General features: G+C 34.5%; 6 protein-coding genes and 2 long non-coding RNA genes across 11 annotated transcripts; 2 read left to right on the top strand and 6 right to left on the bottom strand.

Annotated features, from left to right (window-relative positions):
• Positions 1-714: 714 nt before the first annotated feature.
• On the bottom strand, positions 715-3,445 carry LOC120338381 (uncharacterized). Its single transcript, XM_078117174.1, has 5 exons — positions 3,161-3,445; positions 2,845-2,931; positions 2,544-2,610; positions 2,262-2,318; positions 715-2,091 (listed from the first exon to the last, which is right to left on the bottom strand). Exons 1-5 carry the CDS (start codon positions 3,260-3,262, stop codon positions 1,940-1,942), a joined length of 465 nt encoding a protein of 154 aa, XP_077973300.1. The 5' UTR covers positions 3,263-3,445; the 3' UTR covers positions 715-1,939.
• A 745-nt stretch (positions 3,446-4,190) lies between these two features.
• LOC120338380 (uncharacterized) lies at positions 4,191-16,256 on the bottom strand. 2 transcript variants are annotated; one of them, XM_078117333.1, is made up of 6 exons: positions 6,403-6,538; positions 5,885-6,024; positions 5,719-5,792; positions 5,552-5,617; positions 5,013-5,096; positions 4,191-4,484 (listed from the first exon to the last, which is right to left on the bottom strand). In XM_078117333.1, the coding sequence occupies exons 1-6, from the start codon at positions 6,514-6,516 to the stop codon at positions 4,342-4,344; spliced, it is 621 nt and encodes a 206-aa protein (XP_077973459.1). In that variant the 5' UTR covers positions 6,517-6,538; the 3' UTR covers positions 4,191-4,341. The 2 variants fall into 2 exon arrangements, with proteins under 2 accessions (XP_077973459.1, XP_039262299.2); XM_039406365.2 differs by lacking the exons at positions 5,885-6,024; positions 6,403-6,538 and adding exons at positions 12,660-12,799; positions 16,124-16,256 and having other exon boundaries at positions 4,203-4,484.
• A 2,439-nt stretch (positions 16,257-18,695) lies between these two features.
• LOC120338435 (MAP kinase-interacting serine/threonine-protein kinase 1-like) lies at positions 18,696-47,708 on the bottom strand. Of its 3 annotated transcripts, none has more exons than XM_078117078.1 (9): positions 47,564-47,702; positions 27,689-28,276; positions 25,006-25,255; positions 24,616-24,896; positions 24,358-24,514; positions 22,251-22,411; positions 21,841-22,148; positions 21,608-21,755; positions 18,696-21,527 (listed from the first exon to the last, which is right to left on the bottom strand). In XM_078117078.1, exons 3-9 carry the CDS (start codon positions 25,067-25,069, stop codon positions 21,084-21,086), a joined length of 1,563 nt encoding a protein of 520 aa, XP_077973204.1. In that variant the 5' UTR covers positions 25,070-25,255; positions 27,689-28,276; positions 47,564-47,702; the 3' UTR covers positions 18,696-21,083. The 3 variants fall into 3 exon arrangements, with proteins under 3 accessions (XP_077973204.1, XP_077973202.1, XP_077973203.1); XM_078117076.1 differs by having other exon boundaries at positions 24,616-24,899; XM_078117077.1 differs by lacking the exon at positions 27,689-28,276 and having other exon boundaries at positions 24,616-24,899; positions 47,564-47,708.
• A 5,117-nt stretch (positions 47,709-52,825) lies between these two features.
• On the bottom strand, positions 52,826-54,697 carry LOC144428300 (small ribosomal subunit protein eS28). The gene is made up of 4 exons (XM_078117339.1): positions 54,587-54,697; positions 54,211-54,258; positions 53,784-53,912; positions 52,826-52,977 (listed from the first exon to the last, which is right to left on the bottom strand). The coding sequence occupies exons 1-3, from the start codon at positions 54,620-54,622 to the stop codon at positions 53,790-53,792; spliced, it is 207 nt and encodes a 68-aa protein (XP_077973465.1). The 5' UTR covers positions 54,623-54,697; the 3' UTR covers positions 52,826-52,977; positions 53,784-53,789.
• Positions 54,698-55,146: 449 nt separating this feature from the next.
• Positions 55,147-57,716, top strand: LOC144428299 (uncharacterized). Its single transcript, XM_078117338.1, has 5 exons — positions 55,147-55,397; positions 56,257-56,365; positions 56,725-56,792; positions 56,880-56,957; positions 57,112-57,716. Exons 1-5 carry the CDS (start codon positions 55,256-55,258, stop codon positions 57,402-57,404), a joined length of 690 nt encoding a protein of 229 aa, XP_077973464.1. The 5' UTR covers positions 55,147-55,255; the 3' UTR covers positions 57,405-57,716.
• Positions 57,717-62,107: 4,391 nt separating this feature from the next.
• LOC144428368 (uncharacterized) lies at positions 62,108-64,587 on the bottom strand. Its single transcript, XM_078117487.1, has one exon. The coding sequence runs from the start codon at positions 63,810-63,812 to the stop codon at positions 62,187-62,189; it is 1,626 nt and encodes a 541-aa protein (XP_077973613.1). The 5' UTR covers positions 63,813-64,587; the 3' UTR covers positions 62,108-62,186.
• Positions 64,588-69,762: 5,175 nt separating this feature from the next.
• Positions 69,763-71,387, bottom strand: LOC144428359 (uncharacterized). The gene is made up of 4 exons (XR_013478306.1): positions 71,210-71,387; positions 71,053-71,111; positions 70,183-70,251; positions 69,763-69,875 (listed from the first exon to the last, which is right to left on the bottom strand). It is a non-coding gene; the product is annotated as an uncharacterized LOC144428359 (long non-coding RNA).
• A 10,163-nt stretch (positions 71,388-81,550) lies between these two features.
• On the top strand, positions 81,551-83,617 carry LOC144428140 (uncharacterized). Its single transcript, XR_013478133.1, has 3 exons — positions 81,551-81,660; positions 82,449-82,510; positions 83,499-83,617. It is a non-coding gene; the product is annotated as an uncharacterized LOC144428140 (long non-coding RNA).
• The last annotated feature ends 60,562 nt before the right edge of the window (positions 83,618-144,179 follow it).

Consider the following 144,179-nt stretch of genomic DNA (forward strand, 5'->3'; position numbering starts at 1 on the left):
ATTAAGAACGACAGCGGATCAGCCACTGTTGAAGAGAAAAGGAACAAGTCGTCCAAGTATTCCGCTACCGAGAAGTATTTGGAAGGAATTCCTGGAGTAGTGAGCACCGCTCGCACTCCGGATAGCACAACTCACAATGAGAGGTCACGTTTAAAGTCGTTGAAAGGAGCGCCGTGACAACCTGAGAACTATTCAGAATAAACACTAGAGTTTCAAACCAGATATATATATCGTAGGGATATACTAGGGGTCTCCAACACGCGCCCGCCAGCCATTTTTTTGCGGCCCGCGTCATAGTTGGGATTTTTCCACAAAAAACTAAAATAGTACGATATCAACTATTAGTAGATTTTATCGTGTAGAGTTCGGTCCGACAAACTGTGAAGAGTGAAGCAAAATTCCCCCCTGTTGTCCACGTTCATGTTTTATTATATTGTTATAATGCAATGATAAATGCGATAATTTCATTTCGCATGTTCAATGGCACGAAATAAACGAGTTTCGGTCAGTCCATTGTGCCCGAAGAAAGGTTTGCAAAGCTAATTGCACATTCACTTTGCATACCTGCGATGTTTGGCAGTTTTTATATTTGCGAGCAGTTTTTTTCGACTATGAATGTTAGCAAGTCAGCCCTCCGCACACGACTAACGGACGAGCATTTGCATGTTGTCTTAAGACTAGCACACCGACGCAAAATGAATTGAAAATCCTGAATCAAGTAACAGAGTATATTTGATACATTTATAATATAACTAATAATATGGCACAAATATTTTTAGTAGTCGAAAATTTAAAATAGAAGATCATAATACATTTGCATTAAAGCATCATATATATATGTTTGCACAATTCATTGCATAGCATTAACTGCAGCATAGATGATGTTCTGTGAGCAATAGGTATTTTATACATACACATGAATAAAGAGAAACTATTATTAATTTTTACCTTATAAACAAGGTACAAACTAAGAACCGTGCCTAGCAAAATTTGTCTTTCAACGGACTCGTTTTACCCAACCTGACATTGCTCACGAACATATGCAAATCATAGTGCAAACATATTCAACCTCAATTGCGACCAGACAATAAATAATTGCGACAAACTCAAAATCCTACGAATAATCAAAAACAGTCAAAAAGTATACGTCCAATGCCGTACTTTTCAATAACAGTTCCGTTTTATTTTGGAGTTTTAACCCGCATTGAGTTTCCCAATTACTATTACTACTTTCGTACATTCTTGGTGTTTTAAACAAAAAAATGAAATCTGAAAAAGTTGGTTTCAAATCATCACATTATCGTGATATTAATTTTTTTATCAGATATATAGAATTTACAATAATATCACACGTTCACTAAAGCCCATAATAGGGCCTTTCTGTCTCTTGATGAGAAATACAATAATCTTGCAATAATTAAGAGTTTCATTTTAACTGAACAGAGAATGTAAATATGCCAACAAAGTGAAACAAAGAAAGGTGAAAGTTCTCCGCGACAGCAAATAAAGCTTGCATAGTATACGGTTGAAAAGTTAATTATTAAATGATTACAGAGTTTGCAATGATAATGTAGAAGTGACACCATAAACAGCATAGTAAGAGTTATATTAATCAATTAGGAGCATGGTGATTACAATGGAGTAGGGCTTTTATGAAGAATTATGAAATAAAGAGTGAGGATTAATATACCATGTTTCAATTTTTAATTGGATTGAATCTTTTATTTATATGCTATATTGGTTCGGATCGACAAAATGAAGCGGCGTTTTTAAAATTTGATATTGAAAAATTGAAATAACTTGTAACAATGACATGAAACAATGAAAAACGACTCATTTAAAAATTAGTTTCAAAAAGCAAATGCAGATCATACAACATTATCATTAATCAAAGACGTACAATTATATATATATATATGCATATGGATTTATTCTCAGCTCATTTTTTTGGTCGTTTTTTTCTACTCTTGGTCATTCTCCTCTTTAGATTTTCGGTTTCACTCCCACTACTTGATGAACGGGGCAAAACATCATTCACAGGATGTATATTCGTCAGATCTTTCCCAGAAGTTGGTATAGGGGGAAGTGAACCTTATGGATATTTATATTATATGTTAAAAATACTATTACTGAAGCTTCATTTTATTTCATTTTTCTTTTATTCCTAGAAAACGAAAACGTTTGTTCTCGGAACATAAATATTTAATTCTTAACATATAATATGTAGTATCATAGGATAATATGAAAGGAACGTTACTTACGATCTCTGTATCGATCCATTCTAGGCATGGTCGGTGGTAGCACCTCGTAGTCGTTTTCTGAAGTTGATGTTTATAAAATGTCATTTCAATTAAAATTATGTCTTCTATATTTTGCAAAAATCTGCAATATTTTAAAAATTTGACATGCTTTTCACTTTTTAATCACTGTTTGTTGGGGAAATTCAATACACAGTACAAGTTTGAGCCTAAATTATTTTTATTTTGGCGAATGGCGAAAGTATCCTAAATAGTTTTTTGAAAAACGATAAATACCCGCCCCACCAGTTAATGAGTTTCTTCTTCCATTCATCACGAGTTGTTGAATCACTTTGTCCTTTTCTTTATCTGCCTACATAAATGCTTAGTGTTTAATACAATTCAAACCGTTACAACTTGCATTCGTTTTTCAAGCCGCCTGATATTTGATACAGCATCATAATGCAGGTATTTGTGAAAAAAAATATCTAAAAAATACGAAGGATTAAAAACATATAGAGTGAAACATCAAACATATTCTTCATACTTTAAATGTAACTTGTTATATAATGATTAAATTCCGAATAAAAAACAAAAGGAATTTTACTTGTTTCAGTTCTCCGTATTTTTGTTTGTACTTATCCCTGTCCTTTTCAGTTTCTTTTAGTTTTTGGCGTAAGCATATTTGGCTGTCCTGAAATTATAATGTTAAACCATTTTGTCAAAATTATATTTGATTCTATATGTAACTTAGTACAATATGAAGATTTAGAAAAAAATATATAAAATAAATATGAAGGCTTTTTATATGAAACAATATTTCTTACAAATTACTAAGAAAATTTAAAAACAGAATTTTCCAGAGTTTATAATTATATTCGACAGTAATTAAATGATGATTCAATTAGTAAAATATAAATTACCAAAAGATTTTTGATGTATTCCTTGGTAAAGTCCTTATCTCCTAAGATATTTGTTTGATTGAAATCCCAAAAGGAAGTGTAATTATATTTATCTTCATCCATATTGCCTTGGACGTTGCATTCGACGATGCGATTACCAACTTGGCAACTACATAAGCCCAAGTGCCCCTTATGACTGCACTGCACACGATTATGTTCTGCAAACTTATACTATTCAGCAGAGCTTTACTAGGGTATATACCTGGGTGATGGAATCTAATTTGACCTATTTTATTCTTAGTCAAGAATCTATTCTGTGTTGCAATATTGCATGTTAATAATTGAAAGTTGGACAAATAAACTAGGTAGGGTATTGTCGTGTAACAATCCCAAATCCACCATCTAGCAAGAGAAACAAATATTGAGTGAATAGCAATTCCGGGAGCAGTACAACTTTAAATATCCTCATAAAAAGTAATTTCCGACTACCAATATATTATACTAACTTATTAGTTCAACGCATTAAAAGTGAATCTTCTTGCCTAGTTGCTGCGAGATAGAAGATGATAAGCTCTCGTTTAATTAGAAAATATATTCGAGGTAAAGCTACAAATGACCACTGGCAAACATAACGAAGCAAATCTAACTAGTGGCCACGTCGTCGAAGAAACGTCATGTGCGAAGACAGATTTTTGTTAAGCACAAGTAGATATCTGCGATTGGTAAATTTGAGTTGGAGGGGTGTGAGCGACTACTAAGCAGTTGCAACCAAATCTCTATGTATTTTTAAAAATACTGACGAGTGTTTTCTGGCCGATGAAACCTGATAAACAACGACTGATCATTGTTGACACTTGTCTGATAAGCAATCAACCTGAATTTCTTCTAATGATGATGTAATCACCGCAGAGATAGTATTGAACAAAATTGGGAGCGTTTACGTATTGTAGAGGAACAATATCATTGTCGATTCGAACGTAGTATGAACCCGATTTATGTACGTTGCATGGAAATGAAACTAAAGTCTGCCTTCTGCCCTACAAGATCAAATTGGTAAAGTTCACTTTTGTTTGCTCGAATTCATGAAATTTATTAATTATCCCAGTGTTCTGCATTCATATTGCATTTAAAATTTTGCCAATGAAATTCAAAAATTCGTCGTCGTCACTCCGTTTTCGATTATCGCTCCTCACCAGTATAACTTATTTTATTAATACTTCATCACATGACGAATCATCGAGATGAACACTGTTGATTCCTTTTTTCTTTAACTGATTAGCGATTTCATTTCTAACATTTTGTAATGGTCGTGTTGTTCTCGTGAAAGCCCAAACCAACAAGTTTTCTGAAAATGAAAGGCGTAGAAGTGTTTATTCGAACCCGAACATAAAAGACGTAGAAATTTTATTCGAAATTTTACTATTAAAGTTCTACATTTCTTTCACAAAAAATGGGATGTTTTTTTTAGACAAAATGACCATTTATCAATTTATCATATGTTTTATTAGTTTACCATATGTACCATAGCACTTTGCACTTAAGGAAAGTAAAAGTATTTTCACTCGAATAACTCGCTTCTATTCGCAAAATTTAATAAATAATATTTGTCTTAAACACAAAGTTAAGTTTTTGAATGCTTTTGGCGGTGACCAACCAACGGAATACAATTTCTATCTTCAATTTTTTATTATCGGTATTTTCAATTATTATGTCAGAGCATAGGCAGGGGAAGGCCCTTAATAAACTTAGATAGGAAAGAATTATGGTGTTTCAAAGTAATAGGAGTGGCATTATCAATAGTCAATATGGAAAATTGACTTGTTTTGTAAATGTATTGCTGAGGAGCTCAAATATTACGTTTTGTGTCACCTACCATTTTCAAGGCACACAACCATGATAAGATAAGTTTCGTAATCTGTAATTGTTAGTCTTGGCGTCTGCAGCATTTCTGAAGTTTCTGAATTGACGATAAAATTACCCACGTTGTCATTATTTAATTTTGATGGCAATAATTCAGCTCATAATCGTTACATACTGGTCCAACTATACTGGCAACGCTAATTGGCAACTTGGATTCACCATTTGGTTTATTTGATATCCGCCGCAGTACCAACACTCCATTAAATATATTTTAGAAACGAAACAAGAAATGTGATATTTTTCGGCCATCAATAGCTATCTTATAAAGAAGAACTAATTGTCAAGGTATTATTGTGGAGCAAACAACGGAATCCTGCGACAATTGTGTAGATTCGACAACTGCGATTGTGTACATTTACAAAATGGAGCAACTTTCATTCAATTTTATGACAATTCTATACCATATATTATAGTTTATACCACTCTCACTCACTCAAAGCTCAAGTTAAATATATTTGCAGATATATTCAATCTACTTCATTTATTACATACCCTGGGCCGCCTCCATGTTGAATTTACCATTTCCTTTGATACTTGTGGCGAAATAGACATCAAGCTCTGTAAATCAAGAACACAATTTTATTAAAATATGGATTCTTCAACTTTTTCATCCCCCATCTCACCTTATTATTTGCATTTGTTGCAGATTATACACTTACCGCTGTCTGCAACATAGAGATACTTTCCATCTCCTTTCCCCTGAACATGTAGTTTAAACTGGAATGGCAAGCGACTGGAAAATGGACAAATTGTTAGAGATTTTGCAAAAATCTTATACATTGAATTTTATAGTATACAAAATGAAACCAAACTTTCTCATCTTACTCAAAGTAAAAATTTTCAATGGAGAAGTAGGCGTCCATGTAGTGATAGTCATGAGATGAAACATTTTGGATGGTTACGCAAGGTACGTCTTCTGTAATTTGGCTATATGTGTTCATAGTCAAATACCATTCATCGGGTACCTGATAAAAATCATGTATATTGCTTTATTGCCAACAAGACAAGCTAAAATGCAAACCCCTTCGTTGTTATTCGGACCGACACCGTCTTCCACTCTTCCGTGCCATGCTTTGAAAAAACATGGGCAATTTAAAAAAGCATAAGTTACCTTATAAAAACTAGGCAGATTCTGCTTCCTCTAATCAGTCTAATATAGGACTACTCTCATTCTAAACGCTATTCCAAAATAATTCTCATATTAGACTCGCATTTTCAGTGGGCAATTATGTATTACTTCCACATGAGTAATAGGATTCAGACGCCCTTTTTTCAAATATGAAACACACGTATAAATGATAAAATTAACAAACACTTAATATATATATATATATATATCCTACCTTTTTCCAATCGATGTCTTCGCCACCTCTGAGGAATTGCTTATTCTTGCAAATGTTGGAGGCCAAAGACTGGGAAGCGAAAAGAAAAAAGACTAGTAGTAAGATTTGATTCATTTTCTACTCAAAGTTATTGAAATATACTGTAAAATGTTAATGAAGATCAAAATGAACTCCACGTAAATAATAGTTATATAGTCGACATGCAGTTGTGCTGTTGCAGATCTTTCAACTGATTTAGACCGATTTCAAGACTTAGCAACTCGTAAAATAGAAAATACCCATCTGTTAGAATAAAATTGTTCTCGTATATGAGAATATATAACATAGCAATAGGATCAGTAATGCTCGACTAAGATTCCTTGTAGGCATATATCTTCCTGTCCCGGGGCGCGAGATACATGCAAATGTTTTATCCGGTGTGTAGTAATTGTATATATATCTTTATACCAATGTTTTATCGTTTTATGGTATATACAACAAATGCGCAACGCTTATCAATTATAATATAGAATGTATTATGAAAAAAGTAAATATGTATATTGCAAAAGAGTTGCTCTCGCAGCATATTGTTTACTACATCGATTGTTGTTGTGATCCGTAACTTCAAAGTGTGTCATACTTTGTGTTTATTTCAAATCACGACATATAATCGCATTGCATTTATTCATATTTCGAGTGTTATTAGTATCGATCATGAAGCACAGAAGTTGGTCTGAACGTACTGCGATCATGGTCGTTCCGGAGTTAATAAAAGAAAAGAAAATTGAAGATGTCGTCGTCGCCATTATTTTTGATGTGATCATTAAATGTGATCACTATATTTTTTTTATTGATACTTTGTCACATGACGAATCATCGAGATGAACATTGATTCCTTTGTTGTTTAACTGATTAGTGATTTTATTTCTTCCATTTTGTGATGGCTGTGTTGCTCTAGTAAAAGCGTAGAAGTGATCGTTATGTCCGAATATAGGTAGACAGGGGACAAGTGATATACTACCTCCAACTTTACTACTGACAATTTTGGATCGTTATGAGACGAGCAAAGATGCTTGGATGGAACTGTGCTACTCGTACAAATGAAGATTGAATTCTCATTCGTCGTGAATGGTGATTTTACTGTGAATGTTATACTTTTGTCAGATAAATATGATATATATGTTTGTTAGAAAAAATTGTGCAATTCATTGATTCATCATCCAATGTCTCTTAACACACCTAGTGCACACAAAAAGTGTATTATTGTGAAATAGCCATATTGGCCATAATTAATCATTCCACAAATATCATTATTCATAAGTCTACGAAAAAATTAAAATAACACGTTTGGCGTGTTCTGTGAATGTATTTCTAAAGAACTCATTGCTCGAATATTGCGTTTGTAACACTTACCGTGCTCAAGACACACAACCATGATAAAATAAGTTTTGTAATCTGTAATTGTCAATCTTGGCGTCTGCAGCATTTTCGAAGTTTCTAAATTGAAATTTGTCCCGTTATCATTAATTAATTTAAACTAACTCCAATTTCTATTGGTATCTCTATTTGGCAAATTGGATCAACTTTTAGTCTATTTGAAATTCGATGTAGTACTAATATTTTATCACATATACAGTATACAGTATATAAGTAACGAAACAAAAATGAATGTAATATTTTTCGGCCATCATTAACTATAGTCTACGCACATAGGTGGCCAACCTTCTTTCGACCGCGATCGACTAAAATCTTCAAAATAGATCGCGATCGACTAATCGGTAATAAGATCCTACACAAAAACGAATTGGCACTGAATGTGCAGATAACTGCAAACCCGCATACAAAACATTCCACCGCTGCCAATGAGAAGGCTTTGTGGGCACATTATTATTAAAATCGAGACAAAACCTTGCCAAGTATTATCCAAACAGCGAAAAATAAATAATCTCAAACCATGAATGTTACATGACTGTTCAAACTTCAGTATCCAATTTACAATTTCCTCCAAACGCGATTCTTCACTTGCTTAGATTTAGAACAAATTTGGCAAATTGATGCCACTGCTACCATTGCGAATAAAATTTATCACACTTCTCTTGGAGTGAGACAATAACATTCGCATACTGCGGAAGTTATTGTATGGTCGTTTGTCAGTCTAGAGCAGGGGTGTGTAAACTGCGGCCCGCGGGCCAAATGCGGCCCGCAAAGAAAAATTGTGCGGCCCGCGGAGAAGTGTCAATTTTGAATGATGTGCCCGCGTCATCTGTCCCACGTCTGAATTCTTTGTGTAGGTTAAACAAATGGAATAGAACGTGTATGACTTTGAAATCACGTAGTTTACGTAAGCTATGTCTATTTTAATGGACGACAATGAAACGCATTGCAATCAGTCTTTTTTGAATGCAATTGCTATCGAGCATGATACACACAAAAGTAGGACACAACTTGCTCCTAGGTAGCCTATGCCCTATATCGTACTGTTTATATTTCAAGTCGTACAATTTATTGTCGTATGCCATATCTTACATAGCGGTCTTGTGACTACAAACTGTGAAAGGTGATTACCGATAAATATTTTCAAAAATGACCAAAACGCAAATTCTAACTAAATTCCATAGGAGAATTTTTAGGGTATGGGTCTCGCACGCATTATTGAAGTAATGAGAAAAGATCGCTGGTCAATGTACAACCAGTGAGCCATGATCAATGACAATTTGGTCGGAGACAAAATTGGTAACTAGGTTGGTTGTATTGTAAATTACCCTATACGGGTAACCTTACTGTATGTGAATCACCGGAATCGACTAGCAGAAAACGTGATGGCTTTTTCCTAAAGCTAACAAAAGTCTGTGTAATACACCGAGCGATATTGAGTACATAGAAATTGTAAAGCAAACGATAGCTGTTACAGTCAAGGTCCTAGGAGGTAAGCTACTTCAATATTACACTTTAGATTTAGAGAAACAGTTTTTTACAGCACCAGCTATTTACAGAAACAAGCTATAGGCCCTCTACCTGTTGAAAGAAATTACTATCTAATATCTTGTCGGTCAATTTAGGTCTCTTGGACATCGCATCGGGAACTTGTGTCGTCCTGTGGTAGAGGTATGGTCGTACTCGTAGCCTCGTAGGCAGTAGTGGTATTCAGCCGGTTCGCACCGGTTTTATAGAACCGTCTCCCAGAATTTTATGAGATCAGCGAACCGGTTAGCTTCACTGGTTACTGTCAATGTTCTGTTCGTAACAGAACCAGCTGAAAAATATGACTTTTGTCAGCCGGTTCCATCATAGAAGTCATATTTTTCGGCCGGTTCTGTTATATGTTTTTTTTAGTAATGCTGACCGGTTCGCTGATCTCATAAAATTCCCCTAACCGGCTGAATCCCACTACTGGTCGTAGGCAATGTCGATTTTTCCTATTCGGCTATTTATAATCAAGTATTGCGTTCAAAACAAGTGAAACATCATTATTTAAGACGAGTACTACATAACTAATCTGATGTTGTCTGAAAATTCTCACGTGGGCTATCTTGGCAATTTCTAATTTGTGACAATGTTGGCCATTTTTTCTTCAACTAACTATTCCTTCATAGAAGAAAATACTATTACGAACAAGCCGTATTTTAGCTCTGTGGTGTATAAACTGAGGAAGCTTTGGGATTAATGAACGTGTTTCAATTATTAATCACAGTATGCATGTTTAGTTTGTAATTTGGACAAACAAGACCAATGGTACATCAACAATTTTATGTTGGCAGTATTGAAACTATGAATGTTTCCCGATTCTTGACCCAAGAAAATTTCCCATCATACTTTGAAAATTTTTGATACCAATACAAATTTTTGATGCCAATTTGGGTTGTTTTTGCGAATTTGTGCTCATAGACTGGCTTACAATCATTTTGATAGTCGATTTTAACATTGTGTATCGCAGATTTGGCGGACTAATATTTTACTACTTTAATTACCTAAACCAAGTTTATTTATTTGCATACGCAATCAGAACCAAAACCCTTAATATGTATATTTTTGAAAATACTGACCACGGTATTTTCGACCTGATAGAATATAAGACTGATCATTGTCGCCACTCGTCTGATTAACAATCGCCCTGCATTTCTGTTGTCCCAGCCTGTCCATTATATATAATGCCATTACCATGCAGACTTAACTGCGGAAAAGAGTATTTGCGTATTGGTTGAATTCCAGAGCAGAATAATAAGATTTCAGTAGTTGATCCAAGAATGCACTATGATCTTTGTGGCCCTGAAGTTAGGGACCTCGCGACTATATTAAAATTGCCCCAAGTCTGTCTCCTATCGTATAAGATATATAGTGAGATTAAAGATAATGAGGATACAGATTCTTGTTTGCTTGAATTTATTGAGTAAGTAATTATTTCAATGTTTTACATTTAAGATATATACTATTAAAATTTTGCCAGAGAAATGAAACAAATCAAAGAATTAGTCGTCAACATATCATTTTCGGTTTCGCTATATGTTGTCAGTGTAATTTATTTTATCAATACTTAGTCACAACACGAATCGATGAGATGAACACTGTTGATTCCTTTGTTCTTTAACTGATTAGTGATTTCATCTCTAACATTTTGTGATGGCCGTGTTGTTCTCGTGAAAGCCCAAACCAACAAGTTTTCTAAACATAAAATAAGTAGGGGCCGTTATAACCAAATACAAGTATAGTCAACGAACAAGTGTGTTACTACCTCCAACTTGACTATATTGACAATTTAGTATCCTATATTCGCAACGATTGTTGAATGGAGTCGTACTAATTGTACGAATAAACATATTGAATTCTCATTAATATTAATTTTAATGCTAATTCCACTATAGGAAGTGATGATATTTTTTTAGTAATATTGTTACCATTCATTGTCACCATCCAATTCCAACTATATCTATCAACACATAGTGCTTAGAATAAAAAAGTCTATTCCCGCAAAATAGCCCGCATCTATCCGCAAAATTTTATCGGTAATTTTTGGCTTGTACATATTATATAAACTAAGCTATTGAATGAGTTCAAAGACGATTTGCCACCGAAAGTATGCTGAGTATTTTTAGATCATTTTATTGGTTTGAATATTATTTCAGAGCATATTCACGAGATTCAATCTTACCGAAAAAATTTTTTTTTAAAAAAATATCAAAATGTTGCGATCGCGTTTCGATTCAACTTCGACGATAAGAAATTAATGTGTTCTCAAAAGTAGATATAGTGGTCATCAATAATTATTCTTCCGCAAATATTTTTATTAATAATTCGTAATGGAAAAGTAAAATAGCGTGTTTAACTCATTCTTCAAATACTACGTTTGTGGCACTTACCTTGTTCAAGTCCAACAAGCATGATAAGATAAGTTTCGTAATCTGTAATTGTTAATCTTGGCGTCTGCAGCATTTTCGAAGTTTCTAAATTTACGTTAAAAATTTACCCCGTTTGAATTTATTATTTTTTATAGCATAGTTTCAGGCAAGTAGACAAAAATATGGATTGAGTTGGAATGATTCAGGTCCCAGTAGTTGCATTCTGATCCAATTTATATTGCTATCCCTGGTTGGCATCTTCGACTAAAAGCTTTATTTGTAAAAAGGTTTATTTGTAATTCATCGCAGTACCAACACTTATCAAAACATATAAAAGTTCGAAACATGAAAATGCAATGTGATTCGGCCATCATTAGCTACCTCATAGAGAGGAAATAGGTTGTCAAGGTATTACTGCTGGTACAAACAACGAAACTATGTAACAATTTGTGTAGATTCGACGGGTTTTTTTGTGAAGATTCGATTTTTACATAATGAAGCAAGGTTGATCCGCTCATTGACAATTCTATTGCTTTTACTCACTCAAAGCTTAAGGTTAACATGTTTGCAGATACATTTCAACCAATTAGGTATCAAGCAATGCGCATAATTCTTTCATTACATACCATAGGCTGCCTAAATGTTGAATTCACCATTGCTTCTGATGCCAGTGGCGACGTAAACATCAAGATCTGTAAATCAAAGTTTATTGAAATATGGTTTCTCGATCTTTACCTTAGCATCATACATATCAATTTATTATTTAGATTTATTGCATACTATTTAATGCACTTACTGTTGTCTGCAGTATAGAGATACATTCCATGTCCTTTCCCTTTTACGTGCAGTTTAAACTGGTATGGCAAGCGACTGTAAAATGAATATATTTTTAAATACATGTCAAGTGATTAAAATAGATCAATGAAAAAAACATTCTCATCTTACTTCGAGTAAAAATTTTCAATGACGAAGGTTGCGTCCATGTTTTGATAGTCAGGTGATGAAACATTTCGGATGGTTACGCAAGGAAGGTCATCTGTAATTTGGCTAAATGTGTTCATAGTCAAATACCATCCATTCGGTACCTGAGAAAATTATGTATATATATATATATATTGTTTTTATTGCCAACAAGACAAGCTAAAATGCAAGCACGGTCGTGGATAGAAAGAGCCAACATCCATCCCACTCGCTCACATTTTGTTTAGAAACGGGGGTTTAATAAGCACAAATGACTTTTTGAAAATTACGTCCATTACGCAGATTGTGCTTTCTCCAACGTAAGACTGCAATCATTCTAAAACGCTATTTCCGAAAAATAGTCATATTTTACTCCTATTTTCAGATTGCAGTCATGTATTAAAGAAAATAAGTCGAGTCAAGTCAAGTTTATTTTTTCCAATCAGTAAAAAATATCACAATCATAAATTACGACAAAAATTTTAATTTACACAGTTTTACTGGGGCAAGGAAGTCGCGGGGACCAAACTGGTTATCGAGCAGCGACACCCAAGGTTCCAAACTGGTTATCGAGCAGCGACACCCAAGGTTCTAAAGTAATTAAGTAAGTAAGTATGAATCCAAGAGTTTTGAAACTACTATACATTATATTTACGGCGAGTACCGTATGAAATAACAAACTAAACCAGAGATTGTATAGGAAAGATTATTAACATAAGCTCAAGCCCAACAGATGGGTGGGGAATTCCCCATTTCAACGGGATCGCTATAAGCAAAGTCAGCAATTCCATAAATTAGTTGAAAATTTGGTAAAAATTATATCTTGCCTAATTGGAATATTGAACTGCAGAAAGTGTAGGACATATCTTGAAGTTTTAAAAATTGCATGAGAAGGTACAGATACGGCTCAAAATAATCGTTTTTTCTTCAGCGGAATTATTGATGGTTTTCTGCCTAATTTTCCTCAGTTTTGTATCATAAACTCTCATGCTATTTATGTTACCTTAAAATGTATTTGTTCAACTAAAGTATGTGTTAAGTTTTACTTCTGATATCTGTGCTTAATATAAAATATTGCACTGTGCATTATTGGCAACACTGGGCTAAACATAGCTGATGGGAATTTGCCTTGTGTTGTCACTCCGTGACATTTTTTCAACTTTATTTCAAATATCTGATATATTTCAATAACTATTTGCCTCAAAAACTGAGACGTCACTTTGGGGGTTGGGCCCAATAATTTACCAATTTGGCAGTTGATAGTTGCTTGTTGTTCTTTCGCAGCACTCCGAGAGATCTCGTCACTCCGTGACGTCACGGAGTGACAAAAGTCTGCCATTTTTCAAAAATATTATTTTTCTGTACGCGAAGTACTATGATATTGGTTTTGAACTGCAAATTCTTCTTCTTTGCCCTCTACTTACTTTAGATCTCACCAACAAAGAAACTTGAATGGCATGATTGAATGGCAATGGCAACTTTTTAAATTTATCGGTGACCAAAATATTTGACCTAACATGTGCGGTTTTGGACAATATGAACGAACTTATTGTAGACTACAATTGGAAAAATATGTAATCTGTTGGAATGGCAGAATAAATATGGCAAAATGCATTGTTTTGCAATATAATTCGACATTTTTGTAAAAGGCGTATGTGAATTCAAATAATTCACAAACAATATTAAATCTCAAGTTTTAACATCTGGATTTTGATTTATATCCATTTATCTGGTTAACTCATAGGATGCGAAAAATCATGAAATGTAAAAGAAATATGATGTGTTTGTCAAAAAATTGAAGATTGTTGAAAATATTCCAATTAGAAAACACCAGTGCATCACTCATAATTATTTTCATGTGCCAACTATATCATGAAGCTGAAAAACGCAAAAATGATGCAATAACGAATTTTCGCAGTGACATATTTATCACTGTGTTCTTGTTCTGAATATGCAGACTAAGAATACTATGTTTGGGGCCTACTGCTTCTATGTGTGCTTTGCAAGCAGACGCGAGTACTACCTAACAAGAGAGACTTTAACGCAAGAGAAAATGCTTTTCTATGGTTAATAAATTAGCTATCAAAGTTCGTCTAACAAAAATCGTCGCATGGTGCGAAGATGCTTAAACTGAATTGCATTAACGGATACGCCAGATTCTGTATTTCGAATTGCCCATACTTAGTCAAGTGACTGCGATAAGATTCCAAATATATAGGAGTGGATTAGTTATTTCTGTTTCATGTTGGCTGTGCAACATAGCTTTCTACTTAACTATATAGAATATTAAAGTTAGTGCAATCGTTTAGCATATTAATATGAGGGAGACACAAGCAGACTGACAAAAAAAATATCATGTTTCTTAATTTTTTGTTCAAATGTTTTGTAATTTCAAACACAAAACCAATTTTGACCTAATAGAACTAATTGTTTAACATTCCTAATACCATTTTAATGATAAGGAATTTTTGTCACTCCGTGACGTCACGGAGTGACATGCGACTAGTTGGGCTGTATAATTGGGCTGCTTCCTGAAAAATGTTTGTTGTACAATACATTTTGCATAAATGTAGAGATTAATATCTCTAGAATACAGAGACATGGTATTATAATTGATATGTCATGAAGCTTTTGAAGAAATTTGGTTGATATATCGCAGTCATTTTATGCATTCAACTTTTTTTCACTCCGTGACATCACTTGTTTTGTCTCGTCGTTTGAGAAATATTTGGTTGAAAGCGAAAAGTGAATTATGGTAAATACATCAGTGTTACTGCTACCAATTGGCATTCTAAAAATAGCAAACCACCAAGACCTTGATATAGTAAAATTGATTAAATGTGTGAAATGTCACTCCGTGACATTTATGGAATTGCTGAAGTGCTGTTACGAAAATTAGTCTGGGGAATTTTGAAGGTGTCCTAGAATCTAAGTAACCACGTGTTTACAATGTGCAGGCATCGGTAAAATAGCCATAAAATGCAGTGGGTAGGCAATGATTGTGATATATGTGCATGAGCTTACAAACTTCTAATTTGTAAATATCTTAAAGCTTTAGAATGTTAGTTTTATCATATATATATATATCATATTGAGGTTTAAACGAGCAGAAAAACCATAAAGAATTTTAACGGCTCTGTTCTGAAGCACTTTACTTCTACGCAAAATTGATTGCGATGCGGAACCCCATGCTGCAATTGTGTATTGAATATATTGGAAGAGTGGAAAAATATATCGTTTTGAGGGTAGGTGTATCAACGTAATGTCGAAGTTTACTCAACATCCCTACCAAACGTGGAAATTGGTTACAAAAAATAGCAGCAGTCGTTTGGCGAGTCTATCGATACTTACAAGGAAGTAATGGTATTCAGTTGCGATTATTTTAAATTCTGTAATACAGATCGTATATAGATATTAAAGTTGAAAAAATTACTATAGAAATTTCTTACATTTTTCCAATCAATGTCTTCTCCACCTCTGAGAACTTGTTTCGTGCAATTCTTGCAGGCCACACATTGAAAAGCGATGAGAAAAAAGAGTAGTAATAAGTGTTGAATCATTTTTTTTTCTCAAAGTAATTGAAATACTGCAAAATGTTAATAAAGATTATACTGATTTCCGCGTATCTAATAGTTGTTAGAATATCGCGGACACACATTCGTGCTGTCGGAGATCTTACAGACGATTCTGCCCGACTTAAAAGCGTCATTCCAAAATCCTACTTTAGAATTTGGCCTAGACGCCTCAATATGCGAAAAGCTGTTCAAAGTAAAGTTAAGGTTTCAAATCCTGACTACGCCAATCGGAAATGTTGACTGATTTGATGACCTGAGTTTCATTATACTCGGAGTGCCTTTTCATTTGCATTAGAGGCCTTACATGAATAAAAGGCATATCATCAGAAAATCCCAAATTGAAATTGGCCCCTAAATGAGAATATTTAACATTATAATTAACAATAAGTTACGTTCCACTGGCAGTATATATATATTCTGTCCCGGGGCTCGAAGCTTATTCGCATGTTCTATCTTCTGTGTAGTTTATATCAATGTCTGTCATATTAAAATAGATATTCCTACAACAAATCCATCTACGATATATTTGAAATAAATGGTCTGTACTGCTTCTCCTGTTCCACGTCTGAATACTTTGTTCGAACTAATGAATACATTATAGAACTGAACGTGTATGGTCTTTGTTTTGAACCGTGACTTCGAAGTCACGAAGTTTACATACGTTGTGTCTAGTTCAAAGCACGACAATGAATCGCACTGTAATTAGTCATATTTTAAATGTAATTCATATCTAGCACGATACTTATTGATACACACAAAGTCTGAAAACAACTTGCCTCAACTCACCCCCATTGCAGTGCACTATCAGATTTCAAGTCGCGAAGTACAATTCAATATGCTGTATTTTACTTGTGAGTGAAAACTAGTCAAAATTGATCAAATCTTCTCAAAAACATGAATGTTGAGTGACCAAATTTCATACCATTTGGCTACCGTCTTTATTACTTCTCCGGATTACCAGGAGTTTGCAAATCGAAAAAAAAAAGACAGCCGTCACACTGTCATTAGAACGTGTTCCCGTGAATAAAGATAAAACAGCAGAATTTTAGATAAAATATCAGATCTCATAGGAAATCTACGAACAAATAAAAGTAATAGCCTTCTGGCGACAATAACGATCTATAACCACTGTAAATATGAAAACAATTATTCCATAGATAAAAGCGATTTATTCCATAACAATAACAACAAGAAGAAGGCAATACTAATAAGAAAGACGAGAATGAAAACATCATGACAAAATGGCCCATATGTACATCGCCTCCAAAAACTTTCCTGTCAATTTAGGTTTCTCAGACGTCGAAAAATGTATGTGTCGTCTTGAGGTGGAGGCCAACAAACATTTTTTGAGCCGCTAGTTGGCAAAGAAGAAACAGACTTAGGGGCGCTCTCGTAATATGTGAACCAAGATGTCGGACACCGGAACGTAGTATGTGTACCAGCTTAGGGTTTTATTTTAGTTCCATTACGAGTTCCAAGTGACTTTCGTAGTATTTGTACCGGAAATTTATGGCCTAACCTGGTACACGTACTAAGTTCCGGTGTCCACCATCTTGGTTTACTTACTACAGGAGTACCGATGAACACAAAATGATTTTGTGTTAACTATGTTCCTATCCACAACTGTCCAATAATCATATTCGGAGAAGGCAGCTCATATGTGGACTTTTTAGAACATACATCCATTATTTTTCCTAGTAGTTGTTAATTAATGTTGCATTGACTCTTTTGTCATAGTAAAACACAGTTGTGATGGTATTTATTACTTCTTAGCAGTCATGAAATGTGTTCGAGTGAAGGCAAAGTTTGAAATATTTTGCATTGATACTCTAGCATCGACGACGACATTCTAAATCGGGTCTTCTTTCAACTCGTCTAATTCCGTAGAGGATGTGAATTTTTACCAGTCATATGAAACCTCGAATGGCACGATCCAAGGATTTTAGACTACAGATGAGCATAATTCACTATTCCGGTCTGTGTGTGTGAATGTGTAGGATGAACTACGGTCACAATAACGCTTGAAACATTGAAAAGTCGAGTTACAATACTCAGATCATATTATGGACTGATTGTGATCAGGTTAAAGCGGAATAGTCGCAAACTTCTGAGTAAATGTCAGAATTCTACCAGAAGTCACATCAATAAAGGCGAGGTAAAATATTCTTCAGCAGAACGTGAACGAAAATTTAAAATAAGGGGTAGCCTTCTAGAGACTCCTTCCATACTAAAATACTGAAATTTATAATCGATTTGATTCCATCAGTTGAAGTTTTTTTTTTCAACGGCCGCTTCAGCACCTATAGCAATTCAATAGGTCCACTTCGCGGCCAATAAACTTCCTGGCCTACTCCGTGCTGATAAATTTCCAAGAACAGCCGAACGGTGTTATCAGTATTTTAGGTCTTAACTCCCCTCCCAAATCTGTCTTCAAAAACAAAATATATTTCTTTTGGTTTATTTTATTCTATTTTATTGTTTACTGGTTGATAACAGTCAAAATTCGTGGAAAAAAATTTCAAATCGATGTTGTTTTGAGTTATGGATAAGATCAGAATAAAATCGCAAGATAAGCATTTTTTTAATAAACAAAACATTTTCTGAAAAGATACCATCCGGCTTTGGCAAAAATTAAAAGTCGTTGACCGTAAATACGGCAAAAAAATGAAAAAATAGCCTGCATAACTGGAGTGCGATATTAGCTACTCCTAGTGGGAAAAAAATTCCATTTTGTGGAAAATGTAAGACAAGCGTAATTGCCTTCTTTTTGCAATTAGTAAAACACCTTGTACATAACAGGTAACGTGGCACCACCGCGATGTCACAGTAACAGTGTCACGATCTACCTTTTTTTTTGTAGTTACAAATTTACAACAAAAAATTGATTAAAAAACGCGTAAAATTTAATCGCAATTTCAATGTCGTGCGAGAGCCAAGTAATAAACATAGATAACATCATCCTCTGGGGCCCGTTGTTGTTAACATTCGAAAATTGAAAAATTCAAACGCGGTTTTCAGAACAATAAAACGTACAACGAAACGAAAGAAAATTGATAAGACACTGATGATCGCATAAATTAATGACGTCATAAACGAGAAACGATGCTAATGACGTCATCAACAAAAAGCCATGGGAAGCTAAACGAAATGCACAGAATATGAAAATGACAGGAAAAATGGAACAAACATTATGCAATTGGTAAAAAGCACATGAAAAACACAGAAAAAAATGTCAGAAGAAAAATCAAAAAAATTGAAAAGACGTGCGGGCTTCAAACTTTATCAATAATGAAAATGACATTTCCAAAAAAAACAAATTTTATTTTTTATTTTTTTCAACCAATCAATTTTTAACTGCGTAAAGTAACACCAGGCAAATTTTTAAACCATTTCCAAATATAGAGCCGTTTTGGCGACTTTTGAAATTGAAAGTTGGGAAATATATTTGCCCTGTTCAAATAATACTGTGTATTGCAGACACTGCCACAAATAGAATTAAAGTGGTAGTTTGGTTGTTTATAATATAGTCGGTACTACATTCTAATCGAAACCCCATCAACAAAATAGATGTTTCTTATTTCTGCACAGTGAACCATGATGGGGACGAAATGGTGAAGTGAACACGACATATAATCGGTACGAAATGACTTTTATCGGAAACCAAAAAAAGACATTTCGTACCGAAAAAAATAAGCGCATAAGTAAAACAACAAAATACCAGAAAATAGCTAACAAACTCGGGGTTCGTAATTTTGCTACTAACCCAAAATTGTTCGTTTTTTTAATAGGAACACTGATTGAAATCAGGTACAACTTATTTGCATCTTCCTAATTTGGTGAAATTACGATCGGACCATCACCATTAGAGAAAATGCAAATAAATCGAGCGCATTTTCAACGGCTAACCTTTGGCGATGATACAAAAAAGGGACAAATGAACGACAAAAAAACGGGTTTGTGAAAAGCACCGGTGGGCGTGACGATAAAAAAAATCTTGAAGAAACTAACAAACAATTTTCATAAAGTACAAAAAGGCAGAAACACATATTTGAAACATAACAGGAAAAAAAAAGACTATTCGAATTAAAATTCAAAAGCTAAATACCAAAGTTTTGTCGAGGTGGTCGTTCGTATGGACCGAATAAAACAATCACATGGAAATGACGTCATAATCAACTCTAACGGCGACCTATAACTTCGACCGAGTTGTGACAAATTAGCAGCATAAAGTTATGATCTTAGCCTAAGTTGTTCATAGGAAAGGAATTATTATAATTACACAAAAAATACATGAATTTAATCATTTTTTAGAGATGGTGAGCGGACGAAAAAACTCATTTCGCTCGGATGGTGTTAGCACAGTTTAGGTTCCGATGTAATGGAGCCGAAAGAATATAAAAAGTAATACGCCTTAAACAAGAATTTAGCTTATTCTTAGTGTTGAAAAGTTCGAGAAGGAAAAAAACAACAAAAAAGCGGAAGCATATGTCCGGAATGGAAAGAAAAAGATAGAAAATTTATCCCCTGTGCCAAGATGTGGGTGATCATAAAATGCCCAATTTGGTCCGAAGATAAATTCCCTATTAAAACACATTGAACTTAATTTTTACAAAAATTTCGCCTCTTTTCCCCTTTCGCGTGGTATTCGTTAAACTTTTGAAAAACAATAAAAAGGAAAATCGTACAATTTCCGAAAAAATAGAAATAAAAAGAAAGCCTATCAATCTGGTGTTGTCGTAATCAGTAAACAGCGCAAAAGAGACATTTGCTGACACAATATTATATACAGCAGAAATTTGAAAACTGTTGGATGAAACATCCGGGTATCTAACCGTCACGGGTCAGCGACGACACCGGATACTCCAAAACCAAGGGTGGTGCTCAAGGTATCTGCAGCGGAAGACACGAAACGTGCAACTGCATTGCGAGCTCCAGGAGAAAACACGGGTGGTGAATCTTCAGAGCTTTCGGACAGCTCCGGCTGATCAACCTCCGACGAATTTCCGCTGATTGTAAAAGTTGCCGACAATCCTTCGCTTCCTTCTTCGCTGCTGACACTGACCTTAAAAGTGTCGTCGTCTCCTCCACGTCGTTTCGCCAGTGCCGAATTGCCAGGTGCGGAAAGCCTCAACTCCGAAAGCGTCATTATGCCGTTGTCGTTGCATGCAAGTTTACGTTCGTAAGCAACAGCGTGAGCCGCAAATTGCGTCAGATCGTGCGCAGAGGAATCACGCCTCGATAACATGGAGGGTGTCGATAATGGCGTCTCTGGAGCAGCCTAAAAAAGTGAATTTATAATTTAGAAAATGTAAAAGAGTGCGCTCATCGAAAACATGTAGTAGTAAAATAGTCTCTTACCCCCTTTATCCACGGGTGCTCCAAAATCTCGTTGGCCGAGTATCTCGCCAATCTGTCCCTTACTAAAAGATGAGAAATGAGGTCTTTCGCTTCGTCAGATACATCCGACCATTGCTCATCTGGGAAACTGTATTCGCCACTCTTAATGCTGCAATGTGGAATGTGAGCATAAGTTAAACTGTACTAAATCACGCTTGGAATAACCACTCAAATATATTAAAAACATAACATACCTGGCGAACAAAGTATCCTGACATGTCCTGCAAGCTTCACCGACGTCCCAGCCGCAATCTTCGCCACAAGATCCCACAAACGGTGGTCGTCCGCTCAACATGATGTACATAATGACTCCTAAGCTCCATATATCGCAACGCTTATCGTATGAGATGGTATCTTCGAAAACGAACGCGTCCACTACTTCAGGTGCCATATATTCGGCACTTCCGACGGGTGATGATAGCTCCGGAGTTCGGACCGGATCCCGAAGGCTGGAGTGGCAACCAGATGCGAGATCGAAGTCGCAGATCTTAACTGGAGAGACCTAGAATAAAACTAAATATTAAAATTTGCCAAAAAAAATTATCGATTAAAAACGAAATATAATTTTCTTCGAATGATCTATAACAAAAACATCGAAACCTACCTTCTCCGAATTTTCACACAAAATATTAGCAGGTTTCAAATCACGATGTGCGATTCCTCGATCGTGAAGATATACCAGTGCATTTGCAATATCACGAACAACGCGCGAGGCCTCCGATTCATCGAAATGGGTGCATTGCTCTATTCGGTGAAGTAACGTTCCTGTTAAAGATAAATACAAGATGTAAAATTTTGAACTCGTATGCTACTGCTAGTATCAAAATTTTATTATTGCAAACATGTTTTGCAAATACCATTGCTATCTGCGGCATTTTCATTTACCGGAAATCACGCTTGGAGATACGAGCTAAGAGGGTTTAACAAAACGAGCTCAATATGTGCGCTGGTAAACATCCTATTCCGATTTACGTGAGCAAAGCCATTTACGTTTGCAGCGAGAGAATTTTGCAGCGTCGAACGAATTAAAAAAAAGAAATGAGACTATTACGTCACGACCCGAGCTGCTTCGAGGCCACAAAGGAGAAAAAGGCGATCACATTCGTTGAAAATATAAAAGACTTAAATAAAAGCATTGTTCCCCTGGGCCGAACGACGGTTAATTTATTGGGTTTTTGTCCCGGGGCTGTTTGTGGTATTGTATTGCTCTCATATTTCTTCGTTTAACGAGCGCCAGCAAATATTAGTACTTTTGTTATCGCTCAGCAAAGATTTGTTATTCGTTAAAAGTAAATATGACGTCGTCCCAGTTTATAAATTTGAAATAAACAACCATGTTGTCGATGCGAAATATCAAGAGTTTAAAATTGTTTACGAATGTAGAATGGAAAATTACGATAAACAAAAGTTCACGTAAGCCGCGGTTCGCATATTTCTGCCGCCATCAACGAATTTTGTCGGGAATTATGCTATGGCGTATTTAAATACCTTGTTAAAAATATAAGCCAATCGCTTGCCGGTGACAGTATGGCAAAACATATGAAAAGACATGAGCAAAGGTAATTATGATAATGATCACAGCAAAGGCAATTTTGTATGCCTGTCTTTATGAACGCGCCGCAAAAAAAATTACGAGACACCATTGGCAAAAAAACAACATCCACCGGAAGTATTTTCGTGACAAACATAAAATACAAGCAGAACATTCCTAGATAAGCTAAAAGTTCGGTCGCCCGGGGCGGAATTTTTAAATCGCTATTGGTTAAATTTAACCCAGTTTTAAAATAGCTATTGAGCGTAAGTCAACGCCGTTAAATGCCATTGGTCGTGCACGACGGGCGTTCTCGATACGGACATAATAAAAGTTCCATTTTGGTATAAGCTCAGTCGGACCTGCGAAACAAAGTACGTCACGGGGATCATATCACGCCATTGCGTTCACTCGAGCGTATTACCGGTCGATGAACCTTAGTGGAGCAAAAATCGTTGAAAATATGTGGTGCGCGTCAGGTGATCTTGTAATAGGTATATTTAAATTTCAACAATTAGAATAATAATACATTCCGAGCGACCTTGAATCCATAGCAACATCGAAATTGTTTTTTACGTCAGAAAACGCGATAAGTAAAACACTCCCTATAAAGACCTCGAAAACGCCGAATTTGACGATAAAAATTAAAATACATCCGTTCGTTCACACACTATATTTATATAATCAAGGCCTCCTTGCTAAATCTAATCAAGTACATATCAAATGAGTTTCTAAAAATGAAGTTTGACATATTTTGCAGGTCGCCATCTGTATCTCAATTATCTTTTACATGCAAATTCGAAATATCATAACATACGCAAATGTGCATATATTACTTTAATCATAACAAAATGTCGGTCTTGTAATTTCCGGCCTGATCTTAGCGCGCTGTTAATAATCAATACATAGCGAGTCGTCTCGGTAGTTGAATAATAACAACTCCACTCACGGCCATCTCGAGCGCATTTCGATTTTTTAAAAAGTTTGGCCGAGGGCCGTCGTCAAAATTAGCGCTTTGTTTGCTTCGGTTTTAAAACCCTCATTCCGGTCAAGAGCCATTCAAAACAAAAGAAATCGGGGCTTTAACGAATGCTAAGTCCTTCAAGATCAGCGAAGCGTCTTTCTACGACGCAACGACGAGTTTATTATACCCCTAATAAATGTTCGAATGACTACTCACCTCCGTACATCTTTTCAAAAACGAGGTAAAATCGGTCAGTGTCTTCAAAATATTCGATCAATTGTAAAATATTAGGACTTCCAGTGCACATATGCAGCAATTCGATCTCCTTGAAAACTTTGCCACGGCTGTGACCGGCTATGTTTTTATCGATGACCTGAAGAATATGAATAAAAAATTTGATATTCTGTTGCACTATCATACCATTTAAAGTTGGCCTCAAAACTGTTGGCAGTATTAGCAGAAAAAAATAATAACCTTGACGGCATATTCTTTGTGTGTAAACTTGTTGTAACACGTCCATACAGTGGCATATGCTCCTTCGCCGAGGAGACCGTCTTCCTGAACATAATAAAGGTCTTCAAACGTGCCGGTACAAAAGCTATCAGCAGCCCGTGTTCGCTTCTTCTTGCGACGCTGGCGAGCCGCTGCTGCAGCCACCTGCATACGCTTGGTTTGATTTATTTCAATGGGCTCGCTGACGTTGTCTTTAAGCTTCATCTGTGACGTGATTGCTTGACGCAACAGATTTTCGGTTTCTTCTGTCAAAATGTAAAATATTAATTGGACGACCTAATTTAAGCTAAAACTGGGGGAACGTGATTACAAATAACACAAATTTGGCTTGTATAATATAATCAGTCTTACCATAGGAGTATCCGTCCTGAGTAATGACATTGTCTTCTGTAACTCCCATATTGAGTTCTCTCATATCGCGTAATACAAAAAGTTTTCAATTAAATGCTCTTCGATGACTTCAATAAGTAAAAAAAATCGATTGACAGTGAGTGATGTCGATACTTCGATCTATCGGACTTCCAAGTATCTTCTATCTGAATATGATTGAATACGACGGTTTTCGCGTTTCCCTCTCTGCAGTGTTGAGGTATTTATTGCACTGTAAAAGAATAAAGTCATCTTGAGTTTTTATGCATTTTTATGGCATATTCAATTTAACGAAAGCGGAAATGGTGAGACAAGATACAATAATATACCGATAACAGTCGTAAGACAGCCGATAAAGAGTACCTCATCTTTAGAATGTGCGATGAACAAAGAAAACTTTGAAAAAGTTTGCAACACGGAAACAAAAGTCGTATACTTTTATTTCTATGCAAACGGATTCTATATTTAAACGTCTTGTGACTTGTATGGATTGAATTTGGTGACACATATTACGCATGAAAGAAACTCGAAATAATAGCTAAAAATGGATAAAGATTCATATCCCACATAATCACTGAAGTCGGTGTGGCCAACGATGGCAAGTTCCAGAAAAAGTACACTCTGCGAGGTTTAAGGTTCACATATAATAGGCGCAATCTTTCATACTTGTAAATAACGTGTCCGAGAATAATGAGTTCTATTTTCGTCGGCGGACAATAAGAAATTAGGTTAATATATTAAACTAACAGAGAATTTCGTTATGTCACACATAACTGATAAGATAGAATTACATATTTAATTCTTCCAACACGTCGCTCAGTCGCCTCCGCTAAAATTAGGAACGGCTTTGTGAATGTGATGAAAGACTGTTGCCATTTTACTTTATTGAACTAACCGAGTGCGAGTCTGTTGCATCAGCCATTCGATACTTCCTCGCGTATACGTCATATCATCAGACCATTGCCGAACGTTCGAGAACGCACGGAGACAATTAAAGCGCCTGTGCCATAAGCAGTGTAATTTTTAGTATGAAAAAGCGACTAACGAATGCATATAAAATCTCATAATAAATAAAAACACCACACGGTCCCTAGTCAGTGGATACCAAGACTTATAAATAACCCTTGGCCTTATTTCATCAACAATTTATAATGATAAATGTTACTAAGTTGAAGGCGAAGCATAGCAGACTATGTATATATAGTAATGAAAAATATTTAAACAAGATATTTTAAAAACCAAAGACTAAAAGTATTTGAACAATCTGGCGCAAATGATTATTCATTGAAAAGCGTGGTGCGTATACACCAAAAAAATTTCAAGTTACAAATTTACTATTGCTTAACTTACATTGCGACAAAATTTATAGTTTGAATTTTCACAAATATTGTAATGACTTGTGCATCCTACATTAAACATTACACACAGAAAGTAAAACCCAAAACTGCAAAATGTGGTTCGATAGTCAGACCATTACATCAGAGTTCACAAAGGAATGTGCGTCCAGTTCCTGCCTGGTTGAACTCATGGGGAAGTACCAATGTTTTCACCTCAAAAATTGAGGAAGGGGCATTGTCGTTTGTGAAATGGAAAAATACAGAATGTTCACCTCATGTTGCATCATATTCTATATCAGTATATTACAAAAATGTGACAATTTTTTTCGACTGGATTTTAACATGATAGCTTAGCTAAAGTGCTGAAACTTGTTCCGATAGGTAATTAGTCAAGCAATGGTTCATATAATGATACCAATTATAATTAGGCACTAGCTGTTCAGCCATTTATATTTAGTTTAAAATTTTAAGTTCTACCAAATGTTACATATTTGCAGTTCCTTGCCATTTGACTGAATGTTGTGTAAAAAATTACTGTTATACATTTACTACAGTACTGGAGACTACTAGTCTACTACACAGCAATTTTCTTTGTAATACTGTAATAAAGAACCATAGGCGGCTACTACTGTACTGGTTTACACAGTTACAGGTTATGTAAATCAGTTTCACACAAGATTTGCGAAATATTTAAAATTTTGAAATATCAACCAAAGAAACAGGTCTTTTTTCATGTTAAGACTGTTAAAATAAAAAATGTCATGTTAAGACTGCCTTGTAGAAGCAAAAAAACAGTCATACTACAGTACTACCGCGCTAAGATGCATCTAAGATAGGCTTATGCCGGTTATGAAAACTCATATTGGACAACAATCGTATGTATTTGTTTTACCCCCCAATGATGCTTAAGCTTAATTTAACGCTTTGGTATCTAAAATCAAAATAAATCAACATTTACATTTACACAGTTATAAGAGTATTCATCAATTACAGAATTATATTGAAATCAAGTCTGCAAGTCTAAGCTCGCTCTTTACAGTTGTATACAGTTTGTTTTAACCAGACCTTCTCACAGACTCGAGTTGCTAGCGTACTGCTGTACTGCATAATCAAAAAATAAATAGGAAAGCATATTTCTGAATTTAGTCACAAGCAATAATACCAGATAGCCTACTAAGATATACTTTTGTAGTTTTTTGGTTAGGATAAGACTGAACCCTGGAACCATGGATAGGTAGACAATAGTCTGATATTACAATAACACAAGTCTGCAAGTAGGAATATTAAGATCAGGATATCCAAAATAAAACTTAGAAAACTTGACTCACCTAAAACAGTAGCTTCACAGTGTAATATTCACAAACTTTTCCTTCTTCAGTACCCCAAAATGACACAATAATCGGTTATAGTAGCAGTGAAAACGAATACAAAACAATTGTAGAAAAACGATGAACTTTCGATGCAGTATTTTCTTTTTTAACTCAACTTGCTGACTTGGCAAATCCAAAATTACAATTAGGAATCGCTTCTTTCGAAATTACAGTGTATATATTATAACTGCGATAGTCTGTGCGATGTAGATATGAAGTCTCCAATTTCTTCAAAATCGCTGTTTGTCTGTTTTATCTTTTTGTCACAGTAGCATTCTTTCAATTACAAAACCAGCTTACCAAGTCCCAGACCGGTACCTTCTCTGCGAATTCAATTCTCCAACTAAATCGATTGAGCTACTTTCTGCTTTGAATCAATGCCCGTCGCGTTTTTCTCTTTTCTCGGTTGCTCCTTCTCTCTTTATTATACAGGCTCGATAAACACCAACCAGACCCCGAGAGGCTCAACAGTATTTTCTTTGTTTTGTCAAGTCGAATTTTCCAGCAGCTTTTTCTCTTATTGAGATAATATTCTGCTATTGTTTCCTTGTTCAAAATACAAAAAAATAAAATTTCCACTGCTGGCGTAAAGCTTATTTTTAACTCTTATAGAATAGTCACCGCTTGACTGCTCTGGGCGATAACTAATCAGAAAATCTTTACATACGCACGACTGAATATGGGTTATTGATGTTGCGCTCCGCTGATCTGCTTCAGATCTACAGTTCTGGCTAAAATAAATGATCACTCGCTTGGTATTGAATTTCACTGGAAACAAAAACAGGAAAATCGGAGAAACGGCAGGTCTAAACCTGTATGCTTATCATCAAAACTGTCCACTATATCCATATAGAAGGGAAACCAAACCCGACCATTTCACCCATTCATTGAAGGACTAAGCAGATTCCGAAAATACAGCATTTTTTGTTACAATTAAATGGATAAAATGTGAAATTTGAATAAAAATTTTAGTTTTCTGCCAGAGATGAATATTAACTTGAAGTTCTGGGCATTTATAAGAGTAATATTGTTATGCTGATTATCTTAAACATAGTCACAGGCACTAGTGAATTAATATCATTGAGTTTGCACAAAATATGCACATATTTATCTGAAAACTCACATCTCACGCAAGACAGTATTCTTCAAAAGTTTTTCGCTAGGTTTCCATATCACTCTAGGTGTGATTATAATGGAGAGATCTACAAATAATCTTTCGTAATAGAATATATGATGTCGTTTTATCTTGGCTCCAATAACTCAGGCAAACCAATTAAGATGTATACATTCTCACAGAGCAAATAGAAATGAGAAATCCGATAATTTTAGGGTTCAAGCGGTACCTAAACCAAGTTTGCAATTAGCGATCTGACATTGATTATTGAGTTAAAATATTTTCTCATGGCACAAAGTTAAAAACTCGATATGTTAAATATACTGTATATAATTTGTCGTGAATATTGATTTCTAATATAATAAAACCAATTTTTCGTTTTTTGTCTGCTTCGCTGTATTCGAAAGTGCATGCGTACTTGTGTGTGCTTGTTAGACGCTCATACACACTGCGCGAGAGAAGTGTTGACGTGGCTGACTTGTTTACCGTCTATGCTGGTGGCGTATTGGAGGTGCGGTTGGTCGGTTCGTGTTCGCGATTGACCAAGGTGCAGCGCAGCACTCTGCAAAAAGCAATGGATATTGAATTGACATATATAGGCGTGATGCCCGCGTGGACGACATTTGGTAGTCACAACTATATAAATCATAGGGGTATGGCCACGTCGGCTTGCGTATTACATTTAAAGTTTGAGCATAACGATTGCCTGTAAAACGAATACTCTAACATAAGGAGGCTGCAATTCACGACATGCGATTTATATTGCGAGGTAATTTGACCCCGCGAGAACCCACCCGTAAATCCGATTGATTTATAAATTAATACCACCTCCCAGAGCCTCTTGACTCTTTGTTCTCTTATTAGCTGTCGTCATCAATATGCCGATTTGAGGGAACAGGTAATTTTCTATTGTTTTTTCATAACGGGAGAATCGCAAAGTCGGTGCGGATTGATCCATTGTTAGCCAGCTAGCCGTATGTCGTACAAAATAAAACACAGCACATCGCTGTTTCTAAACAACAATTAACAGCGGGATTGGCGAAGTACCACGCATATCATATTGTATTGACATCGAACACTGAGCGATTTATGATGTCATGTCCGATTCCTCGAGGCGATTGTTTGGTTGTTTTTATTTGTCTGGGCATGATTCCCGCAGTAAATTAACAAGGCTGACATCACATCATTCCATCTTCAAAAATTTCTTACCCGCTGTGTTTGCGGAATGTAGAATGTTTATCCCTACAATTTAAGATATGTTTCACTTGTACAACGACATCAATTTGAAAACAAGTTATTGCCGAGGCTGCTAATTTCCATATGGGTTAAGTGTCTCAAATGCGGGCTATAAGATCAGTTTATCTGGTATGATTTCATGGTTCTGATCTGCTATAGACTTGGATTTTTTTTGCAATTTAAAGAGAAGTTCTCATCTCTCCAACCAAACAATATTCCAAAATGGGTTGTGTCTCAAGGACAGTAGTAGCATCTGTTTGTACTTGTCTTCGTGGATAATGACAGATCAGAGTGATGAATCTGGCAAACATCGAAAGGATATACAGGCGCAATGTAATATTACTGTATTCAAGTTAAAAATGAAGCGCCAAGATTGACTATAGAGCGAACGTATCAATGGCCGATACTGGACCATATCGATACTGGTATCTGCGTTCACGCAGATAACGATGCGGTATCGCACGTATGCTATCTGATACTAGCAATAATAACCAAATTAAGCCTTGCTATCTTTCTATTTCCGGTTTGTAAAAACGTTTGATCACAAAGAAAGTATTTTTAAATTTGTCAATGTCGCGCGGCAGTGCTTCCTGTACTAAAGGAAATGCCAGATTCGAAGTATTCGGTGACAGCACATTTGAACCTACGTACATTTGAACCCGTACATCTGAACCCGTAATTTGAACCCAGGACAATTGCACCTGTATACTATTGCACCTATGGACATTTGCACCTACGGACATTTGAACCCATACATTTTCACCCATGGATTTTAGCACCCGCATATAGATTGAACCCGCGGACATTTGAACCCGTGTACGTTTGCACCCGCGTACATTTGAACCCATGTACATTTGCACCCGCGGACATTTGAACCCGTGTACGTTTGCACCCGCGTACATTTGAACCCATGTACATTTGCACCCGCGGACATTTGAACCCATGTACATTTGAACCCACGAACATTTGCACCCGCGGAAATTTGAACCCATGTACATTTGCACTCGCGGACATTTAAACCCATGTACATTTGAACCCACGAACTTTTGCACCCGCGGACATTTGAACCCACGTACATTTGAACCCGCGTACATTTCAACCTACATACATTTACACCCGCGTACTTTTACACCCGCGTACAATTGTACCCACAGACATTTGCACCCATGAACATCTACACCCATGGGCATTTACATTTACGGATATTAGCGTTTTTACATATACACCCTTATCCTTCCATGCTATATACTATAGTATATAGGATTGAAAGGTACACTTAGGATTCTTTCTCCAAATGCATACGTAGCGAAAACAATCAATATTACCATGGAATTGTCGATTATATACTCGAAGGCTTTATTACTATTTTCTATATATTTAAATTATATTATATATTTATATTATACTCCGTCTGTCATTGTCATCGCAATTGTCGATATCATAAGACTCAATGGACAAAATGTTCCGCTGTAGAATGCGAGCCAAAATTGGGGAGTATGATTTGTGCTTTGAACGGTCGACGACTCTTGAAGAGCGCGAGCAAGGATTTTAATTGATGTGTTAGTTCGATCCCGCGCAAAGTTTTTCCTCGCATCAATGCTCTTTTTCCCTCGCAGACAATTCCAAACTGTTTCTTCAAGACGTTGCAGCTGCGAAGATGACAAGTCCCTTTGCGAAAATAAGTTGGAAACATGGCGCCTACATTTTCCAAGACCACAAGAGGAAACGACTTACTGATTTACAAAGGCCACGAATATTGTAAGCGAAATGATCGGGTTTCAGATGCTACTCATTGGCGCTGCCGTCAGTTTAGGAACATTCGATGTAAATCGACTGTTGTTACGATCGGTGAAAATGTAATAAAAGAACTAGGATATTACAGTCATTCTGGCGACAGCATTAAGACTGAAGTTGGGATCATCCGTGCAACATTAAAAGAAGCAGCATCAACACCATCAAATACATCGACAAGATATATTTTAGGTGAAGTATTGAATAATAGATCAACAGATGTACTAATGCGCTTGCCAGGCAAGTCGACTCTGGAGGCCAATATACGCAGAGTAAGGCGACAGAAAAATTGTTCACATACGAATCCTACAAGTGCAAGCTTTGATATTCCGAACGAATATTTAGATATCATTTTGCATGACACTGGCCCGGAGGATCGTCATCGGATAATGGCTATTGGAGATCGATCACTACTTGCACATCTAGATAGTGACACATATCTTGGCGACGGTACATTTGATGTGGTGCCCGATATTTTCTTCCAGTTGTATACAATTCACTGTAAAGTGAGCGCATCCTATCCACCATGCGTATATTTCCTATTGCGAGACAAGCGACAAGAAACATACGTTCAGATGTTGGAAGTGTTGAAAATCATTTTCCCAAATGCTAACCCCACCAAAATCATTGTTGATTTTGAAATAGCAGCTATCAATGCATATCATGCACAATTTCCTCTGGCCGATATTAAAGGATGTTATTTTCACCTGTCACAAGCTATAATTCGAAAAGTTGGTTCTATCGGATTAAAAGAGAAGTTTGAATGTTTACCCTCTTTCAATCTGAATATTAGAAGTTTGGCAGCTCTGGCTTTTGTTCCCATTAACGAGGTTGCCGAAGTCTTCACCTTGCTTTGCAACACTTTCGAAGATTCGCCCGAATGCAATCAACTTTTTCAATATTTTGAATCTACCTACATTCGTGGACCTCAAGTGGGTTCACGTCCAAGAGAAGCAAGATTTCCCCCTCGATTGTGGAACTATGCCAAAGAGATTGAAATGATGCCTTCGGCCCCAAGAACAACAAACGCTGTAGAAGGATTTCACAACGCCTTACAAGGAATGTTAGGATGGGGTTTGCTGAATGGCCTACGAAAAGACATTGCGGTCCACAAACTGACTGCGGCAAATGCTCATGTAGGAGTTACGGCCCACCAAAGATCAAAGTATGTACAACTTGCTGTTGGTTGTCAGTTAAAGTTTTTTCATACGGAACTGAAACCGACAAGCTGAGGTATCTCCACTCAATAGCTCAAATGCAGTCTATTTGATTTTGACTTTGATCGTGATATCGTAAAATTTCGTTTATCGTCATTATTTTGATTTGTTGTTTAACTATTGTATCATAATTGATAAATTCCTATTTTGTAAAACGTCCATAGCTACTCTATCTCAAAATTGATCGCCCATTCGACACAAATTTGTGAGTGATAACTTTATTGAGATATTAAAATAAATGTAATCCGTAACCTATGACGTCGTTTGTAAATTGCAATATCATATTTAACAGACCCTATATGCTGAATATGTTCGATTTACTCTAAATAGTGTAAACAGCAAAAACCATTTTTGGCCACGATAATGATTGTAAAACTTCTTCACTTTCGAATATTCAACATATTTACATGACTTACGATTTCTATGTATAGTTTTGTTCTGACATTCTAATGAAACAATACTTCAATAAAACTGGCATTTGGCTATGAACATGTTGTTACAAAAATGGCATAGTTTCATTATCTTAATTTCATATTTTCTTAGAAACGAAGAATCTGTGCTTTTATTTATTTATATACAGACAATAGTATTCAATTTATAGATTGATTTTAGGAAAAATGGCAAAACCTGATTTGAGACAACACTCATTTTCAACAGTAAAGCGTGGTCGTGTATGCATACATATAACAATTTTGTAAACATGCTAGCAAGAAAACATGAAGTGCCCACAGAGCTCTCAAATCTCATGCTGGGCGGGATATCATAGTAGGCGTTTTCGGTGCAATAATTTCAGAACAAATTTATAGGAGTTGACCACTAAAAATATTACTGTAAAGCTAGTTTTAGTAAGACCCTCATTTAAGACTTTCGCTTTCTAGGTCATCGTCTGTTTTGGAGATCGCGGCTAACGAATGAGATAAGGATTTACAAATGTCAATGTAAACAGCAAAAGAAAAAAGACCTTGGCAGAACAATGTTGTTTATATCGTTAAGAGATGTTTATCCCTCGGACTACAATGACACTCAAAAATGCTTGCTTCGTAGAAGCGGGTAAATGCATATACATCAAAACTAACTACAAGTGAAACAGTGTTGAAATTTAGAATATTGAGCTTGCGCCTGTAACATGAAAATTATTTGCGACTGGAAATTGCCGTTGGGGCAAACATTTTTTGTGAAAATGTACGTGGGTTCAAATGTACGCGGGTTCAAATGTACGCGAGTTCAAATATATTATACGTTGGTTCAAATATACGCGGGTTCAAATTTCCGTGGGTTCAAATGTACGCGGGTTCAAATATACGTGGGTTCAAATGTCTGTGGGTGGAAATATATATGGGTTCAAATGTCCGCGGGTGCAAATGTTCGTGGGTTCAAATGTACATGGGTTCAAATGTCCGCGGGTGCAAATGTCCAGGGTGCAAATGTTCGTTGGTTCAAATGTACATGGGTTCAAATGTACGCGGGTGCAAACGTACACGGGTTCAAATGTCCGCGGGTGCAAATGTACATGGGTTCAAATGTACGCGGGTGCAAACGTACACGGGTTCAAATGTCCGCGGGTTCAATCTATATGCGGGTGCTAAAATCCATGAGTGGAAATGTATGGGTTCAAATGTCCGTAGGTGCAAATGTCCATAGGTGCAATAGTATGCAGGTGCAATTGTTCTGGGTTCAAATTACGGGTTCAGATGTACGGGTTCAAATGTACGCGGGTTCAAAGATAATGGAACCAAGTATTCGCATTCACCATTTGCTGTCTGATACCACTGATGTATTTTTAGCTTTGATAATATATTTCAAAAATCACCAAAATAGATTATGTACTGAAAATGTCACAGCATTTAACGCAACCTAAAAGCGAAGTACGCGGGTCTGATTGTTTACGTATTTTTTCCACCTACACACAAACATTTTATTAATATCAGACTAATTTTTTAACATTGGTAAAATAGCTGTATTTGATAGATAATTAAATCTGAGTTTGTTTGAATTTTTAATTCTTTGAGAACTATCTTGCCAAACAAACACCGTCGTCATAGTCTATAATTTTACTTTGAAAGCAAAAAAATCCACACAAATATTTTATTGAACTCTGTTGAAAGGGCGAATAAATGAAACATGTTTCGGTGTGTTGCTTAGCACAAATTCAGACAAATCAGGACGAAACAGTGGTGACTAATTAGGATATGAACCACTTTCTTCGTATTAACATATAATAAGTTCTTTAGCACGTACTGCATTCGTCATGACACCTAGTTTGTTGTGATGTGCGTGTATTCTGAACGTCCGGTTGAACTCTGTCAGATATCGATTTGTCAAGCATGGGCCCACGGTTAGGCGCGCTTCTTTGAAGGCCACACTGTTTTCAGCACAAATGTTTTCTGATGAGCCAATGACGATCGGTTAAAAACATGGCAAGTGAACGTGCAAAATACCAGTACAACTCAAAACACGAATTTGCAAACAAGAATTAAGACTGAATATTTATTCAAAATGAACGCAAAAATGTACGTTCAACCAACTCTAGTTTTGAAAGTTAATGGTATTGATTGTAGCCTTGCAAACAAATTCATTACCCAACACTAGTTCAGTAAAATTATATATAATACTACATCACTAGTGCAATGATATATCATCAGCATTGCCGACTTAAGCTAAACATAGTCTACCGATCGGAAAAAGGATAATTACTTAACGCTGCAAAACTGTTTCCGATTGCGCAGATATAATTTTCACTTCCTATTATTTAATGTTTTGACTCAATTAGTTGCGTAATTATAATGTGATAATTTGTGGCTGTAGTTATTAGATTTCGTGTTATGGGCACATTTTCCGAGTTTTAGTAATATATATGACTCTAGAGTGAACCGTATGATAATACTGGACACTAACTTAAATTCTTGCGAAGTTAAATCTGTGAGACGAAATTGAAATGTATCTTTCGGTTAGGTATGGCTAACCCATCTTTTCCAATTGAGTTATTTTTGGCCCAATTTCTTTTCATATTGTTAGAAAGCTAAATATTATGAGCAAGAATACGTGAGCCACATGCTCCATCCCCATATAATATCGTGTGCGATTGTATCACACAGGTCTACATTTTTTACGAGACAAGTACTAAATGTTGATTTCATAGGTATGTGAAGTATACCAAGAAATAGAGTATTTGAACCTAGACGCACACCATTATATTTTAATTGTTAATATATATAAATGCTATTATCAAATCAGCTGGTTCAATTTTATACACACTTGCTAATATTCCTTTATAACTCTATAAATAGATTTAATTAAACATAAAGTTGACAATATAAATGTTTAATGAGAGGATATGTATTGCACAAGGCAAATAAAGTCCTAATGCGCGAGGGACCGGAGGAAACATTAGGTACTTACCCTGGTTCCTGATTCAAAAGAGTACGGGGATCTTTTTGAATTTTCGTTTTCTACAATCGTTTTAATAGATTCAATAGGTAATGCAATACCGAAATTATGGATTTCACTTTACCGCTTTGCTATTCAAATTTGAAAACTTAAATCCAATATACCCAAAAAATAGCGTTATATTGAAATGGTAGAAACCTTATGTCAGGCAAAAAAGAGAATCGAAAATTCGATATAAATAGCTTCAATAACAAACAAGTAACAATAATAGCACTTTATGGTTGTGGTAAAAATACACGGAACATTTTTAGAATTGCATATACACAGAAAACACCACATTTTGAAAATAGCACAGATTGAGACCTAATCCTGATAGTATACATTGAATAAGGTTTAATATAAAGCATTCTTGATTTACCTCGCAAATTTGCTTTGTGCTTCTATATAAATAACTATAAATATAAAATAAGTGGAAATGAACACGACGATGGCATTATAAATCTTTAATCAAGGATAGGATATGTATTGCAAAAGGCAAATAAAATCGAATTCCCCGAGGGACCTGGTGAGACGTTAGGTAGTTACCCTGGTTTATAGTTCAAAATAGTTCGAGAATTTTTTGCATTTGCTGATGGCTTTTGAATGGATGACGCAAAATCGTCATCAAAATTGCTGATTTTACCTTAAGGCTGAATTTGACAATGGGTGACGCGGATTTGTTTGATATCAGCATGATTTGCCAAAATCCCATGCCGGTATTCGAAGATTCAAATTTGATTCATACGTAAAAAGTATTTATGGCAAAAATGCTAAATATCAAAATATTGTTCAGACTCCAAACTATTAGGGTTGTGAGAAATAACTTATTTTGACTCCAATCGTGAAAATCCAGATATCCCAACTATATCGGTGGGCATTTTCGATTACTTGATGATTCCAGAATCGAATCGAATCTAGAATACTCGGAAAAAATGTAGTTGTATGTGATTTTGTTATTGTAACGGATCTTCCAGACACATAAATTACTGAATACTGAAGAATCTATCACTCAGTCAGTTCGCTGAGTGTTCACACTAAATAAGAAACATATTTTACTATCAATAGCTTACAAGGAAGAAATGAGTCGTATATGTGAGAATTGCATTTAAAAAATATGGTCTCTATTGAAAAAAAATGGGGATTCACCTGAGTCTGACCTATGGCGGAAAAAAATCAAGATAGCTGTGATTCGAAAATTTTGTCTGAACCGATTCATATAATTTGCTATTCGATTCGAAATGTTCAACCATAATCCCAAGATAATGTCCACAAATACATCTCATGGCTTGATGGCCAAGTAGTGGGGTCCTCAACTCGGATTTGATATATCGAATCAACTCGAATTTATGGAGTTGTCGAGTGAGAAATATGACCTAGATAAACCTCGCTTTGCCATTCTGCAATCCCCTTAGGTATATTTGCTGTTCCGTGCCATCAAGTGAAGTAATGTTTTTTGGGACCTCCTGAAGTATGCGCACCAAGATGGCGCACAATCTGAACTCAGGTTGTGTACCAGGTTAGGGTTCAGGTTATGTGACATCTTCGTGCGCATTCTTCAGGAGTACCGTTTTTTGAGTATAACATATATATACGTGTGTATTGAAACATTTGTAGTGGTGTGCTAGGCCAGTGCTCTTCAACCGGGTATACGGTATACCCAAGTGTATACCGGACCATAATTTGGGTATACAACAGATAAAGGGTATACGAAGGGTATACAGTCTAAGTCAGGGACTCCAAACTCTAATATAATAAATTATAAAATATTCAGGCAAAGACAACAATGCAAACGCAGCGCATATGAAATATAAAATGTCATTTATCCAAAGAACCGATGTGGGCACATTGTTACATCACATATTATATAGATATTGCAGTCACGTGTCTGGGTTGGTGATTTCGGCTGCCATGCACTTTGTTTAATTTACGTTGAACATTATCCCCGTTGACGCTAAGACCGTCAGTCAAATTTATAACTTGCGGATTCTAGCCTATTAGATTGCATGATGATATTGCAGTACAATATGTGCTTAAAATTGAATGATTATTTAAGCCTTAAATGAACATTGGTATTTGTAAGGTATACAAAGTTCTTGAAAAATTGTAAAAGGTATACCACGGTAAAAAAGGTTGAAGAACACTGTGCTAGGCAATAACAATCAATGACTTACTAATTCACATGTCTAATAATTTTTTGGCAAGTTCTTGGAATCGTACAAGTTCATGTCATGCAGAGTAAGTAATAAACGAAATTTGTAGCTATGCCTTGGGCTTATAACATATAAAATATAAAAACTACATTAGCAAGCATCGAATAATTAGAACACTATTATCAATTTTTACGGCAAATACATGTAGAATGTCGAAATACGCTCGCTGTCATGTCTTATTAGAGTTTCGGAGAATGATGCCATGAAATAATTAATTTAAATATTTACTTATAAATGGTAGAAATATTTATTGAATTTTTTGGCGCACATCACGAAATACATCGGTAAAACAAGTTCATACGACTTTCAAGAGCTGCTAAGTTAGTTGAAGTATATTGGTATAGCACGTATACTGTAATAATACCCAGTAAGTGTTGGACTAACTATGACGTCAGTGTTCTGTAGATTGTAGAACAAGGCAATCGACGACTGGGAAACGACACATGTTTAAATATGACCTGCTGATAAAACCTATCAAAAATATTTACATTGAGATCACGCATAATTTACAAACTATATAGTGTAGCCGGTATGGACCATCAAAATATAATAAAAATATGAATTGCTGTATAGAGAAAGTTACTGTAAGCTAAACAAGAACACGGAATATACATACTCCTTAGTAAAATAAAACATCGCCAAGCGTTAAAATCCGGGAGTTAAAATAGATAGTATTCGCCTTGGCCCTTGGACATGCCTTGCATAAATCTGTGGCTTATTTCCCCTGCTGTATGCGAGTTTCAAAAGCCTCATCGCAGAATAATGACATAATTACGCAATTTTGAACTTGATCGCTCTATTATAATGTAACATTGTGGGCTGCAATTCGAATGAACTTCAAAAGTACAACAGTGAAAGATGCTGGGTAATTTTGTTGTTATAAGTATCCACTTTCGGAAGGAAGCAAAGTCAAACTTCAATTTTTAGCAAAGCTGATCCATATACTTATGTAGACCACTAACGACGAGTATACACCCAAAAATCATTCAAGAGCGATATTGCGAGGCGACTGCGCGAAACACGTATTTCGTCAGACGATGATCTCACCTTTTGAGTAGCAGTAAGTTTATTACGTAATTGTATATATTATGTATTTTGGAGCGTGTTACGTTATATCGCGTGATCATCGTTGGGAATACTAAGTATACACCACACCCAACGCCGACATGCCCTTGTCACATGACTTTTTATTTTAGTTGTTGCGTTAGCAGGGGTGAGCAAGGTTTTGGATCAGGGGCCAAACATTTTGCCTAACTAGACTGGCGGGCCATGTAAGTGTGACGTAAAAAAATACATTTTGTGAACAATATTTACAGTGGTACAAAATCGAAACTGAAAAACAATAGGCCTCTTGTCAAAACTAAATTAAATTGCAATCTCAACTGATTCCTTGAGCTATTTCAGCTAAAACATCAAAATTTGGTTTTAGTTTGGTTGTGGCAGTATCAGGCGGGCCAGATTGAATTACCCAACGGGTCGAATTTGGCCCGCGGGCCATAGCTTGCCCATGTCAGCAACGGATACACGACCACCACAACTCATTGCAATATCCATTTTGTTAATTTGTATAGTGGGTAAAATAATAAGCATATAATGTAGCTACGTTTTGTTTAGATTTTCTCTGACCATCTATCTATTTTAGAAAACACATATTGAGGCCGAATGCTTAACTGAAGTAAAACGGCTCAGTACATAATTTAGTAATATTTCTATTATTCTATTTTAATTACTTCATATCTTGCAATTTTTCAAACCCGCAAAAAATGTCATCATTTGTTGCAACTTGTGACCACGCTATAAATTTTCCATTCTAGACAAATTTAAACCAAAATTATCATCATCATCCAATGTCCACATATGAAATTTTACTGTTTAGATATTTTTATATACGATCCATAATCGATCGTGTATAATCCAGCAAGTAATATTTAACAATGAAAAGAACGTGTCGTCATTATTCAAACAAAGCGTTTCGTCGAATCTGGTGACGTGTCCGAAGTATTTCTGGCCACCACGTAACGTAATATACAAAATAAATGATCACGAAAATGTGATTTTCAATTTTGATTTGTGCTCATGATTTCTAGAAATATGCTATATAGTTAGATTACGAAGAAAACTTTTTTGCCGTTTTACAAGTAACATTCATTAAAAACGACACCCTTATTTACAACTCATTCGCCAAATTGATCATTGATTGTCCAAATTATACCCACAACAAAAGTTGTACTTTTGAGTATTTTGCGAAAGCTCCGGAAAAATAATGGTGAAATTTACACAATCAAAATAAATCCAGCTTTAAGTTCAAGCACTATACGCACTTCTAATTATTTCTCAACAATATGTTACAGTTGTGGGACATTCTATACGCAATCAATGAATATTCAGCATGTTCTAAAATAAAATGGTAATTATTGGAATTGGAGCTTGGTAGTGTCAGCAGTATGTAAGTAACTGTTGTGTATAATATATGATATCGAATACCGAATTTGCGACAAGCAGTTTAAAAACTCGTCATTACATTGTCGCCATCAGAAAAAGGGCATTATCGGTGACATCCTCGGAATTCAATTTTGGGTAAACTGGGCTCTAATTCGGTTCAAATGTGAAAAATCTTGTCTTGCAAAAAAAACGATATAACTTGCAATATTTGACAGTTGCTTTATAGCTATTTTATTTCTTACATATTTATATATATTATATATTTAAAGAAGCTGTCATGTATAATGACTTTTAGTGTCGTGCAGTTACATCGTATCATTGAATCATATATCAGTTTTCGGATTCGATAAGGAGTTGGGGATCGAAGAGAAGGTCCGTACATATTGACACTGAGAAAACTTAAATTCGCTGCAATCACATTAATGCGTTCTTCACAAATCACGATATCCGTTGAGTCTGTTACTACCAGGAATTATGCATGACCGTCTCTAATCCCGCTTTGCATAATTTCCCAATTATTTCATGACAAAACGCGTCTACGGACAAAGAACAAAACGTCAATTTTCCCCGCTGGACGATATCGATTTATTAATAAAAAAAACTGTATATATATTGGAAGTATGGTATTGCCGAATGCGATTTACTATTTTAGTAATGTCCGTGATTAAATGCGATAATTGATTCTTCTCCGTATAGTTTTATGCATCCAAACTTTATTTGCGGAATACGGATTGTGACGACGTCGTGGAGCTTCATTACCGTACGGCTTTCAGCAATTATACATGCTTTATGACTATAGCCCTGTCATAAAACATACTCTGTCGAGTGTAAGCCACAATTTGTTTTTACTACTGGTAATACGATCAGGCAGTTTTGAGAAAAGTTCCGGGTCACTCAGTGGGCAAATTAAACAAGAAAACCGGAAACAAATGTCATCAAAAGTTAACTATAGTTCAAATATTGTCAAAATGCCATAAAATGTCAGAATTGTCTGTCATATACAAATTCATGGTTTGGGGTAGATTATTTTTCCATGTAGGCCTCCTGTAGAAACTCTTTTTTTGTTAAAAACAAATATGATAGCTCGCGCACATTCCTCAATGACGAAGAAGTACGTTTGCTTTCGTAGAAAACCACAACAATATGCCATTATACATGAAGATACATAAGAAATCGAGAGCTACCGCTAGAATATTCAGCTGAAAATGAACTCGTCCTATTTACAATTCGCTTAACAGCAGCATGATGTATTACCGAATCGGATGTTTGAGAAACGCCAATTACTTTCGCCAATACCGAAAACGTTTTTCTTCAGATACAGTTGGCGCGACTCCCATAAACACAACTTGGACTTAAGGCTGGTATTTCGTTGCACGTGTTGCAAATGTTCGTGTATGTAGAACATCGTACCAGGTGAAGATTCAATCTTAAAAGATACCGACTTTTCATTCATTTTTTGTCATCAACTATAGAGATTTGTTATTGTTCTTTATACTAAATATCATTTTCATATTTTATACTACATATACTGCAATTTGTTGGTTAGATAATAAACATTAGGGTCAATAAAGCAAGGGTTAACTGCCCACCGCTCTATCGTCGAAGGAAAATTAGAAAACAAATTTGAGGCAAGTAAAATATGCAATTTGTGAGTAAATATAAATGACTTGATGACAGAGTAGTCATCAATGCTAATTATAATTTTAAATTAAATAATACCTTCTTAGAGATGAGAGACTCAATTTTGATCAATGTCGATAATAACATTCATTATCTAAAGTCAATGTGCAATATTAATTGCTTTCAGCAAGAACAAGGCTATAAATAACATCAAGATACACATACATATGCATCATCTGCGATTTGGGATAGTTTAATCTAAGGCCAAAATCTTGCTGACGCCTAAAATTTCGTAGGCGTTAGTGAAAATACCAAAAGTTCTTTACATTTCGTTTTGGTTTAGAAGCAAAGCAACACGAGGATTTGAATCGCAGGATTACAAGTGAGAATGAAAATTAAAAAAAAATACGGATAGTTCTCCACGTACGCAAATCAAAAGCATGAAATCAAATTATACTTCAATGGTTCGAAGAACGATTATGGAATTGAATATGATTTAATTAAAATAAATCGGATTGGGCAAACATGAAAGGGGTTTTGTGGGAACTAATTTCACTTTTGTATGGAATGTCCGCACTCGCTTTTACATTATTACTGATCAATAAAAAATCTCAAAACGAAATTAGATGTTCGGCTTGAAATAGTTTGTTAGAGGTTTATTATTAATGAAATACTTTAGATATGGCCAAAAATAATACAATCACGTTATTTCAAACCACAATAATATCTTAGAGAATCTTTTGCGGCGCTTAACGTTAACAATTCAATTGTAAAAAGCATTACCACAATACAAATGAACGAAATATCATATATCATATCATATCATAGTTTCCCTTCATCAGACCGGCTAGCGACTTTTCAGCGTTGTTTTGAGACGAAAATTTGAACCCAAGTTATCAAAAGCTGTGTATAGTTGAGCCCAGTCGTTTTGTAACCTCTAACGCGAGTTACATTCGTGTTTTGTATCTATCGCAGCGTTCGGTGTTTTGGCGCATTTCTCCTTAAGCCTCGAATAGAAACAATCGATGTAAGTAGTAAAATACAAATACATTATATTCGTCAGTATTTGAAGACATATCCTCGTTCAAAGTAAAACAAATTAGATTAAACACAGCTAATCTTGATAAATGGGAATTTTTCGCAAACTTAATCAATGTAATTAGTATTCGCCATTTTTAAATACCACCATGGGTCTAATTTATGGTGATAATCGATACAGTCGACAATTTCTCTATCGGTGTTAAACTGACTTGGCATATGAACTTATAAAATATTATTCATTACACTAATAAGTTCAAGGCAATTTTAATATTAATTAAATATACCACCTCCAACAATAATTGCTGTTTTTATGTAAATTAAATAATATTTTGAACTATGGGCGGAAATTATTATTGCATTTATATTCAAATATTCGCATATTAATAATATGTTTTTCTCGAGCATAAAGCCACAAAACGGCGTTTTTCAACAATTAATTAAGGCCGCGCAAACAGAGAGTATACAGAGCAAGTAATGAAACCAAATATTCATATGTTCCATCGTTTTATGCAATGCTCATTAGATACATCACCCAGGAAGCAAGCCAATGTTATGCAGAATGATAGTTCACTTATCGCGGTCTGGTGCAAATCGAAGCGCAATCTGTTATTGTTATACATGACATAAATTAATATATTTTAGAAGTACAACCTTAAACAAACCCCATATTTACATTCGAGTAATGTGTGGAAAGATGTCAAGTGCAAGTTTGAAATATGGCTTTGACTTCAGAACGCTTCTATCTAACTCAGTACAAAGATATCAAATAACTTGCACTTTCAAACAACATGTGAATTGAAATTATTCATTCTAAACATAGGCAAATTATTTTTAATTAGCATGTGTGAAATTTAAAACATATCATGGCACTTGAAAATAATTAATTACGAGTCATGCTGCACATACTTTTTTAGCCAATTTTTTAATTTTTAAGTCGAGAGCTAGAATTTTCTAATCTTTTTCCTGTTGTTAAGTGACTCTGCCCCAGGGGCAAATTCAGACTGAATCACCGACATTCAAACTGTTGATCTTTAATTAACCTTTCCGTCTTGGTGAGACCACGATTATTTTCTCCGTTGAAACGGATTTAACTAATTGACGACAGGTAAACTTACACTTTACATATGCACATTGTAAAAGGAATAGTGAAAATATAGCCCAAGGGGTTGTGATCGCTCACGAAGTTCGCTGTATTTGTGGAATGCAATGCAGGCCGATTAATTAAAGAGGTGTGTCTATCTTATGGAGGTGGATTGTACCGTGGAGACATAATATTGGATGATTTGACACCGAAAGAGGAATGTAGGTTTACTGAGCATCTACTTAACAATGTGAAAAAAATTTCGGCTCCGATAAGTATTTCAAATTCATGGATAGAATATTATTCAACTATACTCAGCCGATTTGAGAGATTAGCAAATTACAGCTTGTATTGTAAGTACAGCATTACAGGTTGTATCGCCCGATCACGCGACGAATAAACCACAGCGGTTTCGACTTTGAGGTGGCATCTTCATGGAAGGCAAATACGCAATACAGTCCTGTGTAATGCTTCATAATTTTAATAGGAATAATGTTAGATTTTATGATAAATTGAAGCGAATGAGGTTAGCAAAGTAATATCTGTAATATCTGACCCCGCTGACATGCTTTGTTTGGGGCTTAGCACATGATATACCAGAAACGCCTGATCGTGATTCATCAGAGCTCACTAGAAAAGTGATGCAAATGAAAGTAATATCAACATGTAGTAACATTGTTTCGATGTGCATATCAAAACATGTAGCGCAATGCGGAAATGTATTGTCGACTGGCCTTTCCGGGAAAATTTCCATTACGTCAGCTCCAGAGTGACTATAGTCACTTTGGTAAGCTCAGGCCACAGCACGCATGCAGTTACGCATTAACGACTTGATTTATCGCATTTTTACTGCGGCAACACTTGGTCAGCGTCTATTTTTCTCAACATTCAGAAGTAGCAGAGGGCGTTTAGAGGGTTGGGCCGTTGTTAAGCAAATGGTGTAACTCATAATTACATTAAAAGTATGTTATTAACGAAATGATGATTTTCTGCTTAGCAGAGTCATTCGTGGGAAACTTCTAGCATTACGTTCGTTGCGGGTTAAATTAGTCATTGGGTAGGTTGTTATTTAACCTGCAATACAAAGCATTCAATGTGTCACGTCGCAGCGAATTTATTTCGAACTGTTTAGGCCGTTCCATGGAACAGTAAACACGACCTTTCAGAGGTACAACAGTTACAGGTATGCCAAATTGCACGACTACAGCCTAGTAAATAGCGGAATGGTTGTGGGAGCGCTTTTTGTCGATCATTATTCCTGACGCCATAGCGCCGCCAGTGGATCACTTTTTAATTCGCTGGGCAGTCCGTCCGCTTCAGACATTTAGGACTAAAATCACAATTCCGATGCAGTACATGATTTTTGAAATTGTTCATATATATTTTGCTTTATCCCCTAAAATCAATAATTAAAATGTTATTCATTTAATATACACCTCATACCTTTTTACTCTTCGAATACAATTACTTATTTATAATTTGAAATTCAAATTGCTAAAAAATTGCCAAAGATGCGCCGTGCCTGCCTGTTCATGGATAATATTTCACCATAATTGAACTTATATCCCCATCGAAGCAATGGATTTTATGCTAAACGTCCATGATATATAATATTACTAGATTACGATTACTATTTTTGCCTTGGTATTAGGTCTGGAAAAATTTCCTGCACAGATTTACGTAATGAAGCGCAATTGTGGGAGCGCAATCTTTGTCACAATATCGGTAGTTTTTTTGCACGTACACAGAGTGAGAAATACTTCGGAAAATATCAAATAAGCACAAAAAATAGAGCATAGCAATGGAAATAACTTGAACGCGTAGCAGCGATGACGACAATGAGACCTACGTTCAGTAAATTGCCGCAGGGTGTTGATCCTTGAACGCTTTTGTTATTTTTTTTTATAAAATTATCATTATGAGGCAGATGCTGTTGACTAACTTTTTGAATGACGTAATATAATATCATATTTTTTTAATCACAAGATATAATAAAAAACCTAATTTGATTCGGATTATCAGCAATTTAAATTTAAAACCACATATACTATCTTGTTGCCTACCGGTATAATAAATACCCGCCATACATCATCATAATCGACAAGGTAATATCTGGTATAGTTGAAAGAAGAAGCAAGTACAAAGTACATTAATACAAAGATAACCAGCATTCTCCATTCTAACAAAATCCGTAGTTATGCCAAAACTGAGAAGTTTTTTTTTTACGCCGCTTATGAAGGGAGAATTAGTAGGTATTACACGTATTCGCTCTCATTTTCAAAATTGGTTATCAATTCAAAGTCTTACGACCATAGCCCTGAAAACTCCCATATCTTATCCTGTTTATAGTTAGTTAGTAATATCTTAATGTATACACTTTATTTGTTTATCCGAAATACAAAAGGCATGTCGAAAACAACAATACAAGAAAGGAGATAAACCGAGGAAAGATATCTGTATTCCGCTGATTCTAGAACATGGGACGTTCTAAAAGTCACGACTAAATCTAAGCCCTCGCCACCGAATTCCAATTGAAGCTAACATGAGACGGACTATCAAATGCATTACTCTGTACTCACATATATATACATTTGACATGATCGTAAATATTCTATCTACATTTGTATACATGCAATATATATATCTTTTACATACCGTACAATCCAAAAGTTCTTCTTCCCGCTTGTTAAAAATATGTTCCAGAGCTATCCTGTTGCAATCAAATGTTGCTACACTGTAACTGCTTTGCAAAAGCACTGGAACGTAAGCCCAGACAACGAGAAGCATCAACAAATTTGTAAATAAAGCGAGGTACCGTAATTAAAAAGAAAATGAGAATGTAAACAATCACACAAAAGAAGGGGTCACTTAATTATGGTTAAATCTATATCGGTTTCAGGGAAAACTTGTCCTTCATTTTAGCTTTAAGATATTGGATTTGACGAATATAATATATTTTAAAATATGTTATCATACCCTCCCATTCTCATAAAACAATCATTCATCTAACTCAGGGCTGCCCAACCGGCGGGCCGCCAGGCTGTTTACTGCGGCCCGCCATCAAATGAGTCTATAAGCAGACTTTTTAGTATTTTATATATATGGGCTAAAGTATGTTTCGTGATTATATCGCGATTGTTTCGACCATCTACATCCAAATGTCGATTCTTTTTATCACGCATGTATCAAGTCTTGCGCTCTGGTGAATATCGATGTTTAATTTTTTTTATTTTTTGTATAACTGGGCGTTCTGTTCGACAAACTCGGAAGCTCCTGTGCGATCATTGGCGACGAAACGCTGAGGAAAATCATAGGAATGAATTCGCAACCCAAATTGGCTTCATTTTGATCATCATCTTTCGTTTTGTCTTCTGGATTCGTGTTATTTTGCGATAAATAAAACTCATGAAATGTCTAATTTTATTCTGGTGAAAGTGGCCCGCGACACTAAAAGGTTGGGAAGGTCTGTTGTAAGGTACAAGGTTGTGCAAGTCACACTGGCACAGTGGGTATTATCGAAGTCCTATGCATTTTTGCTCAATATCCATGGGCAATGTAGATTGGTCAAAATAAACCTGGTAATGAACTATTCGTATACGAGTGCAGGCCAAAAAGAAACAATAAGAGCAGGCAAGCACGCGACTTTAAAGGGGTTCTACAAATAATCAATTTGCAAATATATATATACGTAGTAATCGTGATCCAACTTGTACTAGTGAAAAAAATCATCCAACGGACTTCTTATGACGTCAGAATTTATGCACCTCCAGCTATCTTGCCGCATTTGCGCATCGTGGTTATAGCAACGAATCAGAAGTTACGCGCGATTTTCAGCTAAAAAATATCGGGGTAAGTTAGACATTTCGTAGGCGAGACGGACATACATCAAAATAAAATTAATGGTGTCTCGTGAGATTTTGATCAACCCCTAGATGCCATAGGATCCGGTTTTTCAAAATTTAGTTTAAACGGAACATTTTTCCTGCCTTTAAACCGTCTTACCCCATAAAGGAAATTACGGGGCAATTTTCAAAAGAGTTTGAACAGCCTTAAAACAACAACTGCGGTTTTCATGTCTTCTTTATGCCAACTACCTCCAGAAGTATTTCTTTTGCAATTACTTGACATAACCAACCTAGGACGTATTTCAAACATCTGTGGAAAAAGTAAACTGGATGTGGTGAGATGAAATGTTACGCCTGATCTATTTATACTAGGAGACCTAGTATAAATATGGTGGCGAGAGTGCTCCGTGTAGTAAAAGGGTACATAGTAACAAGAAATAATTGTATATATGTACACAAGTCTTGATGGCTACGGTAAATTGACATTCCCACCAGACAATATTGATAAAAATATTCCCTTTCCCCATCAAAATTCACCCTGCCTCTTAAATGACCATGCCTACCCAAAAATGAGCACTGGCAGTCTACCAAAAGGATTTGTTTAATCTAATGTATCTACTTTCAGTAGATAAACAGAATAAATGCGTGTTCACATACTTCCCTCAGCAAAAAAAGACTTTGGGACTCTATTATAAGACTTTTCTGCCGAAGCAGAAACACGCCTTTCCCCAAAAGCCCCGCCTAGCTGTCGAGCCTAAAATGTAAAATCTTGGTTCTATCGTTGTTCACAAGATGTCGCTCTATCCACGCGATATGTTTCAGGCGACGAAAAAGCGCCAGGTGTCACCATTAAAAAGATTTTGCTTTGCCCGTCCGTCATAACCCGGGGGTCGAATTACCACTACCTACTAATATCCTTATTTCAAATCACAAAAGTGGGCGCCTGAACACAGGGGCAGAAGTACAAAAATTTTATGAAGCTTAAATATTCTAATTGTGAATAAACGAAAATGCCAGAATGAATGACTGGCTGAGCTTTCAAGTGTCTCAGCATTGGTCTTAGTAAGCTTACACATGGCTTTGAATTGCGAAGAGCATATGGATGGTACCAATACCACTCAGCAGCAATGAAATTGTATTAGAACTCAACCAGTCTCACTTTATAGCCTTCTGTAGTCATGTGGTTCACATATAATATGGTAGACGGGACAATTCCATCCTCCTCTCTTCATTCCACACCCACAGCACACAAAACTTTGTTCCCGTGAATCAATTAATCTTTAATGGACCATAATTAATTGATATATGAATTCTTTAGTATAAGTTGATTAGTTTACATAACAGTGTGTGTAGAAATATGTAATATCAAATGAAGAAAGAACGTTAGTAATATTGCCCGCAAATAAAAAGTAAATTTTGCAACGCTGATATTTACCTAGCTTATATAATTTAAGGCTTCGCCGGTTCCAATCCCGCGGGTGATAAATTGTATTCTGTCCATTCGTTATTTTTAGTGAAAACATACTCATTTTTACATGCTTCCTCACCACAAAAAAGACTAGACAAAAGAAATCGTGGGTTGATAAACCGTTGTCATTTTTATAGGTATTTTAACATCCCCGCTAGTCTTTCCGACTCTTTCCGGCATTGCTTCTACAGTTTACTAGATCTACGTGGAGCAGTGGTCATAGGCTGATTTCTTAGTATTGTTAGGTCCAACACTCTTTGACTCAACACTTATTACGCCGTTTAAAATCATCAGCCTATTCCGACTCCGCACCCCGGAATTGCGGAAAAACTTGCCTTTTTCTGCCTGAATAGCAAACTTGCAACATAGCACCACTAAAAGTTATTTTTTGGTTCGCAAATCAATCGTTGAGCACCTGACCCAATTGCTATAAAGGTTCGATTACAAATCGGAGTATGGGCAAAACGAACATTCACAAGATAGCGATCTCAGATATCTAAATTTCAAGAAGTGATCTTCGTTCATTCTGGATTTATAAAAGCAGGGGATATTCAGATTCCTTCTGTCAATCCCCACTTTCTACTGTACATCCCGCTATCTCTTCATTTAGGACTATTTACTTTGGTGAATATATCTTCATAACTAACTATAACGAAATCAAACGCACGAAAAATGTCCTTTTATACCAAATCTGCGCGAGTGCTCATCCACCATAGACCACCAATCAATATTACCGTTCAGGTTCTTTGTATTCATCTCGGTGAGAAGAGAATCAATCAATAGAGATCAGTAATTCGTTTCAGATGCACCAAGCTATCATCTCGCACTCAGTATTACCATATGATAAGTTGTGAACCACCATAGGGCGTGATCAGTAGTGAAATGGTAGGGTTGCTCACAATATAGATGTATCGGTATCGGCAATTTTTTCGGTATCGGCAGTGTATCGGTATCGGCTAAATTTAGACCAATATTATTTCCGATATATTAAGCTTCTCAATATGATCCAGAATGTTTTGAAAAATGGGTTAGAATACTGATCTTGAAATAATTTTTTGCTTGGTTTGATCGTGAACTATGAGCCTCCCCCCGGTAGTGCAAACGGGAATCGTATTCTATCAGCCAAACTGGCTCAATCAATTCGAGTATTTTCGCTGCCAAATTTTCTATATTGAAATTTTCAATGTTACATGGTAATTTAGAAGAAGAAATGTGTCAATCGAATATTAGTGGATTTTCCGATGTGTAAAATATAAAATATGACTTTATATTGGCACAAAATCTTGCGCACGTAACTCATTGTATCAGTTTCATACAATAAGTAGGCTAAACATTTATTTATTTTATCACCAACAGTAGCCAATTCCTATTAGTTTTCTAATTGAACACCGAGATTACTAGCGCCAGTGCCAAATGCATCTGAATCAATTAAAGCGTTTGAATCCCAAACATCTAATATATATATATATATATGTGTGCGTGACATTTCTCTTTTTTTGATCCGAAATAATGTGCAATATTAATATTGCTCAAAGACTATTGTTTTAAACCGTCTGTCCTGCACACTTGAGTTAATAATTACATAGTATCGGGATATCGGTATTGGTGTATCGGTCTTTTTAACTGGTATCGGATCATTATCGGTATCGGCGTCAAAAGTGGTATCGGTACGTCTTTAGCTCACAACACTAAAAACGACAAGTGCAGTTTTGGGTATTCTGCGGCGTCTGCAGCTGCCTCGAAAACATGGTGATATTCCCATACCATGGCCGCTACGGCCAAACCTATGGCGACTGACTTTTTAGCTGCCACAAACCAATGACGAGCTGCTGTTATTGCGGCAGCAAATTGAAAACCAATGGCAGGTAAAATTTTGCTGCGATAACCACGGCAGATGGGCCGCAAAGACAAGGCTGTCACTTATGTGACAAATATTGGGTAGGTTGGAACGTTTTTCTTATGGATACAGTTTTGATGGATTTGGGGTTAGGGTTTAAGTAGATATAGTTCCACATGATCAATTAAAATCTGGTCGTTAATTTGTGAATATACCGTTAATACTGATTACTGCTATAAAACCATGGCGAGACCTGCCGTGGTTCGTTCGTGGCAGGAACTGCCATGAAATGGTAAGAACTGCGCCTCAAAAACGACGTCTTAGCTGGGGCAATCTTTGCACTAAATATGACACGACTAATTATAGCCCCTAAATCAATTCTGGTCAGGCGCGCCATGAGATACAAATATCCCTAAAAGTGGACCTGGGGTAGAGAACCACAGCGATAAGGTATGTGGGAAGTGGGCACCAAAAAATGTTCAAAACTTTCTGCGGGCGATAATAACTAATGTTTACATTAAATTTTGATCAAAACTTACTGGTGCTATTACTCAAGAATTTCAGAAAATTATGAAGTATCGACTGCCGAATGTCCACGAATTATGTAGGAACTCCCAAGTCATGCTGTGAATATGTCAAAATGCATGCTCTACCAAAAACCTATCGGACACAAAAATATAGTCAACTTGTCAGCACTCTTGACTGTTCAGTTAGACTCGGCATTCAACTTTAACCAAACAAAACTAATATACTTTCAAACAAAATAGTCAAATTTAGTTGCAATTTTATTCCTGGTATTATCCACAACATGGCACAATATCAAACATTTACACAATAGTTCCACAACACGAGTAAGTTGATTTGTGTCAGATATCCATTTTGAAGTTGTGCATCACTTGTCATGAATATACCAGAATACCTGAAATATTGATGTAATACTCTTGATAATTTAAGGGCCACATTAAATCACTAGCTGACAAGACTCAATTCGTAATGAATCTATTAATTAGGTATTTCAATTTAGAAACAAACTTAATATAAAACTGTGGTCATGGAAAGCAAATTAACTGGTTATTATATGGTATAAAAATGAATGAAATTATAAACTTCGATCGAAGTCAATATAAAAATTAGGGAGGCTATATCGCAGGGATGTCCAGATCTAATATTCGAATTAATTCAAAATTCATTATATTCGATAAAAGGCATTTTCGAATTTGGGATTAACTTAGAACATTTTTATTTAGAAATTAGACTCTTTTGAGTCGCCAGACAAGTAGATCAAAGCGTACGATATCACAACTGGTGGGAAACAACACTGAGAAAACAATGATCTTTCATATTTATGTCATTTTGGATGTGATCAACATGAATATATAGTGAATTATATAATTTTCCACATGAGTGTAACCCCCAATTTACAATGTATTCAATATTTCATACTTGAAATAATTTTCTCAGAATGCACTCGAAAGAGTAAAACATTCAGTTTTGGCCATCCATGGATATATGCATTTTCCAAATCCTATTCATGACATTGGGTCAATGGCCCGAAGTATATTACATTAGGCCAAACCTCACTACTATCAAATTCAGTTATCATTTTGCGTACAAAGGTAAGTAAGCAAAGTTAAGTAATTCAAACCAACAATGTGAAATCTAAATTTTAAAAATAAATACCCTAGAAATTTTGGAGTTGTAAAACTGATGTTATTAAATTCCCACCTTCATCTACCGTAATCTTCTAGCTTCACGCTCAGATTCGAGTAGTGTCAAAATATCACCTTCACGGACTGGTCCCTTTACATTTCTGATGATGGATCGACTGGAATCGTCCAAGAATTCAACCCTCACCTGAATAAATGAAATCATTCACAAGTTAAGTGGGAAAACAGACAAAACGAAATATATTTCTCTGACAAATAACTTCACACCAGATCTTGTTATATCGGATATATACTAAAGCAACAAAACCAGACAGCTAAACATTCATTTTTCACAAATTTAAATAACAGATAAAAACAATCATTGAACACCCACTAACAAGTAACAAGGCTTTATGAAAATAAAGAATGTTCATTGAAAAATCAAGTTTTCTTTTTGTTAGAATTTTTTTTTATTCAACTGAAAAACAAAGAACTATAAATATTACCTGAGTACATTGACCCTGAGACCCAGTACGTCCAATCACTTTTGTGACCTGAAAAGTTAAAGAAAAATGATTGATATTGCAAATACAAAAAATGGCAGAAATTGCTCAAATTGCAGAATTGACTGGCAACCTGGACTGCATTATCCGAAGTAAATTTTTCAGAAAAACAGCAAACAAAAAGGATGTCGTTTGTAAAAGTGTGATTAACAAGATTTCAATGCTTGCATGGATCTAAAATATTTGAGTACAATTTGACATGATAGTTATAAAATTTCGGGCTCTGTAGGTGGTGGAACCTCCGGCCTATCCTAACAAAAGTAAAAAAATAAATAAAATAAACTGTATCATACGGGAAATTGTCAATAAAAGAGCTCACCTTGGCCAGTTTTACAGGAGCGCCCGCACGATCCATGTTGAGGTTGAGAAAGAGGGAGATCACGTGATCAGGTAGGTTTCATGCAAGAATGAACACGGCTTGGTGATCGTTCGGATGTTCTCTGAATATTTGTTTATTGACTTCGATCAAATGTAAGAACATAATTTAAAATAAATAAATTAAAATGCATAGACGATGGCTATTACCTGTTTAATCAAATTTTTCCTCGCGAAATAATTTCATGGGGTGAAAGGTCGATATTGGTTAAAATCATTGAGGTATATGATGTAAATCCTGAAACAGATAGCGTAAGTTCCATTCATCAATCATACGGCTGTACGGTACCGGTACCGTACTGTAGGAGTACCGGTACCGGTATTTGAGGATAGGATTTTCCTAATTTTTATCCCGTAAGAGAGGACAAGCTGAGTTGCCCTGCCCTCTCCTATACCTGTATAGCCTACTACGGTGCGGCAACGGGCATAGACTGGTACCAATAACAGGATATCTCCCATGACCTACGGTACCGGTATCCTGGTCAGTTTGAATAGGTTGCAAATTTTCCCCCCAAATTTTACTTTACCTGCTTACTGCAGTACTGGTACTGTATTAATTAATATTTTAATTGTTATCGACCAGAATGACTTAATGAACAGCTGATTGGTCAAAATGGTTTTGTTTTTGAATGTGAAGATAAACCAAAAAGTTCTAGTATCGCATCGTCAAAGAGTAATTCCTGCAACAGTAAGATATAAGGGTCATTTGAACGCAGAGGAAGGTGAATGGGTTGGATTAGAACTAGATTATCCATGTAAGTTTTAATAATAAAATTCTTCAAGCGGCGTCCTTCTTTGTTTCATGGATATGCTGCTGCCTATCCTAATCAATATCAGCCTTAATTCCATTTGGATTCCATTAAAGAAAATCTGTTAATGAAAATAATGCATTACATTGAGAATAATTGTAGATTATGGTTGGTTCAGACAGAGATTGGCTAACTTGATAAGAAAAGGCGTTGTGGTTTGATATACTGATATATGAAAACTACACTAGGTTTCCTCTCATGTCTGCATGTTACTTACTGACTTAATCTCTTTTCTGTGAGAGGTACATTACAGCATTATGAGCTTACAATGCATGAGCAAATCATGAACTGGGACTATGTACATGTCTTGTATGATATTTTGTGAATCACAATTTTTATTTTATGAACAATACTTCCCATGAGGCTCATACAATAGTTTTCGAACAATAATTTGCAAAGCCTCTTGGCATAATCGTGAATTCGTGATGTATGCCAAATTTTAATGTGAATTGAAAATTCATTAAAAATCAATTACTTGAATTAAATTGTTCAAATTCAAGTATAATTTTTTTAGCAGTCGCGATTACGAATGCTCATTCAATTAAACTACTTAGCATCACTATCTAATGTTTCTGAATATCATGTACAATTCAAAAATCTATTTTGTTATGTTCTCAAAACCATTTCCAAGCCCCTTTTTTTAGGCAAATTTCAGAAATTTTGAAGACGCTTGACATGCAATGTATTGGGGCAATCCATTTTTGATATCATTCCAACGAACAACAGTTTCCATTTCTATGTTTTTTTGTGTATGCTTATCTGCCAGCTAATATTTCATTGTCAAAGCTGATATATTTATTTTAAGTTGGCAAGCATAATGGAACATGGAGAGGATGGCAGTATTTTTCCTGTTCAGCAAGATGTGGATTATTCACACATGCATCCAATATCAAATTTTATCCTGCAGTACAAAGGTCAGTGATCTTGTTAAAACAGTTTATCACTTTATATATTTTAAAAAGCACTCCAGAAGTGTGTGTACCAATATGGAGGTAACTAATTTTGTTCGCATACTTTATATCAAGTTGTGTAAAGGGACTGAAACCTAAGGGGGTATATTCATTTGGCTAACATAGTCCCTGAACTCGTATCTTTTGAAATCATAGATTAGGATTCACCACCCAAGGTTAAGTATAAATTTACTATGAATTATGTGTATTATTTCATGTGCAGTCTTACCCATCAACTTGTTGAAGAGATATTTAAATGGTAGGCCTAGATATTCATACGCAAAATTCTTTTAAAAATTATATATTTGTTGTATTCTGCACAGGAGTCGCAATAAATATAGAAGAGTAAGTGAAACTCCGGATGTGGACGAAACATTGTTTTATACTGATAGTAAGTTGATAAATTTTTATTTTGGATAACAAATTTGATATGTAAATATTATTGCTTGTTTATTTAAAAAATGTGTTTTTCTATCAGCTCCTGAAGTTGAGTCCAAGCGAAGTCCACGGATTGTCAATCAAGAATATATCAGAAGGGCAAGAACTGCTTTCAGAGGTGACAAAATCATTTTTATTACTGTTGTTCATATTCAAACCATCATTATTCTGTTCTCGTCGAAAAGTTTATCAAGTGTTAGCTTGTATAAAGTATTTCGTGCACTACTATTTAGATTTGTTTGTGGAATTATTATTGCAAAATATAAATTTAGATCCACCTCGTCAATATAATGAATTCAATGTTGAAAGGCGTTTTCCTCTTTCACACGCAATCAGTAGAAGTGTACCAGCGGCGACTTCACTGATTCCTGATGTTGCCATGAAGCAATTTCAATATATTTCCGAACCAATTCATCAAGAGTATGCAACCAGCTATAGGAACTTCAATTCTTCCTGTTCTATCCCACATTACACTATGCCGCATGATGATCAGTTGAGACAAAAAAGAAGACCTGGTACATGGGAGGATTATGGTACAAAGCCACCTAGGTTTAGCACTGTGTGATATTATTTTCATATCAAAACGAAGTTATATTTATTATTATCTTAGATATAGATGTGATTCTGTATGTTATTTACTATTAGAGTGTGGTCCTTTGTCTGGAGCTGAAAATATTTTTTTCAGATTTCAACCCCTCTTTAATATGCATGTTTTATTGTGGTAACGATCCGTCCTGAGCTCTATGCCATTGTTTTGTTTCAAAGTTATTTTTCTAATGTACCTTTCACTGTCTTTTTGTTACTTGTAATCACTGTAATTACGATATTACTAATATTTGTCGTTGAATAAAGAGAATTAAACTAAATGGAAAACACATTTCCGAGGGTCGTATAATTTTTTCTTGTGGGCCGCATTTGGCCCGCAGGTTGCACATCGCTGAAGTAGGTATTGGGGTGGAGACTGGTCAAAGCAAGTAGCGCCAGGTCAAATAATCTTGCCGTTCCCACAAGACGTACATGGGTTGTCTCACAGCTTAAATATTTTTGTAAGTTTGACGTGGAACAATGCAGGATGCCTATATTTTCAAACTTTGCAAAAAAGACGGTGTCTCAAAAATGTTGTCCCACGTGCCCCACTTGTACCATATGTCGTACTTGCACCACGTGTCCCACATACCCCACGTGTGCCACTTGCCCCACCTGTACCACTTGTCCCTCGTTGTACCATGTGTACCCCTTGCCCGACGTGTGTCACGTGTACTACTTGTACCACATGTGCCATTTGTCCCACTCGTACCTCTTGTCCCACATGTCACTCTTAACGTATTGTGATGATAAATTAATTAATCCAATCGAGTTTCATTGTACTAAAATATATTTTACGTGGTGAGATTATAACCGTTATATCTTATAAATAATCTGAGTGGCAGCATTGCGATAGAGCGGATATTTATTTCTCTAATTCGTAGAATGGCAAAAATACGGATTCCTAACGGCGATAACGAATTAGCAAGATTGCAAACATACCTATCAAAACTAAATATAATTAGACAGTTTATTTATGTCCACATATTAGCCTACATCTGTTTTTTTTTAGAGTAGCAATGTATTTAAAAGTCGCCACCGCGAGTTACGTTAGACACAATTAAGTTAATTACCATGGATTGAATATTATACGCCACAGAAGAGTCTCACTGAAAAATACACATGGGTTCAAATGTACGTGGGTTCAAATGCACGGTCACCTATTATAGTAGGCATAACGAACTTTGTGAAATCAGTAATGCTACAGCAAATACAAAGCCGATTCCTCCTCAAAAGGACAAAGTTACACGCCAGGGATGAATTTTTCTCCAGTTTGGAAAACGTGCCCTCAAAGAATGAGATATTCGTAGACAAATTACGTAATAAATAATCTTACATATAGTATATGGCCAATCAGTCAATGCTCAATTGGAACAATTCGTTTATTTTTATTAGAAAGACGCATTTGTAAAGCAGACTAATTCCATCAAAAATATGACTTTATGTTGTTTGTAGTGAATGCGCCAAAAAGATATGATTACAATGATTTAAGAAATTGTGATTGTAGTATTTTTCAATTAGGCTAGTATCCTTGAGTACGAATGACTTAAACATGGAAAAAATAAGGAAACTTAACATAGAAATAAAAAGAAATTGGTATAAAATAGTAACAGCAATTGATGCTTGCAATAAAATAACAAACATCTTGGCAGAAAAAATATAAGGTATTGCAGTTACATATAAAATTGGAAAGAAAAATGCAATACAATGAATGATAAAAATATTATAAAATAATATGATAATATTCATGTTAGATGGGGCAATAATTTCTTGGTTCGATATATAATTTCAACATCTACTTGGGTCATTATTACCTTTTACATATCATATTAGTCTACAAACTAACTGAAAAATTCACTTATTGCTCTAAATTTACAGAAAAAAATGACGAAAATCGAAGAAATATCAAGCAAAGAACTCGAATAGTAAAAAAAAATGCAAGAAATAAATTAGCAATTTATATAGCATGTTAAAAATGCCAGTATACCATGAAACACAAAAAACTGCACAAGTCAAAAAAATCATCATGGTGAAAAACTTTTTCAATATTCCGGACTACCGCAGATAGTAATATACAGATAGTAATATACAGTGATAATATTTTAGTTCTTTTAGATAGGTTGCTACAAAAACGTCATATTCATTTCATAAAATCAAGTATCTAATGATAAATTTTTTGATGAATGACTGCGAGATTTTTCGGCTTTCATTCGTTTTCTTTAACCTTTCTTTATACCCACATTTAGGGGTGGTAATTTTATTATAAGTTGTTCATTGGTCGATCGATTAACAGACTTTTTCAGATGTATTTATTTGGGCTTTAAGAAAGAGCTCAATATGCTGTTTCTTTGGTTAGAAGACATTTCTGACCAGTTATGGGGCTCCAGAGAGAACGCGCTTCTAAAATTGGATTGCAAATCAGATGGACTAGTTCCAAAGAATGCTTTTTGGACATCAGTATATGGTGAGCAAACCAATTCACCCAGTATTTTTATTAGATCTGGAAGTTTCCTCTGCTGCCATTCCGTTGTTCTTTTAATTGCATGATTAAGAGGTTCACAATTGTTGTTCGTCCAGCCGCGACCGATGTTATTTTTGTATTTCCATACCTTGTTCTTTAATAGTGGTAGAAATCGACTTTGCAAGTATGAAAGCGCACCTGGGCTATGGGTTCCAACATAATTCAACAATTCAGTTTCTGAAAGATCGTGTTCGCATTGGTCTTCGCCATTTTAAAGATCAAATACGGCAGTTACAACCGTCTTGCAAAGGCTGACACTTGCCCCCACTTTGTCTATCAAATATCTAACAAGGTTATCCCTTAAATGCCTATACAAGATAGGGTATTTCTAGAACCGGTAGAGGAATTGGTGATAGCAGTATAGAGCGCAATCTCGTCGTCCGATCCAAATATTAATTTGATGACATGGGTGACAAATTATGACATGGTTTATCAGTGCCGGAATATAGCCGGGTTGATAACGGATAGGTACCGACAAAGGCGCAGCCAAAATTTTCGTTGAAATTAAAACAGAGCACCCAAAGTGCAATTCACGACGACGGCGTTTAATAAATTGAAAAAAAAATGCGTCGTTCACAGCGAAATTCCACAGTTACGTGTAGCCCGCCTCTCTTTGCCTGGCGGTTTAAGGTGAATATTTTGCAAGTCCTATTTCAAATATCGACCATTAATCCGTAGTCAGCAGTACCCGCATTTAAAAATAAAACATTAGAAATCGTGAAAATTAGTTATGGAGAGAAGTATAAATCGCGGATGTCAGTAGCGTCAAAAAATGTGAAACTATTACTTGGATTTTAATGTTAAACAAGTTGATTTTTAATTGTCGTTCAATGATAATTAACATGCGCCGTAATTAGTAGTGGGCAAATAGTTTTTTTTAGTCGAATTATTCGAATATTTTCAACGAACGCAACACCGAATAATGAGTATTGTCATTTCAAACAAGCGTAATTGGGATGTCGACCGCCTAAACGATCGCCGTGACAATTTTATTTTTCGGAATTTACTTGAAGACTGAAAACTTCGCAACATATTTATTTCATAATTTTGTCATAATCCATGGCCGCAGTAAATTATTTTGTCACCGCGATCCTTCCGGCGGCTTGTCATCCCAATTAATGATGATAATCTATATTAAAGCACTTTTTTATTCACTAGTTGACTAGTTAATATTAATTCTCATGCAACGGCATATATCGTAGTTTGGTTTTTATTTTTTGAACAGAAATTTGATTTCACATCGGCGACGATGTCAAAGACAACTTTAGGATGGGTGTCCTAAATATAACTTTAGCCGGCGTACGAGATCTTTCGTAGCCTTTTAATCGGAGCACGGGCTCTTAGCTTTTAACTTGCACGAATTGTTCTTCACCTCTATGTTCGGTTTTGTAGGCGCTCGCCCCCAGCAGACAATAGATGATAGTAGACAAACGACAATTGCGACAATTCTTCTTTACTTTATTGAGCAGTATACACGTCGAGGTTGTATTTACAAGACTGGATAATACTACAGAGAAAGCGATCCTTATATACAGAAAACGAACGATAATTATGTCTCTCCCAGGATTTTAACATAATCAGAATTTTAAAGAATACTGTAAGGATTTGATCTATAAATCTATATTCCGGGGATTAAAATGGTGCTATCGATCCCATTAGCCTTATTGATCGAAGTTTTGAATACTAATTACCACCTGGACGTTATTGATCCAGTTATTTTTCGTTGCCATATGTTGCCTAATTTAAAATGGGTTTTTTATCGACCTAATTTATGAATACGGAGAATTTCGTCAATACTAATTATCAGCCTTTTTCTTTGTATTTAAAAATGTTTGTCCAAATTACTAATCTTTCCCTATAAAATACTCCCTTCTTTTGGAATGGAATTCCGGGTTTTGAGACATAATTATCGTGCCTATACGTTCTAAAAATAAAATAAAAAAAAACATTCAAAATTGCGAAACACGAAAAATATGAAAGGTCAAGAAGAAACATGCAAAACATTAAAATTTAGTCGACTGAAAATTTAATAAGTTTCTCTTCTCTGTTACGATATTGAAAGATGTTTGTTACACATTCTATAAACGAATAATTAGATACATTTTTTTTTCACGTATATATATATATATATATTTTACTTTTTTTTTTATTTTTTATTTTTTATTTTTTTAGTACGTATACATTTGAATAAACAAACACAATTTATGAAAACTAACACAAATCGCCAAGGGAGGCGAAAAATCAAGAAGAAAGAGTGGGGTATAGGTTAGGGTGGGAATTGGAAACGTGAGGAGCATGAATGGGCACAACAGTCTCGATGTCTTCTCGATTTGATCTATTATTATTCTGAGTTGTTTCTGCTATGGTTGGTTGAGTAGGATTCCTATAATCGACCCAGTGTTGTCTTATTGTTTGAATATAAGGGGTTGATTTGTCTCTAAACATTGGAATCATACGCTTTATATAGCATATGGTCCATACAACGCCCCAAAACATTCCTAAATGAAAAGCTAACATGTATAGCGCTGATAAAATTGGATGATTAATGAACGACAATGCATTCACGAAGTTTTCTTCCACTTCGTTTTTGGCCATAATATAATCGTTGTTTTTGTTTGCTTTGATGGACGGCTTGTGGTCCAATAATATCCTTTCTCTAACCAAATTTAAATGATTGATCGATTTTAGGATATTATTGAAATCCTCAAAGCCTGAATGTCCAGCATGAGGCATATTTTGGAATATGGTTTCATATTCCAATGCTTTGAAAGTCTCTTTCATTGGTTTCAATGTTGGCCTCAATGCTTTGATGTTGGCATTTGTATGCCTTAATGTATAGTTAGTATAAGTATAATAACGGCCATCTATTAAAAAAGTAAAAGTACGACCAGAGACATAATTTTCGAAAAAATGAATACCAGCATAGACATTCGTGTCTGTGAACATCTGTGCTATTACGGTTTCATTATTTTTGTATAACAATGACAGAAGCGGCCGTGTTGCGTATGTATCATTGAAAATTAATGTTTTTAGAACGGTAGCGTTTATTTTCTCACATTGTATTTCTGTAAGAATATCTCCTACCGTTATTGCAGCGCGATTATCACCTAACATTTCCTCTAAAATTTGACCTGGGTATTGCTTACTTAAAATTTTATCCACTCTGGTAAGAATAGTTTCTAGTTGACATTCAAGATGATTGATATCTGATGTTAAATCAGCAATCACCTCGGATATTCTGTCCGTATTTTCCTGGATGAAACCGGTAATAGTCCTAGACGCAGAACTCCCCACCACGGAAAGATAACTAAGTTTTGGGTATTTGGATTTGAGGAACTTCGATGTATCCAATGAATCACATTGTTTCGTTTCGAATAGAAGGCCATCGTTAGTACAGAATGTTTTAGTACTAAAACATCGTTGTACATATGAACCACATGTGCCCCAATGATGGATACTGGTTCCCAATTCCGGCAAATCTAATCTATAAATATCACCTGAAGTATTATAGTGCAATGCCATTTTCGACTTATAATTCTCAAACTCTGGACAATCTATCAAAGGGTAACTCCTCCAAATTATTGTTTGGGTACCTATAGTACAAGAACCAGTATTTATATTACAAGATGACAAACCTGAATAGGGACCTAATGAAACACCTTTGATGTGATCATAATAAATTTTGGTTAGGGCCAAATGAGCATTATAAATTTTGCCTGTAGTTGTTGTTGGCCATTTATAGACATATTCTACATCATTATCTGTGGACCAAGTATTTGCTGATGTAGATTTTAATTTACCTATGTTTTCTGCTTTGAATGTATGTACCCAATCTTGACAATATAATGCGGTTGGAGGGTCGGCCATGTAGGATTTGGATTTATCATAAATAGAGCCGAAAAAGAATTTAGTTGATTGCCATTCTGTGACAGATTTTTGACAAACATATGCCGTAATGTTAGTGTAGGCCGAGGATAATTTGTGAACCGTGGCATTGCAATAATCTACTCGAGTGATCGGTTGTTTTTTACATTTCGGTGGTTCCGGTATGGAGTACTCTGCGACAGGTCTATTAGGATTACAAAAATTCACCGATACTGTTGGGCTTGATGGGTTAAAAGCAAAAGAGGTAGCATATAGACAAAACAAGAAATTAAAAATAGGTTAAATCATTTTGTCTATTCTGGTGGGATGTTCTGCCGGAACGCGTTGTTGAGTGCGGTTCTGGCCTGTTTAAAAATAATAATGAGGTTTCAATATTCGGTTGAGTATCAAGTTGAATATCGATTTCGGTATGGGCTGGTTTTAGTCTATCGATACTAACATTTTGTAAATTACCCTTATAATCTATTTTAAAATATTTTGCGTGTTTCTCTATAACTTCAAATGGGCCAATATAAGAAGGTATGAGGGGTTTTCTAACTGCATCTACACGTAGAAAAACGTGGGTGCAATCATTCAACTCCTTGGAAATGAAAGTTTTTCTATTTTGAGGTATTCTAGGGTTGGTTGGCTTTAAATTTTCTACGAAACGTCTGAGTCGTGCAAAAAATTCGTAAGGTTGTTCTACATCTTCGTTAACACTATCAGCATTGAAAAATTCTCCAGGTAACCGTAAAGATGATCCGTAAACTAATTCGGACGATGAAATCTAGTTTTATTGCGGTTCGTATTCCCAGTAATACTAAGCTTAGATTTTAGTACCAGTCATGATTATCCGAGCATTGCGCCATAAGAGAAGCTTTCAATTGCCTAATTGGACGTTCGGCAGTCGTGTTGCTACAAGGATGATAACTTGTAGTGCATATGTGATGACTCCCTAAAAAACTTGTCATTTTAGCCCATAATGAGTTTTCAAATTGTGCACCACGGTCTGTTGTTATTACATTGGGAGCTCCAAACCGACTTACCCAAGAGAGGAGAAAAGTTTTTACGACCGTCTCGGCAGTTATGTCTCGCATTGGCGTAACTTCGGACCAACGAGTAAATTTATCAACCGTAATTAATATATATGAGTACCCGTTAGAAACTGGCAAAGGTCCAATTATATCAGTATTGATTTCAGAAAATCTTTCATTGGGAGGTAAAATTGGTTGAATTGGGGAAATAGTATGCCTCGTTACTTTTGATGTCTGGCAAGGTATACACGCTCGACACATTTTCCTAATATCCGAATTCATGTTCGGCCATGCATATCTGGCTTGAATCAAATGTTGGGTAGCTCTGAGTCATGGATGACTAAGATTATGCAATGAATCAAAAATCTGCTGTCTAAATTTTTTAGGTATAATTGGTCTTTTGTTATTTAATTTACAATCACATATCAAATGTAAACCTGGTACCGAAATATCTAAAAAATCTAATTGTAGACTCATTGGGTTAGTCAGTAATGCTTGTATCTCTGGATCCTGTTTCTGTTCTTGAGCGAGTGAAGCAAGAGAAAGAGAAGGAGAAAGATCAGAGATAGCTGCTATTGTAGATCTTGATAGCGCATCTGCTACTATGTTTGATGATCCAGCTATGTATCGAATATCAGACGTAAATTGGCTAATATAGTTCAGATGTCTGCTCTGTCTAGGTGAAGTTCTTTCCATGTTTTTATGTAGAGCGAAGGAAAGAGGTTTATGATCAGAAAGAATAAATAAAGACCTGCCCTGTACATAATATCGAAAATGACGAATGCTTAGATAGGCTGCAAGTAGTTCTCTGTCAAATGTTGAATATTTTTGCTGAGCGTTATTAGGGGCTTTACTAAAGACTGAAAGAGGTTCCCACTGATCTCCAATCTTTTGCTGTAAGATAGCCCCAACTCCAGTTAAACTTGCGTCTACTGCTATAGAAAGTTCAGCATCGGGTTTCGGATGATTGAGCATGATAAAATCACCAAGAGCATTTTTTGGTTTTTCAAATGCTAATTTGGTTTCTTCAGTCCACTCAACAGGTTGATTTTTATTTATATAATGTGACGCTAATTTATGTAAGGGCGATAGAATCGAGGCGCAATTGGGTAAAAAACGTTGGTAGTAAGTGAAGGCGCCCAAGTACGAACGTAACTGCCGTTTGGTTTTTGGTAGAGGGAATTCTCGTAATGCCTTAACTTTTGACTCCATGGGTTTAATACCATCTTTATCAACTAAGAAACCTAAAAATATTAATCTAACGACTCCGAATAGACTCTTTTCTTTGTTAATAACCAATCCGTATTCATTCAGAGTTTCAAATAATTTTTGTAAATGTAGTTTGTGATCGGCCTTATTTTTGCTATAAACCAGGATGTCATCAACATATGCAAATACGTTCTTTAGATCTCTGGTTACGTCATCAATTAACCGCTGCCAAGTTGCCTGGGAATTTATTAATCCGAACGGCATGACATTCCATTTAACTTTATTAAATCCTGTTGTAATTGCTGATTTTTCACGACTGTCTGGGTGTAGCAGAATTTGAAAATACGCCGATTTTAGATCAATTTTAGAAAAAATATTGCACCCTCTAACTTCGTTGGTGAACGATTGAATATGGGGTATCGGGTATGTATACTTCTTTGTCTGATTGTTTAATGACCGGAAATCGCCACAAAGCCTATAATGGTCTGGGTTATGTATATCCCCATCTTTCTTGAGAACTACTGTTATGGGTGAAGACCACTCTCCACTAGATGGCAACACAACTCCCTGTTTCAACATTTTTGTTATTTGGGCTTTCACGGCGGCGGCTTTTCACGGCGGTAGACGTCGCGGTTTCGCATGAACTGGAAATCCTGATGTAATTATCCTATGGCTAACATTATGTTTGCGTCTAGGCGATTTATAATCTTCAATTAATAATTGTGGGTATTTATTTAATAATGTTTCATATTCTTCCTGATTATTAGAGCACGAAGAGTACGCTGAAACTGATTTTAAATTACCGGTACTGATTCTGATAATATTCTGAGAAGAAGGGTCTATTACTACATTATTTTTAAAGTCGATTATAAGACCATAATGTGCTAAAAAGCATTTCCAAGAATTGGAACTGGCACATTAGCTATAGTAAATGACCATGGCAGAAGTATGTCATGGTTAAAAGTTAAATTCAATTGCTGTTTTCCGAAGGTAGAGATTGCAGAACCATTAATGGCCTGAAGAGATTTAGTAGGTTTTTTATTTCCTGCATATTTAGATGACGGCAAAAGACTTATTTCGGCTCCCGGATCAATCAAAAAATTGTTATTAGTATCGGGATCATATAAAAATATTTGACGACGCTTGCTAGAAGTAAATGTGCCACGCTTAGTTAGCGTCGAGACCGAGTGGCATTGTCTTTTCCCTGAAAAGTACAACCAGGTGCGCATTTATATGATTTTGGTCCGAACGTTGAGTGATAAAAGCATCATCCGCTCTGGGATGCAGTGCTTGGCTGGGTATAACGGTGATTGAAATTACCGTTCTTAACATGAGATTGAAACCTATTTGGAGGTGAAAATCTAAAATTATTAGCGAGCTGTCTATAATTTGGTTCAAAGGGACCCCGTGGTTGCCAATTGTTCCTAAATCTCGGATATCTATGATGGGAATTAATTTTCGCTTCCCTTAATTTACTTTGAGTTTGACTTTTAATATAACTGGCGTCGTTCGAATGGCCAGTATTATGATAAATTCGATCTGCTTTTACAGCTAAATCTTCAAGGCAATGATCGTCTGATGCTAAAAGAATAGACCGCATTGCATCAGGTAATTTCTCCAAAAATAATTTTTTAAGTAACGCTTGCGCAAATGGTTCTTCCCTTCCCTTCCCTACGCAAAATTTTTTACCAATGTCTGTTTAAGTTCATTATACGGATCTTCGGTATCTATGTCCAACAGGTCCGCTCCTATTTTCTCGATTACTGAATTATCTAATACAGCTAGAACCTCATCGAACTTACGCGTTTCTGATGTGATATCAGCACGCGAAAGAGCGGATTCTATACATCTAATCCATAATAATGGTGAATGAACCCAAAATTGTGGAATTTTGAACGGTTCGCGATCACTATTCTTAGTAAAATGAAAAGATTTTTTCTGTGATGATGAAGATTGCGCTCTATAAGTGGTAGACTGTTGGGTTTCATCTGGAGATATGGACATATTTTGGCTATCGGGTAGGTGAGATTTGACGATTAAAGGGGGTTCTAATAAGTCTGTAGGTTTTGGCAAACTAGCAGTTTTACTTGTTGGAGCTAAATTAGATTTGTTTTTTTAAAAAGATCAAATGGAAAAACAGCAGTCCTCATGAGAAATTTGGAACAGCTCAAAAAAACAGAAAAGATAATAGTACATACAAAAATTCAAAAAGCAGTGTAAGTGGAGCTAAATAAACAATGTAGCCGATCTTCAGGATAACTGACGGTCTTCGTTGATGGCTTTTTCAGTAGGTCTTCGTTCCAATGAACCAGTTTCACGTGCTTGTAGTATTTTACTGGAAGATAGGAGTAGTAATATCAGACTAGCATGACTTACTAACATGCGACTTACTAGGATATAGAAATGAATCGTAAACTTAACTTGTGCGTTCTCTATTTGTCGTCTTCTTTGATATGATTTGCTTGGTTGATCGTGTCGGTTGAAGTTTCTCGATGATCTGACTGTCTCAAAAAGGTTGCTTTCATAGTCGGATGGTCAAGACGTTATTGATCCAGTTATTTTTCGTTGCCATATGTTGCCTAATTTAAAATGGGTTTTTATCGACCTAATTTATGAATACGGAGAATTTCGTCAATACTAATTATCAGCCTTTTTCTATGTATTTAAAAATGTTTTTCCGAATTACTAATCTTTCCCTATACAACTATTAAGGGAGTGCATTCACAACACAATTGATTTTATGCTGCTTTTTATCTTTTTTTGTAGGATTTGCATCACAGTTTGTAAATTAAGGTCCCAATTTTAAGCAAACAGTATTACTGACCGCGGAATGCGATATTTGTAAAGCTGATAGTTGACTTTTTTATGTTTTTAATTTTTTATCGTGTCCCTGTTACTTTCGTATTAAATAATAATAATTAAAAACTCCGCAAATTGGTAATCTCTTGAATACTCAGTGTTGAGAATTCACGTAACTCAGCCTTGGAATAAAACACTGATACTACATACTTGAATAAATAATATAATGGCAATACGGCAATAATGGCATTTCTACGTGGTCAAAATAATATTTCTCCCCGTCCCCAATATCTTGGAAAATTTCCATATACAGTAGAATACAAAATTTACCAGTCGTACTTATCTGGTTCGACAATTCTAAATTTACAAAAACGGTGTTGGCGCGCTTTATATTCAAAATTAGAAATTGAAAAACATGATAATTCTTACCCGTAACTCGTTGTAAATTAAAGTGAATAAATTCTAATTTGCTTTTTAATGCGCTGTGATTTGTATAATTAAAGTGATTGAGTCAGGAATGGAGGGAAGGAAATACGCTTTACTGAATTGCAAGGGACAAGTGGGACACGTGAGACACGTGGGGCAAGTGGGACACGGCATTTTTGAGACACCCCAAAAAATATACAATTCACGAGTCCGGTACTAGCGTTATTCATATCACGTAGCCTATCTCTACCGAGAAGTCAAAATATTGATCGTAAGTAATGAATGAATCCTTGCATGGTAATTGGGTAACTCAAGATAATTTTCATAAAAGAAGAAAATTGGAGTGTATTTAGATTGGTGTTGCTAAAAACGAAAATTTGTTTTCAAACTTGTGGTTATCCGTGTAAGGCGCTTTTGGAAGACTTGGAAAATAGCAAAACAAGGTCATAGGTCAGGCCCCCGTCGAAATCAAACACTCAAACAGTAACTTTACAATATATATATATTTATTGGTTTTATATTATAAGATGCATTTCTTTAGTATACATATATGATGCATATATTTTGATGTCTTCTGGGTTATGTGTAAATTATTTTTCTGAAAAGTATTAATAAACATTATTACTAAGAGAAAACGCACCCAATACTTAAATAACTGGTACTGTAAGTCGAATAAAACTAATTTCTTTAAGATCATTTACAATAATGGGACATATTTTCGATACGGTGAAAGGATGTGAAGCATTCAATATCCACTAGATATTCAAAGTGCCATAGTAATTATACTGACTCTTGCTTGGAGACTGGTCAAAGAAAAAATACAAATAGATCGTCATGCACCGGTCATGTCAAAGCTATAGGATGATTAATTCGGAAAAAATAAAATTTTAGATTTTCCAACAAACCTGAGTTTTCAAAAAGTTTCAAGGAATAGGAGTAGTCTATCTTTATCACCTCGATCCAGCTCCAACAGGCTGAAATAAATATATATATATATAAAACAGAAAACTAAGAACATATATATATATATATATATGTATACACCAAAAAGTTCTAACCCCGTTGTTTTTATTCGGTCAAATAGAATATGTTATGTTGCGGATTATATTTGTGCATATGAATTATTCATAATACCAGCTTATACCAGCTTCAATTACTATTTTTAACAAAATAATTCTATTGGTAACATAATTTAGTTTATTATTTGTCACCAGAGACAAACGGCAATAAATTCTCTGGCTAAAAAGTAAAATATGATGAAAATTTGAAATACCTGATAAATGTAAGATATGTTATACAATAATCGACTGTCGCCCATATCTATTTTCAATGGCAAGTAGTTATATTAATAAAAAAAGCTGATGCAGTTTTGTACTGTGCAATTGTGTTTTTTAAATTATTGCAATAAAAGAGGTGATGCCACAGATATGAATGCGGATATAAATGCACCCCAAGTAGCGTTAAGAATGAGAAATATATGACAGCAAAAAAGGGAATATATATTTTTATGTAATATACAAAGAGCAATTCAAATCGGGTTTTTAGGCGTAGAGAATTATAGAATATCAATTAGTTCACATTGTACCGTATATATATATAAAGGATTATTCAATACGACAGATCACACTATACAACAGTCAAAATGCTTCACAACTTATTTATAATATAAAATATATGATGTCATATTGCCTCGAAACAAAATTGTAGGTTTAAATCAGAGTTCTTATTGACAAAAAAACATTCGAACTAAGAAAATATAATTATATCGATCTCACTGTGCATTCGCCGTTCTCACATATTTCAGCCGATGGATGGCAAGGAGGCGAGCATTCATCTAAAAAATATCGTCAAGATTTGAGTTAGTATTTGTCATATGTCTTTCTCAGAATATCTGACTCCGGTGGTAAGCAATAATTATATCTTCACACTAACCTCCAGCAACAACGTTAAAGATCATCATCGTAATAACAGCCAACAACAGAATCAATGTCAAGAATTTGTGAAACATTTTGGTTTAGATGTAGATTTATTTAGAATGAGTAAACTACTTGAGAAACAGTTTAAAATATATTAGTGGGTAAACGAAACAAGGGTAAGAACACTTACGGTATGCCTGTATTATCGGTGGCGAATTGATTGCAATTGCCATACTAATGGTAATGAAATATATACATAATGGTAATGAAATTAGCCATATATACCTATATCCTTAAATCGCCTATTATCGATGGCGAATTGATTGCAATTGCCATACCAATGGTGATAAAATATATACATAATAGTAATGAAATTAGCCATATATATCTATATCCTTGAATCGCCTATTATCGGTGGCGAATTGATTGCAATTGCCATACTAATGGTAATAAAATATATACATAATAGTAATGAAATAGCCATATATATCTATATCCTTAAATCGCCTAAGTGTTTAACAAAACTGTGCTACCGACCGCTTTACTGTCTCCAACGTACTCAATAAGTGTTGGAGCCCCAGTGAAAAATGGTTTGTCTACGAACTGAGCGTGAACCACAATGAACGACTGCAAAATGAAACTGTGCCTACTGCGAATATATAGGTTGTGATTCGTGGCGTAAAAGGCAAAGCACGCAGCTCAAGTAAAACAAAGAAAAATCAATAAAAGACGTGGTGTAGGAATGAAGAGGTTTAAAAAAAGAGCATTGCGCGATATAAACACTTAGGTCAACTCACCAGTATGACCATAATTTCGTTAGGGTACCCCCAAGTCAAAGAACTATCGGTCCGAACCTCCAACAAGCTTATACCGTGTTTCCCCCAAAATAAGACAAGTTCTTATTTTTTTTTCGAAAATAACGCAAGGGCTGATTTTGGGGATGTCTTTTATTTTCATTTATCAAAAACAAAATTAGAAAGTAGATAATAACGAGATTTGAAATATACAAAATATGAAAACCGATATCCATTTACTTATAAATAACACGCTTCTGTTTAAAAAAAACTGTTAGACATTTAATCATTTGACATTATTAATCATTTGAAACGCCTAAGAGATATTCCTTGCTATCGACTATGTCTTATTTTAGGTCGAGGGCATATATATATTAAAATCATTTTTAAAATTCAGGTCTTATCCTAGGTCTTCCAGGATGGGTCTCATTTTCGGGGAAACACGGTACTAAATTAAATGATAGTAAATTGACTATCAGCATCGCGGCCGATATATAGCATCGCGGCGATGGACAACTTCTGATGATAAATTAAAGAACCTGTTAAACGATTTCGGATTTGTGTGTCCTCCGTAATTACCTGACAATTACCATGAAGTTGGCTATCTAATTAGGTAACGATTTTAGTCTTCAGACATGTGCAGCCTGAGATTTTTCTTACTTTCACTTCAGCTCAATCTTGCAAAATCGGAAATACAAAGAAACATTGTCTCAAAAGAATGTGTCGCTTGCTCATGAGCTCACGAGGGAGATCAGACAGACTGATGTTTACTTGTTTCTTGAATCGAGGGCATGAACCGAAGTATGTTATTGTTGATGTCTATCCTCGGGCATGTTTTCTCGTGTAAATGTAAAAACTGTATTGGCAAAGATTCTATCGATACAATAAAATAGAATGAATGCGCCTTGCTTTGGAATAGATTTTGTTTGACAAAAAGTCAGCTTCATGTTTCATGAGGTGCTTTGTCTGCTGTATGACCTATTATATATATTATATTAAATATTATACTCCCAGCCTAAATACTTTTGGGAAGTTTGCCGTGGGATAATGCAAGATGCTTATATTTTAAAAAATTGCAAAAAGGTTGCTATCCACGAGTCCGGTACTAGGATTTACATATTTATCCTGGGGGAGGAAAGCCGATAAGACGGTTACCATTAGTTAGCCAGTTATTTGTTTTCAGAATCATGGACTTGATGGTGGGGGATGTCGTAATTGACCAGCGGTCGTGTGAACCACCCTCAGTGGGAGAAGACCTGCAATCTTCTCGCACATAACTATCCTTGCATGGGATTGGAACCTGTGAAACTACCAGGGTGATCAGAGATGCGTTGGCGAGCGTATTCCTATACGGCGAATTCAGTTGAATTCTGGTTATTTTTTGCATGAGCACTGGCGTTAAACTTCAGTTATCTATTCAACCTTTCACACCTAGTAATAGATTACCTGCTAACTAGGGAAACAATACCTTATGGCAATTGATGATTAATTCCTTACACAAGTCAAGTCTGCAGATAGCCTACGCCTAGGCCTACCAATAACAGTAGTTTGTCATCTGCTTTCCATTGAAATGAGGGAGCTTATGAATATTTAAAGAAATTGATAACGGCACATTATCACTCACCATTAACGAAGTGCTGTACGCAAACAGTGAAACACAAGCGAGATGACTTCTGGATTTGACACCAAGCAGTCCTGCCAATAGATGATATCCACATTGCGCAGTGGAATATAACTGAAGATCCATTTCGTTGTCTATACCAGTGGTTCCCAAACTTTTTGTACCATCGCCCCCCTACAGTAGTTTATACAAGTTCATCGCCCCCCGGCACTGCGAAAAAAATGTCTGAAACGAATATATTACGGACCGAATAACGAGACAAATCACAGTTTATAGTATTTTTAATGATTTTAATAGTAGTTAATAGTATTGTGTATAGTATAATGATTTTAATTAGATAGTTAATAGTATTTCTAATCTTTTGCGGGTCGCATATATTTTTTGAAAGTTAAAAACGGAACAGCGGGCAAAAATCGCGACAATTCGTGAACTCAACTCAGTCGTCTTATTAAAAAATTATTACAATGACATTTAATGTGACACTGTCTTGTTGCTGCATCACGCTTGATAGCATTACGACGCCAAGATTGGAGGATTTTCTAAATGGGCATCACTAATCCTAGTTCTAGCTTGTTCTTTGTAATGTTCATTTTCGAAAATAATTGTTCGCACACATATGTACTCCCAAACATCGAAATGAATATTATCGCATGGTTTGTCAAATTTTGATAGATATTTTCTTTAAGAAGATACACTCTTACAAAAATTAGGCAGTGATGAATCCCTCGAATAGAATATGAATTTTATTTCCTTATTGCATTGCAATATATTCTAATATTTACTGCGCTATTGAACCCCTGCACTCAGCATCAACTTTTCTGCGTGTTTCCAATTGTCTAATTATAATTGAATTGTAGGCTCGTTACACGAGAAGCTGTTTCATATAATTTTAAGGATATAATAAAATTTTGTCTAAACGTGCCTCACGATAAATTCTGTTACATAAAAAAATGCAATTTACTCCTCGAGCTTAGATTGTAAATAAAATTAATTCATCGCCAAAACCGCCGTTTGGATATTTTCCCGGGCATAGACTTCCTTGTTTACTTTGTGACATTGGCCATTCAGCAAGATGCAAAAATAACTTTTGCTTCCGCTCAGACACATTTCTCACTCAGACAGATTTTCAGGCGTGGTCGTGAAAATTACCTCATTGTGGCGTTTTTGAATTATATTCGTTAGTTTTTAGTTGTTTTTCGGAAATTTAAATATAAATAATTTAAGTCAATGATCACTTTGGCTTCCAAGAAGTTTCAGTTTATTTACAGTAGGCAAAAATTTGGTGTAGAAATATCTTTGATAGACTAGGCTGAAATTCTTTACTGGTACTTTTAAAAACAGATTGTTGAATGGTATGAATTAGAATGATAGTTTGTAACAAATACCCCGTTTTACAGGCAACAACTCGCAAAACCACTCTTAAAATACGCACCGAAAATTTTAAAATGGTAAAGTATATAGGAAGAATTTTCCGCGGTCAAAGGTCGGAGAAAGGTCCATCCAGTGAATCGTCCCGGGCCAGATCATTTTACTCCGGCCGTATTTCGCCGACCACTGGGATACGCAAACTACTGTACCTTACTGCGAAGACGAGTCCTTTTAAATCACATAGATCAGGGGTCGGCAACCTTTTGTCGCTCGCAGGCCAAAATTACGGGTTGCAAGTCATTGGCGTGCCCCACATATTTTTAGAAAGTTGAAAACCGAACGAACGATACTTTTTATAATAAAAATCATGCATTTATGTATTGCATTGCATCCCAAAAATTCCATTGGAATTTGGCGCCATTGAACCCTTTGCACTTAGCATCAACTTTTCTGCGTTTTGTTGCCATTTGTCTGATTATAATTATATTATAGGCTCATCAAACGAATAATTGTGAATTTTATACTCGTTAGATTATAATATAAATTAGTCTACACGTGTCTCACAATAAATTTTGTTACGTAAAGAATAAAATCGTCAAAACTCCTGTTTTGTCGGCCGTAGGTTGCCGACACATCTATTGCTAAAATCTATTCAAATGCCGGAAACCAGATTCAAGGCCTTCTTTAGTTTGGAAAATCAATTGACCAATGCGCCAGATCAGCGATTAAAATGCTTCAAAAATGATATATATATTCTCACATTTTCTTAAAATAAAATCCTAGGTCCCCTGGCATGTTTTGGGCGAAAAGCAAGGGTTCTTATTGATATAAAAACATTAAACAAAAATTGTAGCAATGTATCAAACATCCCTGACATATTCTATTAAAGCACATTTGATTGTCATGACAAGTGAACCAGCATTCTTCTAAAATATATCGAGAAAGGTTGAGCATGAAAATAATATAAACGCAATGCACATATTGCATATTTCGTAGTTCTAATGGATATTTTGAAAAATACACAATACTTACGCAAGTATATATATAATTAATGTGCTACAACGACCTGGGTGTCTATAAGAGGGTTATGAGATATAACCACCATGGAAATTATATATTTTTCGCACATGTCCTAGTTAACTAGTAGATGAAGGAGAATGTATGTACAAAACAATCCCAATCGTTTCTTGTGCGTAGTCTAGTAGTTCACGGCAAATGTGTCGTTAATCGCCGTTTCAACTTCTATTATATTGAAAATTACGAATATAAAACATAATCTCTGTTACTAGTGGAATTGATTTGTTGAGTTGCAATTGATCATAAATAGCTGTATCTACTCACCTTCAGCGTTTACGTTGAATATCACCATCCAAATAACAGCCAACATCAGAATTAATGCCAAAAAATTGTACAGGATTTTGTTATAAGTAATTTTGTTTTTAAACAAGTTACTTAAGCCAAAAATGAAATGATACGACGCGTTTTCCTATAGCATATGATAATAGAGCAATGTTAAAATAAATGGACACGAAGATCAATTATGTACGTTAAGAAGTCTAACAGGGCATGAGATAACCAATTTTTTACTCCAGTCTCTCAGAGGCCCTCGTTTCACAGGCAAACATTTTTTATTTCTGCCGTACGAATAAATATCGGATCGATATTGAAATATGAGTGTGCGATGATGCTGTGAGACATTCATTTGATCCATACGATGTTAAATTTACTTTGAAATTGCCATAAAGCTTGCCATCATAATGTAATGACATATATATGGCTTTAGGCATGATAAAAATTGCCAAATGTATGTGCATTGTGCAGCATGACATCTTTCTCACTTTTGCTCAGCTAGATCTTTAAGAATCAAAAACAAACATTGTCTCAAAGGCATGTGCCGCCTGTGCACGAGTACGGGTGAGATTTTTATTGGGCCGAGGGCATGAACTGAAATATTTCTATGCTGATGCCTATTTTTGTGCGCGAAAACGTACTTTGTGGCGATTCTGCGATCGTGAGCACTGCTATACCTGTAGCCTATTGTGACAGGTTGCATACCCGTACTATTAATTTTGTGCCCTATTAATTTCGTGCCCACGTATTTGAGCATCGCCTTCTTGTTTTTTCATCAACTACTGAACTAATTGTTTTGAAATTTTAGGTGGTTGAATACTGTATTTTTCACTTGAGGTACACTGTATTTTTATTATTCTTTATAAAATTTCTGTGGGTTCTAAGCTCCTAATAATTGCTTTCTGATATATACGCTTAAATATATGGACACGTAGTACCACCTAGTGGCAAATTCGATTGACGTCATAGAACAGTCAAAAAAAACGAATCCCATGCAGCTCACCGGAATATTTGAAATGAGTGAAAGTAATAGCCTTCTAGCAAAAATTTAATCTTCAAGCACTGAAAATTTTGAAGAGATTGGTCCAGTAATCAAAGAGAAAAGCGCTTTTTAGAAACGTGCCAAAGAACAAGAAGAGTGCCAGCATAAAACGAAAAACAATCATTATGTCCACTGACGTGTCCAATAATAAGTGAAACATGTATTATTCATATGTAGTGCATTATATTTCCAACTTCTGATTGTATATAAGCGTAGTCAATTTACCAGAATTACCTTATTTATACCATTAATAATTGGGGTAACATAGTGCTATTTTTTAGAATTGAATCTGTGATTTTCTTATTGGCATACTGTTTATTTATTTGCTAAACTGAGCCAGGTTCTGTGGAGGTGATCAGCACTGTACTAGAATATCACAGTGTAGCATAATTTTACACATGTCCTCTGAACTCTCCAATAAACCTGATATGAAGTGTCGAATCGTAGAAAAAAAATTATCTGCCGACTCATTTTCTGTCTTTTTATTTTTTTGTATATTGCCACAATCCATTCTGAAAGTACTGCATACTGACCTACACAATTCAATGCTTAAACTGTTTACTGCACTCAGGGGCGGATTAAGCCTCTTTGGTGCCCTAAGCACTGAAGACTTTGGTGCCCCCTCATGTGTAAATTAATTATAAAAACAATAAACCACATAAGTGTATTATCCATTAAAAATAATCACAACCAACAGTAAATAAAACAACCTTTACGAACCTTTTCAGGTTTTTTAACTGTTATATATAGCCGATATATATATTGGCCGTTTACTGCCGATATTATATATATGCAAACACGCAATATCGGGCCGATATATCGGTTGAGCTCTAATCTTGAGGGAGTGCGACAATAAAGATTCATGCCTCCAGTCTCAACGTGAATCGAAATGCCAAAGGATACAAGTCACAACTGTAGTTTGAAATTTTATCGGTACCTAGTAGTCTACCTCAGAGTGGTTCAAGGTTGCTAGGTTGAAGGACCGCAAAAACTTTTGACGAGATCTCGCGGGCCGCAAGTCGGAGAAAACCCAAAAGTGATCAAAATATCGCGAGTTTACTTACTTTAAATTTATTAAACAACGATATCTTCTAATCAGACTATTATTAGGTTGCATGGTTGGCGTTCGTTTGAAGAAGATATATAAAGCCTTCAGATATTTTAAATTTAATTTCCGAGAATTACCGTTGTATTTTGCGCATCTCGCGTTTAATGTCGCTTCAAATTATATTCTTTCGTGACAGATATTACTTGAAATCAAACCAGACACTGGGCAAGGAAATACATTTCCGCCGTGTTCTCTCATGTCACCTTTCTTGCGACACTCATTTTATTACGAATTGTTATATTGAGTAATTTAGAAACTTGCAGCGTGAGGAAGCTTAGTGACATCGTCAAATACCAATCAAGTCAGTCTAAGTTTGTTTTCTGGACCTAGCTAAAAAACTGGATTACGCGGTGTTAAGTCGGCTCTGCGTTTCGTCACTACTGTCACATGGCCGATGCTTGTAATAAGAGGAGTGTTTTGGCACAAAGCGTTAGAAAAAGGGTTTGAATTTCGGGATCCCAACCCCAGTTGGAATATCTAAATAAAAAAACGTTACTCCATTACATACAAATATACGCTGAAATTCCGTGAGCCGCACGGAATGTATCAGCATGACAGAGTTTGGACCACCCTGGTCTACCTTATCAAGAAACTCCCGACTTTGCTGACCAATATATCGTTGAAATGTTTGCGGAATCGCCACAGTGGCAGATTCTGATGACGTCATAGCTCAAAATAAAAACGAATCTCATAAAGCTCACAGAAATATTTGAAACTAATAAAAGTAATAGCCTTCTAGAAAAAAATTCCATCTTTAACTACTGAAAATTTCAAAGCAATTGGTCCAGTAATCAAAGAGAAACGCGACTTTTTAAAAACGTGTCGAAGAACAAGAACAGGAACAATAAGAACAACGACTATATTGCGGAAACTGGCTGTAATCCAATCACAATGTTTGGTTGCATTAAAAAGTACTCCTATTATAGCGTTACAATCCCAGTGTAACGAAATGCCTTTACATATTATACATTATAGAAAATGTCTACATTACAAATGCAGAATGATTCCTCGTGACAGCGAAATTACAGCACAATTATTCAAACAGTCGTGGGAAGAATATTTTCCTTACAAACCGTCATTTGCAACGTTTATTATGAAAACAACCAACAGCTTTTTTACCAACTTCTTTGTTGCAAAAGATGTCAATTTCAAGATTCCTCTCTGGGTAATAAAGCCACCGCAAATTGATACAACGTTAACGATTTATGGTACAACACGTTCACCATCACATTTCTTGACCATATACACGAAAAACTATCGAGACTATGTACAAGTATTTACTGACGGTTCGAAAAATCCATTTGGCGTAGGTGCTGCATATTATGTGCCTCAAGCGAAAGTAGAGAAAAAACTGAAATTACATCATAAAAACTATAAATATTCCGGGGCGAAAAAAGTTTGGGAAGCGCTAGCTTAGGGTAGGGATAGTGGGAGTAAGCCGCCAGCAATCCTCTGGTACTAAATTATCCCCTACTGGATTTGAACCTGCGAATCTAAGCGGGGTAATCTTAGGTTAGAAATCAAGCGTAGTCCTAAGGCTTAGCACGATGCGCCACTCAACGCGAACGTAGTCAACTGCAGTGCACTGGCTGACATAGATACTAAACACATTAATATACGTCTATACCCTTACGCTGGATGACGAAATCTCAGGATTGTTCTTTATGGCCGTACATACCTGTATCATGATCGCTTTTTACCAAGAGGTCTACTGTAGAGACCGACTCAAAGTGCTTCATACAGAACTATAGAGTCTCCGCGAACTATTCGTTTACTCAAAATGACATTAATAAAATTTAAGAAGAAGCAAATACATCCGAGTTATTGAATAGCGTATTTTCAAATCATTCATTAATATTAATCTGTAAGTAACAATTTGTTTTTGTTACGTTCTTATTGTGGGGCTCCGTAAATAGCAGTCTACCTCTTCACGAGCTTCATAACACCAAATATGTGAATCAGTCGTTGTCGTCGGTATGCACTTGTCTTGAGCAGTCAATTATCGTATTTACTTCACATAGAACCGTGGTTAATGCTGTTGCTGATGTTATGTCTCTGCCGTTTGGTTTGGGCGGAGAAATTACCTTTACTGTAGGCGAGGACCGCACCTAATTATTTATTTTGGATCATTAGCCCCAGTTTTTGAATTTCCTATTATACAATGACTTTCATAGTTTTGAATATATACGAAATGAACTATAACACCATAATAAACAATTTTAATTTGCTACTAACCATTAGTCGGTCGAGGAAGTGCCCGTTTAAGGAGGCCGAAATATCATTTCTGGAAAGACCGGACCCAAATAATTTTGAAGTTTTATTTGCAGACTTTCGATAAAAATAGTTGAGTAGCCCTGCAGTAGGCATCTAAACAACGTCCCATTGTGACTCCACTTTTAAGGACATCGCCGTCACGTTATTGTATGAAAACATTCTTGACTGCGAAAGTCAATGAGCTCTGATTTGTACGTCAATTTGGAGAATGCATTGATATAACGCTAAACACGCCGTTATTCTTTCATGGAGTGGAGGGAAGGTTACATTTTTGATGACATCCACGTGCGCGTTTACTCGAAAAACAAAACAGACAAATATAATGGAAATGCTGGATTCTTTGTACTAAGCTCCCGTCACTGATGTAAAAATGTGAGATCTGAGATAAACGGTTCCATTACATTTGAACCCGTGTACATTTGAACCCACGTACATTTGAACCACGTACGTCTGAACCCACGACAATTGCACCTGCGTACTATTGCACTTATGGAAATTTATTTGTTTTACGGATATTTGTACATGGTTCAAATGTACGTGGGTTCAAATATACGTGAGTTCAAATGTACGGTCACCGAGATAAACACCCCCGAAAATACTATGAACTAGGTATTATGCGATCAGAAAATGTATGAAGCAAATCCCAACCGTCATCTTCATTCTGCAACTTTGAGATCACGCGTTAGAAGCGTGATCGGTCGTAACGGCAACCTGGAGTAATTAAAGTAATCAGTTAAAATTATTTGATTACAACAATCAGTTAGCTTTTTTCGTCAAATATTTGTGCGCGGGAAGCCGCAAGCGACATCGCAGTCACAAATGTTCGTCGTAGGATAAGGTTTGATTTTGTGTAGAATGTATGGACAAGCTGACTGTTGGGTTATGACAGCGAGTTCGAAACAATATTCAGGTGAGCTAAATGTTCTTTAAACCTATTGTTTTCATTGCTATTCCATTGCTTTCATTTTTTTATTGTATAAGTGATAAATTAGAGGTTTTCAGGCCTATACGAATTGGAATTATTAACCAAATACAGAAGTCTAGATTGGTGGGTGATTCTCTTTTGTATCGAACGGGTTCCATCGTTTGCTCAAAACAGGTTGAACTTAAAAGCTATATGACAATACATAGACTTATCATATTAAGAAACTTAAACGTAATATACTGATCTACGTCACTACGTACGCTGCATTCAACAGGACAAGATTTACATGAATGTAATGCATAACTTTCAAAACTTTCGCAAATGTAGCGCAAAATCAATGGTTTATTAGAGATTCGCCGTAGCCTTTTCTCCTTCATATTTTATTGTGTATAGGGTGCTCCCAGAGTATTCGTACCAAGATGGCGCACAACCTGAACACAGTATTTGTACCTGGTTAGGGTTCAGGTTGTGCACCATCTTGGTACGAATACTACAGGATCGCCTTGTATAGATTGGATCTTTGTACAAAGACCCTATCAACGTTCAAAATAAAAGAATTAATAATTATCCAGTTTAAGTTAGCAATGCAGATTGCGCTGGGAATTCAATTTTTAAATCATTCCTAACCCCAAATGGATAATTAATAATATGTCATTTTAAAACGTGGCGGAAGCGTTGGCAGAAGATCCGATAGATTCAGTCCCGCTGTTCATTGAATATGCTAGCTACAGTTCTGCGATAGTTTATTTATCAATATTTTAACTTTTTTTCAGATGCAAAACTATTAAAGGTTGGAGATTCAAAGACGCAAAGTAACGAACGAGGAATTTTACAAGTAAATATCATTTAAACATTTTATTTGACTTTCGACGCCTATTATATTCCTGTACACCACTGTTTTCGTTTAGAATGCTAAACAATTAGATGCAAGCGCACCGCGTCTCGGGTCTTGCGATCAAAGTCGGCATTGCCACTTATTTGATCGTGTGTTTTCCCTCGATATTGTAAGATTTATATTTTCACAAGTTTTAATAATTGTCTTTCGAATCAAAATTCCAAAAAAGTAAGACCCACGATCACGTTTAAAATGCTAGATAGTTCGATGCAAGCCAACATTGTTTCGCTGTATATTTGATCCTGTGCGTTCTATCGAAATTTAAGATTTAGATTCTGTACAAGTTTTAATAATTGTGTTTTGAAGCAGAAGTCCGAAATAGTTCTTTCAATATAGTACCTTGTATCAAATTGGTGACCTCTTTGCGCCCCCTAAAATTCGTTGCTCGCTTCTCTGCTGAATAGCGATCCCCAGTTTGCGATCCCCACCGTGAACAATGTGATAATTTTACAAGTTACTGATCAGAGGTAATTAGTCATATACTCCATGAAACAGTTATAAAAGTTCATTGGGTGTTTTACTTTTATTGTAATATTTGCAACTCGTGCAGTTTGAAAACTACACCTGGTATGTTATAAAATATGGAGCTGTATTTATGAAATTGAATGATTACATATACCTGTAACTGTAAGGTCGATGAAAAACAATTTCTATGGTAATCTATAATATTTGAAATTTAATGGCAATCGCTGAATAAATTTTATTCGTCTAAATTTTCTTAGTTTTGTGTATTTAAAAAAAAATCGGAGAAAAGTTTGGCTTTTATGAAATCTAATGTCGAAATTTACCCGTTACGTATTTTATTCAAACTAACGTCTATTTTTTGAATTAACTACCTAATGACATAGTTGGCTCAACGGAATTTAGTTTAACTTAAATAATTTAGAACTGGCTTGCACAAAATCATGACATATATATTGATTTTCAGCTTTTTAAAACACTGCTTGAAAGTTGACAGGACAATTTATCATTGTAGCAAAAGAAATTCGCCAAGTGCCAGCTTTTCATCACTGAGTGAGATGGAGGCCTATCAAGTCTGAAGAGCAAGTATGTAACCAAATCATTTGAAAGCTTTCAATTTAGATGTCTATAGTATAGATAAATGATATATTGTATTTTTTTCGGAAAATCTACATACAAATATTACTTTCAATATATTGAGTATAAGTTTTGGTTTGTGTGTCAAATGAAATTTTCTAAAAATTACAACCTCAAAATTTCATCATAACATGATTCGCACAACTACCGTTTTATTCTGGCTGTTGAGTCGATCCAGTGAATAAGGCTAGGGCCATGTTTTAGAAATAAAAATTAAGCTTTTTTTCGTTCCCGCCCAATAGTCGAGGTACAAGAATGCATTAAATTGATCTTATTTTTGTCAGTTTGGGCACCAATGCGCGCTCATAATTGTTTATGACAAAATCTGTTAAACCAAACCATGCTCATTTCGTAGAATCGCGGAATTAAATATTCTGTCCTACGAATTAACTGTAGCAATATCCGGTGAATAATGGCATAGTCAGTACAGCGTAGGGGCTAACTGCTGTGTTGTCCCATCTGCTGTCGTTTCGTTTAATCGTCCAAACCGAAAGGCCAATTACTATCTCGTAATGTCAGTCTATTTAAAGGTTATTAGGCCAGCATAAATAAAAGGCGTTTCACCGCAATAGGGTGTCACGTTGTGATTACGATAAACAGAGAAATTTTTTCATATTGATACTTTTAGTTCAGCACGTGTATATCTGCAGAGACAGAGAATTTGAACAATGCCTCGTTAAGTGTAATTCGGTCAAAACACAACCCCAACAAAAACCATGCGAATATCAAAACTTATTGTTTAACTTGTTGTTTATCATAGGGTGCCTATATATACTAATATGTCTGACATGTCTGGAAACGTAGTCCTGGCCTTTTTCATTAATCTGATGAGCGTTTTTGCCACAAATGGTAGTTGACACTAACTACCATACTATATAAAGTAATCAGGCTAATTTTTTAAATGTAACTGTAGCTCATTGTGACCTGTACGCTCTGGTAGTTCACAATTGATGATGTTCCCAACTATTTCAAACTGGAATCGCCGTTAATCTTACACCTTAAAGCAACTAAAATTTCCAAAAACGATACTGTATGAATTATATTCAACCAAGTGTAAACTCCTTCTTGATTCTTATCCCCTTGCTAAAAGTCCTAAGTTATCATTCCATCCATGTTCATAACTATTTAAAAATAGAGACATAGAAATATGTGTCATATTTTCCCTATTGTTAGTGCGCGGGTCACGTCATGTTGTGCCTAATCATGTGCATTAAGAATAGCTTAATTAATGTAAACTCTTCTATATAATTTCTACTAAATGGTCTCTTTCATATACGGTACTCACCGTCAATATAAGATATAGTGTTTCAAAACTCTAGAATTCTTACTTTTTAAATTAGATATTAGGAACTTGGGTGTCGCTGCTCGGTAGCCAGTTTGGTTCCCCGCGACGTCCCTTCCCCAGTAAAACGGTGTAAATTTTCTTTGTGTCGTATTTTATGGTTGTGATACTTTTTACTGGTTGGAAAAAATAAACTTGACTTGACTTAATTAATCGTGTACCCCCTTTGGTACCAGTTAACCATGACATTCGTGTTCACATGTGTTTTGAACTAAAATCGCATTAAGTTTCAAATAACGGGTATATTATTATATGAGTGAGTAGAATCAAGTGCATCAAAACCGGGAATCCTTTAGTATTGGTTAACAATGGGATTTGTGTCCCAAACTAAAATTTCGAAGGTTACTATATATATACATGAGATCCCACCAATTGTAAATCTACTATAGTCAGCCTATATCCCTATTGCTAGTAGCCTCATGTTCATAAGTGTTTGAATCTGGGAATATATTCCTTATTTCTCTATGGTTTATTCCCTAGTTATGATCTGTCATGTTCTTATATTTATATATATAATTTCTAAAATGTCTTTGGCTGAAGTTATTTTTAAATGTATATTTTCAGGTCTCTGGGATGGGAAGAAAAGACTATAGAACTTGAAGGTAAAATATAACACACTAATAATTAATTCACTAGTTAAAATTTAGATAATGAGATACAACATAGCACACTGACAGATTATTCCGAATAAGTAATATTTATAATATTGAAAATCTGCAAATAATATAGAATGAACGTCAATGAATATCAGTACAAGTTGTTGTCCTCGTATCTTTAGAACAAGCATAGCTTATCACATGAGCGTGGACAATTTTTTGAGGGGCGTAAAGGTAATTAGAAACAGAAATATTTGTTAAATTTTATCTTTTCCGCCTTATTTTTGATATTCACATTTCCTAATAGCCGTATTTTCAACGTGCTTTTCAATGAATATAAATAAAATTTATATGATGTGTTGCAATATTATACACCATTCATTCCAAAGTATTGTTAGTAAATAAGGGGGGAAATCTGAATAATTTGTCAATGAACTGAAAATTAGTATTTTTATTTTATGTATCCAAAGTATAAGCATAGCTTCTCTGTGCTCCTGTCAAATTACATTTTCCGTAACTTATGAATCTAAAACTTAATAATGACTTAGTTCGAACAACTATATTTATTCAAATCAATATTATACAAAATTTACTTACAGTTCATTATCTCGCATAAAGTTCAGCTTTCTAAAACTCTTCTTGAAAGCGGAAAAGACAGTTTATCATTATACATCAAAAGACATGCGGAGTTATTTGTCCGATTATGCATCACTGAGAGTGGTGAATGCATCGAGTCTAAAGAGCAAGTATGTTATTAAAATCTTCTGAATATTTCTAATTTACATTCATCACAAACAAGTTAGAATACTATATTATAAAAATCGGTGAAGAAATAAATGATAAAGAGGTGAATCCGCAACCCAATTTCTTGATTGCGGCATTATAAAATATTAAAATTAAAATATAAAACGGAAGATATCACCATAAGTTTTGTTTTAGCAGTCTCGCAGCAGATTGAATACGCTTTTTAGACATTGTAAATCACAAAATTTGGTGTTATGTTAGGATTTCTTTAAAATATATACCATAATAGTAACTGAAATCGAAACACAGTAAATTGTGCACGCGATGTACTTTTGTCTATTTTGAAACTAACTACCTATGGAGCCGCATACGACTTTTTCTCGGTATGTGATGTGATATATAAAATAATTAATGCAAGATATCTAGATCGATTTTTTTTGCAATAATTTAAATTACAATCGTTCGTATTTTGTCCATATCTTGGGATATTTCAAACGGTGAAACCTTAAAAAGAATCAGAGTGACAGGCCTGCGGCGGGGCGGATTCAGTGTTGTTACACTTGGTTTCATTGCTCTTCATTTCAAGTCCGCTGATCGAGTTTTTGAGTTGTAATGATTTTATATTGTCGTAAGACGTAAGTCGTCGCAACTGCAGGTTTCATTGAACACAATTAAGTCAATAAATACAGCATTTTAAATATTGCCGCATCCAGGGGCGCAGCCAGGATTTTTCAATGGGGGTTACGACGAAATTAAAAGAGTGCGCCAAAAGTGCAATTCACGACGACGTAATGCGTTTAATAAACTAAAATGTATGGTCGTTCACAGCGAAATTCCACAGTTACGTTGTAGCCCGTCTATCTTTGCCTGATGGTGTTGGTGAATATTTTACAAGTCGTATTTCAAACGTCTACTATTAATCCGTAGTCAGCGGGTACCCGCATTTAGGAATAAAACATCAAAAGTTCGGGAAAATTAATTTCAGAGAGAACTAAAACTCGCAGATGTCAGTAGTGTCATAATGGTTTTATATGTACAAAAATACGCTCGCGTGTAGCGCCGATCAAATGCATGAAATTTAAAACTATTACTTGAAATTTATTGTTATGAAGTTGAACTTTTAATTCCATTCAATGATTATTTACTTGCGCCGTGATCCATGGCGGGCAAAAACGTATTTTTTAATCGAGTTAATCGAATATTTTTAACGGACACCGAATAATCAGTATTGTCATTTTGAACGACATCAATTGGGATGTCGGCCGCCGAAACCTCCGTCGTGACAATATTTTTTTTTTCGGATTTTACTAGAACAGTGAGGCGTTTTTTATTTCATAATTTTGTCGTAATCGAAGGCCTCAGTGAATTATTTGTCACCGCGATTGTTTTGGCGGCCGACATTCCAATTAATGTTGTTAGACTATATTAAAGCACTTTTTTATTCACTAGTAATTATTAATTATCACGGCGGATATCGTAGTTTTTATATTTCGGACGTGATTGTGAGTTCACATCGGCAAAGAGGGACAACAAGTGCATTCACAACATAAATTAATTTTATTATGATTTCTGTCTTCTGTGTAGAATTTCTATCACAGTTTGTAAATTACGGACCCAATTTTAGGTGAACAATACCATCATTATTGACCCCGGGGTGCGATATTTGTGGAGCGAATAGTTGGACATTTCTATGCGTTTAATTTTAGATCGTGTCGGTATTACTTTCGTGTTAAATATTAAATAAAGAATTTCGCAAATTGGTAATCACTACAATACTTACTGTTGAATGTTCACGTAACTCAACTTTGTTAAAACACTTTTTTATTGATACTAACCACATGAATAAATCGGCAATAATGGCATTTCTACGTGGTCAAAATAATATTGTTTATGTATTTTTAATATAAGCTTACCTTTGCTTTACCTCTGTTAATAAGCATTTTTTGTGATTTGTAACTCCAAAACTTGATAATGAAACTATATATTCATTTTCAGTTTTCTAAATCACTGCTTGAAAGGGTCATTGCATCAAACGGACATTGTTATTAGTCTGGTGCCTCACGGAGTGGGATGGAAGCCTATATGGTCCAAAGAGTAGAGAGCAAGTATGTAATCTTATAAATCTTTCAATTCATATTTTGTATATTCATATAGGTATAAACTGATATATCATGTTAAATCCCGCTAGTCAGGAAGAACTGCAAATATTTGAATTAACCTCACAAGATGTTCCGCCCAATTTTATTTATATAATTTCGCAAAGTCATATAATGCAATGTTTTCCACCAGCTAGTTCACGGAAGGTGTGCAGTTTTTAGCTGGTATGCAATAAATGTTTCTGCTTTGTTAATTTCGTATGCACAATTCCCGAAAAGACGCGGGTTATGTTTCTTTTCGGGCGTTCTCTCATCGTTCGACAAGTATCGAAGTATGCGGCAGTCCGCCAGCAATGGCGTTATAATACTAGTAATGGGGCAGTTGCGGCTGCATTAATACAATTGTTCGGGCCTCATGTTATAGTATTTATTGTATTCGTACTTTATGGGTTTATTTCGTTGCCATAGCGTTTTGTTAGTGTTTCAATAGTCTAGAAGAGTAGTTTTTAACCAGGGTTCAATCGACTTTTTGTTTTTTGTTGGGGTAACAAAGGTTCGACGAGGTTCCTTTAAATTAAAACAGTTTTCTATTATGGGAATTTCTATCACATCGTCTACTAATTATGCAAATTTAAGTACAGTTCATCTCAGATATTCAAACTTACACGTTCAACAACTTATAAATTAGCGTTGATGTTTGTATAGCGTTTCGCAGTTGTAAGTTTGTAAGTTTTAGTGAACCCGTCATCTCCACGGATGGTGCGCGCTTCGATGTTTGTGCTTATATGATAGTGCCCTTTGATGCTTTCTGCTTATGACTTTGAAACATCTTCGTTTGCTACGGCAAACCAAGGATTTTCAACCTGAATCTTTTCATTTTCTATAACCTTGCACGAAATTATGCTTCCCATTTATAAAGTCTTAATTGAGCTCCTAATTTCAGCCATCTGGTACAATGGGGGTTGGCGGGAGCTTTCAGGATACCGCAGGAGTTTGACAGGCTCGTTAGGGTTTAGAATTTGGAAAATCTAAAGTGTATTATTTTATTTGATGTTGCCATATCGCTAGAGCAGACAGGTACGAATAGATTTGTTTAAATATATATCCAATACATATCTAATTTATCAAATTACATTTTCGGTCATTCATAAACCCAAAACTTATAGTGCAATATACTAATTATTTAGGTATATTACCACAGTTGTAAATGTTTCTTTGAAAAATGAGAGATTTGATTTGAAAAAAATGCCTCCATTGAATTGAATGCAATAACAAATTAGTGGTTGTCCAGCTTGGGTTAGGATTCGGGTTAGGAATAATTTAAAAAATTGAAATTTGCATTCCGTGGTGTTTTTTGAAATTAATGCTTTCGTTGAATTTAATTTAATTCTGTTGTTAACTTGAATGCCCGACCCAGATTTGTCTTTGGTAAATTTTTATTTAAATACAAAAAATTCTGATAAATAATAATTTATTTCTAAGTCATTGTCGCGTTAATTTCTCAGCCGTACAAAAATACATTTGTGAATGCTAAATGATGTTTATTGTAAGAGTAAAACAGTAAAGATGCAAAGTAAGAATGTTAAGCTAAAAAGTTAAATAGTGGGGAAATGAAAGAAAACGTATCAATAAAAAAGCGTTGGACGTTTCCACAAATTTAAGAAAGAAATGAAATGGTCACTTCTAATTCTCTGATGAAGCGTAATAAATTGGTAGATTTGAAAGCACACAACATGAGGACTTTTAGGTAAATTTTCAGAATTTTCTGATTTTGTCGCAACGACACTGATCAGTTTGTTCTTCATTAGGGATCGCGAATAATTTTGCAGAGCAATGCTGTATTATATAACGATATTTTGCAAAAATCTTAAGCTATGTAATGAAGAGAGGTAAATGAACTGCAAAATTCTTGTTTCTAACACCCTTTTTTATACAAAATTTCTCACACTATATCTCCGCCATAACAAAAACGCTTGATCAGATGTTTAAAAGCTTCACTGCAACAGATTCATATAAAAACGCAAGTTACTTTTCGGATTTTGTAAAGAGGATTCGGATTGATGAAGAGGTGAATCCGCAACCCATTTTCTTGATTGCGGCATTATAAAATATTAAAATTAAAATATAAAACGGAAGATATCACCATAAGTTTTGTTTTAGCAGTCTCGCAGCAGATTGAATACGCTTTTTAGACATTGTAAATCACAAAATTTGGTGTTATGTTAGGATTTCTTTAAAATATATACCATAATAGTAACTGAAATCGAAACACAGTAAATTGTGCACGCGATGTACTTTTGTCTATTTTGAAACTAACTACCTATGGAGCCGCATACGACTTTTTCTCGGTATGTGATGTGATATATAAAATAATCAATGCAAGATATCTAGATCGATTTTTTTTTGCAATAATTTAAATTACAATCGTTCGTATTTTGTCCATATCTTGGGATATTTCAAACGGTGAAACCTTAAAAAGAATCAGAGTGACAGGCCTGCGGCGGGGCGGATTCAGTGTTGTTACACTTGGTTTCATTGCTCTTCATTTCAAGTCCGCTGATCGAGTTTTTGAGTTGTAATGATTTTATATTGTCGTAAGACGTAAGTCGTCGCAACTGCAGGTTTCATTGAACACAATTAAGTCAATAAATACAGCATTTTAAATATTGCCGCATCCAGGGGCGCAGCCAGGATTTTTCAATGGGGGTTACGACGAAATTAAAAGAGTGCGCCAAAAGTGCAATTCACGACGACGTAATGCGTTTAATAAATTAAAATGTATGGTCGTTCACAGCGAAATTCCACAGTTACGTTGTAGCCCGTCTCTCTTTGCCTGATGGTGTTGGTGAATATTTTACAAGTCGTATTTCAAACGTCTACTATTAATCCGTAGTCAGCGGGTACCCGCATTTAGAAATAAAACATCAAAAATTCGGGAAAATTAATTTCAGAGAGAACTAAAACTCGCAGATGTCAGTAGTGTCATAATGGTTTATATGTACAAAAATACGCTCGCATGTAGCGCCGATCAAATGCATGAAATTTAAAACTATTACTTGAAATTTATTGTTATGAAGTTGAACTTTTATTTCCATTCAATGATTATTTACTTGCGCCGTGATCCGTGGCGGGCAAAATCGTATTTTTTAATCGAGGTAATCGAATATTTTTAACGGACACCGAATAATCAGTATTGTCATTTTGAACGACATCAATTGGGATGTCGGCCGCCGAAACCTCCGTCGTGACAATATTTTTTTTTTCGGATTTTACTAGAACAGTGAGGCGTTTTTTATTTCATAATTTTGTCGTAATCGAAGGCCTCAGTGAATTATTTGTCACCGCGATCGTTTTGGCGGCCGACATTCTAATTAATGTTGTTAGACTATATTAAAGCACTTTTTTATTCACTAGTAATTATTAATTATCACGGCGGATATCGTAGTTTTTATATTTCGGACGTGATTGTGAGTTCACATCGGCAAAGAGGGACAACAAGTGCATTCACAACATAAATTAATTTTATTATGATTTCTGTCTTCTGTGTAGGATTTCTATCACAGTTTGTAAATTACGGTCCCAATTTTAGGCGAACAATACCATCATTATTGACCCCGGGGTGCGATATTTGTGGAGCGAATAGTTGGACATTTCTATGCGTTTAATTTTAGATCGTGTCGGTATTACTTTCGTGTTAAATATTAATTAAATAATTTCGCAAATTGGTAATCACTACAATACTTACTGTTGAATGTTCACGTAACTCAACTTTGTTAAAACACTTTTTTATTGATACTAACCACATGCATAAATCGGCAATAATGGCATTTCTACGTGGTCAAAATAATATTGTTTATGTATTTTTAATATAAGCTTACCTTTGCTTTACCTCTGTTAATAAGCATTTTTTGTGATTTGTAACTCCAAAACTTGGTAATGAAACTATATATTCATTTTCAGTTTTCTAAATCACTGCTTGAAAGGGTCATTGCATCAAACGGACATTGTTATTAGTCTGGTGCCTCACGGAGTGGGATGGAAGCCTATATGGTCCAAAGAGTAGAGAGCAAGTATGTAATCTTATAAATCTTTCAATTCATATTTTGTCAGGTATAAACTGATATATCATGTTAAATCCCGCTAGTCAGGAAGAACTGCAAATATTTGAATTATCCTCACAAGATGTTCCGCCCCATTTTTTAATTTATATAATTTCGTAAAGTCATATAATGCAATGTTTTCCACCAGCTAGTTCACGGAAGGTGTGCAGTTTTTAGCTGGTATGCAATAAATGTTTCTGCTTTGTTGATTTCGTATGCACAATTCCCGAAAAGACGCGGGTTATGTTTCTTTTCTGGCGTTCTCTCATCGTTCGACAAGTATCGAAGTATGCGGCAGTCCGCCAGCAATGGGGTTATAATACTAGTAATGGGGCAATTGCGGCTGCATTAATACAATTGTTCGGGCCTCATTTTATAGTATTTATTGTATTCGTACTTTATGGGTTTATTTCGTTGCCATAGCGTTTTGTTAGTTTTTCAATAGTCTAGAAGAGTAGTTTTTAACCAGGGTTCAATCGACTTTTTGTTTTTTGTTGGGGTAACAAAGGTTCGACGAGGTTCCTTTAAATTAAAACAGTTTTCTATTATGGGAATTTCTATCACATCGTCTACTAATTATGCAAATTTAAGTACAGTTCATCTCAGATATTTAAACTTACACGTTCAACAAGTTATAAATTAGCGTTGCTGTTTGTATAGCGTTTCGCAGTTGTAAGTTTTAGTGAACCGTCATCTCCACGGATGGTGCGCGCTTCGGTGTTTGTGCTTATATGATAGTGCCCTTTGATGCTTTCTGCTTATGACTTTGAAACATCTTCGATTGCTACGGCAAACCAAGGATTTTCAACCTGAATCTTTTCATTTTCTATAACCTTGCACGAAATTATGCTTCCCATTTATAAAGTCTTAATTGAGCTCCTAATTTCAGCCATCTGGCACAATGGGGTTTGGCGGGAACTTTCAGGATACCGCAGGGGTTTGACAGGCTCGTTAGGGTTTAGAATTTGGAAAATCTAAAGTGTATTATTTTATTTGATGTTGCCATATCGCTAGAGCAGACAGGTACGAATAGATTTGTTTAAATATATATCCAATACATATCTAATTTATCAAATTACATTTTCGGTCATTCATAAACCCAAAACTTATAGTGCAATATACTAATTATTTAGGTATATTACCACAGTTGTAAATGTTTCTTTGAAAAATGAGAGATTTGATTTGAAAAAAATGCCTCCATTGAATTGAATGCAATAACAAATTAGTGGTTGTCCAGCTTGGGTTAGGATTCGGGTTGGGAATAATTTAAAAAATTGAAATTTGCATTCCGTGGTGTTTTTTGAAATTAATGCTTTCGTTGAATTTAATTTAATTCTGTTGTTAACTTGAATGCCCGACCCAGATTTGTCTTTGGTAAATTTTTATTTAAATACAAAAAATTCTGATAAATAATAATTTATTTCTAGGTCATTGTCGCGTTAATTTCTCAGCCGTACAAAAATACATTTGTGAATGCTAAATGATGTTTATTGTAAGAGTAAAACAGTAAAGATGCAAAGTAAGAATGTTAAGCTAAAAAGTTAAATAGTGGGGAAATGAAAGAAAACGTATCAATAAAAAAGCGTTGGACGTTTTCACAAATTTAAGAAAGAAATGAAATGGTCACTTCTAATTCTCTGATGAAGCGTAATAAATTGGTAGATTTGAAAGCACACAACATGAGGACTTTTAGGTAAATTTTCAGAATTTTCTGATTTTGTCGCAACGACACTGATCAGTTTGTTCTTCATTAGGGATCGCGAATAATTTTGCAGAGCAATGCTGTATTATATAACGATATTTTGCAAAAATCTCAAGCTATGTAATGAAGAGAGGTAAATGAACTGCAAAATTCTTGTTTCTAACACCCTTTTTTATACAAAATTTCTCACACTATATCTCCGCCATAACAAAAACGCTTGATCAGATGTTTGAAAGCTTCACAGCAACAGATTCATATAAAAACGCAAGTTACTTTTCGGATTTTGTAAAGAGGATTCGGATTGATAAAGAGGTGAATCCGCAACCCATTTTCTTGATTGCGGCATTATAAAATATTAAAATTAAAATATAAAACGGAAGATATCACCATAAGTTTTGTTTTAGCAGTCTCGCAGCAGATTGAATACGCTTTTTAGACATTGTAAATCACAAAATTTGGTGTTATGTTAGGATTTCTTTAAAATATATACCATAATAGTAACTGAAATCGAAACACAGTAAATTGTGCACGCGATGTACTTTTGTCTATTTTGAAACTAACTACCTATGGAGCCGCATACGACTTTTTCTCGGTATGTGATGTGATATATAAAATAATCAATGCAAGATATCTAGATCGATTTTTTTTGCAATAATTTAAATTACAATCGTTCGTATTTTGTCCATATCTTGGGATATTTCAAACGGTGAAACCTTAAAAAGAATCAGAGTGACAGGCCTGCGGCGGGGCGGATTCAGTGTTGTTACACTTGGTTTCATTGCTCTTCATTTCAAGTCCGCTGATCGAGTTTTTGAGTTGTAATGATTTTATATTGTCGTAAGACGTAAGTCGTCGCAACTGCAGGTTTCATTGAACACAATTAAGTCAATAAATACAGCATTTTAAATATTGCCGCATCCAGGGGCGCAGCCAGGATTTTTCAATGGGGGTTACGACGAAATTAAAAGAGTGCGCCAAAAGTGCAATTCACGACGACGTAATGCGTTTAATAAACTAATATGTATGGTCGTTCACAGCGAAATTCCACAGTTACGTTGTAGCCCGTCTCTCTTTGCCTGATGGTGTTGGTGAATATTTTACAAGTCGTATTTCAAACGTCTACTATTAATCCGTAGTCAGCGGGTACCCGCATTTAGAAATAAAACATCAAAAATTCGGGAAAATTAATTTCAGAGAGAACTAAAACTCGCAGATGTCAGTAGTGTCATAATAGTTTATATGTACAAAAATACGCTCGCATGTAGCGCCGATCAAATGCATGAAATTTAAAACTATTACTTGAAATTTATTGTTATGAAGTTGAACTTTTATTTCCATTCAATGATTATTTACTTGCGCCGTGATCCGTGGCGGGCAAAATCGTATTTTTTAATCGAGGTAATCGAATATTTTTAACGGACACCGAATAATCAGTATTGTCATTTTGAACGACATCAATTGGGATGTCGGCCGCCGAAACCTCCGTCGTGACAATATTTTTTTTTTCGGATTTTACTAGAACAGTGAGGCGTTTTTTATTTCATAATTTTGTCGTAATCGAAGGCCTCAGTGAATTATTTGTCACCGCGATCGTTTTGGCGGCCGACATTCTAATTAATGTTGTTAGACTATATTAAAGCACTTTTTTATTCACTAGTAATTATTAATTATCACGGCGGATATCGTAGTTTTTATATTTCGGACGTGATTGTGAGTTCACATCGGCAAAGAGGGACAACAAGTGCATTCACAACATAAATTAATTTTATTATGATTTCTGTCTTCTGTGTAGGATTTCTATCACAGTTTGTAAATTACGGTCCCAATTTTAGGCGAACAATGTTAAAGCGACTCCAAAGTATATTTAATCAATGTCTTAATTATACAGCGAATAAATGTCCAAAGCAATAACCAAAGTAACACATACAGACATAAACACCCTCCAACTGAGCTGTGCTCCAGACTACTCTGTGCACATGGCCAAATCACCTTCACAGGTGGTTGGTCATGATCAGTCACCTGAAACTGATGACATCAAAGGTCATGCTCAACCACCTGGGAAAATGCTAGTTGCCAGAAATACAGCTAACAATCTCCCCAATTTCCAATTTCAAATAAAAGTTTAACATAATGCATTTAACAGTTCGTGTGAAGATGCTCCTTTCTTAGTCAAACAGTCTGCTAATTGTTGATCACTCGGAAGTTTCTTTATGCAGGAGATTTGATGGGATGAAACCATTTCTTTTAAACCATAAATGTCAATCCTGAGACGTTTCTCTGATACAGCTTTTGTCGACTTGATTGCATCACAAAGGCTTTGACTATCAGTACAACATTCAATGCCAAATTTTTCTGGTTGAACTCTTCCAGTCGTTAGTTCAGAGTACAACGCTGCTAATAACACCGCCATATCAACACCATCTGACATAGAGAGAGTTTCAGCAGAAAGTGTGCTTCTCACGACTCTTTTGATTCGCTTGGATTGCCAACATAAAGGTATTTTCCTGTTTCCACCACTCATGAATACAATATGGCCACCTCGTCTTGAGTTCTATGTTGAAATTTTCAGCCATGTCACGAAAAACTGCATTGTTGAATTCTCCTCCATTGTCTGTGAATACTTGTCTTGGAGGTCCGTATATGCTTATCCAATGTGACAAAAACTCATTTGCTATGACTAATGAAGACTTGGAACTAATAATCGAACCAGAACTAAACCTGGTGAACATGTCGATAGTATGCATGTACCATAAATTTGGGCCAAGCTGATGGAGGTCTATGGCTATAACTTCGTTGAAATCCGTTGCACGTGGCAACCCAACACCCGGTTTTGGAAAAGGTTTCTTGTAAATTTTGCAAACTTGACAATTGTCTATAACTTTCTTCAACATATTTGAAGATAACTTGTTGAGTTTTCCTGAATTATTGATCAGTTTTGATAATCGCTCATAGGAAGCGTGACCAAATTGTCGATGCAACTTCGAAAGATCTTTTTCAAAAAAAGCTTCATTGCTTTCATTTGCAGTGATAAAAATCCTAGGTGATTTATTGTTATCGCGAAAAAGGCTGACACAGTAATACTTCTTATTCTCTAGAGTCCTAACTGGTTTATGAAACATTTCCACTCTGTTTTCTGCAAAGTCAATCACAGTATTTGATCTTCTCATGGAATCTTTACTCAATAATAATGGTATATTTTCATCAACCACATCACAAGAAATGTTGACTTTAGTGTCCCCAATATATCCCGGGATTTCTATGGAATACAATGAACTGACTTTTCGACCATCACCAAACCTGAAAACTCCTCCACTATCTTCAGTGTGAATCTTTTCTATTTCAGATTCCTCGATTCTTTGCAAATAATCAAGAAGCCAAATTTTCCCACATACAGTGCGAGTACACCCAGAATCTAATATTGCATATCCACATAGATCTTTGGTGAACGCATCCATGTCATTAACAACTGACATCACATTGCTATCTTCTGGAAAATGATTTACTTTTCGCTCCTGATGTGGACAGGAATTTTCAGAATGCATCCTTGAATCGCAAATCTGACATCTTGCTCTGGAATATTTTGAATTTCTAGGACAATTTCTTACCCAATGATAAGTAGATCCACAAATAGCACATTGACTGATAGAACCATCTTTTCTTATTGGATTTGTACCTGCTCGCCTGCCATGATTTTGTTGGAATTTACCAATTTTTTTCGAAAAATATGCAGTCTCTTGTTTCACTTCTACAGAAGACGATGAAGCTCCTTCACCAAATATTCTTTTCAGTGCTGAACCCATGGACTTATATTCTAACTTGTCCACTGCTGCAAGAACCAATTGTCTTTCTTTTAAAGCAAGATTTGTTCCTTTGAGAAGTTTACACGCCAGTACAGTGTCCGGTAACTCCATGCCAAATTTTCTCATTTTGGTGTTCACTATGTCAAATCTTGATAAGTAATCTCTGATGTTTTCATTTTCCAGTCTCACTAAATTCTCAAATTCCGTGTATGTTTCATACGTTCTATCAGAAGTCTCTCTCTCAAAAACACCATCTAATTTTACAAGTAATGTTTGCATTCCATCATCTCTGTTCAATTCCTCAGAGCTTATTTCTAGAGCAACTTCTCTAGCTTTTCCACATAAGCTCAATGTCACTGCTAAAGCTTGCTTTTTCTTGTCAAGGTCTGTAATTAATCTCCACATAGAGATCTCATTCTTCCATTGATCGTATGGCTTCTCTCCCGTCAGCAAAGGAGGATTCTTGTATCCTTGAGAAGTCATTGCACATCCTCTGCTACCATTTGTTAAAGCGACTCCAAAGTATATTTAATCAATGTCTTAATTATACAGCGAATAAATGTCCAAAGCAATAACCAAAGTAACACATACAGACATAAACACCCTCCAACTGAGCTGTGCTCCAGACTACTCTGTGCACATGGCCAAATCACCTTCACAGGTGGTTGGTCATGATCAGTCACCTGAAACTGATGACATCAAAGGTCATGCTCAACCACCTGGGAAAATGCTAGTTGCCAGAAATACAGCTAACAAACAATACCATCATTATTGACCCCGGGGTGCGATATTTGTGGAGCGAATAGTTGGACATTTCTATGCGTTTAATTTTAGATCGTGTCGGTATTACTTTCGTGTTAAATATTAATTAAATAATTTCGCAAATTGGTAATCACTACAATACTTACTGTTGAATGTTCACGTAACTCAACTTTGTTAAAACACTTTTTATTGATATTAACCACAGGAATAAATCGGCAATAATGGCATTTCTACGTGGTCAAAATAATATTGTTTATGTATTTTTAATATAAGCTTACCTTTGCTTTACCTCTGTTAATAAGCATTTTTTGTGATTTGTAACTCCAAAACTTGATAATGAAACTATATATTCATTTTTAGTTTTCTAAATCACTGCTTGAAAGGGTCATTGCATCAAACGGACATTGTTATTAGTCTGGTGCCTCACGGAGTGGGATGGAAGCCTATATGGTCCAAAGAGTAGAGGGCAAGTATGTAATCTTATAAATCTTTCAATTCATATTTTGTCAGGTATAAACTGATATATCATGTTAAATCCCGCTAGTCAGGAAAAACAGTTTTCTATTATGGGAATTTCTATCACATCGTCTACTAATTATGCAAATTTAAGTACAGTTCATCTCAGATATTTAAACTTACACGTTCAACAACTTATAAATTAGCGTTGCTGTTTGTATAGCGTTTCGCAGTTGTAAGTTTGTAAGTTTTAGTGAACCCGTCATCTCCACGGATGGTGCGCGCTTCGGTGTTTGTGCTTATATGATAGTGCCCTTTGATGCTTTCTGCTTATGACTTTGAAACATCTTCGATTGCTACGGCAAACCAAGGATTTTCAACCTGAATCTTTTCATTTTCTATAACCTTGCACGAAATTATGCTTCCCATTTATAAAGTCTTAATTGAGCTCCTAATTTCAGCCATCTGGCACAATGGGGTTTGGCGGGAGCTTTCAGGATACCGCAGGGGTTTGACAGGCTCGTTAGGGTTTAGAATTTGGAAAATCTAAAGTGTATTATTTTATTTGATGTTGCCATATCGCTAGAGCAGACAGGTACGAATAGATTTGTTTAAATATATATCCAATACATATCTAATTTATCAAATTACATTTTCGGTCATTCATAAACCCAAAACTTATAGTGCAATATACTAATTATTTAGGTATATTACCACAGTTGTAAATGTTTCTTTGAAAAATGAGAGATTTGATTTGAAAAAAATGCCTCCATTGAATTGAATGCAATAACAAATTAGTGGTTGTCCAGCTTGGGTTAGGATTCGGGTTGGGAATAATTTAAAAAATTGAAATTTGCATTCCGTGGTGTTTTTTGAAATTAATGCTTCCGTTGAATTTAATTTAATTCTGTTGTTAACTTGAATGCCCGACCCAGATTTGTCTCTGGTAAATTTTTATTTAAATACAAAAAATTCTGATAAATAATAATTTATTTCTAGGTCATTGTCGCGTTAATTTCTCAGCCGTACAAAAATACATTTGTGAATGCTAAATGATGTTTATTGTAAGAGTAAAACAGTAAAGATGCAAAGTAAGAATGTTAAGCTAAAAAGTTAAATAGTGGGGAAATGAAAGAAAACGTATCAATAAAAAAGCGTTGGACGTTTCCACAAATTTAAGAAAGAAATGAAATGGTCACTTCTAATTCTCTGATGAAGCGTAATAAATTGGTAGATTTGAAAGCACACAACATGAGGACTTTTAGGTAAATTTTCAGAATTTTCTGATTTTGTCGCAACGACACTGATCAGTTTGTTCTTCATTAGGGATCGCGAATACTTTTGCAGAGCAATGCTGTATTATATAACGATATTTTGCAAAAATCTTAAGCTATGTAATGAAGAGAGGTAAATGAACTGCAAAATTCTTGTTTCTAACACCCTTTTTTATACAAAATTTCTCACACTATATCTCCGCCATAACAAAAACGCTTGATCAGATGTTTGAAAGCTTCACAGCAACAGATTCATATAAAAACGCAAGTTACTTTTCGGATTTTGTAAAGAGGATTCGGATTGATAAAGAGGTGAATCCGCAACCCATTTTCTTGATTGCGGCATTATAAAATATTAAAATTAAAATATAAAACGGAAGATATCACCATAAGTTTTGTTTTAGCAGTCTCGCAGCAGATTGAATACGCTTTTTAGACATTGTAAATCACAAAATTTGGTGTTATGTTAGGATTTCTTTAAAATATATACCATAATAGTAACTGAAATCGAAACACAGTAAATTGTGCACGCGATGTACTTTTGTCTATTTTGAAACTAACTACCTATGGAGCCGCATACGACTTTTTCTCGGTATGTGATGTGATATACAAAATAATTAATGCAAGATATCTAGATCGATTTTTTTTGCAATAATTTAAATTACAATCGTTCGTATTTTGTCCATATCTTGGGATATTTCAAACGGTGAAACCTTAAAAAGAATCAGAGTGACAGGCCTGCGGCGGGGCGGATTCAGTGTTGTTACACTTGGTTTCATTGCTCTTCATTTCAAGTCCGCTGATCGAGTTTTTGAGTTGTAATGATTTTATATTGTCGTAAGACGTAAGTCGTCGCAACTGCAGGTTTCATTGAACACAATTAAGTCAATAAATACAGCATTTTAAATATTGCCGCATCCAGGGGCGCAGCCAGGATTTTTCAATGGGGGTTACGACGAAATTAAAAGAGTGCGCCAAAAGTGCAATTCACGACGACGTAATGCGTTTAATAAACTAAAATGTATGGTCGTTCACAGCGAAATTCCACAGTTACGTTGTAGCCCGTCTCTCTTTGCCTGATGGTGTTGGTGAATATTTTACAAGTCGTATTTCAAACGTCTACTATTAATCCGTAGTCAGCGGGTACCCGCATTTAGAAATAAAACATCAAAAATTCGGGAAAATTAATTTCAGAGAGAACTAAAACTCGCAGATGTCAGTAGTGTCATAATGATTTATATGTACAAAAATACGCTCGCATGTAGCGCCGATCAAATGCATGAAATTTAAAACTATTACTTGAAATTTATTGTTATGAAGTTGAACTTTTATTTCCATTCAATGATTATTTACTTGCGCCGTGATCCGTGGCGGGCAAAATCGTATTTTTTAATCGAGGTAATCGAATATTTTTAACGGACACCGAATAATCAGTATTGTCATTTTGAACGACATCAATTGGGATGTCGGCCGCCGAAACCTCCGTCGTGACAATATTTTTTTTTTCGGATTTTACTAGAACAGTGAGGCGTTTTTTATTTCATAATTTTGCCGTAATCGAAGGCCTCAGTGAATTATTTGTCACCGCGATCGTTTTGGCGGCCGACATTCTAATTAATGTTGTTAGACTATATTAAAGCACTTTTTTATTCACTAGTAATTATTAATTATCACGGCGGATATCGTAGTTTTTATATTTCGGACGTGATTGTGAGTTCACATCGGCAAAGAGGGACAACAAGTGCATTCACAACATAAATTAATTTTATTATGATTTCTGTCTTCTGTGTAGGATTTCTATCACAGTTTGTAAATTACGGTCCCAATTTTAGGCGAACAATATCATCATTATTGACCCCGGGGTGCGATATTTGTGGAGCGAATAGTTGGACATTTCTATGCGTTTAATTTTAGATCGTGTCGGTATTACTTTCGTGTTAAATATTAATTAAAGAATTTCGCAAATTGGTAATCACTACAATACTTACTGTTGAATGTTCACGTAACTCAACTTTGTTAAAACACTTTTTTATTGATACCAACCACATGAATAAATCGGCAATAATTGCATTTCTACGTGGTCAAAATAATATTGTTTATGTATTTTTAATATAAGCTTACCTTTGCTTTACCTCTGTTAATAAGCATTTTTTGTGATTTGTTACTCCAAAACTTGATAATGAAACTATATATTCATTTTCAGTTTTCTAAATCACTGCTTGAAAGGGTCTTTGCATCAAACGGACATTGTTATTAGTCTGGTGCCTCACGGAGTGGGATGGAAGCCTATATGGTCCAAAGAGTAGAGAGCAAGTATGTAATCTTATAAATCTTTCAATTCATATTTTGTCAGGTATAAACTGATATATCATGTTAAATCCCGCTAGTCAGGAAGAACTGCAAATATTTGAATTATCCTCACAAGATGTTCCGCCCAATTTTATTTATATAATTTTGTAAAGTCATATAATGCAATGTTTTCCACCAGCTAGTTCACGGAAGGTGTGCAGTTTTTAGCTGGTATGCAATAAATGTTTCTGCTTTGTTAATTTCGTATGCACAATTCCCGAAAAGACGCGGGTTATGTTTCTTTTCGGGCGTTCTCTCATCGTTCGACAAGTATCGAAGTATGCGGCAGTCCGCCAGCAATGGGGTTATAATACTAGTAATGGGGCAATTGCGGCTGCATTAATACAATTGTTCGGGCCTCATTTTATAGTATTTATTGTATTCGTACTTTATGGGTTTATTTCGTTGCCATAGCGTTTTGTTAGTTTTTCAATAGTCTAGAAGAGTAGTTTTTAACCAGGGTTCAATCGACTTTTTGTTTTTTGTTGGGGTAACAAAGGTTCGACGAGGTTCCTTTAAATTAAAACAGTTTTCTATTATGGGAATTTCTATCACATCGTCTACTAATTATGCAAATTTAAGTACAGTTCATCTCAGATATTTAAACTTACACGTTCAACAACTTATAAATTAGCGTTGCTGTTTGTATAGCGTTTCGCAGTTGTAAGTTTGTAAGTTTTAGTGAACCCGTCATCTCCACGGATGGTGCGCGCTTCGGTGTTTGTGCTTATATGATAGTGCCCTTTGATGCTTTCTGCTTATGACTTTGAAACATCTTCGATTGCTACGGCAAACCAAGGATTTTCAACCTGAATCTTTTCATTTTCTATAACCTTGCACGAAATTATGCTTCCCATTTATAAAGTCTTAATTGAGCTCCTAATTTCAGCCATCTGGCACAATGGGGTTTGGCGGGAGCTTTCAGGATACCGCAGGGGTTTGACAGGCTCGTTATGGTTTAGAATTTGGAAAATCTAAAGTGTATTATTTTATTTGATGTTGCCATATCGCTAGAGCAGACAGGTACGAATAGATTTGTTTAAATATATATCCAATACATATCTAATTTATCAAATTACATTTTCGGTCATTCATAGACCCAAAACTTATAGTGCAATATACTAATTATTTAGGTATATTACCACAGTTGTAAATGTTTCTTTGAAAAATGAGAGATTTGATTTGAAAAAAAATGCCTCTATTGAATTGAATGCAATAACTAATTAGTGGTTGTCCAGCTTGGGTTAGGATTCGGGTTGGGAATAATTTAAAAAATTGAAATTTGCATTCCGTGGTGTTTTTTGAAATTAATGCTTTCGTTGAATTTAATTTAATTCTGTTGTTAACTTGAATGCCCGACCCAGATTTGTCTTTGGTAAATTTTTATTTAAATACAAAAAATTCTGATAAATAATAATTTATTTCTAGGTCATTGTCGCGTTAATTTCTCAGCCGTACAAAAATACATTTGTGAATGCTAAATGATGTTTATTGTAAGAGTAAAACAGTAAAGATGCAAAGTAAGAATGTTAAGCTAAAAAGTTAAATAGTGGGGAAATGAAAGAAAACGTATCAATAAAAAAGCGTTGGACGTTTCCACAAATTTAAGAATAAAATGAAATGGTCACTTCTAATTCTCTGATGAAGCGTAATAAATTAGTAGATTTGAAAGCACACAACATGAGGACTTTTAGGTAAATTTTCAGAATTTTCTGATTTTGTCGCAACGACACTGATCAGTTTGTTCTTCATTAGGGATCGCGAATAATTTTGCAGAGCAATGCTGTATTATATAACGATATTTTGCAAAAATCTCAAGCTATGTAATGAAGAGAGGTAAATGAACTGCAAAATTCTTGTTTCTAACACCCTTTTTTATACAAAATTTCTCACACTATATCTCCGCCATAACAAAAACGCTTGATCAGATGTTTGAAAGCTTCACAGCAACAGATTCATATAAAAACGCAAGTTACTTTTCGGAGATAAGCGGATTCACACTTTTTTTATACAAAATTTCTCACACTATATCTCCGCCATAACAAAAACGCTTGATCAGATGTTTGAAAGCTTCACAGCAACAGATTCATATAAAAACGCAAGTTACTTTTCGGATTTTGTAAAGAGGATTCGGATTGATAAAGAGGTGAATCCGCAACCCATTTTCTTGATTGCGGCATTATAAAATATTAAAATTAAAATATAAAACGGAAGATATCGCCATAAGTTTTGTTTTAGCAGTCTCGCAGCAGATTGAATACGCTTTTTAGACATTGTAAATCACAAAATTTGGTGTTATGTTAGGATTTCTTTAAAATATATACCATAATAGTAACTGAAATCGAAACACAGTAAATTGTGCACGCGATGTACTTTTGTCTATTTTGAAACTAACTACCTATGGAGCCGCATACGACTTTTTCTCGGTATGTGATGTGATATATAAAATAATTAATGCAAGATATCTAGATCGATTTTTTTTGCAATAATTTAAATTACAATCGTTCGTATTTTGTCCATATCTTGGGATATTTCAAACGGTGAAACCTTAAAAAGAATCAGAGTGACAGGCCTGCGGCGGGGCGGATTCAGTGTTGTTACACTTGGTTTCATTGCTCTTCATTTCAAGTCCGCTGATCGAGTTTTTGAGTTGTAATGATTTTATATTGTCGTAAGACGTAAGTCGTCGCAACTGCAGGTTTCATTGAACACAATTAAGTCAATAAATACAGCATTTTAAATATTGCCGCATCCAGGGGCGCAGCCAGGATTTTTCAATGGGGGTTACGACGAAATTAAAAGAGTGCGCCAAAAGTGCAATTCACGACGACGTAATGCGTTTAATAAACTAAAATGTATGGTCGTTCACAGCGAAATTCCACAGTTACGTTGTAGCCCGTCTCTCTTTGCCTGATGGTGTTGGTGAATATTTTACAAGTCGTATTTCAAACGTCTACTATTAATCCGTAGTCAGCGGGTACCCGCATTTAGAAATAAAACATCAAAAATTCGGGAAAATTAATTTCAGAGAGAACTAAAACTCGCAGATGTCAGTAGTGTCATAATGGTTTATATGTACAAAAATACGCTCGCATGTAGCGCCGATCAAATGCATGAAATTTAAAACTATTACTTGAAATTTATTGTTATGAAGTTGAACTTTTATTTCCATTCAATGATTATTTACTTGCGCCGTGATCCGTGGCGGGCAAAATCGTATTTTTTAATCGAGGTAATCGAATATTTTTAACGGACACCGAATAATCAGTATTGTCATTTTGAACGACATCAATTGGGATGTCGGCCGCCGAAACCTCCGTCGTGACAATATTTTTTTTTTTCGGATTTTACTAGAACAGTGAGGCGTTTTTTATTTCATAATTTTGCCGTAATCGAAGGCCTCAGTGAATTATTTGTCACCGCGATCGTTTTGGCGGCCGACATTCTAATTAATGTTGTTAGACTATATTAAAGCACTTTTTTATTCACTAGTAATTATTAATTATCACGGCGGATATCGTAGTTTTTATATTTCGGACGTGATTGTGAGTTCACATCGGCAAAGAGGGACAACAAGTGCATTCACAACATAAATTAATTTTATTATGATTTCTGTCTTCTGTGTAGGATTTCTATCACAGTTTGTAAATTACGGTCCCAATTTTAGGCGAACAATATCATCATTATTGACCCCGGGGTGCGATATTTGTGGAGCGAATAGTTGGACATTTCTATGCGTTTAATTTTAGATCGTGTCGGTATTACTTTCGTGTTAAATATTAATTAAAGAATTTCGCAAATTGGTAATCACTACAATACTTACTGTTGAATGTTCACGTAACTCAACTTTGTTAAAACACTTTTTTATTGATACCAACCACATGAATAAATCGGCAATAATTGCATTTCTACGTGGTCAAAATAATATTGTTTATGTATTTTTAATATAAGCTTACCTTTGCTTTACCTCTGTTAATAAGCATTTTTTGTGATTTGTTACTCCAAAACTTGATAATGAAACTATATATTCATTTTCAGTTTTCTAAATCACTGCTTGAAAGGGTCTTTGCATCAAACGGACATTGTTATTAGTCTGGTGCCTCACGGAGTGGGATGGAAGCCTATATGGTCCAAAGAGTAGAGAGCAAGTATGTAATCTTATAAATCTTTCAATTCATATTTTGTCAGGTATAAACTGATATATCATGTTAAATCCCGCTAGTCAGGAAGAACTGCAAATATTTGAATTATCCTCACAAGATGTTCCGCCCAATTTTATTTATATAATTTTGTAAAGTCATATAATGCAATGTTTTCCACCAGCTAGTTCACGGAAGGTGTGCAGTTTTTAGCTGGTATGCAATAAATGTTTCTGCTTTGTTAATTTCGTATGCACAATTCCCGAAAAGACGCGGGTTATGTTTCTTTTCGGGCGTTCTCTCATCGTTCGACAAGTATCGAAGTATGCGGCAGTCCGCCAGCAATGGGGTTATAATACTAGTAATGGGGCAATTGCGGCTGCATTAATACAATTGTTCGGGCCTCATTTTATAGTATTTATTGTATTCGTACTTTATGGGTTTATTTCGTTGCCATAGCGTTTTGTTAGTTTTTCAATAGTCTAGAAGAGTAGTTTTTAACCAGGGTTCAATCGACTTTTTGTTTTTTGTTGGGGTAACAAAGGTTCGACGAGGTTCCTTTAAATTAAAACAGTTTTCTATTATGGGAATTTCTATCACATCGTCTACTAATTATGCAAATTTAAGTACAGTTCATCTCAGATATTTAAACTTACACGTTCAACAACTTATAAATTAGCGTTGCTGTTTGTATAGCGTTTCGCAGTTGTAAGTTTGTAAGTTTTAGTGAACCCGTCATCTCCACGGATGGTGCGCGCTTCGGTGTTTGTGCTTATATGATAGTGCCCTTTGATGCTTTCTGCTTATGACTTTGAAACCTCTTCGATTGCTACGGCAAACCAAGGATTTTCAACCTGAATCTTTTCATTTTCTATAACCTTGCACGAAATTATGCTTCCCATTTATAAAGTCTTAATTGAGCTCCTAATTTCAGCCATCTGGCACAATGGGGTTTGGCGGGAGCTTTCAGGATACCGCAGGGGTTTGACAGGCTCGTTATGGTTTAGAATTTGGAAAATCTAAAGTGTATTATTTTATTTGATGTTGCCATATCGCTAGAGCAGACAGGTACGAATAGATTTGTTTAAATATATATCCAATACATATCTAATTTATCAAATTACATTTTCGGTCATTCATAGACCCAAAACTTATAGTGCAATATACTAATTATTTAGGTATATTACCACAGTTGTAAATGTTTCTTTGAAAAATGAGAGATTTGATTTGAAAAAAAATGCCTCTATTGAATTGAATGCAATAACTAATTAGTGGTTGTCCAGCTTGGGTTAGGATTCGGGTTGGGAATAATTTAAAAAATTGAAATTTGCATTCCGTGGTGTTTTTTGAAATTAATGCTTTCGTTGAATTTAATTTAATTCTGTTGTTAACTTGAATGCCCGACCCAGATTTGTCTTTGGTAAATTTTTATTTAAATACAAAAAATTCTGATAAATAATAATTTATTTCTAGGTCATTGTCGCGTTAATTTCTCAGCCGTACAAAAATACATTTGTGAATGCTAAATGATGTTTATTGTAAGAGTAAAACAGTAAAGATGCAAAGTAAGAATGTTAAGCTAAAAAGTTAAATAGTGGGGAAATGAAAGAAAACGTATCAATAAAAAAGCGTTGGACGTTTCCACAAATTTAAGAATAAAATGAAATGGTCACTTCTAATTCTCTGATGAAGCGTAATAAATTAGTAGATTTGAAAGCACACAACATGAGGACTTTTAGGTAAATTTTCAGAATTTTCTGATTTTGTCGCAACGACACTGATCAGTTTGTTCTTCATTAGGGATCGCGAATAATTTTGCAGAGCAATGCTGTATTATATAACGATATTTTGCAAAAATCTCAAGCTATGTAATGAAGAGAGGTAAATGAACTGCAAAATTCTTGTTTCTAACACCCTTTTTTATACAAAATTTCTCACACTATATCTCCGCCATAACAAAAACGCTTGATCAGATGTTTGAAAGCTTCACAGCAACAGATTCATATAAAAACGCAAGTTACTTTTCGGAGATAAGCGGATTCACACTTTTTTTATACAAAATTTCTCACACTATATCTCCGCCATAACAAAAACGCTTGATCAGATGTTTGAAAGCTTCACAGCAACAGATTCATATAAAAACGCAAGTTACTTTTCGGATTTTGTAAAGAGGATTCGGATTGATAAAGAGGTGAATCCGCAACCCATTTTCTTGATTGCGGCATTATAAAATATTAAAATTAAAATATAAAACGGAAGATATCGCCATAAGTTTTGTTTTAGCAGTCTCGCAGCAGATTGAATACGCTTTTTAGACATTGTAAATCACAAAATTTGGTGTTATGTTAGGATTTCTTTAAAATATATACCATAATAGTAACTGAAATCGAAACACAGTAAATTGTGCACGCGATGTACTTTTGTCTATTTTGAAACTAACTACCTATGGAGCCGCATACGACTTTTTCTCGGTATGTGATGTGATATATAAAATAATTAATGCAAGATATCTAGATCGATTTTTTTTGCAATAATTTAAATTACAATCGTTCGTATTTTGTCCATATCTTGGGATATTTCAAACGGTGAAACCTTAAAAAGAATCAGAGTGACAGGCCTGCGGCGGGGCGGATTCAGTGTTGTTACACTTGGTTTCATTGCTCTTCATTTCAAGTCCGCTGATCGAGTTTTTGAGTTGTAATGATTTTATATTGTCGTAAGACGTAAGTCGTCGCAACTGCAGGTTTCATTGAACACAATTAAGTCAATAAATACAGCATTTTAAATATTGCCGCATCCAGGGGCGCAGCCAGGATTTTTCAATGGGGGTTACGACGAAATTAAAAGAGTGCGCCAAAAGTGCAATTCACGACGACGTAATGCGTTTAATAAACTAAAATGTATGGTCGTTCACAGCGAAATTCCACAGTTACGTTGTAGCCCGTCTCTCTTTGCCTGATGGTGTTGGTGAATATTTTACAAGTCGTATTTCAAACGTCTACTATTAATCCGTAGTCAGCGGGTACCCGCATTTAGAAATAAAACATCAAAAATTCGGGAAAATTAATTTCAGAGAGAACTAAAACTCGCAGATGTCAGTAGTGTCATAATGGTTTATATGTACAAAAATACGCTCGCATGTAGCGCCGATCAAATGCATGAAATTTAAAACTATTACTTGAAATTTATTGTTATGAAGTTGAACTTTTATTTCCATTCAATGATTATTTACTTGCGCCGTGATCCGTGGCGGGCAAAATCGTATTTTTTAATCGAGGTAATCGAATATTTTTAACGGACACCGAATAATCAGTATTGTCATTTTGAACGACATCAATTGGGATGTCGGCCGCCGAAACCTCCGTCGTGACAATATTTTTTTTTTCGGATTTTACTAGAACAGTGAGGCGTTTTTTATTTCATAATTTTGCCGTAATCGAAGGCCTCAGTGAATTATTTGTCACCGCGATCGTTTTGGCGGCCGACATTCTAATTAATGTTGTTAGACTATATTAAAGCACTTTTTTATTCACTAGTAATTATTAATTATCACGGCGGATATCGTAGTTTTTATATTTCGGACGTGATTGTGAGTTCACATCGGCAAAGAGGGACAACAAGTGCATTCACAACATAAATTAATTTTATTATGATTTCTGTCTTCTGTGTAGGATTTCTATCACAGTTTGTAAATTACGGTCCCAATTTTAGGCGAACAATATCATCATTATTGACCCCGGGGTGCGATATTTGTGGAGCGAATAGTTGGACATTTCTATGCGTTTAATTTTAGATCGTGTCGGTATTACTTTCGTGTTAAATATTAATTAAAGAATTTCGCAAATTGGTAATCACTACAATACTTACTGTTGAATGTTCACGTAACTCAACTTTGTTAAAACACTTTTTTATTGATACCAACCACATGAATAAATCGGCAATAATTGCATTTCTACGTGGTCAAAATAATATTGTTTATGTATTTTTAATATAAGCTTACCTTTGCTTTACCTCTGTTAATAAGCATTTTTTGTGATTTGTTACTCCAAAACTTGATAATGAAACTATATATTCATTTTCAGTTTTCTAAATCACTGCTTGAAAGGGTCTTTGCATCAAACGGACATTGTTATTAGTCTGGTGCCTCACGGAGTGGGATGGAAGCCTATATGGTCCAAAGAGTAGAGAGCAAGTATGTAATCTTATAAATCTTTCAATTCATATTTTGTCAGGTATAAACTGATATATCATGTTAAATCCCGCTAGTCAGGAAGAACTGCAAATATTTGAATTATCCTCACAAGATGTTCCGCCCAATTTTATTTATATAATTTTGTAAAGTCATATAATGCAATGTTTTCCACCAGCTAGTTCACGGAAGGTGTGCAGTTTTTAGCTGGTATGCAATAAATGTTTCTGCTTTGTTAATTTCGTATGCACAATTCCCGAAAAGACGCGGGTTATGTTTCTTTTCGGGCGTTCTCTCATCGTTCGACAAGTATCGAAGTATGCGGCAGTCCGCCAGCAATGGGGTTATAATACTAGTAATGGGGCAATTGCGGCTGCATTAATACAATTGTTCGGGCCTCATTTTATAGTATTTATTGTATTCGTACTTTATGGGTTTATTTCGTTGCCATAGCGTTTTGTTAGTTTTTCAATAGTCTAGAAGAGTAGTTTTTAACCAGGGTTCAATCGACTTTTTGTTTTTTGTTGGGGTAACAAAGGTTCGACGAGGTTCCTTTAAATTAAAACAGTTTTCTATTATGGGAATTTCTATCACATCGTCTACTAATTATGCAAATTTAAGTACAGTTCATCTCAGATATTTAAACTTACACGTTCAACAACTTATAAATTAGCGTTGCTGTTTGTATAGCGTTTCGCAGTTGTAAGTTTGTAAGTTTTAGTGAACCCGTCATCTCCACGGATGGTGCGCGCTTCGGTGTTTGTGCTTATATGATAGTGCCCTTTGATGCTTTCTGCTTATGACTTTGAAACCTCTTCGATTGCTACGGCAAACCAAGGATTTTCAACCTGAATCTTTTCATTTTCTATAACCTTGCACGAAATTATGCTTCCCATTTATAAAGTCTTAATTGAGCTCCTAATTTCAGCCATCTGGCACAATGGGGTTTGGCGGGAGCTTTCAGGATACCGCAGGGGTTTGACAGGCTCGTTATGGTTTAGAATTTGGAAAATCTAAAGTGTATTATTTTATTTGATGTTGCCATATCGCTAGAGCAGACAGGTACGAATAGATTTGTTTAAATATATATCCAATACATATCTAATTTATCAAATTACATTTTCGGTCATTCATAGACCCAAAACTTATAGTGCAATATACTAATTATTTAGGTATATTACCACAGTTGTAAATGTTTCTTTGAAAAATGAGAGATTTGATTTGAAAAAAAATGCCTCTATTGAATTGAATGCAATAACAAATTAGTGGTTGTCCAGCTTGGGTTAGGATTCGGGTTGGGAATAATTTAAAAAATTGAAATTTGCATTCCGTGATGTTTTTTGAAATTAATGCTTTCGTTGAATTTAATTTAATTCTGTTGTTAACTTGAATGCCCGACCCAGATTTGTCTTTGGTAAATTTTTATTTAAATACAAAAAATTCTGATAAATAATAATTTATTTCTAGGTCATTGTCGCGTTAATTTCTCAGCCGTACAAAAATACATTTGTGAATGCTAAATGATGTTTATTGTAAGAGTAAAACAGTAAAGATGCAAAGTAAGAATGTTAAGCTAAAAAGTTAAATAGTGGGGAAATGAAAGAAAACGTATCAATAAAAAAGCGTTGGACGTTTCCACAAATTTAAGAATAAAATGAAATGGTCACTTCTAATTCTCTGATGAAGCGTAATAAATTAGTAGATTTGAAAGCACACAACATGAGGACTTTTAGGTAAATTTTCAGAATTTTCTGATTTTGTCGCAACGACACTGATCAGTTTGTTCTTCATTAGGGATCGCGAATAATTTTGCAGAGCAATGCTGTATTATATAACGATATTTTGCAAAAATCTTAAGCTATGTAATGAAGAGAGGTAAATGAACTGCAAAATTCTTGTTTCTAACACCCTTTTTTATACAAAATTTCTCACACTATCTCCGCCATAACAAAAACGCTTGATCAGATGTTTGAAAGCTTCACAGCAACAGATTCATATAAAAACGCAAGTTACTTTTCGGATTTTGTAAAGAGGATTCGGATTGATAAAGAGGTGAATCCGCAACCCATTTTCTTGATTGCGGCATTATAAAATATTAAAATTAAAATATAAAACGGAAGATATCACCATAAGTTTTGTTTTAGCAGTCTCGCAGCAGATTGAATACGCTTTTTAGACATTGTAAATCACAAAATTTGGTGTTATGTTAGGATTTCTTTAAAATATATACCATAATAGTAACTGAAATCGAAACACAGTAAATTGTGCACGCGATGTACTTTTGTCTATTTTGAAACTAACTACCTATGGAGCCGCATACGACTTTTTCTCGGTATGTGATGTGATATATAAAATAATTAATGCAAGATATCTAGATCGATTTTTTTTTGCAATAATTTAAATTACAATCGTTCGTATTTTGTCCATATCTTGGGATATTTCAAACGGTGAAACCTTAAAAAGAATCAAAGTGACAGGCCTGCGGCGGGGCGGATTCAGTGTTGTTACACTTGGTTTCATTGCTCTTCATTTCAAGTCCGCTGATCGAGTTTTTGAGTTGTAATGATTTTATATTGCCGTAAGACGTAAGTCGTCGCAACTGCAGGTTTCATTGAACACAATTAAGTCAATAAATACAGCATTTTAAATATTGCCGCATCCAGGGGCGCAGCCAGGATTTTTCAATGGGGTTTACGACGAAATTAAAAGAGTGCGCCAAAAGTGCAATTCACGACGACGTAATGCGTTTAATAAACTAAAATGTATGGTCGTTCACAGAGAAATTCCACAGTTACGTTGTAGCCCGTCTCTCTTTGCCTGATGGTGTTGGTGAATATTTTACAAGTCGTATTTCAAACGTCTACTATTAATCCGTAGTCAGCGGGTACCCGCATTTAGAAATAAAACATCAAAAATTCGGGAAAATTAATTTCAGAGAGAACTAAAACTCGCAGATGTCAGTAGTGTCATAATGGTTTATATGTACAAAAATACGCTCGCATGTAGCGCCGATCAAATGCATGAAATTTAAAACTATTACTTGAAATTTATTGTTATGAAGTTGAACTTTTATTTCCATTCAATGATTATTTACTTGCGCCGTGATCCGTGGCGGGCAGAATCGTATTTTTTAATCGAGGTAATCGAATATTTTTAACGGACACCGAATAATCAGTGTTGTCATTTTGAACGACAGCAATTGGGATGTCGGCCGCCGAAACCTCCGTCGTGACAATATTTTTTTTTTCGGATTTTACTAGAACAGTGAGGCGTTTTTTATTTCATAATTTTGTCGTAATCGAAGGCCTCAGTGAATTATTTGTCACCGCGATCGTTTTGGCGGCCGACATTCTAATTAATGTTGTTAGACTATATTAAAGCACTTTTTTATTCACTAGTAATTAATAATTATCACGGCGGATATCGTAGTTTTTATATTTCGGACGTGATTGTGAGTTCACATCGGCAAAGAGGGACAACAAGTGCATTCACAACATAAATTAATTTTATTATGATTTCTGTCTTCTGTGTAGGATTTCTATCACAGTTTGTAAATTACGGTCCCAATTTTAGGCGAACAATACCATCATTATTGACCCCGGGGTGCGATATTTGTGGAGCGAATAGTTGGACATTTCTATGCGTTTAATTTTAGATCGTGTCGGTATTACTTTCGTGTTAAATATTAATTAAATAATTTCGCAAATTGGTAATCACTACAATACTTACTGTTGAATGTTCACGTAACTCAACTTTGTTAAAACACTTTTTTATTGATACTAACCACATGAATAAATCGGCAATAATGGCATTTCTACGTGGTCAAAATAATATTGTTTATGTATTTTTAATATAAGCTTACTTTTGCTTTACCTCTGTTAATAAGCATTTTTTGTGATTTGTAACTCCAAAACTTGATAATGAAACTATATATTCATTTTCAGTTTTCTAAATCACTGCTTGAAAGGGTCATTGCATCAAACGGACATTGTTATTAGTCTGGTGCCTCACGGAGTGGGATGGAAGCCTATATGATCCAAAGAGTAGAGAGCAAGTATGTAATCTTATAAATCTTTCAATTCATATTTTGTCAGGTATAAACTGATATATCATGTTAAATCCCGCTAGTCAGGAAGAACTGCAAATATTTGAATTAACCTCACAAGATGTTCCGCCCCATTTTTTAATTTATATAATTTCGTAAAGTCATATAATGCAATGTTTTCCACCAGCTAGTTCACGGAAGGTGTGCAGTTTTTAGCTGGTATGCAATAAATGTTTCTGCTTTGTTGATTTCGTATGCACAATTCCCGAAAAGACGCGGGTTATGTTTCTTTTCTGGCGTTCTCTCATCGTTCGACAAGTATCGAAGTATGCGGCAGTCCGCCAGCAATGGGGTTATAATACTAGTAATGGGGCAATTGCGGCTGCATTAATACAATTGTTCGGGCCTCATTTTATAGTATTTATTGTATTCGTACTTTATGGGTTTATTTCGTTGTCATAGCGTTTTGTTAGTTTTTCAATAGTCTAGAAGAGTAGTTTTTAACCAGGGTTCAATCGACTTTTTGTTTTTTGTTGGGGTAACAAAGGTTCGACGAGGTTCCTTTAAATTAAAACAGTTTTCTATTATGGGAATTTCTATCACATCGTCTACTAATTATGCAAATTTAAGTACAGTTCATCTCAGATATTTAAACTTACACGTTCAACAACTTATAAATTAGCGTTGCTGTTTGTATAGCGTTTCGCAGTTGTAAGTTTGTAAGTTTTAGTGAACCCGTCATCTCCACGGATGGTGCGCGCTTCGGTGTTTGTGCTTATATGATAGTGCCCTTTGATGCTTTCTGCTTATGACTTTGAAACATCTTCGATTGCTACGGCAAACCAAGGATTTTCAACCTGAATCTTTTCATTTTCTATAACCTTGCACGAAATTATGCTTCCCATTTATAAAGTCTTAATTGAGCTCCTAATTTCAGCCATCTGGCACAATGGGGTTTGGCGGGAGCTTTCAGGATACCGCAGGGGTTTGACAGGCTCGTTAGGGTTTAGAATTTGGAAAATCTAAAGTGTATTATTTTATTTGATGTTGCCATATCGCTAGAGCAGACAGGTACGAATAGATTTGTTTAAATATATATCCATTACATATCTAATTTATCAAATTACATTTTCGGTCATTCATAAACCCAAAACTTATAGTGCAATATACTAATTATTTAGGTATATTACCACAGTTGTAAATGTTTCTTTGAAAAATGAGAGATTTGATTTGAAAAAAATGCCTCCATTGAATTGAATGCAATAACAAATTAGTGGTTGTCCAGCTTGGGTTAGGATTCGGGTTGGGAATAATTTAAAAAATTGAAATTTGCATTCCGTGGTGTTTTTTGAAATTAATGCTTTCGTTGAATTTAATTTAATTCTGTTGTTAACTTGAATGCCCGACCCAGATTTGTCTTTGGTAAATTTTTATTTAAATACAAAAAATTCTGATAAATAATAATTTATTTCTAGGTCATTGTCGCGTTAATTTCTCAGCCGTTTAAAAATACATTTGTGAATGCTAAATGATGTTTATTGTAAGAGTAAAACAGTAAAGATGCAAAGTAAGAATGTTAAGCTAAAAAGTTAAATAGTGGGGAAATGAAAGAAAACGTATCAATAAAAAAGCGTTGGACGTTTTCACAAATTTAAGAAAGAAATGAAATGGTCACTTCTAATTCTCTGATGAAGCGTAATAAATTGGTAGATTTGAAAGCACACAACATGAGGACTTTTAGGTAAATTTTCAGAATTTTCTGATTTTGTCGCAACGACACTGATCAGTTTGTTCTTCATTAGGGATCGCGAATAATTTTGCAGAGCAATGCTGTATTATATAACGATATTTTGCAAAAATCTCAAGCTATGTAATGAAGAGAGGTAAATGAACTGCAAAATTCTTGTTTCTAACACCCTTTTTTATACAAAATTTCTCACACTATATCTCCGCCATAACAAAAACGCTTGATCAGATGTTTGAAAGCTTCACAGCAACAGATTCATATAAAAACGCAAGTTACTTTTCGGATTTTGTCTCCCTTAGTGAATTCATTAGACACGACTTAGTTTTGGTGGTAAAAAATGTAAATCAAACAGCAGGGTTGTACAAATTATAATACAGAAGGACCAGATACAATAAACTGGGTGAAAAGTAAGTATCTCACGAGCTAACATTGAGTTTCTCGTGGAATTTTATCGTATTTTCAACCCTAAATATTAACTTTTTAATATGCTTGTAGGAAGTAAAATGATATTTTCTGTTGTTTGCTGTCTAGTTCTGTTTTATTAGCTGAATTGTTATTTATCCGACGCTGACACTGAATATTCATAGTTTCTAATATGTGTATTGAAATGGTAAATTTTTGAACGTTAACATGTTTTAAGCAAGCTGACAAGCTGGAAAAATCTTAGTTACACTGCACGCATGCCAGGTCATATTTATTATTCCCTCCTCGCTTAATCGTATGTTTTTATTTTAGCTGATTCTCTGCTAATAAGTGGTCATTTTGTACACGAAACTGGAAATAATAAAATACAATAATATGCAGCAATAATCGCGAAAGTCGTTCGGGTTCATTCGCGGGCCGTTTTTCCGGAGTTCCTAACATTTCAAATTTTTCATTTTGTCAAAGGCTAGTTTTTCCTTTCACATTTTGTTTTGTCTCTGAACAAAATATTTCATATAGTTTTTAATTGTGATTAAATTGATGTGTTTGATTATTGCTCGATTTGTTTATCCTCGGTTTGTGCGCTTGATATTCCAACGGTTGTTGTTTCGACTCCTTTTCAGAAGGTGCACTCTGACTGTCGGGTATCCAATGTAGTAAAAAAAATTATTTCTTGTGATTGGTTGCTAAATCTGTTGTATGCTGCACTGTTGTATACTTGACGCTTACATTGGATATTCATATTTTCCAGCGCATAGAAAACAGTCCCAAACAGGCTGGCAAAGCAGAAAATATCCAAGTTACATTGCACACATGCCGAGCCATAATATTTAAGCCTTTGTCCAATCGTTTGTTCTTCTATTTTAGCTGATCCTCTGCTAATAAGTGGACATTTATAAACTCATTTTACTACTTTAACTTGCTTCTAATTTTAATGTTGGAGAGTGTTAGAATATTTTAGAATGAAACACGTCCAACTAACTGTTAACTGAAGGCGCGTGTTGGATGTAATTGTGACAAAATCATATCAGTTTGAGCTTTTGAAAAAATAAAAATGCGAATTCTACCGGCTTTCATGTAGGTACATCATAAAACTCCTATTTGTAGTGCGATTGTTTTAAAATCATATTCTAAAATATGTTAACGTGACTATAAATATTAAAGAAAACAAATCTCCCAAATCAAATAAACCCTCTTTGGGTTTAGTACAAAATATAGAACGCCGTTAACATTATAAAGAGGAAAATATGGGATACCTGTAAATAAGAAAAATGTCTGTCCATTACATACTTCTACGAACATTTGTTTCTGTAGTTCTTTGCGTTTCATACTTTTTCATTTTTTATGTTGTCAAGACTTTATATGATAGTTTTTGATTTTACAGTTTTTTGCTCTTGGTTTAAAAAAGGACATAATATTATAGTGTGAATTTTTACACGCATTTTCTACTTGTTCTACTTGTTTCTACTACACGTCCAAATTTTAACTGAGGACAGCTAAACTAACCCAATATGATATGTTTATTTTGCAATAATATTGTTGCCTTGAATAGTGATTTTTTAACAAATGTTCATATTACTATCGTGTATTATTTACTAGTTTTATTTTATCATTAATTGCGGTATATTGACTTTTCATTTATTTCAATTTCGGTTTGGAATGCTTGAAATGAGTGTTTTACCTTCTGCTTAAAACAAACATCAATGTCGTTATACATGCTGTCAGTGCTGGTCAAAACTAATATAAAAGGCTTTCGGTAAAAGGTATCGGTAATTTCGGCAATATTTTGGTATCGGTATTCGTATCGATATGTAATTTCGGCAATATTTTGGTATCGGTATTCGTATCGATATAAATGTAGACAGATATTTTCAAAATAATTAACTTTTAATCTATTCCTGAATGTTTTAAAAAGTTGAAGGTTGAAATACTGATATAAAAATTATTTTTCGCTTGGAGTGATCGTGTTCGCGGTATTAGCCTCGTTAGGTAGGAGCAATGATGTTTCCCAACCGCGCGAATAGAAACGGGAATATGATTATGAACTGATTTTAGCCATTTATCAGCCCAACTAGATCAACTAATTTGGCTAATTTTGCAACCTATTTTTTATATTGACAATTTTAACATACCATAGAAATTATGAAGAAATCGATGAGCAAAATACAAAATACGACGTTGGCATGGCATAAAATTCTGCGCACACAACTCGATTTATCAGTTGGATAGATTGAGTGAACATTTATTTATTTTACCACCTACAGTAGCCAAACCCGATGAGTTTTCTAACCGAACACCGATATAATTAACATCAGTGTGCAATGTATTTAAATCAAAATCTTTTTTTCTGAAATATGGCTTTTTCAAATCTGAAAAATTGTGTGGCATGAATAATGCTTGCAAACGGTGACCGTACATTTGAACCCATGTACATTTGAACCCATGCGTATATCCACGGGTTCAATCTATATGCGGGTGCTATAACCCATGGGTTAGGGTTAGTATGAGTTTAACTATCCGTGAAACAAAAAAAAATCCATAGGTGCAATAGCATACAGGTGCAATTGTCATGGGTTCAAATGTACGTGGGTTCAAATGTAATGGAACCCTTGCAAACTGTTACTTTAACTTGTTTGGACTGCACACCTGAGATAATAATTACATAGCATGTAAATGTCGGCAATTTCTGCTTTAAAATATTAATATCGTCGTTTTATCGTTGTTGTCGGATTGGTATCGGCGACAAAAGGTATCGGTAAATCTCTTAGTTGGAATCTCTAGCATAATGTAATGGACGTTAATGTAATGTTTAAAATAGATATACACTTCATGCGTTATTGTATCAAATAATATGTTGTAAAACAATGTACTCTTGCACTGCAAACTTAAAAAATTCGTAAGATATCAAATACCATTTTTTTTAAGCCATCTCAAGCATGTAATAGTATGTTACACATACTACTACTAAGATTTATTTTCTCAGCAACAGACAAAGTTTAATTGTTTTCTTCCGTATATATATTTGACCCGGGGTTATTTCGAAAGTTATCGGGCATTGTACTTTCGGTGAATGACCGCTCATATACTTTTTTCGGGGCTCCCGAAGTATGCGAACCAAGATGGCGGACACTGGAATGTAATATGTGTACTAGGTTAGGCTTAGGCCATAATTTTAGGTATAAATACTACGGGAGGCTCTTGGCTAGTCTTCGAACTGATAATAGGGCTAAAATAAGGGAAATTGAAAAAAAATTATCGTCTAACCCTAACCTGTTACCCATGTTACGTTCCGATGTCCGCCATCTTGGTTCACATACTTCGGGAGCACCCTTTTTTTCTTTAAGGCAATTCATCTTCTGTTCGGGGGCAGAAAAGAGGCATGTTGACTTCAACAAAATCTTGTATCGGTCTTGTCTCTTCATATTCTTGTTTGTTTATAGTTATTTCGGATCATTGCAGGTCGGCTATTTAAAAGTTAATTCGCATTAGAGGTTTGTCGTTCAAGTAGTGTTAGTTTAATTGCTGTAACAATCGGATTGTTTGCTTGTTTTTTTATTTTGGACCCTATGCAGCCGAATCTGCTGGATAATTTTGTATACCCCTTCTAAAAATTGTCATAACTGTATGTTCAAACGTGCGAGAGCCTTCACTTTATATTTCATCGGAATGCGGTATTTCGTCGCTTTATGCCAGCCGTTTCTCGAATAGCGTGTGCTACTCGCTAGACCGTGTTACGTTGAAAATGAGAGATTTTTTTTTTTTTGAAAAGAGTTTTGTTTTACTATCGGTGTGATCAATCCAAGCAAAACCGACTCGACAACCAGTTCTCTCAAAAAGGACTATCACGTCTTCTACCAGACAAGTCTAAACCCGCTATCCTAGACGGCGTGGAACTCTAGATAATAAAGAAACAACGAACAATTGTCGACGCGAGGAATTTCTCGCGGACGTAATCATTGTTTGTTTATTATTGTGCGTGTAATCATTTTTTAGCTTGTTTTCAAGTCGAAATCGAATGCTCGTTTGCTCAAATTAGTTTCGTTCAAATAGGAACAGATTCATTGTATATTTCTTTGCTTTTCAAATACTTATAAGATATAAGACTCGTAAACTTGAAAATATAATAAAGAAAAATGACCGCTACCGTGAAAACGAACATCGGACAAGCATGTATCATGCTTAAAAAGTGACGCAAAAGTTTCTTATTGGTTTTGTTTTGACTTAGTCCACGATAAGACGTATACATAAAGGATATTAACTCTAAACTCACAATCATATTAGGGCCATAAATTCATAAGCGGTTAAATGCTTGCCGGGAAGAAAGAGGTTTTAATTAAATGATAGGGTTTATTCATATTACATAAATTAATGTTGCTATTGTTTGCATCTTTTGGGAATTAAGTATGTTGTCGACATACTTAGGTTGGTCGTAAACTTTAGCAACCCAATACATTATGACCAAGTATGACAGATGTCCCAATATATTGGCATACGTGAAAAGTAGGGTTAATAGTTTTGGCTTCTACATTATGCGTTTCGACCTCTACAATAATCATTTTTATCAGCACACTATTTGACGTTTTTCATCACATATTATTCGTTTCTCGTACTTTGTTCATGTAGACTGGATATTTCATTGCCAGTAATGGACTTCAATCATATTCAAAGATGTGGAGTTGTTAATATCGAGAAAACTGGCAGGTTATAAGTCTTAAGGGAGTTGATGTCGCGCAGTGTCACCGCCCAACACGTTATAGGCGTCTTGTAGAGCCTCATCATACGTAATAAGTTGCTCATAATTTACTTCCTCTACTATGAAAGTGCATAATAACTAAATGTATATATATTTTTACAGGATTCATCAATTATGGAACTTGACGAATCTTTCTGTTTTTCAAAAAAAAAAATACAACTCAATTATTTGAATATGAAGAAGAGTTTTATTAAAGACAACTGAGATGTGCTATCCAACAAATGCATCGAGTCCACACACAAGACTTCGATATAGAAATATAGACTGTTGTTTGAGACTGTATTTCATTGCCATACGAACTTTAAGCTCGTATATATGTGCACTGATTACCAATATGTGATCGCAAACAAATGCATTGGGCAGCACATACACATGTCTTTTATATCAAATAGGACTGTTGTTTAAAACTATACCAAAATGTCATAAACACTGTAAAAGGATGATATGCGAAAGTTAAAACATGGGTCGACCCGTGAGGAACTATTTATGTAATTTGAATAATTGCAAAAGGATTTTTGATTGTATATTTATTAATGAATTGAATCATAGTTCAAAAACTAAATACAATTGTTAATTGTATTCTAACACCCTGCAATGCAATCCTGTATTTGATGTCCTGGTATGATAAGTTTAAAATAATTCTTTCGTTTTACGTTATTCTTATTTTAATTACTGTTATTGTATATTACTGATTTATTAATTATATTGTCGTTTATTACTGATATTGTATATTTTTTAATAAGCTTTTTTGTAATATGCTGTTTCTATATTTAGCTCTCTTATTTGTCATATTCAATATTTTCTATTGTATTTTTTGAGATATTTTCAACAGGAAAACAAGATATCGTGACAACGACAAAGGAAGAAAAGTATTAACAGGGCTTGCCATCCATAGTGTTCATTTTGATTTTAGTCGATATAATATTTTTCTGAATATATTAATACTGATACAATAATGCCCGAAGTATAATGTTTATTGCTGATATTCAATATTTATTATTAATTTTTTCTCTTCTATTTTTAAGATATTTTCAACAGGAACCAGGGTTATCGTGACACTGACAAAAGAAGAAAAGTATTAACAGGGCTTGCCATGGCTTTTTTGATTTTTCATATTTTCTCTGTTATGAATAGATTTAGACCCATTCCCACCGTTAGAAATACCCGCCATTAGGATTAATAGGGTTTTTATTAGACTTAGATATTTTTAATGGTATTCTAGATTTTCAGGCAAAGAATTATGAAGGCAATGGGAAAGTTAGGAAAAGACTGATACAAGAAAACAATGAAGAAAAAAGGAAAAGACTGATACAAGGAAAATCTACAAACTGAATGTAAATATTCTTACAATTTTTATTAGGCTTAGATATTGTTAATGTTATCTTAGATTCACAGGCAAAAAATTTTGAATACACTGAAGAAATTTAAAAAAGACTGAACCAGAGACAAATCTATAATACCGGTAAATATGTTACATGTTTTTCCATCTAGTGTTCATTTTGATTTTAGTTTGATATAATATTTTTCTCATTATATTAATACTGATACAATAATGCACGTAGTATTATGTTTATTGCCGATATTGAATATTTCTTAATAATTAATAAAGCTTTTTTAGTAACATGCTGTATCCATATTTTCCTACCTGTGTTTGTCATAATCATTAATTTCTCTTCTATTTTTAAGATATTTTCAACAGGAACCAGGATATCGTGACACTGAAAAAAGAAGAAAAGTATTAACAAGGGTTGCCATGGCTTTTTTGTTTTTAATATTTTATTTGGTATAGATAGAATTTTAGACCCCTTCCCGCCATTAGGAATGATAGGGTTTTTATTAGGCTTAGATATATTTAATATTATTCTAGATTCTCAGGCACAGAACTATGAAGGGACTGAGAAAATGAGGAAAAGACGGATGCAAGGAAAATCTACAAATTACATGTAAATATTTTTACGAATTTATTTAGGTTTAGATATTGTTAATATTATCTTAGCTTCTCAGGCACAGAATTTTGAAGGCACTGGAGAAATTGAAAAAAGACGGAATCAGAGACAAATCTGAAATTCCGGTAAGTATGTTACAAGTGTTTCATTAGTCAGGCTTATTCCTATCTAGTGTTCAGTTTGATTTTAGTTCGATATAATATTTTTTTGATTATATTAATACTGATACAGTAATGCAAGAAGTATTATGTTCATTGCTGATATTAAATATTTAATATTATTTAATAAAGCTTTTTCCGTAATATGCTGTGTCCATATTTTCCTATCTGTGTTTGTCATAATCATTAATTTCTCTTCTACTTTTAAGATATTTTCAACAGGAACCAGGATATCGTGACACCGACGAATGAAGAAAAGTATTAACAGGATTGCCATGGCTTTTTTGTTTTTAATATTTTATTTGGTATAGATAGATTTAGACCCATTCCCGCCATTAGGAATAATAGGGTTTTTATTAGGCTTAGATATTTTTATTGGTATTCTAGATTCTCAGGCAAAGAATTATGAAGGCAATAGGGAAATTAGGAAAAGACTGATACAAGGAAACAATAAAGAAAATAGGAAAAGACTGATACAAGGAAAATCTACAAATAGAATGTAAATATTCTTACAAATTTTATTAGGCTTAGATATTGTTAATGTTATCTAAGCTTCACAGGCACAAAATTTTGATGACACTGAAGAAATTAAAAGAAGACGAAATCAGAGACAAATCTGAAATTCCGGTAAGTATGTTGCAAGTGTTTCATTAGTCAGGCTTACTCCTATCTAGTGTTCATTTTGATTTTAGTTCGATATAATACTTTTTTGATTATATTAATACTGACACGGTAATGCAAGAAGTACTATGTTTATTGCTGATATTAAATATTTAATATTATTTAATAAAGCTTTTTCCGTAATATGCTGTGTCCATATTTTCCTATCTGTGTTTGTCATAATCATTAATTTCTCTTCTACTTTTAAGATATTTTCAACAGGAACCAGGATATCGTGACACCGACGAATGAAGAAAAGTATTAACAGGATTGCCATGGCTTTTTTGTTTTTAATATTTTATTTGGTATAGATAGATTTAGACCCATTCCCGCCATTAGGAATAATAGGGTTTTTATTAGGCTTAGATACTTTTAATGTTATTCTAGCTTCTCAGGCACAGAACTATGAAGGGAGTGAGAAAATTAGAAAAAGACGGATGCAAGGAAAATCTACAAATTACATGTAAATATTTATACAAATTTTATTAGGCTTAGATATTGGTATTAATATCTTAGCTTCTCAGGCTCAAAATTTTGAAGGCACTGGAGAAATTGAAAAAAGACGGAATCGGAGACAAATCTTAAATTCCGGTTGGTATGTTGCAAGTGTTTCATTAGTCAGGCTTACTCCTATCTAGTGTTCATTTTGATTTTAGTTCGATATAATACTTTTTTGATTATATTAATACTGATACAGTAATACACGAAGTACTATGTTCATTGCTGATATTGAATATTTAATATTATTTAATAAAGCTTTTTTCGTAATATGCTGTATCCATATTTTCCTATCTGGGTTTGTCATAATCAATAATTTCTCTTCTATTTTTAAGATATTTTCAACAGGAACCAGGATATCGTCCACCGACAAAAGAAGAAAATTATTAACAGGGTTGCCATGGCTTTTTTGTTTTCAATATTTTATTTGGTATAGATAGATTTAGACCCATTCCCGCCATTAGGAATAATAGGGTTTTTATTAGGCTTAGATATTTTTAATGGTATTCTAGATTCTCAGGCAAAGAATTATGAAGGCAATAGGGAAATTAGGAAAAGACTGATACAAGGAAACAATGAAGAAAATAGGAAAAGACAGATACAAGGAAAATCTACAAATAGAATGTAAATATTCTTACAAATTTTATTAGGCTTAGATATTGTTAATGTTATCTAAGCTTCACAGGCACAAAATTTTGATGACACTGAAGAAATTAAAAGAAGACGAAATCAGAGACAAATCTGAAATTCCGGTAAGTATGTTGCAAGTGTTTCATTAGTCAGGCTTACTCCTATCTAGTGTTCATTTTGATTTTAGTTCGATATAATACTTTTTTGATTATATTAATACTGACACGGTAATGCAAGAAGTACTATGTTTATTGCTGATATTAAATATTTAATATTATTTAATAAAGCTTTTTCCGTAATATGCTGTGTCCATATTTTCCTATCTGTGTTTGTCATAATCATTAATTTCTCTTCTACTTTTAAGATATTTTCAACAGGAACCAGGATATCGTGACACCGACGAATGAAGAAAAGTATTAACAGGATTGCCATGGCTTTTTTGTTTTTAATATTTTATTTGGTATAGATAGATTTAGACCCATTCCCGCCATTAGGAATAATAGGGTTTTTATTAGGCTTAGATACTTTTAATGTTATTCTAGCTTCTCAGGCACAGAACTATGAAGGGAGTGAGAAAATTAGAAAAAGACGGATGCAAGGAAAATCTACAAATTACATGTAAATATTTATACAAATTTTATTAGGCTTAGATATTGGTATTAATATCTTAGCTTCTCAGGCTCAAAATTTTGAAGGCACTGGAGAAATTGAAAAAAGACGGAATCGGAGACAAATCTGAAATTCCGGTTGGTATGTTGCAAGTGTTTCATTAGTCAGGCTTACTCCTATCTAGTGTTTATTTTGATTTTAGTTCGATATAATACTTTTTTGATTATATTAATACTGATACAGTAATACACGAAGTACTATGTTCATTGCTGATATTGAATATTTAATATTATTTAATAAAGCTTTTTTCGTAATATGCTGTATCCATATTTTCCTATCTGTGTTTGTCATAAGCAATAATTTCTCTTCTATTTTTAAGATATTTTCAACAGGAACCAGGATATCGTCCACCGACAAAAGAAGAAAATTATTAACAGGGTTGCCATGGCTTTTTTGTTTTCAATATTTTATTTGGTATAGATAGATTTAGACCCATTCCCGCCATTAGGAATAATAGGGTTTTTATTAGGCTTAGATATTTTTAATGGTATTCTAGATTCTCAGGCAAAGAATTATGAAGGCAATAGGGAAATTAGGAAAAGACTGATACAAGGAAACAATGAAGAAAATAGGAAAAGACAGATACAAGGAAAATCTACAAATTGAATGTAAATATTCTTACAAATTTTATTAGGCTTAGATATTGTTAATGTTATCTAAGCTTAACAGGCACAAAATTTTGAAGACACTGAAGAAATTAAAAGAAGACGAAATCAGAGACAAATCTGAAATTCCGGTAAATATGTTGCAAGTGTTTCATTAGTCAGGCTTACTCCTATCTAGTGTTCATTTTGATTTTAGTTCGATATTACACTTTTTTGATTATATAAATACTGATACAGTAATGCACGAAGTACTATGTTCATTGCTGATATTGAATATTTAATATTATTTAATAAAGCTTTTTTCGTAATATGCTGTATCCATATTTTCCTATCTGTGTTTGTCATAATCAATAATTTCTCTTCTATTTTTAAGATATTTTCAACAGGAACCAGGATATCGTCACACCGACAAAAGAAGAAAAGTATTAACAGGGTTGCCATGGCTTTTTTGTTTTTAATATTTTATTTGGTATAGATAGATTTAGACCCATTCCCGCCATTAGGGATAATAGGGTTTTTATTAGGCTTAGATATTTTTAATGGTATTCTAGATTCTCAGGCAAAGAATTATAAAGGCAATAGGGAAATTAGGAAAACACTGATACAAGGAAACAATGAAGAAAATAGGAAAAGACTGATTCAAGGAAAATCTACAAATTGAATGTAAATATTCTTGCAAATTTTATTAGGCTTAGATATTGTTAATGTTATCTAAGCTTCACAGGCACAAAATTTTGAAGACACTGAAGAAATTAAAAGAAGACGAAATCAGAGACAAATCTGAAATTCCGGTAAGTATGTTGCAAGTGTTTCATTAGGCAGGCTTACTCCTATCTAGTGTTCATTTTGATTTTAGTTCGATATAATACTTTTTTGATTATGTTAATACTGATACAGTAATGCAAGAAGTAATATGTTCATTGCTGATATTGAATATTTAATATTATTTAATAAAGCTTTTTTCGTAATATGCTGTATCCATATTTTCCTATCTGTGTTTGTCATAATCAATAATTTCTCTTCTATTTTTAAGATATTTTCAACAGGAACCAGGATATCGTCACACCGACAAAAGAAGAAAAGTATTAACAGGGTTGCCATGGAATTTTTGTTTTTAATATTTTATTTGGTATAGATAGATTTAGACCCATTCCCGCCATTAGGGATAATAGGGTTTTTATTAGGCTTAGATATTTTTAATGGTATTCTAGATTCTCAGGCAAAGAATTATAAAGGCAATAGGGAAATTAGGAAAACACTGATACAAGGAAACAATGAAGAAAATAGGAAAAGACTGATTCAAGGAAAATCTACAAATTGAATGTAAATATTCTTGCAAATTTTATTAGGCTTAGATATTGTTAATGCTATCTAAGCTTCACAGGCACAAAATTTTGAAGACACTGAAGAAATTAAAAGAAGACGAAATCAGAGACAAATCTGAAATTCCGGTAAGTATGTTGCAAGTGTTTCATTAGGCAGGCTTACTCCTATCTAGTGTTCATTTTGATTTTAGTTCGATATAATACTTTTTTGATTATGTTAATACTGATACAGTAATGCAAGAAGTAATATGTTCATTGCTGATATTGAATATTTAATATTATTTAATAAAGCTTTTTTCGTAATATGCTGTATCCATATTTTCCTATCTGTGTTTGTCATAATCAATAATTTCTCTTCTATTTTTAAGATATTTTCAACAGGAACCAGGATATCGTCACACCGACAAAAGAAGAAAAGTATTAACAGGGTTGCCATGGCTTTTAAGTTTTTAATATTTTATTTGGTATAGATAGATTTAGACCCATTCCCGCCATTAGGAATAATAGGTTTTTTTTTAGGCTTAGATATTTTTAATGGTATTCTAGATTCTCAGGCAAAGAATTATGAAGGCAATAGGGAAATTAGGAAAAGACTGATACAAGGAAACAATGAAGAAAATAGGAAAAGACTGATACAAGGAAAATCTACAAATTGAATGTAAATATTCTTACAAATTTTATTAGGCTTAGATATTGTTAATGTTATCTAAGCTTCACAGGCACAAAATTTTGAAGACACTGAAGAAATTAAAAGAAGACGAAATCGGAGACAAATCTGAAATTCCGGTAAGTATGTTGCAAGTGTTTCATTAGTCAGGCTTACTCCTATCTAGTGTTCATTTTGATTTTAGTTCGATATAATACTTTTTTAATTATATTAATACTGATACAGTAATGCAAGAAGTACTATGTTTATTGCTGATATTGAATATTTAATATTATTTAATAAAGCTTTTTTCGTGATATGCTGTATCCATATTTTCCTATCTGTGTTTGTCATAATCATTAATTTCTCTTCTACTTTTAAGATATTTTCAACAGGAACCAGGAGATCGTGACACCGACAAATGAAGAAAAGTATTAACAGGGTTGCCATGGCTTTTTTGTTTTTAATATTTTATTTGGTATAGATAGATTTAGACCCATTCCCGCCATTAAGAATAATAGGGTTTTTATTAGGATGAGATACTTTTAATGTTATTCTAGCTTCTCAGGCACAGAACTATGAAGGGACTGAGAAAATTAGGAAAAGACGGATGCAAGGAAAATCTACAAATTACATGTAAATATTTTTACAAATTTTATTAGGCTTAGATATTGTTAATGTTATCTACGCTTCACAGGCACAAAATTTTGAAGACACTGAAGAAATTAAAAGAAGACGAAATCAGAGACAAATCTGAAATTCCGGTAAGTATGTTGCAAGTGTTTCATTAGGCAGGCTTACTCCTATCTAATGTTCATTTTGATTTTAGTTTGATATAATACTTTTTTGATTATATTAATACTGATACAGTAATGCAAGAAGTAATATGTTCATTGCTGATATTGAATATTTAATATTATTTAATAAAGCTTTTTTCGTAATATGCTGTATCCATATTTTCCTATCTGTGTTTGTCATAATCAATAATTTCTCTTCTATTTTTAAGATATTTTCAACAGGAACCAGGATATCGTCACACCGACAAAAGAAGAAAAGTATTAACAGGGTTGCCATGGCTTTTAAGTTTTTAATATTTTATTTGGTATAGATAGATTTAGACCCATTCCCGCCATTAGGAATAATAGGGTTTTTTTTAGGCTTAGATATTTTTAATGGTATTCTAGATTCTCAGGCAAAGAATTATGAAGGCAAAAGGGAAATTAGGAAAAGACTGATACAAGGAAACAATGAAGAAAATAGGAAAAGACTGATACAAGGAAAATCTACAAATTGAATGTAAATATTCTTACAAATTTTATTAGGCTTAGATATTGTTAATGTTATCTAAGCTTCACAGGCACAAAATTTTGAAGACACTGAAGAAATTAAAAGAAGACGAAATCGGAGACAAATCTGAAATTCCGGTAAGTATGTTGCAAGTGTTTCATTAGTCAGGCTTACTCCTATCTAGTGTTCATTTTGATTTTAGTTCGATATAATACTTTTTTGATTATATTAATACTGATACAGTAATGCAAGAAGTACTATGTTTATTGCTGATATTGAATATTTAATATTATTTAATAAAGCTTTTTTCGTAATATGCTGTATCCATATTTTCCTATCTGTGTTTGTCATAATCAATAATTTCTCTTCTATTTTTAAGATATTTTCAACAGGAACCAGGATATCGTCACACCGACAAAAGAAGAAAAGTATTAACAGGGTTGCCATGGCTTTTAAGTTTTTAATATTTTATTTGGTATAGATAGATTTAGACCCATTCCCGCCATTAGGAATAATAGGTTTTTTTTTAGGCTTAGATATTTTTAATGGTATTCTAGATTCTCAGGCAAAGAATTATGAAGGCAATAGGGAAATTAGGAAAAGACTGATACAAGGAAACAATGAAGAAAATAGGAAAACACTGATACAAGGAAAATCTACAAATTGAATGTAAATATTATTACAAATTTTATTAGGCTTAGATATTGTTAATGTTATCTAAGCTTCACAAGCACAAAATTTTGAAGACACTGAAGAAACTAAAAGAAGACGAAATCGGAGACAAATCTGAAATTCCGGTAAGTATGTTGCAAGTGTTTCATTAGTCAGGCTTACTCCTATCTAGTGTTCATTTTGATTTTAGTTCGATATAATACTTTTTTGATTATATTAATACTGATACAGTAATGCAAGAAGTACTATGTTTATTGCTGATATTGAATATTTAATATTATTTAATAAAGCTTTTTTCGTAATATGCTGTATCCATATTTTCCTATCTGTGTTTGTCATAATCATTAATTTCTCTTCTACTTTTAAGATATTTTCAACAGGAACCAGGACATCGTGACACCGACAAATGAAGAAAAGTATTAACAGGGTTGCCATGGCTTTTTTGTTTTTAATATTTTATTTGGTATAGATAGATTTAGACCCATTCCCGCCATTAAGAATAATAGGGTTTTTATTAGGATGAGATACTTTTAATGTTATTCTAGCTTCTCCGGCACAGAACTATGAAGGGACTAAGAAAATTAGAAAAAGACGGATGCAAGGAAAATCTACAAATTACATGTAAATATTTTTACAAATTTTATTAGGCTTAGATATTGTTATTAATATCTTAGCTTCTCAGGCTCAAAATTTTGAAGGCACTGGAGAAATTGAAAAAAGACGGAATCGGAGACAAATCTGAAATTCCGGTAAGTATGTTGCAAGTGTTTCCTTAGTCAGGCTTACTCCTATCTAGTGTTTATTTTGATTTTAGTTCGATATAATACTTTTTTAATTATATTAATACTGATACAGTAATGCACGAAGTAATATGTTCATTGCTGATATTGAATATTTAATATTATTTAATAAAGCTTTTTTCGTAATATGCTGTATCCATATTTTCCTATCTGTGTTTGTCATAATCAATAATTTATCTTCTATTTTTAAGATATTTTCAACAGGAACCAGGATATCGTCACACCGACAAAAGAAGAAAAGTATTAACAGGGTTGCCATGGCTTTTTTGTTTTTAATATTTTATTTGGTATAGATAGCTTTAGACCCATTCCCGCCATTAGGAATAATAGGTTTTTTTTAGGCTCAGATATTTTTAATGGTATTCTAGATTCTCAGGCAAAGAATTATGAAGGCAATAGGGAAATTAGGAAAAGACTGATACAAGGAAACAATGAAGAAAATAGGAAAAGACTGATACAAGGAAAATCTACAAATTGAATGTAAATATTCTTACAAATTTTATTAAGCTTAGATATTGTTAATGTTATCTAAGCTTCACAGGCACAAAATTTTGAAGACACTGAAGAAATTAAAAGAAGACGAAATCAGAGACAAATCTGAAATTCCGGTAAGTATGTTGCAAGTGTTTCATTAGGCAGGCTTACTCCTATCTAGTGTTCATTTTGATTTTAGTTCGATATAATACTTTTTTGATTATGGTAATACTGATACAGTAATGCAAGAAGTAATATGTTCATTGCTGATATTGAATATTTAATATTATTTAATAAAGCTTTTTTCGTAATATGCTGTATCCATATTTTCCTATCTGTGTTTGTCATAATCAATAATTTCTCTTCTATTTTTAAGATATTTTCAACAGGAACCAGGATATCGTCACACCGACAAAAGAAGAAAAGTATTAACAGGGTTGCCATGGCTTTTAAGTTTTTATTATTTTATTTGGTATAGATAGATTTAGACCCATTCCCGCCATTAGGAATAATAGGTTTTTTTTTAGGCTTAGATATTTTTAATGGTATTCTAGATTCTCAGGCAAAGAATTATGAAGGCAATAGGGAAATTAGGAAAAGACTGATACAAGGAAACAATGAAGAAAATAGGAAAAGACTGATACAAGGAAAATCTACAAATTGAATGTAAATATTCTTACAAATTTTATTAGGCTTAGATATTGTTAATGTTATCTAAGCTTCACAGGCACAAAATTTTGAAGACACTGAAGAAATTAAAAAAAGACGAAATCGGAGACAAATCTGAAATTCCGGTAAGTATGTTGCAAGTGTTTCATTAGTCAGGCTTACTCCTATCTAGTGTTCATTTTGATTTTAGTTCGATATAATACTTTTTTAATTATATTAATACCGATACAGTAATGCAAGAAGTACTATGTTTATTGCTGATATTGAATATTTAATATTATTTAATAAAGCTTTTTTCGTAATATGCTGTATCCATATTTTCCTATCTGTGTTTGTCATAATCATTAATTTCTCTTCTACTTTTAAGATATTTTCAACAGGAACCAGGAGATCGTGACACCGACAAATGAAGAAAAGTATTAACAGGGTTGCCATGGCTATTTTGTTTTTAATATTTTATTTGGTATAGATAGATTTAGACCCATTCCCGCCATTAAGAATAATAGGGTTTTTATTAGGATGAGATACTTTTAATGTTATTCTAGCTTCTCAGGCACAGAACTATGAAGGGACTGAGAAAATTAGAAAAAGACGGATGCAAGGAAAATCTACAAATTACATGTAAATATTTTTACAAATTTTATTAGGCTTAGATATTGTTATTAATATCTTAGCTTCTCAGGCTCAAAATTTTGAAGGCACTGGAGAAATTGAAAAAAGACGGAATCGGAGACAAATCTGAAATTCCGGTAAGTATGTTGCAAGTGTTTCATTAGTCAGGCTTACTCCTATCTAGTGTTTATTTTGATTTTAGTTCGATATAATACTTTTTTAATTATATTAATACTGATACAGTAATGCACGAAGTACTATGTTCATTGCTGATATTGAATATTTAATATTATTTAATAAAGCTTTTTTCGTAATATGCTGTATCCATATTTTCCTATCTGTGTTTGTCATAATCAATAATTTCTCTATTATTTTTAAGATATTTTCAACAGGAACCAGGATATCGTCACACCGACAAAAGAAGAAAAGTATTAACAGGGTTGCCATGGCTTTTTTGTTTTTAATATTTTATTTGCTATAGATAGATTTAGACCCATTCCCGCCATTAGGAATAATAGGGTTTTTATTAGGCTTAGATATTTTTAATGGTATTCTAGATTCTCAGGCAAAGAATTATGAAGGCAATAGGGAAATTAGGAAAAGACTGATACAAGGAAACAATGAAGAAAATAGGAAAAGACTGATACAAGAAAAATCTACAAATTGAATGTAAAAATTCTTACAAATTTTATTAGGCTTAGATATTGTTAATGTTATCTAAGCTTCACAGGCACAAAATTTTGAAGACACTGAAGAAATTAAAAGAAGACGAAATCAGAGACAAATCTGAAATTCCGGTAAGTATGTTGCAAGTGTTTCATTAGGCAGGCTTACTCCTATCTAATGTTCATTTTGATTTTAGTTTGACATAATACTTTTTTGATTATATTAATACTGATACAGTAATGCAAGAAGTAATATGTTCATTGCTGATATTGAATATTTAATATTATTTAATAAAGCTTTTTTCGTAATATGCTGTATCCATATTTTCCTATCTGTGTTTGTCATAATCAATAATTTCTCTTCTATTTTTAAGATATTTTCAACAGGAACCAGGATATCGTCACACCGACAAAAGAAGAAAAGTATTAACAGGGTTGCCATGGCATTTAAGTTTTTAATATTTTATTTGGTATAGATAGATTTAGACCCATTCCCGCCATTAGGAATAATAGGGTTTTTTTTAGGCTTAGATATTTTTAATGGTATTCTAGATTCTCAGGCAAAGAATTATGAAGGCAATAGGGAAATTAGGAGAAGACTGATACAAGGAAACAATGAAGAAAATAGGAAAAGACTGATACAAGGAAAATCTACAAATTGAATGTAAATATTCTTACAAATTTTATTAGGCTTAGATATTGTTAATGTTATCTAAGCTTCACAGGCACAAAATTTTGAAGACACTGAAGAAATTAAAAGAAGACGAAATCGGAGACAAATCTGAAATTCCGGTAAGTATGTTGCAAGTGTTTCATTAGTCAGGCTTACTCCTATCTAGTGTTCATTTTGATTTTAGTTCGATATAATACTTTTTTGATTATATTAATACTGATACAGTAATGCAAGAAGTACTATGTTTATTGCTGATATTGAATATTTAATATTATTTAATAAAGCTTTTTTCGTAATATGCTGTATCCATATTTTCCTATCTGTGTTTGTCATAATCATTAATTTCTCTTCTACTTTTAAGATATTTTCAACAGGAACCAGGAGATCGTGACACCGACAAATGAAGAAAAGTATTAACAGGGTTGCCATGGCTTTTTTGTTTTTAATATTTTATTTGGTATAGATAGATTTAGACCCATTCCCGCCATTAAGAATAATAGGGTTTTTATTAGGATGAGATACTTTTAATGTTATTCTAGCTTCTCAGGCACAGAACTATGAAGGGACTGAGAAAATTAGAAAAAGACGGATGCAAGGAAAATCTACAAATTACATGTAAATATTTTTACAAATTTTATTAGGCTTAGATATTGTTATTAATATCTTAGCTTCTCAGGCTCAAAATTTTGAAGGCACTGGAGAAATTGAAAAAAGACGGAATCGGAGACAAATCTGAAATTCCGGTAAGTATGTTGCAAGTGTTTCATTAGTCAGGCTTACTCCTATCTAGTGTTTATTTTGATTTTAGTTCGATATAATACTTTTTTAATTATATTAATACTGATACAGTAATGCACGAAGTAATATGTTCATTGCTGATATTGAATATTTAATATTATTTAATAAAGCTTTTTTCGTAATATGCTGTATCCATATTTTCCTATCTGTGTTTGTCATAATCAATAATTTCTCTTCTATTTTTAAGATATTTTCAACAGGAACCAGGATATCGTCACACCGACAAAAGAAGAAAAGTATTAACAGGGTTGCCATGGCTTTTAAGTTTTTAATATTTTATTTGGTATAGATAGCTTTAGACCCATTCCCGCCATTAGGAATAATAGGTTTTTTTTAGGCTTAGATATTTTTAATGGTATTCTAGATTCTCAGGCAAAGAATTATGAAGGCAATAGGGAAATTAGGAAAAGACTGATACAAGGAAACAATGAAGAAAATAGGAAAAGACTGATACAAGGAAAATCTACAAATTGAATGTAAATATTCTTACAAATTTTATTAAGCTTAGATATTGTTAATGTTATCTAAGCTTCACAGGCACAAAATTTTGAAGACACTGAAGAAATTAAAAGAAGACGAAATCGGAGACAAATCTGAAATTCCGGTAAGTATGTTACATGTGTTTCATTAGACAGGATTACTCTTTCCACCTGGTGTTCATTAATACTGATACAATAATGCACCGAAGTATTATGTTTATTGCTGATATTGAATATTTATTAATAAAGCTTTTTTAGTAATATGCTGTATCCATATTTTTCTATTTTTGTTTGTCATAATCATTAAATTCTCTTTTATTTTTAAGATATTTTCAACAGGAACCAGGATATCGTCACACCGACAAAAGAAGAAAAGTATTAACAGGGTTGCCATGGCTTTTTTGTTTTTAACATTTTATTTGGTATAGTTAGATTTAGACCCATTCCCGCCATTAGGCATAATAGGGTTTTTTATTAGGCTTAGATACTTTTAATGTTATTCTAGATTCTCAGGCACAGAACTATGAAGGGACTATGAAAATTAGGAAAAGACGGATGCAAGGAAAATCTACAAATTACATGTAAATATTTTTACAAATTTTATTAGGCTTAAATATTGTTAATATTATCTTAGCTTCTCAGGCTCAAAATTTTGAAGGCACTGGAGAAATTGAAAAAAGTCGGAATCAGAGACAAATCTGAAATTCCGGTAAGTATGTTGCAAGTGGTTCATTAGTCAGGCTTACTCCTTCTATCTAGTGTTCATTTTGATTTTAGTTCGATATAATACTTTTTTGATTATATTAATACTGATACAGTAATGCACGAAGTACTATGTTCATTGCTGATATTGAATATTTGATATTATTTAATAAAGCTTTTTTCGTAATATGCTGTATCCATATATCTGTGTTTGTCATAATCATTAAATTCTCTTCTATTTTTAAGATATTTCCAATAGGAACCAGGATATCGCCACACCGACAAAAGAAGAAAAGTATTAACAGGGTTGCCATGGCTTTTTCGTTTTTAATATTTTATTGGGTATAGATAGATTTAGACCCATTCCCGCCATTAGGAATAATAGGGTTTTTATTAGGCTCAGATATTTTTAATGGTATTCTAGATTCTCAGGCAAAGAATTATGAAGGCAATAGGGAAATTAGGAAAAGACTGATACAAGGAAACATTGAAGAAAATAGGAAAAGACTGATACAAGGAAAATCTACAAATTGAATGTAAATATTCTTACAAATTTTATTAGGCTTAGATATTGTTAATGTTATCTCAGCTTCACAGGCACAAAATTTTGAAGACTGAAGAAATTGAAAAAAGAAAAAAATCAGAGACAAATCTAAAATACCGGTAAGTATGTTGCATGTGTTTCATTAGGCAGGATTACTCTTTCCATCTGGTGTTCATTAATACTGATACATTAATGCACGAAGTATTATGTTTATTGCTGATATTTATTATTATTTAATAAAGCTTTTTTCGTAATATGCTGTATCCATATTTTCCTATCTGTGTTTGTCATAATCATTAATTTCTCTTCTACTTTTAAGATATTTTCAACAGGAACCAGGATATCGTGACACCGACAAAAGAAGAAAAGTATTAACAGGGTTGCCATGGCTTTTTTGTTCTTAATATTTTATTTGGTATAGATAGATTTAGACCCATTCCCGCCATTAGGAATAATAGGGTTTTTATTAGGCTTAGATATTTTTAATGTTATTCTAGCTTCTCAGGCACAGAACTATGAATGGACTTGGAAAATTAAGAAAATACGGATGCAAGGAAAATCTACAAACTACATGTAAATATTTTTACGAATTTTATTAGGCTTGGATATTGTTAATATTATCTTAGATTCTCAGGCACAAAATTTTGATGGCACTAGAGAAATTGAAAAAAGACGGAATCAGAGACAAATTTGAAATTCCGGTAAGTATGTTACAAGTGTTTCATTAGTCAGGCTTACTCCTTCTATCTAGTGTTCATTTTGATTTTAGTTCGATATGATTCTTTTTTGATTATATTAATACTGATATAGTAATGCACGAAGTATTATGTTCATTGCTGACATTGAATATTTATTAATGAAGCTTTTTTAGTAATATGCTCTATCCATATTTCCCTATCTTATTTGTCTTAATCATTATTTTCTCTTCTTTTTTTGAGGTATTTTCAACAGGAACCAGGATATCGTGATACCGACAAAAGAAGAAAAAAATTAGCAGATCTTGCCATGGCTTCTTTGTTTTTAATATTTTATTCGGTATAGATAGATTTAGACCCATTCCCGCCATTAGGAATGATAGGGTTTTTATTAGGCTTAGATTTTTTTAATGTTATTCTAGCTTCTCAGGCACAGAACTTTGAAGGCACTGAAAAAATTAAAAAAGACAGATACAAGGAAAATCTACACATTACATGTAAATATTTTTACGAATTTTATTAGGCTTAGATATTTTTAATGGTGAGAAGTTCAATTAAGTGAATTTTATTAATAATTTCGATTCTATTGAATATTTTTATTAAATGGTTTTTGTTTTCAGAAGATTACTTACCGAGAAATAGAAGAAGCCGAACAAGATCTGTGAAGACAATCACTATGAGGTATTATATAATGCATTAATGACTGGGTGGTGTTTTATGATTTTGACAAGCCACTATTTGTGGGAGTCAACGTTTTGATTGTTCACTGTGGTTTTATTGGTATAGTCATGTATCCGTTTGGCATTTAAATATGGGCATAGGGCGTTTCAGATTTTTCTGGAGCGCGATAGGACCCCATCTACAAGTCCTAACGAGTGGGAAAACCGACACCCCTTGGGTCCACATGGAAGCTCGGTATTATATTTTGACATTTTAGAAAATCCTTTTTTATTTTATTTATTAAAAAATGCAATGTTACCATATGCAATTGAATATACGGTATATTACTGACAAATCTATTTAGAATATTTAATTAAATATGTGACTACTCCACTTACTTTGCAATATGTTTTAGTTGTATTTTGCATATATATAATAAATGAAGAAAATATATCTGTATAATAAAAAAATTTATTTGCTCTGATAAATTTTGAATGTCTTGTTCTATACCGTTTCGAAATGGCAGAGCTAGTCCACAGTTAAAGTGATAAGTGATAGACAAATATTCCGAAAGACTATCACCAAAAGAAATGCAGTGAGAGGCCACCAAGAAACTTCATGCATGGGTGGTGAGCATGATCAGTTTTACTTTGCAACTTCATGCATGGATGAGCATAGTCAGTTTACTTTGCAACTTCGAATGGCAGTTTTGCAACTTCATGAATGGGTGCGCATAGTCAGTTTTACTTTGCAACTTCATGCATGGGTGAGCATAGTCGGTTTTAATTTGTAATTTCATGCATGAGTGAGCGTAGTCGGGTTTATTCATCGGGTTGTACTTTGTAACGCCGTGCATGGGTGAGCGTAGTTTGTTTTACTGTAACTTCATGCATGAGTGAGCAAAGTCATTTTTATTTCGTATCGTCTTGCTTGAGTGAGCGTAGTCAGTTTTACGTAGTCGGTTTTACTTTGTAACTTCATGCGTCATGCATGAGTGGGTGTGGCCAGTTTTACTTTGTAACTTCATGCATGAGTGAGCACATAGTCAGTTTTACTTTATAACTTCATGCAAGAGTGAGCATAGTCAGTTTTAGTTTGTAACTTCATGCATGAGTGAGCATAGTCTGTTTCATTTTGTTTGTAACTTTATGCATGGGTCAACGAGTCAGTTTTACTTTGTAACTTCATGCTTGGGTGAGTGTAGTCAGTTTTACTTTGTAACGCCATGCATGAGTAAGCGTAGCCAGTTTTTACTTTGTAACGTCATCAAAGCATGATTGAGCATAGTCAGTTTTACTTTGTAACGCCATGCATTGGTGAGCGTAGTCAGTTGTACTTTACGCTCACTCATACATGGAGTTACAAAGTACAACTGACTACGCTCACCAATGCATGGCGTTACAAAGTAAAACTGACTATGCTCAATCATGCTTTGATGACGTTACAGTAGTCAGTTTTACTTTGTAGCTTCATGCGTGGGTGAGCGTAGTCAGTTTTACTTTGTAACGTCATTCATGCATGTATGTATGTATATTAAAAATACCTAATATTGGACAATTCGTTTAAAATATTCTGGCAAAACGCTTGGTAGCCCAAACACTGGTGCAATGAAATAAAACTTTCCTTCAATTTAGTAAATTGTACTATTTCACGAAAGCGTGATGGAATTAACGATTATTTTATATCTCGAATACAAAAACGTACATCTTTTTTGGATAGTTTCTGTGGTCTGAAAAGTCGGATAAGCGTTTCGACATACTAAATGCTATGATATTTATCAAATTATGCTCGGGCCTTGCACAAACTTCATAACGTGAAAAGATATGTCCGGTGCTTAAAATTGTGTATAACAACGTTAAACCTATTTTGTGTTTTTAGCGATGATGATTAATTGTTGTAATGAAATACACTTCGTTTGCCCCTTCCACTTCTCTCGCAAGTGCCGACAATGGGAGAAACATATCAAATTATAACAAAAATGAATTAGGTTGTGCAAAAGTGAGAACACCTGTGATAATAATAACGGCGTAATGTGGAACGGGAAGGTAGAGCAAAACCGAAGCGCGTGATCGACGGTACGTTCGAAGACCACGTACTACCACCCTTGCGAGCCCCGCATCTTTCACAAAAATGGGCAGTGCTCTGAGGCGCTCTCGTGTACAATATTGTCAGAAAACAGTTATAATATCGGTAAATATTAACTATTTGTTCGCGCTCGACTATTGTACTTATCCAAAATGATAATTTTGTAAGGCGGAAACAACCCCAATCAATAAAAGGTAAAAAATCACAAAATTACCGGACACGCCGTAAATTTTGCGGTTTTCTTATGTATAACATATTTTATTATCGGAATATATTTGGCGGACCGACAGCAAGGTTGCCGCGGACCGGCGGTTAAGAACCACTGCTCTAGTACATTGTGAGCTATTTTCACAGAAATATAGAGTGTGCTTCTATCATTTGAAGCCTCTCTCGTTTTGACGACATGCTTCCAAGTTTTTCGATGTGCGCAATGCATTTCTTATGGGAATTTAACAGTAATTAATTATTTGTGTCGATTTTTTTTTTGCATATTCGCATGTTCTTGATTAGTTTCTCATTACATATCAAACGCTAATATACCCCAGCCCACCATACGGTCTAATTTTGGCAGTTATATGAATATGCGTAAGTCGTGGTTACTAATATGGCCAACGTATCAGTCAGAAGCGAACAAAAACGATCACAGAACATCAGCCAAGAGGGCTTATCGGAATCGATTACCCATTTGCCTGTATTTGGCCATATTTTATTGCCGTAAGTATTTTGCGTGGCCTGGCGCCGTAGTGGCCTACCCGAGATATATATTTAAATTGTCCAATGAGGAGGTAACTAATATTGTTCGCCTACTTTACATCAACTTGTGTAAAGGGACCGAAGGGTATATCCATTTGAGTAACACACACAGTACCCGAACTTGTATTGGAACTAAAATAAGAAAAGTCGGAATAAAGTTATGGCCTAACCTCAACTTGGTACACAGACTACGGCAGTATCAACTAAACTTCTCTTCTTCCTATACTGGAGACTTAGGTGAAATCTCCCCCGTGGAGGTTATTGCATTTCATGATACCAGGCAAAAACAATTGTTTCCACTTATATCTATTGTACAATCGCCTAAACCTAAACAACCAAATTTTTTCAAGAACGAGACCTACATCAGGCTCTAAAAATACAACTCGAATACATTTGTATTTGAACACCCACAAAGTGTCGAATATAAATTTATATGCGGCGCACTGGGTAGTAAAATAGACGAAAACTGGCCAAAACCATATGCAACACGAAGAAACTTTGGAAGCATAGATGCCAAGATGGCGGCGATCACATGATCCCGCGGCGAGACAACGCAAAACGAGAGAGAAGATCGTTCCATATATTTTCATTTCAGTGGCTATTTTCGACGAATCCCACTCGGAAAAATAAATTACCTGAAAATCGGAAATTGAACGCTGCACAGTTGAAATTCATATTACAAGGAGGTAATTAGCCCTAAAATCTATTTTAATAAACTGTGGCATATTTAAAAGCTCTGTGACCTTTCAGCGGATGTATTCCCAATTAACAAATGGAATACTTGAAACTTGTTATTGAGACTCGTAGAAATGTAGGAATTAGGACAACTTTCTATACCGCAAGTCTAAGTCGCTCGTGCCGATATCAAGTTATTTCGTTTTCCACTTTCATTCCCTTTGTTCTCCAGTTTGAATTATATGATTAAGCAAACTCATGGTCATCAGAACACGAAACTTTGCATTCAATGGGAAAGGAAAAGTTAGATGCCTTCCTAGACCGAGCTATTGGATTTAATTCTGCGGGAATTCGAGTTTTCATACATTGCCGATTCTTCTTCCCGTTCCCGAAATGGTAACTATATTTGTTTAAAAAATGGTTAATTAATCAGGTAAAGGTTCGATTTAATGATGTGAAGTACCAAGATACTAGGTTTAGTTTTAACTTGCTCATATAAATACTTTTAATTGCTAATACATTATATTATCGCTAGAAAACCTAATAATTACGGCGAAAATTGCGTTTTTGATAACATCACCATCCATCTTGAAGCGATATTTTGAGATTTTTGCCTGAAGTTGATGGAAAGCACGTGCAATGCACTTGTTATATTCAAATATATTTGAATACAACTGAAAAAACGAACATCAAAGGCGGAAAATCAAATTATAATCAATGAAACCCTAGTAACTTAATTCGATATGCGATAATAAGTAGTTTCCCAACCCCATTTATTTGCAAATTTCAAAATTTTTAATTTTTTTTAGCTATCCAATCATTAAGTAATATATCGTTGAATGCGTCTCTCAAATACCAATTGAATGGTAACAACATTTTTGGTTTGTTTTAATTATATTAAAAGTTATGACCAAAAAACGATGAATAAAAAAATGTTGAACCCTATTTTCTCGAAAATTATTCAATGAATTTTGATTATAATATTATTTTCAGTTGTGTTTTATTGAAATATATTCGAGAATACTAGAATTTTTAGTACAGCTTCAACACAACAATTTTTATTTATTTGGGGGTCAAAGGTCAAATATGTAATTGAAACCACTCCGGCCACGATTGGGCACCAACTCGACTATATTAAACAAACTGTATTACTTACGTAACATTTTGTCATACCATTTTTTATTAAAAACCGTTAAAAATAACGCTGCGAGTAGCCTATTATATGCTCATTATTATATAGAGAGAGAGTCATTCGAATGATTTACATAAACAGTCAATGTATTTTAGATGCATGTACTCTATTCACATGCCACACCATTATGTCTGTGTTATCGACCCAACTCCGATAAGAAAAGGATTCGCCTGCACAACTAATATTTATCACAATGCATTCTGATAGGCTCGCGAAATTCAGGTTCGCAGGCCGTGGGCAAATGTAGCTGCAAAATTTTGAAAATATAGCTTTATGCGAAAAGCGAGAATATGGTTTCGCGAGCACGAATTACATTTCCTAAAATAAAGCTACTGTCAACCCGGATTTTTTCGCCAATATAGTTTTGCAACAACGAACGTTTGCTCACTTGCCAAAACGAACTTACGTGAGAATGTAATTTT

This window comes from Styela clava, chromosome 10 (assembly GCF_964204865.1).
Source record: "Styela clava chromosome 10, kaStyClav1.hap1.2, whole genome shotgun sequence".
Taxonomy (NCBI): domain Eukaryota; kingdom Metazoa; phylum Chordata; class Ascidiacea; order Stolidobranchia; family Styelidae; genus Styela; species Styela clava.

What these genes read in the sequence shown, in the direction of transcription:
- LOC120338381 (XM_078117174.1), bottom strand. Translation starts at nt 3,262, where the DNA reads ATGGATGAAGATAAATATAATTACACTTCCTTTTGGGATTTCAATCAA. An exon ending in AATACGGAGAACTGAAACAA is followed by an intron (nt 2,611 to 2,844) that starts GTAAAATTCCTT and finishes GCATTTATGTAG; the next exon opens with GCAGATAAAGAAAAGGACAA. An exon ending in AATGGATCGATACAGAGATC is followed by an intron (nt 2,092 to 2,261) that starts GTAAGTAACGTT and finishes AATATCCATAAG; the next exon opens with GTTCACTTCCCCCTATACCA.
- LOC120338435 (XM_078117077.1), bottom strand. Translation starts at nt 25,069, where the DNA reads ATGAGAGAACTCAATATGGGAGTTACAGAAGACAATGTCATTACTCAG. An exon ending in TTTTGAAAAGATGTACGGAG is followed by an intron (nt 22,412 to 24,357) that starts GTGAGTAGTCAT and finishes TATCTTTAACAG; the next exon opens with GAACGTTACTTCACCGAATA. An exon ending in AGCACCCGTGGATAAAGGGG is followed by an intron (nt 21,528 to 21,607) that starts GTAAGAGACTAT and finishes TCACTTTTTTAG; the next exon opens with GCTGCTCCAGAGACGCCATT.
- LOC144428368 (XM_078117487.1), bottom strand. Translation starts at nt 63,812, where the DNA reads ATGGCCGACCCTCCAACCGCATTATATTGTCAAGATTGGGTACATACA.
- LOC144428299 (XM_078117338.1), top strand. Translation starts at nt 55,256, where the DNA reads ATGGTTTTGTTTTTGAATGTGAAGATAAACCAAAAAGTTCTAGTATCG. An exon ending in TTTTATCCTGCAGTACAAAG is followed by an intron (nt 56,366 to 56,724) that starts GTCAGTGATCTT and finishes TATTCTGCACAG; the next exon opens with GAGTCGCAATAAATATAGAA. An exon ending in GGCAAGAACTGCTTTCAGAG is followed by an intron (nt 56,958 to 57,111) that starts GTGACAAAATCA and finishes ATATAAATTTAG; the next exon opens with ATCCACCTCGTCAATATAAT.
- LOC144428300 (XM_078117339.1), bottom strand. Translation starts at nt 54,622, where the DNA reads ATGGATCGTGCGGGCGCTCCTGTAAAACTGGCCAAG. An exon ending in CTCCTGTAAAACTGGCCAAG is followed by an intron (nt 54,259 to 54,586) that starts GTGAGCTCTTTT and finishes TTAACTTTTCAG; the next exon opens with GTCACAAAAGTGATTGGACG. An exon ending in CTCAGGGTCAATGTACTCAG is followed by an intron (nt 53,913 to 54,210) that starts GTAATATTTATA and finishes TCATTTATTCAG; the next exon opens with GTGAGGGTTGAATTCTTGGA.
- LOC120338380 (XM_078117333.1), bottom strand. Translation starts at nt 6,516, where the DNA reads ATGAATCAAATCTTACTACTAGTCTTTTTTCTTTTCGCTTCCCAGTCT. An exon ending in AAGACATCGATTGGAAAAAG is followed by an intron (nt 6,025 to 6,402) that starts GTAGGATATATA and finishes GATTTTTATCAG; the next exon opens with GTACCCGATGAATGGTATTT. An exon ending in CAACATGGAGGCGGCCCAGG is followed by an intron (nt 5,097 to 5,551) that starts GTATGTAATAAA and finishes TCGTCAATTCAG; the next exon opens with AAACTTCAGAAATGCTGCAG.